The 107,132-nt window shown below is 46.3% G+C and overlaps 8 protein-coding genes and 1 long non-coding RNA gene across 14 annotated transcripts in view; 6 read left to right on the top strand and 3 right to left on the bottom strand.

Moving 5' to 3' along the window:
• Positions 1 to 14,087, bottom strand: part of trpm4a (transient receptor potential cation channel, subfamily M, member 4a) — a 33,517-nt gene extending 19,430 nt beyond the window's left edge. The window contains exons 1-9 of one of the 3 annotated variants that reach the window (XM_030376096.1): positions 13,847 to 14,087; positions 12,070 to 12,128; positions 10,664 to 10,841; positions 3,993 to 4,179; positions 2,182 to 2,351; positions 1,587 to 1,764; positions 1,263 to 1,327; positions 696 to 935; positions 1 to 25 (exon numbers count right to left, since the gene is read on the bottom strand). The exon at positions 1 to 25 is cut by the window's left edge and continues 78 nt beyond it. In XM_030376096.1, coding sequence (XP_030231956.1) covers positions 1 to 25; positions 696 to 935; positions 1,263 to 1,327; positions 1,587 to 1,764; positions 2,182 to 2,351; positions 3,993 to 4,179; positions 10,664 to 10,841; positions 12,070 to 12,128; positions 13,847 to 13,915 — 1,171 coding nt within the window. In that variant the 5' untranslated portion in view covers positions 13,916 to 14,087. Of the gene's footprint in view, positions 26 to 695; positions 936 to 1,262; positions 1,328 to 1,586; positions 1,765 to 2,181; positions 2,352 to 3,940; positions 4,180 to 10,663; positions 10,842 to 12,069; positions 12,129 to 13,846 lie in introns of those variants that run through there. The other 2 variants (XM_030376104.1, XM_030376112.1) reach the window with 2 other exon arrangements.
• On the top strand, positions 7,751 to 10,383 carry LOC115558403 (uncharacterized). Its single transcript, XR_003979322.1, has 2 exons — positions 7,751 to 7,945; positions 10,104 to 10,383. It is a non-coding gene; the product is annotated as an uncharacterized LOC115558403 (long non-coding RNA).
• Positions 14,088 to 32,968: 18,881 nt separating the features above from the next.
• On the top strand, positions 32,969 to 37,404 carry LOC115557291 (dual specificity tyrosine-phosphorylation-regulated kinase 4). The gene is made up of 14 exons (XM_030375005.1): positions 32,969 to 33,219; positions 33,599 to 33,751; positions 33,895 to 34,031; positions 34,190 to 34,330; positions 34,516 to 34,654; positions 34,758 to 34,839; positions 34,924 to 35,096; positions 35,181 to 35,241; positions 35,352 to 35,448; positions 35,695 to 35,875; positions 36,370 to 36,483; positions 36,627 to 36,763; positions 36,922 to 37,062; positions 37,248 to 37,404. The coding sequence occupies exons 4-14, from the start codon at positions 34,257 to 34,259 to the stop codon at positions 37,402 to 37,404; spliced, it is 1,356 nt and encodes a 451-aa protein (XP_030230865.1). The 5' UTR covers positions 32,969 to 33,219; positions 33,599 to 33,751; positions 33,895 to 34,031; positions 34,190 to 34,256.
• A 257-nt stretch (positions 37,405 to 37,661) lies between these two features.
• On the top strand, positions 37,662 to 40,629 carry LOC115558375 (dual specificity tyrosine-phosphorylation-regulated kinase 2-like). Of its 2 annotated transcripts, XR_003979320.1 has the most exons (7): positions 37,662 to 37,828; positions 37,913 to 37,973; positions 38,084 to 38,180; positions 38,428 to 38,699; positions 39,009 to 39,215; positions 39,359 to 39,495; positions 39,654 to 40,629. XR_003979320.1 is itself a non-coding variant. In XM_030376450.1 (4 exons), exons 1-4 carry the CDS (start codon positions 37,685 to 37,687, stop codon positions 38,441 to 38,443), a joined length of 318 nt encoding a protein of 105 aa, XP_030232310.1. In that variant the 5' UTR covers positions 37,662 to 37,684; the 3' UTR covers positions 38,444 to 38,741. The 2 variants fall into 2 exon arrangements, 1 of the variants encoding a protein (XP_030232310.1); XM_030376450.1 differs by lacking the exons at positions 39,009 to 39,215; positions 39,359 to 39,495; positions 39,654 to 40,629 and having other exon boundaries at positions 38,428 to 38,741.
• Positions 40,630 to 54,474: 13,845 nt separating this feature from the next.
• On the top strand, positions 54,475 to 57,400 carry LOC115558318 (uncharacterized). Its single transcript, XM_030376326.1, has 2 exons — positions 54,475 to 54,813; positions 55,476 to 57,400. The coding sequence occupies exon 2, from the start codon at positions 55,938 to 55,940 to the stop codon at positions 56,826 to 56,828; it is 891 nt and encodes a 296-aa protein (XP_030232186.1). The 5' UTR covers positions 54,475 to 54,813; positions 55,476 to 55,937; the 3' UTR covers positions 56,829 to 57,400.
• Positions 57,401 to 58,963: 1,563 nt separating this feature from the next.
• Positions 58,964 to 72,288, bottom strand: LOC115558262 (dual specificity tyrosine-phosphorylation-regulated kinase 4). Its single transcript, XM_030376209.1, has 17 exons — positions 71,818 to 72,288; positions 71,315 to 71,461; positions 70,808 to 70,960; positions 64,917 to 65,054; positions 63,786 to 63,984; positions 62,688 to 62,845; positions 62,409 to 62,545; positions 62,112 to 62,252; positions 61,766 to 61,904; positions 61,581 to 61,662; positions 61,300 to 61,472; positions 61,155 to 61,215; positions 60,948 to 61,044; positions 60,414 to 60,685; positions 59,880 to 60,032; positions 59,600 to 59,736; positions 58,964 to 59,442 (listed from the first exon to the last, which is right to left on the bottom strand). Exons 1-14 carry the CDS (start codon positions 71,932 to 71,934, stop codon positions 60,463 to 60,465), a joined length of 1,965 nt encoding a protein of 654 aa, XP_030232069.1. The 5' UTR covers positions 71,935 to 72,288; the 3' UTR covers positions 58,964 to 59,442; positions 59,600 to 59,736; positions 59,880 to 60,032; positions 60,414 to 60,462.
• On the top strand, positions 67,776 to 69,686 carry LOC115558279 (nischarin-like). Its single transcript, XM_030376233.1, has 2 exons — positions 67,776 to 68,042; positions 68,436 to 69,686. Exons 1-2 carry the CDS (start codon positions 67,910 to 67,912, stop codon positions 69,488 to 69,490), a joined length of 1,188 nt encoding a protein of 395 aa, XP_030232093.1. The 5' UTR covers positions 67,776 to 67,909; the 3' UTR covers positions 69,491 to 69,686.
• A 5,766-nt stretch (positions 72,289 to 78,054) lies between the features above and the next one.
• On the bottom strand, positions 78,055 to 88,408 carry scaf1 (SR-related CTD-associated factor 1). 2 transcript variants are annotated; one of them, XM_030376076.1, is made up of 7 exons: positions 88,168 to 88,408; positions 87,157 to 87,249; positions 83,124 to 86,930; positions 81,945 to 82,027; positions 81,525 to 81,776; positions 80,818 to 80,946; positions 78,055 to 78,636 (listed from the first exon to the last, which is right to left on the bottom strand). In XM_030376076.1, the coding sequence occupies exons 3-7, from the start codon at positions 86,845 to 86,847 to the stop codon at positions 78,496 to 78,498; spliced, it is 4,329 nt and encodes a 1,442-aa protein (XP_030231936.1). In that variant the 5' UTR covers positions 86,848 to 86,930; positions 87,157 to 87,249; positions 88,168 to 88,408; the 3' UTR covers positions 78,055 to 78,495. The 2 variants fall into 2 exon arrangements, with proteins under 2 accessions (XP_030231936.1, XP_030231944.1); XM_030376084.1 differs by lacking the exon at positions 87,157 to 87,249.
• Positions 88,409 to 95,180: 6,772 nt separating this feature from the next.
• Positions 95,181 to 105,271, top strand: LOC115558251 (synembryn-A). Of its 2 annotated transcripts, none has more exons than XM_030376194.1 (14): positions 95,181 to 95,409; positions 95,688 to 95,785; positions 96,070 to 96,117; positions 96,920 to 96,937; positions 97,299 to 97,394; positions 97,694 to 98,373; positions 98,484 to 98,619; positions 99,391 to 99,588; positions 100,477 to 100,571; positions 100,987 to 101,125; positions 101,749 to 101,844; positions 102,660 to 102,804; positions 103,913 to 104,189; positions 104,795 to 105,271. In XM_030376194.1, exons 2-14 carry the CDS (start codon positions 95,696 to 95,698, stop codon positions 104,934 to 104,936), a joined length of 2,160 nt encoding a protein of 719 aa, XP_030232054.1. In that variant the 5' UTR covers positions 95,181 to 95,409; positions 95,688 to 95,695; the 3' UTR covers positions 104,937 to 105,271. The 2 variants fall into 2 exon arrangements, with proteins under 2 accessions (XP_030232054.1, XP_030232046.1); XM_030376186.1 differs by having other exon boundaries at positions 95,182 to 95,353.
• Positions 105,272 to 107,132: the final 1,861 nt, after the last annotated feature.

The following is a 107,132-nucleotide window of genomic DNA, read 5'->3' as shown; positions in this document are numbered from 1 at the left end:
CTCTGTTCTTGTGAATACTCAGCACCTGCAGAGAGAGAGAGAGGCAGAGAGAGAGGCAGAGAGAGAGAGAGAGAGAGAGAGAGAGAGAGAGAGAGAGAGAGAGAGAGAGGGAGAGGGAGAGGGAGAGGGAGAGGGAGAGAGAGAGAGAGAGAGAGAGAGAGAGAGAGAGAGAGAGAGAGAGAGAGAGAGAGAGAGGGAGAGAGGGAGAGAGAGGGAGAGATGGAGAGAGAGGGAGAGAGAGAGAGAGAGAGAGAGAGAGAGAGAGAGAGAGAGAGAGAGAGAGAGAGAGACAGACATTGTGGTCATCATTTCCTCTGAGTGAAGTGCTTTGCTGTAGAACCAAGAAGCCTCAAGAAGATCAATTTCTAGAGTCCATCACATTACCCTGTGTCATGTGGGTTTGCTCGGTAGAATGCAGAGGTAGAAATGCAATCGATGAACTGAGTTGTCCACTTGAAATTGGACACACACTCAATCAGTTCACTAAAGCAAAGTTTGCATTTCCTGTGATTATTAGTGACTACTCCTATCCACACACAAAACGCCCTGACCCCTAACCACACACACACACACACACACACACACACACACACACACACACACACACACACACACACACACACACACACACACACACACACACACACACACACACACACACACACACACACTTCCGAACGTCTGTTCTAACTCACCCAGTCCACAAGTTTCTCCAGGTTGGCTTCTGCTGGGAAGTGCCTCCTGACCTTCTCTCTGACCCGGTCACGGAGCTCCGTGCTGGGGCCCTCGCCGCCCTCCCCCCCCTCCGGCAGGGGGCTGCTGGGGCTGGAGCCCAGCGACACCTCCTCCAGGATCTCAGTGATCAGGTCTGCGGCCGGCCCCGAGCCCCCCAGGACCAGCCAGGGGATGGCCTTCCTCAGGGAATGGTCCACCCTCTGGAGAACACGTCACACGGTGAGGACGTCAAACGCCCACGCACTAAGTGGGATTAACTCTGACAAGTAGTTATTCTCCAGAACAGGAGAAAAAAAAGAGCATTCCGCAAGGCATGTTAGCGGGCCTCAATTGGCCCCCGGGCCGCGAGTTGGAGAGCCCTGCTATATTGGATGGTAAGAAACAACATAGGGAAGAGCTACTATCAGGGTTCACTCTTTGTTGTTTTGAGAAACTACAAGGGGAAGACTATGAGGCTTCACATCGAGTGTCTAGAAACGTCAAGGGGACGGGTGCTACTATGGTTTGGCGTTTCTTTGTTACATTACCTGCAGCATCTTGGCTTCCCCTGAGATGAGCATGCACAAGACTGGGATCTCTATGCTGCCACTGCCTGTTAGGTCGAGAGAAGGGAGTCAGGAGGAATAATTCGTGCTCAGTAACGTACTGACACAGATACACTTTGAGTCGATGGTTGATTCATTCCATTTATTCTCTTTTTTGTTTTGTTTATTTATCCTGGAAAACGATTTGGATTTGAAATCCATAGATCTATGTTATTTCTCCGACAGGATCCGTGCCTCTTAGCTACACAGATGACTGAAGTATTCATGACACTAGTTTCAACGCTAGAATGCATCACAGCTTCTCACCCCAGATGCCCGTACGCTGGTGGGAGATGTAGTCCTCCAGGTTGGAGAGGAAGCCGGTCTCCCCGCCGCGCTGGCCCACGGTCCCGTCGTCCACCAGGAGGAAGGCCTGGTAGTTGCTGTCCAGGCCGCAGGTGTCCTGGGACGTGTTCTGGACATAGTAGCGAGCCGGAAAACTCCCCTGGAAAACAAGTAAAGAAACCACACATTGATAAATGCACCAAACGCGCACTAGGAAGTAAGATAGCAAACTCTTTAGAACGGGTATAGCTTAATACAAATCACACTTTGTCCAATGTTGTCTATGTTGTTGTATTAACATTGTTATTACAACGTTCCTTTTCACTGAGCCACGTCTAAATACAATATCCCTGTCAATGATGATGGACGATACAGATAAAGGAATCTGGATAGAATTGTCAAAGTCCCATCTTCTAACATAGATGAAATAGAACAGAACATAGTTGCAGTCATCTCAGTCAGTGCGTGAAACAGGTTTCAGCCATGTTGAGGTGTATGGCTGCTTGGCTAGAGTGAGTTAACGACAGCTCTGCAGTGTGTAACAGCCCGCTGCCAGCCGTGCTGCGGCGGTCCGTACCTGTGCGTTGACGAGCTGCTGCCGGTTGTGCACCAGACCCCAGGGGGCCACGCCCACCGCCACCACCTTCTTCTGGGACAGGGAGGGCGCCGCCGCCGCGTGGTCCCGGACCGCCTCCCCCACGCAGCGACCCACCCCCTCCCTCAGCCCGCCCGTCAGGATCCACGCCCCTGAGGGGGGGGGGTGTGTGTGTGTGTGTGTGTGTGTGTGTGTGTGTGTGTGTGTGTGTGAGGGTGTGTGTGTATACGTGTGTGTGTGTGTGTGTGTGTGAGGGTGTTTGTGTGAGGGTGTGTGTGTGTGAGGGTGTGTGTGTGTGTGTGTGTGTGTGTGTGTGTGTGTGTGTGTGTGTGTGTGTGTGTGTGTGTGTGTGTGTGTGTGTGTGTGAGGGAGAAAGAGAGAGAAATGCCTTAGCAGCAATCAAATTAAGTCAACTAGCTTATAGAAAGTGCAGATAGTCAGCATAAGCTTTATTTGTGTGAGAAATGCAGCAGTGAACAATTGGGCAACACATATTCTGAACACTTGGGAAGTGCCGACTTAAAGGTCATTGATATCATATCTGTTTCATGTATACTTATTTTGATGAGAACATTCAAGTATAACTCCCTGTATCTTCAAACTTAATGTCAGGATGTGTTCAAGTCTGCGCTACATTTTGGCTGTGAGGCTTTGTTTCGTGTTGAAGAACATGACGTGCTGTTCCAAATGTCAAACGTGCCCCCCCCCTGCATCAGGAGGTTGTAAAGCGCTGGCGCAAATCATTTGAGCCCTAAGGGCAAGCTTGCAAGAATGCTTGTGTGTAAATACGACACATGGATTCAATCCGTCAACACATCCCCATTGCTAAACTACAGAGGTCGACGCTTCAAGCAACTCGGTGAATCCTGTGAGGGAAATACGTATGAAGGTTAAAAAAGGAAACGAAAAATGTAGGATGAGTGAAGGGACCTCCCATCACCTCTTCCATTTCCATTCAGCAGACGCTTTTTATCCAAAGCAACTTACAATAAGTACGTTTTTCAGAAGAAAGAGGGACAACAATTTATCGCTGTCAGTACAGTAAGGATGTTCATAGAACAAGTGCTGAGCCCTTACAATTGCTAGACTATTTCCTGTATACACCAAAGACACAAAGAGAGCAAGGATACGATGCTAAACAAAGTACTACTTTTAAGTTCAAGGGCGTACAACACACAATTACTGCATTCATTAACTCCCAGGACGTACAACCTAGACTAAGTGCGTACATTGAGTGCCATAAGTGACGAGAGGGGTGTTTTGAGGAGAGTGAGGGAGGAGAAGGGGCAGGGTGGGGGGGTAAGGAGTCTATGCAGAGTGCAGGCGAACTCTGGACAAGTGGGTCAACTAGCGTACAGAAAACGCAGACAGTCGGCTAGGGCTGGGCGATTAATCGGATTTCGATCTCGATTTCGATTTTAGTTTCAAACGATCACAAAATTAATTGAATCAAGGTTTTTTTTTTAAAAGTGATTTTTTTTGTGTTTTCTAGAAAGTGCAGCTGGATACGTATCTGTACATTATTTTAGATTTGAACATTTTCTTTTCGAACATTTTGTGTATTTCTTTAAGTTCTCAGTTACTAAGGGTTTTGGGAGACATGCTGAATAAATACATCACGTGTTCAAACTCAAACATAATCGTTTGAATAATCGTGATTTCAACATCGCCCAAAATAACCGTGATTCTGATTCGTCCGGTCACCGAGCGGCCCTACGGCCGGCCCTCCTGCCCGCCTCACCTGTGCTCTGAGCCGCCCTCACCAGCCCGTACCTCATCACCTCCCGCCTCACCTGTGCTCTGAGCCGCCCTCACAAGCCCGTTCCTCATCACCTCCCGCACCCACGGCTTCACCTTCTCCTGGCCCTCGCCCCCGCCCCCGACCACCGAGACCACCAGGTTGGGAGAGGGCACCCCCCAGTGGGCCGTCATCAGGGTGAACACGATCTGGGGCGGCGTGTCGCGGGACAGCCGCAGGAACTGGAGTGGGGGGAGAGAGAGAGAGGCGTAAGAGACGAGGGGAGGACGCCCTGACTGCTCTGGCGGCGTTAGACTGAAGAGCTTCTCAAACTGAAAGAGAACGGGGTAAAGTTCACGATGTACAATACCGCTCTTCCTAAATCCATACCAGTAAGGTGTAGAAAGTCGAAAAAGCGTGTGAAAGGGTTGGTTCCCATGGCCAACTCATCACAAAGCTTCATTAAAAGTCTATACATCATACTTGGTTTTGTGCAAATTATGCAGATTATGGCAATTGGTTGTTGGCTAAATTCATTTATATTGACCAAAGTACTTGATAACACTGTCGATTCTGAGATATTGTTTGTTTGTTATTAAGACAGAAACAATAGCTGAAGATTAAAGTTTGATAAATACACTTTTTATTTTCAACTAGAGCGAAAAATGAAATGTAATCATGCGATTGAGGCTACAAAATGAGCCTATTTTGTAGTCAGGGCATCAGATCTGGCTATATCACACCCTCTGAAAGTCATCCATTGAAATGAACAGAAAGAAACGTATTTATTCAAAAACACTTTAATCATGAAAACAACGAAGCAAATAACACAGGATTTGAAATAAATAAAAAAACAGACCCATAACAATTAGCTAAAACTACAATCCGGGTTTGTGTCGGTGCGTCCAAAGCCGACCGCCGCCTCAAAGTCCTTGAAGCTGATGTGACCGTCCGAGTCGCGGTCCGCGTGACGGAAGGCCTCTGAGGCGGTCCTCTGGGGCAGGAGTGGAGCCACCGTCCTGAACGCTGCCTCAAAGTCCTCCTCTTTGAGGAACCCCCGTCGGTGCACGTCGAAGGCGCCAAACACCCGCCGCGCCCTAACGTACGAGTCCGGCTCCTCCTCGGACAGCTTCTCCGTCATCAGAGTCTCAAACATTTGGAGGGTGAGCGCCCGCTCTCGCGTGTGGGAGCGCTGGTCTCCCATGAGCTTGTCGGTCTCCGACTTGGAAGGCTTGTAGCCGAACAGCATCACCACGGCAACCTTCAGGTCCTCCCTGGTCAACAGGCCATCCTGGTCTTCGTCGCAGAGCTCAAACACGGTGGCGATCCTGAATCGGTCTGCGCCCCCTCCTGCTCTCCCTGCTGGTGTGTTTAGAGCAGAGGCCATCGCTGCAGAAATTCATAAACAGAGGTTGAAGAACAACAAAACATGGGCTGTTGCGAACTTTGAGCTCGCAAGAAAGCCAAGAAACGGATGAAAGATTGGTCAACGGTTAAGGCTTTACCTTGGCCTATAAACGCTTGATGTCTCGAATAGACAAAAAAAAAAATAGTTTTCATTCATGAGAAGGTATGCATTGATGGCAGAAGGAACATGTGAACCTCAAGTCAGCCGCTCTAACTTATCTGAAGAGTATTATAGGATGGAACACGTTTATGTCCCCAGGGGAATGACATTAGTATAATACTGTTAATCCTGCTTGAATGTCACGTTGTTGTCAAACAGGGTGCAGAGTGCAGACTACTTGGCAGTTGATACTTGTCGGTAGTACTACTAATAATTACTCCAGGAATGAATGACCTATTGAATTTAGAAGCTAATTCCCCTTCAGAATGGTCAATAACAACATGCTAGCGAAAACCCTTGACAACTTGAATCTGGAAACTGGAAAAGCGAAACAACACTGATGACTAGTAATAGACATAGAGTCTCCCTCTCAACTTTATAGTAGGATACTTATTAAAGATCATAGCATTTCATTAAATGCAATAAAAGGTAAAAGCACTACTTACTGGGTTCTCCAAGTCGCGGAACACAACATTGAGCTGGATTGGCTGACGGCAACAGGCATTGGAGAGCGCTCTGCGGTGGACTTGAAAACACGGCATGGATCTTCTGATTACGGAGGAGCATGGAAATCACGACATGGATCTGGTCCGATTGCGGTGACGCTTGGACAATAGGGCATATGTTTGACCTTTTAAAAATAAAAATGTTCAACATAGCATTATTATTAGCCATTAGATGGTGACCAGATTTAAGAAATTAAAAACAGGGACATATGTAGTTTGCTATTCCATATCGCAACAAAATATATGTGTTTATTTCTGAAATAAAAAAGGGGGACATTAATATTTTGTCTGTTCATATCATGGTCAATTTTATCATATATATATCATATCTAAAACCCATAGAATGTTTTACTGCAGTAAAGGCTTAGGCAGTATTCTACTACATGATGAATGGTTTATCATGATTTATTTTAAGCTTTGGTAATTAAGTAGCTCAATCAAATAGGATATCATCCTATATTGTCTTGATAGGCAATTGTTTAATATCATTCATGGTATAAAGTCAATCGATAGAACGGTTGAGCCACGGACTATGAGATAGACACAAGAATCAAAAACCTGTCTAAAAATGAATAGACATGAACCTTGAACCTTTTCTACAGTGGCGAATTGCATTCACATCACACAAAAGTATCAGGTTATCTCGTAATTATGACATAAAGATCTCATAATTATGAGAAAACATCTCATAATTACGAGATCTTTATGTCATAATTATGAGATAACTATCACATAATTACGAGATCCTTATCTCCTAATTATATAACTATTTCGTAATTATAAGAAAAATAAAGATCTCGTAATTATGAGATAATTATCTCGTAATTAGGACATAAAGATCTCGTAATTATGAGATGTTTTCTCATAATTATGAGATCTTTATGTCATAATTACAAGATCTTTATCTTTTTTTTTGTGATGTGAATGCAATGCGCCACTGTACTTTTCAAAGTCGATTAATATGTTTTTTAAACTCATATATTATTTTTTAGAAAACATAAACACACACACAACCTTTTTCGGGGACAGGCCCCCAGAAATGGGTACTGTAACGCCAACCCTACATCAGTCATTACCCAATTATTTACCTTGTTCCCAAGCGTTCTCGTACCCAATAATTCATCATTACTTCCCTGACAACTCTCATTGGTACTGTAAGCGTCTATAAATCACATGACTCATCACAAAAAAAATTCAGAGAGGAGATCAGACCTTAGACACATGGTCTAACCCCTTCACTCAGGGGAACCTTTTTTGGAGTTATTACACGTTAATGTCAAAGCAGGCCTAGTACAGAAGATTGACAGGTTTAAGAGGTGCATCAGATAACAACTGGCTCCGTTTAAGGCAAATCAATAACAGGAGTAAAGTACTACAGTTCGCTAGGGCTACTGCCTGAGGAAAGGGTCAAAGAACAAAAACAATATGCTCTAAATATTCTCCCCTCACCAAAGCGCATGAGAACTAAACCTAACTCTCTGCTCAGCTAGCTGGCCCAACAGTGAGTTTGACTATGATGTAATCTGAATCATGAGGTGGCATTCTAATTATTCTTCAGCAGGATCCGCTTTCTGACAGCTCACAAGCAGACCATGTGATGCATGAGCTTGTGTGAGAGTGAGAGGAAGAGCGAGTGAGAGGGAGAGAGAGAGCGAGGGAGTGAGAGTGCGAGAGAGAGAGAGAGAGAGAGAGAGCGAGAGCGTTTGTTGCACAACATAGCGTTGTAGATGTGTAGAGCTGGGTAAACACACCACTGATCCTAGAGACTTAAAACGGCAACGAGTCTGCTTGTTGACTTACATGCCCACATACACCATGTCGTTATGATCATCAGAGTTCAGCTCAAGTCTGTCATGTTTATTATTTGTCTGTGGGCTTTTGTTGGGCCCATGTCTTCTTGGGCGTATCATAGCTTAGTGCACCACGTCAACTTTGGTGAGTTTCCAGCTCTAAACTCTTAATTCTCAAGTTGTCTTGCCAACTTCTTGCTTTAAGGTTTCAACTATGTTCCGGTAACATTCTGCTATCTGCTACTACTGTCTTCTCCACAAGTAGAATCTTTTGGAAAAAGGCTAGGGAGATTCTCCTCTATGCTTTGGAATCCCCAAAATCTGATGATGGCCGTGCTAAATTTAGAAAGGGATGGAAAACAACGCACCATACTTCCCTATTTTACTGTAGCCAGCCCAACTCAACTCAGCTGAGCAATGACTCATGGTGAGCTCTGGCTTCCCTACAGTACATACCAACGAAGCCAACGGACATACTTTAGTTTAGTTTAGGGTCAGAGCCAGAACAACTCAATCATGAACAACTCTGTTCAGGGAGAACTTAACAGTCAGAGGACTGTGACTTCAACCTGCCATACCATTATTTTTAAACCAATGTATTTAGCAATACTTAAAAATGGCTTAAAGGACTAGTTGTCTTGTGTCTTTCTGTTGTACTGGTTACTAAAATATAGTGAAAGAAAAGCTGGGTTTCAAGCAGGGAAACATGATATCCTGCGACCAGCGCAGGTTGACAAAATAGATGAAAAAACCTGTCAGGGGTGAACCACATTACCTTCACTATGCAATCAGAAACACAAGCAGTAAGATGAAGCCTGAAACCTCTGTTTTGTGACAATAGAAGCTTCTCCCATTTTGTCCAGTCAACAACACTGAGTTGTCGCATATGCCGACCACTGCTATTCACAGATACCAGTCGAACCTGCTAAGGTTAACAATTACCTTTTTCAATATTGATTGGGTTGTGGGCCACAAAAGCTTTATGCAACCTGCAGTGTGAAGAGATTTAACTTTATAGATATTTGAAACTGTTAACTGCAGAGAACTGCAGAAGGCCTAAAGGTATGGTATTAATCTGTAAAGGTTAGAAAGGTAAACTAAAGGTTAGGTTTACTTGAAAACCGCGTAGGGGATATGCTGCTTTAAAGTAGTATACATTGTAACATATATTTGTATTGGTGCACGATGGAACCAAGGCCTCATTTTACGTTTTTGGATAGTATTTTCAATTTGCTGCAGCTAGCATCAACCAAAAGTAAAAAATATTAGTTGAATTCCCATGACAACCAATCATGGGTTTCTGTATCCCAATCACTGCATATAACATTTCTGCAATGTCCCTAAAGAAGATAACAGTAATTCAGTAAGATTACTTTTTTTCTGCTTGTAAGCGAGGTAGAGGATCTTTGTCCAACATGAAAAAACTAACTCTTCCATCTGAATCACGAGCACTCTATACCAGGGCTGTTGTCACAAAGGGGCGGTCTAAATTGTGTCACTCGTGTGGCATGTGCACCATAGTATCATACTGCCAAATGTCTGGCTAGCTATCGCAATTAATAATAAACCCGGTTATGCATGTTGTTATAACACATTCGATTCATTTATTTAATTATTAAATTCACCATTTACACAATGTTCTCTCCTGATGTCAAGAGGAGGTAGCAAAAGTAATTCTGGGTAATGTAGTTAGAACGCACACTAGAGCAGGCCAGGGATAGCCTGACAAAAAAGCCAGTAGCAAATTGCAAATAAAGATAGTCGATTTGAATAAGTACAACTGGTATCCCGAGGCACTGCCCCTTGACTCTGTGCCCGAGCGTCCTGCCGTAGCATAGGCACTGGTTCAACTGAACTCCACAGTTGGAACCCCAAAAGAGGCTCTTGCTGATTGAGGCACTGTGTTTGTGTCACATAAACGCATGGGTTCTTAGGAAGTGTTCAGATGGATATGGGAGGTACGGAACCTGGGGGTCCACGCAGAGACAGAGGCGGACGTTAAGCTGCCTTGCATCTCGCTGACTGACGAATCGAACAGCAGGTCGGGGCCGTTTTGTCTCTGCCGCTCAGAGCGTGTGGGTGGCTTGGGAGGGGGCTCGTGACCCAAGGTTAGCAGGGGGTGGGGATATGTTGTGAAGGGGGCTTCGCTTCGCAGCGGACAGCTCAATCGGGGGGAACAGATGCAGCTGTAGGAGTTGAGCATAATGATGAAGCCCAACGTGTATATATACTGATGTTATTTGGTTCTCTCTCTCTCTCTCTCTCTCTCTCTCTCTCTCTCTCTCTCTCTCTCTCTCTCTCAGGTATGGGCCATGTTCGTACAGTCACTGATCGGGCGACGGTGTTCTGCCAACGTTCATCCCCGTCATTCGGTTCTGGGATGTGGTTTTAGCGGTGTTTGCTTGAAAGTTTCATTCAGGAAGTTTCCACTTCCTAAATGAAAGACATTGTTGTTGCTTGAGCCTGGCTCATGTCTAAGCCAGGGAGCCGTACTGATCTACACTAGGCCTGGGCGATTAATCGAATTTTGATCGCGATTTCGATTTTAGCGTCAAACGATAAGGAAGTTATCTTTTTTTTTTTTTTTACATTTAATGTTTTATAGAAAGGGCAGAACAGCTGGATACACATCTGTATATTATTTTAGATTGGAACATTTTCCTTTTGACCATTTTGTGCATCTTTTTAAGGCGAAATTTCAACAAGTTACAACGTTTTTTTTGGGAGAGATATGCTGAATAAATACGACATGTTTTCAAACACCAAAAAAATCGTTTGAATAATCATGATTTCAATATCGACCAAAAGAATCGTGGATTATGATTTCCCCCCCCCCCCCCCCTCTCCCCCCTTGGTGACTCACGTGACTGTGGCGTCGGCCGGCCCCCGTGAACTCCACCTCTCCGAAGGCGTCGGTGGGGTACTCGGAGGAGTGCTGCCCGCTGTCCCATTGGCTGACGATGGCCGCGCCGAAGTAGTCCCCGGTGGCGTTGGAGCCGTGCGTCCCCCGGGGGCCGCCACACTGACACAGTGCTCCGTTACTGGGGGGGGGGGCACGAGGATAGGTCAGCGATGATGACGAAAGGAGGAGTTCGTAGAATTGTCACGGTTATGCCGATAAGCATCAACCTGCAGCGGTGATTAAATACAGAAATGCAATATACAGACAGACAGACGGAGACACAGACAGACAGACAGACAGACAGACAGACAGACAGACAGACAGACAGACAGACAGACAGACAGACAGACAGACAGACAAACAGACGGAGACACAGACAGACAGACAGACAGACAGACAGACAGACAGACAGACAGACAGACAGACAGACAGACAGAGAGTCTGTCCGGAGTAATGTGTTCAGATTGGGGTCTGTCTGTCTGTCTGTCTGTGTTTCTGTCTGTCTGTGTTTCTGTCTGTCTGTGTTTCTGTCTGTCTGAGTTTCTGTCTGAGTTTCTGTCTGTGTTTCTGTCTGTGTTTCTGTCTGTGTTTCTGTCTGTCTGTCTGTCTGTGCGTGCGTGCGTGCGTGCATGCGTGTGTGTGTGTGTGTGTTTTTGTGTGTGTCTCTGTGTGTGTGTGTGTGTGTGTGTTTGTGGTCAGGAAGGGTAAAGAGTGCTGCGAGTTAACAATTAAAACAATGAAGGGAGTCACCTCGAAGGTCACTCACAGACACACACACACACGTCAGTCAAATCGTGTACCAGGAAGGAGGACACGTGGGGAGCCAGATTCGAGCCCTGGGACAGACGTCCTAACAAGGCTCTCACTGCAGAGCAAATCAACGAGAGCATGCGGTGTGTCTGTGTCCGACTGTGGGAATGTTTCTGATGGTATCTCTGCGTGTTTGTGGAGTCGCTAAACTAGCTTCTGTCTACATCTTCAGTGTGCTTTCCCCCTTCTAATTTATTATTCCGTCTGCTTTAGCATGTTGTGGTGACTGAGAATGGACGTCTGGACTCTCCTTAGGGTTTACCGGCCAGCACCGAATCGCCAAAGACCTTACTTTTATAAACAAATTGAATTAAAATGATTTGCCTGTATGCGTCAATTATGTCACCCAATGCACTCAACAATCCCTGGAAGGGGGGAGCCCCACTCTGTGTTCCTTCTCAAGATCTCTCCCTTGCTCATTAAGGATGTTATCCTCGCCCTCTGGGGGGATAGGGGTTAGGGAGCTGTCATAAACGTACTACCTGTTAAGCCCTTTGAGACGGTGCCTCAGGGCTCATCAAGGGCTACACCAATCAAATCTAATTTAGCATAGTTACCTGTTGTCCTCGATGAAGGTGCTGCACATGCGCTTCTTGATGATTTTGGGAATCCAGCTCTGGGGTCACAGAGAAAAGTAGAAAGAGTTAAAAGGGTCAGGAGTATAGGCAACCACATGTTGTACAGTTGATAGTACATTTCAATATATGTCTGTGTGTATGCGCGTGCGCGTTTGTTTGTGTTTGTGTTTGTGTGTGTGTGTGTGTGTGCGCGCGTGTGCGTGTGTGTGTGCAAGCCACGTTTACACGTAGCTGGCATTGCTGTCAATAAAGAAAGAAAGAAAGTAAGAAAGAAAGATCGTATCATCTGATTCAGGACTAGGTATTGGACCATATATTGTGTGTTTGATTGAATGTGTGTATGCATATGTGTGTTTGTGTTTGTGTGTGAGTGGGGTGGTTAAGGTGTCAGAGTAAAGAGAGACATAGAGGGGGAATAGAGCAGAAATGTCTGGAATGTAAAAACAGTTCAGGACTAGCCAAGATCTTGGGGGAAGACAGCGTCCTGCCTAGGGGGTAGGACCCAACCACCCCATGCACACAGGTGACCACATTCCACCTATTTAACGACCTTGCAGCGAACACAGACAAGCCCCGTAGGAAATGTGTTTGGTAACCTGTACAACAGTGAGGATTCAAACGCATGGCGAAGGCTGTATAAATACTCATAGTCAGATCGCTGAGCACCAAAAATAAAAAAGGGATGAACAGGATGGAAGGTTATGAGCCAACCGCATTTCAAAGTCATTGTTTGCTCATACACTTGTTGGAGCACAGGTAAGAATGATCCGTCACCTGTACGGGTGTATATAAATCATTGAACCATATGGAAGACAAGACTTCACTTCACCATTAGTCTGCTCACTAACCAGAGAAGCCTTATCGAGGTTGGATCTGACAACTACAGACGTTGTCTGATGAAATTGCTGTGTAGTTTGAAGGTCCGCCTCAAATTTGGGCTGATAATGCATGTTGTCTCAAACTTCCTTCAAAGAGGTCTAGCAGATGTTGAGGTTATGAATTCCGAGGCAGGCCTAACCACTTATAGGTCTAAGTTGGCTTCAACGTTCTTTTAGACTGACCTCATTCCTATGCACGAAACTTTCCAAATACTATTGAAAGTTACCAAGGAGATAATTTACAGTCACAAATAGTGATGGTAGGCTAAGTTAAAACAAGATCAGAATAGATAAATCTCAGATAATGGCCATAACAAGCACAGCGTGCAATTTACTGTTGCAGATAAAGACTCTACATCTAATTGCATTGAATATATCTAACTTGTTTGCCTGAGAACTATGCATATTATTTGATGAACGAAATATGTCATTGGCCCACTAAGTTCATACACATTGGGGTCTTTGGGATTCAACCAATAATAGCTAGACTCCGAGGGGAACTGCATTTCTGGAGTTGGTCATCGTCCTACAGCAGCAAAAATACAAGTTTGTCAGAAAGGCTGAACAAAGTGTGGGGGATCGAACATCGCACGCACACAGCGAGATGTGATCGGGTTTCGCCGACACGCCCCAGACAGCGGTCACATCTGTGCGGATGGGTTTGCTGCATCGAAACGGCGACTCGTAACTCGTTACCTGTGGGTAAAACCTCTGGCCATCAACAATAAGTTCAACCATCCACACCTTTCTCTCACGCTGGATAACGTAACAATAACGCAACTATTATCATAAACTATAAGTATCAGAGTAGGCCTATCCTGTTATTTTTTAATACATTGTTATAGAACTGTTAAAATGACCATAAAAGACATAGATACCTGTGCTTTTTCAGATGTTCTGGTTTCCGCGTTAGCCCCCACTTCATTGTCTTTCCCGGACATCTCCATGGCGAACGTACTGCTTCGCAAGCGCTTCCTCAATTATCCCTGCCGGCTTTAGGCGTCCATGTTCGGCTTTGAAGTTGCCCGCTTTCCGTGTGAACTGTGCGCGAGACGCCTCGACCCGCTCCAGTGTCAGGGGCTCCTCTGGGGAAACCTTCCTTCCTTCTCCTCTTTACTTCGCCCCGCCCATCGAACGTCAATGAGAATCAGCTGTCCCAAACGGTCACGGAGCCAACATCAGCCATCAACCTCTAATCATAATAGATTTGCAGAGCATTGTACTAAGACCTATTAGCTCTGTCAACATGTTCATGTTGATTCGTGTCTTCTTGTTTTTGAACCCTTGGCAATAGTATTATCGTTGTGTATAAAGTGATCCACAATTAATAAATTAAGAAGATAGATCTTTGTTAAGACCTACTGTTGGCACATAATAACTTATTCGCAAACATAGCACAGCTGACTTAGATTTATGACTTATAAAATGTTTGGGTATAAAAAAATTGATACGCAAATATTTTTGGGTGTATTTGGCAGGCCTCAGTATCATTGTTGGATTATATGTCAGCACTATGATTTAGAAACATGGTAAAACTTTAAAATAAGTGCATAATTAACCCTAGTTAATGCAGTGTAACTATTTGCAAACGCTTCAACCCTTTGTATGTTATATTCTCAGTGGTTCACATAAGCCACTGTTTCCTGCTTATGTCGGACACAGAACTGGTCTAGTCTGCATTCAAGATAGTCGTTTTGTAATTTCCTGAACCCCAGGAAGTGGGTGGACAAACAAAACAGCTTGCTCATCTGGTCCTGTTTGGGGCTAAATGATGGTATCAATGATAAGTAAAACACAAGCCTAGTCCTACGTCATCATCTCCCGGACCCATTAGAGCACAATTGGTTTGTAGTTAAATATTAATCGTTAAAAGGGATATATCCAACTGACCCATCAAACAAGCGAAAAACGAACATCCTGCGTACTCTAGTGAGCCTAAATGTGTACTTGCGAGTAAATAATAATAGTAACTGCTCTATTCAATATGAGCGTACAAATCATATAGTTCTAATGTTTGCTAAACAAAGGCCTGGGTTTTTGGACACTGATATTGTTCCCTGAGTTATGTGTGTATGCAGTGGCGGACTCAGACTGTTTGAAGGGCAGGGGCGAAAAAATAAAAAGGGCACATTCTGGACAACATGGGGCCCCACCAGCGGACACACCAGCGGACACAGTGGCTTTTCTAACTTGATGGTGTTTTGTTCCCCCAACGGAGCCTTAAAGGCAGCGCTGCCTTGAAGGTCCTATCCCCTAACCTTAGCAAGCGCTGCCTTGAAGGTCCCATTCGGGGCACTTGTTACATCCCCATGTAGCCCTTAAAAGAATAGTTGGGCTCATAATTTAAACGGGGGTTCTGGGGGTCCTCCCCCAGAAAAAATGTTGCTTCAAAGACACTGTTTCCCCTTATTCTAGCGACTTTATAAACACCAAAATGAGTTGTTCACATCATTGTGCACTTTCACATTTTAGCCAAAGAAAGGAGGCTTGCTTTCATCTTTACTAACATTTAAGTAAAAAAAGACTGGAGAAAATTCAATGTGCCGCTACCATACAGTCTTTGACCGCTGACAGCCAGCTACGGAAACATTTAAGGAAGTTTTCCTTCATGTTGAGGTGATAGCTGACCATTGTCGTCTCTCTTGCATGAAATGACCTACACTTGAATGATCTTGAACGCTCAAAAAATGTACATACATTTTAAACGGATTATGCAAACTGAAAATATTAAGTTTTTCTAACTTGGCATCTAATTGCGGTTTTCCACTATGGGTACTGACATACTCTTAATCCGCTTTTTGCTTCGTTAACCAGTGGAGATTTAAGTACCACTCGATGTAGCTGTTTGTCATGGCGACGCCACATGAAAGCAAAGCCTCGCATTCCCCGTTCCTCAGCTACCAAAGAAAGGAACGTATGCACCTCAATAGCTAACCACAACATGTTTTTTTTCGGTTTGCCATATTCTTGCTCTAGAGGGCACATCATCATCATCAGGGGCAACCTAGGGCACTCATTAATTTTTGTTCACGTGTAAAGGGCAGCCAATGAGGCACTTTCTCTCATTTTCACAACCATAGAGGGCACTTTAGCCCACTTTTTCAACCATGGGGGCACCAGACGGGCAGAAGGGCACTAGAAGGGCACCAGACGGGCAGAAGGGCACTATCAGGGCACTAGAAGGGCACCAGACAGGCAGAAGGGCACTATCAGGGCACTAGAAGGGCACCAGACGGGCAGAAGGGCACTATCAGGGCACTAGAAGGGCACTAGAAGGGCACTGGAAGGGCACTAGAAGGACCAGACGGGCAGAAGGGCACTATCAGGGTACTAGAAGGGCACCAGATGGGCAGAAGGGCACTAGAAGGACCAGATGGGCAGAAGGGCACTATCAGGGTACTAGAAGGGCACCAGATGGGCAGAAGGGCACTAGAAGGACCAGACGGGCAGAAGGGCACTATCAGGGTACTAGAAGGGCACCAGATGGGCAGAAGGGCACTAGAAGGACCAGATGGGCAGAAGGGGACTATAAGGGCACTCATTAAGGCACGTCATTGAATTTTCTTGTTCTAGAGGGCACATCATCATAATTTATTGCATGAAGGAGCACCCTAGAGGGCACCTAATCATGTTTTGCACGTGAAAAGGGCAGCCAATAAGGCATTTCCTCTCGTTTTCTACACTCTTGAAGGGCACTTTAGCGCGCTTTTTCAACCATCGAGCCACGAGGGGGGGCGGTCGCCCCCTGCCCCCCCCTGAGTCCGCCACTGTGTGTATGTTCACCTTTCCTCTGGGCCTGAAAAGCACCGGAATAAACAAAGATATGGCCAGGTTTCCCATAACTCCGGATGTCCATTTCCTGGTGGATTTTAAAGGGGTCAAGGGTCAAGCAGACACAATACTAAGACAGAGCTTTACAGGGTAAAGTTACTGAGCTTTACTAACAAATACCGTCAAGTACTTTGTGTGTTTTGAGTGTGCGTGTGTGCGTGTGTGTGTGTGTGTGTGTTTGTGTGTGGGTGTGTGGGTGTGGGTGTGTGGTTGTGTGTGTGTGTGGGGGGGGGGGGGTTGTGTTGTGTGTGTGTGTGTGTGTGTGTGTGTGTGTGTGTGTGTGTGTGTGTGTGTGTGTGTGTGTGTGTGTGTGTGTGTGTGTGTGTGTGTGTGTGTGTGTGTGTGTGTGTGGTTGTGTGTGTGTGGGAGGGGGGTTCAAGGGTCTTTCTGATAAAAATCCTAAGTGCTAGATAGATCTTTGAACTGGATATACGACTGGATATAGATCAGTACTGAATAGATCCAGTACTGGATATAGCTTAGGGTACTGGATAGATGTTAGTACTAGATACATCTTTGTACTGGATATACGACTAGATATAGATTAATACTGGATAGAGCTTTTATGGCTAAGACACTGTGATCCCTTTCCATGTTCATACCGCAATGTTTATAGGCTGTCAATAGGCTTCAGTTTGTTTCATCACAAGCTTAATACTGGATAGATCAATCAGATCTATCCAGTACAATCAGAAGAATCAAATAAGTGTTAAAGAAAATAATTCAATTGTTTTTAGACTAGCCTACTAAAATCTTTTGTGATTTAGACATCAGATTTGAACGATACAATCGACTTTGTTCAATCCACTGTGATTTACCGAATGTTTCCTATAGGCCTATACATACCAATAATACATATTTCAAGAGCTCACACAAATAGTACGACCGTGTGGGACTGAAGGTAAGGACTGCCTGGTTTTAGGCGGGAGCCTGTGCCTTTATATCGGGCTAGTGTTTGTTTCATACCCCTTTCCCGAGATCTCGCCACCTCTGCTGTTTTTTGTTTTTTTTGGTTGATTTAATTTTCTTTTGCTGGTTGTTCGTTGCCTCTCAACTAACGTTGTTGAGGCATACAATAACCTGTGTTGCCCTTTTCTGTCTATAAACACTAAATACCTCGTCCAGTTGGTGCTGCTCCGGAGTCTGGGGGAGCTGAGTGGTGCATCCAGCCGCTACACGGGGTTTGTCATAGGGATTGTGCTGGGAATTTGGCCCACGTCAATCGTTTCTTTGTAAACTGTTTGAGGATAGAGTCATCCAAACTTAAAACAGTTTTGCTCAGTTAATTGAGTAATTAAGGTACAATATAACACACAACAATCAAAATACATGCATACGAACAAACATAAAATCATCCGAGGCCTCCAATGGGATTTTGCCCTGCGTCTTTCCAAGAGCTCCGCAAGGAGAAGTACTGCGTCGGCAAAAGCAAGGACTTCTTACAGTGGCAGACAGGTCCCTCTGCCCCCAATTAAGCTAGAGTACTGGTTAACCAGGTGGTAATAACCTATCTAAATAATAGACGAACCTTCTCGGGATGTCATAAAGGGGGATGTAGCCATGCCTTATCAGTTAGAGCCCGTGCTCCTCGACCTTACCAAGGGGGTCATGAATGGCACATTCCTAATTTTCCCATCACACCTTGTTTACGTTAACATAACACACTGTGGCAACCCGGCTCGGTGAGTGACTTGCCGCTCCCCAATAAGCACAAGTTTCAGCTTGATCAAGCCAAAAAGGCACGTTTATTTCAAACAAAAGGACCGCTATCAAACAGAACAAAACGCCTGGGAGGAATATCCATACGTGTCTCTCTGGCCGGAATTAAAGCCCTCTTGGTATTCCTCTGGGTATTCCTCTGGGTATTCCTCGGTCTCTCGATTACCCGTCTCTCCACCCGTGAACCACGAGAGACTTGATTGATCCTTGAAAACGGCTATTGGCTTCTCCACCTGCTGCTCAGGCGCTGCTCATCCCAATTGGTGACAGCGCCAATGCGGTCACTGGCGCCATCTGGAGGAAATGGACGGTATCTACCCCGTATACCACATCTCCCCTGGGCCTCCAGGGGAGATGTGCCGGAGCCGGGGTTGCCACACTCTATTTTTACTTCGTAAGAATACGGGGAGCATATTTTGATACAGTTAAACTGTTATTATAATAAGATTGCAGGGGTAGGCCTATATGTGCAATGTTTGGGAAAGAAAAGAAAGAAAAGCAATTTAAGAAAAAGCATTAATAATTAATTTAATTAATTAAAAAACACAAACACGAAAAGTGTTCAGCACTTTGCTGGGGGGACCTGAGGCTCCGCAGAAACGCGTGTCGCTGGAGGAACCTCGGAAGGCGTGGAGTTACCCGGTTGAACTTGAAGCAGCTTCATCCCAGGTCTTCCTCACCTTTGCTGGGGGGAGGCTGGCGTTTGAATTCAGCCCACCCATCCTCCTGGCCTGGGCACCCCGCGGTCGGACTCCGACTGGACTGTGGCCGGTCGTTGTTCAGCGTTGGGGACGGTTGGGACGATGTGGAAGGTGAAGCGCTGGAGGGTTAGTATTTTTACGTTCATGTTTGATTTCGTTTCGTCATCTTATTGTACAGTTAAATATTCTATATCCTATAATAATCATAATCATAATAATAAACAATATAATAATTCAAATGTTTTCCCACTATCACACTTTAAAAGGCTTTACTCCATCGGTTGGACGTGAACGTCTCTGAACATCTCTCATGGAGCATACAAATAAATCCATAGTGAACGTGACCCATAGAAGGTAGCCTTGAAAATATCGCCATGTATTGGTCGTAAGTGAATACTGCATATATGAGCCGGTGTTACGCCGTATTCTGTTACCCACCGTAAAGTGTGACCCCAGGGGTCGCTGTTGCACATTTACTGCAACATGCACGAGTTTGAAGTAGAGAGGCATGAAGTTGTTCACGTGCAGAAACATGCAGCTTAAAACGTAACATTTGTATCGTCATCGATCACTCGGAATGGGTTCATTCGTTTTGTGACACCGGGCAATTTCAGGTTGAGTGGCTGAAGCAACAAGGTGGATTTGCCTCTGTGATGGCATAATGATGATGGACCTTTCTTTCTTGATACAAACTTAATATACAAGCGGTGTTGGTCAGTTGTAAACAGCACTTTACACAGTAGCCTATAAAAGTAGCCTATAGAATGCTCAAAGGTAAATCAACGTAATTGACCACTGATTGTTGCTTCTTATGGGGAAAGAGGCGGCGGTGTAGGCCCCATCGGTCTGTAAAAGGCTAATCAAACCAGATCATATGTATTATTTATAAAGCATATTTAATAACAAGGGGAGGGTGGGGGAGATGTTATGTTGTTTTTATATTTTTGTTATAATACCCGCTTTTTTTATTATTACTGTACTTTATAAAATGAACTATGAACTAATGCTGTATGTGTGATTAAGTGACTTGGATCGATTTGCACTCAGCGTAAGGGTGATTGTGGGTTAAGAGCTGAATTTATTAGGGCACCAATGTGGGGCGATCCGAGGTCCTTCTGCCTGCGTTGTGTGATGCTGAAGCCCGCTGCCCGCTGTGGAACGAGAGCGCCACGACCGCGCGGAGCCGGCAGTATCGCGCACTGACGGCGACTGAAGCGGCAGCAGCCGCGAGTTCCAGTGGAAGCACGGCGGGCCTCGGGACGAAGCTCCCGACAGCAACCCTTTTTTAATTTGTCATTCTGATATCTATGATTGTGTACGATTATTCATGTCAACAAGCTACATGAAACCATCCACGATATGTCACAAATAGCTGTCCGTCCTGTTACCCCATGCACTGTGAATGCAAAAAAAAGAGTTAATCCTTCATCAAATGTTTTCAGGTCATTTGTCATCATCATATCTGTAGGCCTATGTGTACACAATTATCCAAGTCTGCGTTCATCAGAGTCCACGCAAGGGAAAAATCCACGATGGGTCACAATCGACTTCTAATGTTTGGAATAAATAACTGCATATATCTGGAGGAATCCACCGTCTCGGCCTATTGCATGTTATTTTGGGAAAGTGGTTCCTGATTGATAATATCTGGCCAATTAATCATACACCGTTGTGTTTGATCTCTCCCAGGTGGGCATGAGGTATAGGTATACATGTTAATTACTGTCGGAAATAAATAAATGGAAAGGTAGGCGAACCATCGTTATTGTCTGTGCGCTGTCTGTGGTTGATATCATTACAGCTTCACATGAAGGCCTATGGGAGCTTGATTCTGTATGGCAGTGTTCATAAGGCCCATAATAATGATGAGGTGACCGACATTAAGAACCTGCAGGCTTCCACTCACGACAGCCAGCCAGGCCTTTATGAATTATCAAAGTCTCCCTCCTAATAATTGGGAGGGATTTGCTGCACGATTATAACACATTAATTGCACATAAATTAACAGAATTGAAATGCATACAAAATCAGATTTCTTTTTTATTTGTTGGATGTTTTTTTTATAGGCCTACCTTTGTTATTATTATTATTATTATTATTATTATTATTATTATGACTTAAATGTTCTCGATAAGTCAATTGCACAGGCCAAGATTATGATTTAAAGGAATATCGTGCAGGCCTAAATTAAAATTGGCCCATTGTCGGTTACAAGCTCTTCTGAAAGCCCAAAACCTTGGCAAGAAGTGTGTTCATATCTCATGCCATCAGTCTACAGTAAATATGGTGATCTCACGACATTATTTATAATGTCGTGCACTCACAAACACACAGACAAACACACGGCAAAGGTCGAGAGGTCATCTCGTTACAATGAGATGAGTACATTTTGAGATTTTCTTTCTCAGAATCTTTAATGTTTACATTTGTCATGACAACTGTTGCACTCATATTGAAGACGCTTCTGTTCTGAAGAGATATTGCTCGACGATTTCACTCTGATTATAAATAAGTGTCTTTAGTCTCAGTATTGTTTCTGCAAGGAACGAACGGTCCAGTTGACGATTTGATCCAATAGAAAACCACGGTAGGTGTCCGTGACTTTCTGCCGTATAGTTCGATTTTTTTCATGACACACCGATGAAACTATTTGAATGATTCACTCAGGAATTGGCAGATTAGTAGGATTATTTTGTTTAGGAGTTGATAGGCCCTGTCTTTCGCGTTTGTTTAATCGTTTATCTGATGAATCGTTTGAACTGAAGGTAACCATAATGCAGCCATCAAGTCGTCCAAGTATTTTTTTTAAATAATTGGCAAACAAAATCAGATAAATATAGATATGTTTGGAAAATATTTTTTTTATACATTTATTATTATTATGACTTCAATTTTCTCGATTAGTCAATTGCGCGGGCCAAAATCAGGACTTCAATTAATATGTAGGCTACTCAATTGTGCAGCCCTTAATTAAAATGTGTCGGTTACAAGCTCTTCTGGAGGCCAATAACCGTGGCAAGAAGTTTATTCATAGTTGTAGGCCTATTATATGCCACGAAATAGTCTTCAGTAGGCCTAAATATGGTGATCTCACGGAAATATTTATAATGTCTACACATGCACGCACACACACAGACAAACACACGGCCACGGTCGAGAGATCATCTCTCTCATGACGTCACAATGAGCTGCGTCAATATCGAGATCTATTTTCTCAGAACCTTTATTGTTTGCATTTGTCATGACAACTCATATTGAAGTCGCTTCTGATCCGAAGAGATATTGCTCGACGATTTCGATGATTTCCTTCAGATTATAAATTGGTGTGTTTAGTCTCAGTATTGTTTCTGCAAGGAACGAACGGTCCAGTTGACGGTTTCATCCAGTAGGAAACAAAGGTAGGTTTCCCGTGACTATCAAACACCGAAGAAAAAAAATCGAATGATTCCCTCGGGCATTGAATCGTTTCCCCGTGATATCAAGGCCTCCTATGCGGCCCTCAAGATGGCCCAATTGGCATTAATTAGTTCAGACACAGTTCTCTGACATCTCTTTGCACTTGAGAATCGCGTCTTGATATTGTAAGGCTAAATGTTTATGAGGAGTCACTGAATTAGGCAGCAATTCTTTGAGTTATATCTACAACTTTAAGCACCTGTTTAATCGATCATCGAAGTCGAGGTTTCGGGTTGATAATAGTTGTGTTCTGTCTCACGTCAAATGTTCACTTTTCCTAATAAATAATAATAATAGTAATTATCACAACAGTAAAAATGATATCATTATTCATAATAATAAATTAAGTTACGTCCCGCCCGGCGCCATTGTGAGACAGAACCATCAGAGGCGACCTCTCATCATGGCCTGTTAGCCATGTTTACGTCAACTTCATCTGCCCTTATGAACGTATTAAAAATATCAATCTTAAATTATATTATTATTATGAATATCAAGTAGGCCTATCTGACACAACCTCCCTCTCCATATCATTAGGAGCTGAGGAACATGGACGCCCGCCTCCCCAAGCGTGCGCCCAAGCCCAAGCCTCCTGCTCAGAAGAGGGCCGTGCTTCCAGCGCTCACCAAGACCCAGCTGCGACCCCTCCGCTGTGATGGTGTCCTGGTCAGTGGTCCCGCTGAACTAGTCCGCTATAGTGCCCCACATGGCCACATTACTGGCATCATTTCATGAGACTCCCCACTTTACGGTAGCCTACGTGTATATAGTGCCCCACATGGCCACATTACCTGCATCATTTCATATGAGACTCCCCACTTTACGGTAGCCTACGTGTATATAGTGCATCCACATAGACGTAGCCGATAGGCTATGGTAAATCTGGATATTGAGAAAATTAATCACGCATGCGTAGAACACCACACGAAACCCTGATTTGCAGACCAAAAAATGTGTTTTGAATCTAATTAGATTGACTTCAATGCAAAGTGCTCGGTAACGTCTGGGATCATAACCATTGCGTCGCTCCTCCCTCAGGAGCCAATCAAAAGGAAGGACCCTCTGCCCCCGCCGGCCTTAAAGTCTGCGGTGGTGAACAAAGCTCCTCTTCAGGAGGAGAAGACCCCCGTCCTCCCAGACAGCACCAAGACCCAGCTGAGACCCGCCCTCCGTGACGGTTCCCTGGTCAGTGTTCGTGCTGAACCGCTAGTGTCCTACACGTCCATATGACCGTAATCATTTTAAATGAGACCCCCCCCACACACACACACACACTATACGCTATGTGTATAGCGCATGCACATAGACATGGTAGCCTATACGTTAAATCTGGATAGGCCTACATCTTTGGTCAAATTAACCACACTTCATGGTGTTGGCCAATATGTCTGCCTGTGCGTTTCTGTAGCCTATAATTGGATGAAAAGGACATGTAGAACACCACATGAAACCCTGATTTGCAAAACAAAAAGAAAGTGTTTTAATTCTAATTCAAATGACTTCAATGTAAAGCTCTCAGCAACGTCCACTGAGATCGTAACCATTGCGTCTTTCCTCCCTCAGGAGCCGATCAAAAAAACGGTCACCTGGAATCTGCCCCTGCTGGTTTTATCGTCTGCGGCGGGGAACAAAGCTCCTCTTCAGAAGGGGAAGACCCCCGTCCAACGAGACAGCACCAAGACCCAGCTGAGACCCCCCCGCCGTGATGGTGACCTGGTCAGTGTTCCTGTGAACTAGTCTGCTAATGTCCTACGATTTGAAATTATGTAAGTAAGGTGGACTTGTAGGACTCCTACATGTCGACATTACTTACATCATTTCAAATCGTTAGCCTCATAGCATAATAGCCTAAGTCATATTTTGGCCAAATTGTGATATCTAACGTAACTCAACTCTCCTTACTTCGATACATTTCCCCTTTGCATCTCCGCGACAATATAAAAGCTGAATAAATTAGAAGTGTCATGATGTTGGAAGTGGGAACAGCAGGTTTGGCCAATCAATGGTGTGGTCCTAGCTAGAACTGTAACGTTGATTGACAAGTGCTCTCAACCCACCCAGTAGGTAGGCCTACAGTGTACAGGTGGGAGATGGGCACCCGTCCAATAGTGATAAGGGGAGAGGGAGGGCCGGCAGACTTGTCACTCAAACCTCCGCGGCAGATGTAAGGAGATTTGATTCATGATTCGAACTGGCTCTGAATGTACATAGTTCTCTGGTTTACGTTTTTTAAGTTCTTGTACGATTATTTCAAGTTTAAGTTCTGCATAAATGTAAGATAATTTAATGCATGAATATTTTGAGGGTTGGTTGGCTTCATTTTGTACTAAACATACATTTTCTGTGGATGTATCCATGCACACGGAGCATGCGCGTGTGTGCGTGTGCAAGTGTGCGTGTGTGTCTGTGTGTGAGAGTGTGTTTATTTTTTGAATACTTATAAGTACAATTAATGTCGGATACTTTAAGACTTTTACTCAAGTAGTATTCTATTGTGTGACTTTACTTTTACCAGTCAGTTTCTTTGAAGATATCTGTACATTCACTCAAGTATGGCTTCCGGGTAATTCTTCAACCACTAACACCACTTGGTTGCAAACAATATTTGAGACTGTTACTCCAACAAAGGTCCCAATTACAATATCTCGGGAAGATGAACAAATAGTTCGAGGTTGGTTTCAACAGATTGCATTTTATGTTTGCTTCTTGAATTTGAACGGCAATTCATTGCTGTGCAATGAGAGGTCACTGCATTAGCCAGTGATGAATGATTGATAAAAACACAAGAAAGTGTTTTAATTCCAAATCAAATGACCTCAATGCAAAGCGCTCAGTAACGTCTACTGGGATCATAACCATTGCGTCGCTCCTCCCTCAGGAGCCAATCAAAGGGAAGGACCCTCTGCCCCCGCCGGCCTTAAAGTGTGCGGCGGTGAAAAAGGCTCCTCTTAGGAAAGGAAAGACCCCCGTCCTCCCAGACAGCACCAAGACCCAGCTGAGACCCCCCCGCCTTGCTGGTGACCTGGTCAGTCTTCCTGTTGAACTAGTCGGGTCGTGTCCTACACCGAGATAACCCCGTCTACGAGTCTCGTTGTGGAAGTAACGGGAGTCCTCAAACGGCAAAAATCCCTTTCTCCTCCATGTCGGGGTTCAGTCTGTGCTTCAGATTGATGTGGAAGTGGAAGAACCAGAGACGTCGGAGAACCCGACGCAGTCGTTTCAGATTCATAATATTCTCCAGAGGCGCACAGCTTTTAGCAGTGATAATATGTATTATATTATATAGATATCTATATATTATAGGATATTATTTAGATATAGTGTACCAGGACTGTTCTAGAATATTTTACAGAACACGGCCTAAAGCTGTGTGCGCCTCCGGATGAGATTATGAATCCGAGCCATTGCGATACATCCACTGTAAACATAAGTGCGTGGTACCGTAGCAGCAAGCTGCTCAGGGCCAAACCCCCACTCTCCACCTTGACCCTCCTCTCTCCTCCTCATTAGCATTTAAAGCTACAGACACAGAAACGGCACGTTTGTGGAAAGCTCATTGTGGGATTGACTCGTAGTGGCTGTAATTGTGCACCAAAGCTGAATTTGGGGAGAGAGACTTCAGATACAGTATTAGGGGACCACTGAGACCATTATAAGGGCATCCAAAAAGTAGCATGCCATAGGACCTTTAAGAAAGAGAAATACTCTGTCCTACTGTAATTGTTTTCTGGATGCCTGACAACGTTAGCGATTCAGGAGTATTGACCCATTGGCTAATTCGGTGACAAGTACTTTATGTTTGCTTCTTCAATTTGCATAAGCCAGTGATGAATGATTGATAAAAACACAAACAAGAGTTATATTTCTAATTCAAATGACTTTAATGCAAAGCGCTCAGTAACTTCTACTGGGATCATAACCATTGCGTCGCTCCTCCCTCAGGAGCCGATCAAAAGGAAGGACCCTCTGCCCCCGCTGGCCTTAAAGTCTGCGGCGGTGAAAAAGGCTCCTCTTCCGAAGGAGAAGACCCCCGTCCTCCCAGACAGCACCAAGACCCAGCAGAGACCTTTCCTCCATTATCGTGTCCTGGTCAGTGTTCCTGCTGAACTAGTCCTCTAGTATCCTACACGTCCATATGACTTACATCATTTCAAGTCGGTTGTAAGATTTGATTCATGATGTATTAGTCGAGTTGGCGTTGACTGTACATAGTTCTCCGGTTTATATTCTTTAAGTTCTACATAAAAGTAAGTAAGTTAGTTTTATGCATGAATATTTTGAAGGTAATTTATGGATAATTTTAGGGTTTTATTTAAGCTCATGTACTAAACATACATTTTCTGTGGCTGTGTCCATGCACACGGAGCACACGCCTGTGCGTGTGTGTGTGTGTCGGTGAGAGAGAGTGTGAATGTGTTGATACTTAAGTACAATTAATATCAGATACTTTAAGACTTTACTCAAGCAGTATTCTACTGGTCTACTTTTACCTTTTCCAGGGTCATTCTCTGGGAAGATATCTGTACTTTTACTCAAGTATGGCTTTCGTGTACCTCTTCCACCACTAACACCACTGAGATATACATCAACAATTAACACTCTGCTACTTCAACAAAGGCTCCAATTATAAAAGGGAAGATGAACAAATGGTTTCTAGACTGGTTTCCCCAGACACATATTATCTAGAGTCGGGACGGACACTTAATTCAGGGCTGAACGAGCGGTGAATAGTTAAGAAAGACAATACTCTGCCCTAGTGTATTTGTTTTCTGGATGCCTTGCAATGCTAGCGAATCATTAGTTTGGACCCATTGGCTAATTCGGTGACATCTGATTGTACTTTATGCTTGCTTGTTAAAATTGAACGGCAAATCATTACCGTGCAAATATTTCTTCCGTGTAATGAGAGGTCAGTGCATTAGCAAGTGATATCTGATCACTTGCTAAAACACAGAAAATAGTTTGAATTCAAATTCAAATTACTTCGTTGCAAAGCGCTCAATAACGTCTACTTCGATCATAACCATTGCGTCTTTCTTTCCCCCCTCAGGAGCCGATCAAGAGGAAGGACACTCTGGTCTTAAAGTCTGCGGCGGTGAAGAAGGCTCCTCTTAAGAAGGGGACGACCAACATCCTTCCACCACTCACCAAGACCCAGCAGAGACCCCCCCGCCATGCTGGTGACCTGGTCAGTGTTCCTGCTGACTGTGCCTCATTGGCTATAGCATAAGCCAATCAGAGTGCTCTTCTACATTCCATAATCTGCCCAAGTCAGCTATTTGATTTAGGCATTTTTGACACTAAGTAATAGATGAACCTTAAAATATGACTTGGGTGATACTTTGAGGCTCACCAAGTGACCCCAGGCTTTCCTGAACCCCCTTAAATGGTAAGTGTATAGTACATACACATCGACATGGTGTATGTTTAATCTGGACGCATCTTTGGGGAACTTCTATTACTGTTTGGGGAAAAATATATCTACCATATCTTTTCTGTATAATAAAAATACATGAGAATGACAACACCAAGTAAAACACCACTGTGTTACACAATGATAGTTGACACTGTTACACCAACAAAAGCTCCAATTACAAAACCTAGGGAAAATGAAAAAATGGTTCTAGGCTGGTTTCCACAGACACATGTTATCCATAGAGTCGGGACGGACACTTAATTCATTGCTGGACGAGCATTGAATTGTTAAGAAAGAGAAATACAATGCCCTTAGTGTATTTGTTTTCTGGATGCCTTACAACGCTAGTAATTCAGGAGTTTTAACCCATTGGCTAATTCTGTGACAACTGATTGTACTTTATGTTTGCTTCTTGAATTTTACGGCAAATTATACACATGCAATTTTTCCATGCAATGAGAGGTCACTGCATTAGCCAGTGATGAATGATTGATAAAAACAGAGATCATAACCATTGCGTCTGTCCTCCTTCAGGAGCCGATCAAAAGGAAGGACCCTCTGCCCCCGCCGGCCTTAAAGTCTGCGGCGGTGAAAAAGGCTCCTCTTCCGAAGGAGAAGACCCCCGTCCTCCCAGACAGCACCAAGACCCAGCAGAGACCTTTCCTCCATTATGGTGTCCTGGTCAGTGTTCCTGCTGAACTAGTCCTCTAGTGTCCTGCACGTCCATATGACTTACATCATTTCAAGTCGATTGTAAGATTTGATTCATGATGTATTAGTCGAGGTGGCGTTGACTGTACATAGTTCTCAAGTTTATGTTCTTTAAGTTCTACATAAAAGTAAGTAAGTAAGTTTTATGCATGAATATTTTGAGGGTAATTTATGGGTAATTTTAGGGTTTTATTTAAGCTCATGTACTAAACATACATTTTCTGTGGCTGTGTCCATGCACACGGAGCACACGCTCGTGCGTGCGTGCGTGCGTGTGTGTGTGTGTCGGTGAGGGAGAGTGTGTATGTGTTGATACTTAAGTACAATTAATATCAGATACTTTAAGACCTTACTCAAGCAGTATTCTACTGGTTTACTTTTACCTTTTCCACTGGTTTCCCCAGACACATGTTATCCATAGAGTCGGGACGGACACTTAATTCAGGGCTGAACGAACGGTGAATAGTTAAGAAAGACAATACTCTGCCCTAGTGTATTTGTTTTCTGGAAGCCTTGCAATGCTAGCGATTACTACGGCAAATCATTACCGTGCAATTCTTCCGTGCAACGAGAGGTCCGTGCATTAGCCAGTGATATCTGATCACTTGCTAAAACACAAAAAATAGTTTGAATTCAAATTCAAATTACTTCGATCCAAAGCGCTCAATAACGTCTACTTAGATCATAACCATTGCGTCTTTCTTTCCCCCCTCAGGAGCCGATCAAGAGGAAGGACACTCTGGTCTTAAAGTCTGCGGCGGTGAAGAAGGCTCCTCTTAAGAAGGGGACGACCAAAATCCTTCCACCACTCACCAAGACCCAGCAGAGAGAGCTCCGCCATGCTGGTGCCCTGGTCAGTGTTCCTGGTGAACTTCTCCACTAGTGACCTGCATGTCAAAATTACTTAAATATTTTCAGATGAGCCTCACTATACGCTATCTGTGCAGTGCATCCACATCCACATGTTGTATGGTAAAGCTGGATACATCTTTGAGAAAGTGAGCCACACGTCATGGTGGTTGCCAGTACGTCTACCTGTGCGTTCCTGTATTATGGGATGAAAAGGACATGTAGAACACCACATGAAACCCTGATTTGCAGACACACATAAGTGTTTTAATTCAAATGACCTCGACGCAAAGCGCTCAGCAACGTCTACCGAGGTCATAACCATTGCGTCGTTCCTCCCTCAGGAGCCAATCAAAAGGAAGGACCCTCTGCCCCCGCCGGCCTTAAAGTCTGCGGTGGTGAAAAAGGCTCCTCTTAGGAAAGGAAAGACCCCCGTCCTCCCAGACAGCACCAAGACCCAGCTGAGACCCCTCCGCCTTGCTGCTATCCTGGTCAGCGATCGGCTCCTTGAGTCACAATCACTCTCTCATCTTCTCAATGTTACAAAGAGGATGTCTCTTCACGGTGTGTGTGTGTGTGTGTGTGTGTGTGTGTGTGTGTGTGTGTGTGTGTGTGTGTGTGTGTGTGTGTGTGTGTGTGTGTGTGTGTGTGTGTGTGCGCATGTGTTTTCTATCTTGGACCTAAAGCAGCAGAGAGCGCAGAAACAGGAGAAGAACTGGAGTTGTGATAGCAAACGAATGACCGCAGCAGGTAAACACACTAGTAGCGGAAATCTTCATCTGTCGACAGCCTTGGCCAGGGGTTTCCCATTTAATGTGCTGTAGTTCATGTAACTGCTATTATTTGAATGCAAAGTTGTTAGAAACGGCACGCCGTCAGCGAAACGCTTTGTGAGATTTGTGATTGGTTACCTGTCCCTTTAGCGGATCCTTTAGATTGCAGGAGTCTGCCAGCTCATATCTGATCCATCAGGTCGTCTCTACCCCGATTGGTTTGGGGAATCCATCTTGTTCTCTCTCTTTTCAACTCTTGAATCCTACCTACAGCACCATTTAAACCATTTGGAAATAGCATTTAAACCCCAAGTGTCTCATGAAGAACAGGAAGCCTGTCCCATTCAATCAGGCCATCACTTCCTGCTGAGGAGCAAGGCATCAACATGCTCCCTGTGTCTTGTTCCTTTCCCTAAACACAGACGCCTCGACGGCCTTCAGAAGATACCTGACACCGTTTGAGCTGAGGGAAATCAAGAATTACAAAGAGGTTTGGTACCTTGGCATAGATGCACAGAAGATCCAGCAGAAATGCCCCTTCCACCATGGTTATGACGACAGTGATGGACACTACAAGATGGTAAATACTAACAGGTGTCCTCCTGAGGGATCCTACCACAAACCCTTCAGAGTAGAAGAATGGGCTGTGTTGGGTTCAGCCAGATGTATTCATATTTATTAACATTTGGTTCTCTAAGTTATGATTGGGGGTGTTAAATGCAGGTTATCAAAGACCACATCGCCTACCGCTATGAGATCCTGGAGCTGATGGGTGAGGGCACCTTCGGTCGAGTCCTCAAGTGCAGAGACCACAAAACCCAGCAGCTGGTAGCCATGAAGGTCATTGCGAACGACCCGAGGTATCTTATCATAGATCAAGCTCAATGATAGAGTGAAATCGTTACATTAAACTAACATTTCAAATGTTACCATTCAAATCACATTGCGTCATCAATATGCCAATCCGTATAATCCTAAACATTTACTATGCATGACCCTCAAACCAACCAATCTTTAGGTATGCAGATGAGGCGATGGCAGAGGTGGAAATTCTGGAGCTGCTCCAAAAGAACGATAAGGATCGTGTGGCCAACGTCGTCCACATGAAGGAGTACTTTCAGTTCCGTGACCATCTGTGCATCTCCTTTGACCTCATGGGGTGGGTTTGGAAAACAAAAGCCTCATATCCTGCCCACTCATGTAGAAACAACAAACAAGATGTTTGTAATTGATAATATCAGTCCCAATAACAATACAAATGTTGCTTCAAATAATTGTTCTTGACAAAGGCGGGAAAGAGAGAAAGACGTAGGACAAAGCTTAATGAATATGTAATCTTTCCAGAAAGAACCTGTACGAGATGATGAAGGAGAGACAATTCAGAGGGCTGGGCACCTCTCAAGTGAGGAGCCATGCCATCTCTCTGGTGCAGTCTCTCCAGCTTCTCAGTAGGTCTGGCATTATCCACTGCGACCTGAAACCGGTAGGAGCCTCATCATGATCCAAGTCCTCCATGTTGACACATTCAGTTAGAATATACACTTTATGCACATGTCTTTGGGATTCAATATCTATTTTCTGTTTAGGAGAACATCCTCCTATCACACGATAACTCAGAGGTCATAAAGGTGGCTGACTTTGGGGCGAGCCTTCTGGAACGTCGTAACAGTGAGTGTCTTGTCTTTTACCCTGGCCGAAAAACACCCATCTTTAAAGGAAGCTACTTCAGAGGAACCTTGTCCTTCTCCACAGCCGCCCCTGTTGCCCAAACACTGATCTACATGTCCCCCGAAGTTATTCTGACGAAGGTCTTCAGCAAGGCCATTGACATGTGGAGTCTGGGCTGCATCTTAGCTGAGCTCAAGAGAGGCGTGGTCCTCTTCCAAGTGTGCGACGAGTGCGAGCTGATGCTGGAAATGACGAAGGTAATGAATACCTAGTAAGGTTAGCTTTAATATTTCAAGGCCCTTCTGTTTTTCTAATGGGTTGGTGTGTGTGTTCTGTTGAAGCTGCTGGGTGTTCCCCCAAAGCATATGCTGAAGGACACCCCGCTTGAGAACTTGCTCTCTGGTGAGTAGAAACTAAACCATACTCAAGTTGTCCGCCCAGTGTCACGACGCAATGGTGGTTGGTTGTTGTGTACTTCAGTTGTGTGATGCTGTTGTGTGACGTTAATGCAGGTCCAAGAACCAGCAGACGCAGGGCCAGGCGCCATTTGTCTAAGGCCCTGGACACAGAGAACAAACTCTTCCTTGACTTCATCCAGAGCTGCCTCGAGTAGGTGTACCTCCATTCTGACCCCAGTGTGATGTTTGATACGGTCCCCAAGTCCTCGCTCATGTATTATGTCAAGTTGTTATGAGGACATACAAAGTAGTCCTGGAGGATGCAGCAATAGAACCAGGGTCAAGTTGTGACATTGGCGGGAAATTATTTAGTGCATATAGAAGGAAACAATGTCTTCCAAATCCAGCGTGTTGCAGATATGTTGATCCCTGTTCTTGTTGATCTGGCGATGTTAAGATACGAGCCGGCGAAGCGCATGACCCCGGATGAGGCCAGGCATCATCCGTGGATTCTGATGCACTACCAGAGTCCCAGCTCCAGCGAGGACTCTTCTCCCCACCAGTCCACCAACTGGGAGCACATGGTGGATTCCACCAGCGCCACAGCCCCGTCCACCTCCGGACCAGGGCCCAGACCGGTCGGAGCAAGGGACAGCAGGAGGGAGGGGGCGCCAAATTAAGGGGGTCCCCCCCCTAATGGGGACAAGAACCGTTACATGAGGCCCCCAAGTGAGTCATGTCAATTTTTGTGTTGTTACAATGACCAACAGTTTTGTCCACACATGTTTGATCTGATATTAGTTAAGAAAAAAGACATTGGAGACTAAAGCTTTGCAGTCCAAGGACGTGGAAAAACATACATTTAGACTCCAAATGTTGTTGCTTGGAGGATATTTTCAGACCAACCCTAGTTTACCATCTCATCATCAACCTTGAGACGAGTTAAGAGTTAAAAAGACCACAGCACATTCTCAACCCTTTTGCTGAGAAATAGCATTAAAACCTTCATGAAGAAACGGATGCCTGTCACTTTCATCAGGCCATCACTTCCTGCTGAGTACAAGCCCTCAACATGCTCCCTGTGTCACGTTTCTTTCCCTGCACACAGACGCCTCGACGGTCTTCAGAAAACACCTGACAACGTTTGAGCAGAGGGGAATCAAACAAGGAAGTGTGGTACCTTGGTATAGCTGAAGAGAAGGTTCAGGAGACATTCCCCCTCCGCCATGGTTATGATGACCGCAAGGGACACTACAAGATGGTAAATACTGACAGGTGTCCTCCTGAGGGATCCTACCACAAACCCTTCAGAGTAGAAGAATTGGCTTTGTTGGGTTCAGGCAGATGTATTCATATTTATTCACATTTGGTTCTCTATGTTATGAATGGGTTTTTTAAATGCAGGTTATCAAAGACAACATCGCTTACCGCTATGAGGTCCTGGAGCTGATGGGTGAGGGCACCTTCGGTAGAGTCCCCAAGTGCAGAGACCACAAAACCCAGCAGCTGGTAGCCATGAAGGTCATTGCAAACGACCAGAGGTATCTTATCATGGATCAAGCTCAATGATAGAGTGCAATCGTTACATTAAACTAACATTTCAAATTTTACCATTCAAATCACATTCCGTCATCAATATGCCAATCCGTATAATCCTAAACATTTACTACGCATGACCCTCAAACCAACCAATCTTTAGGTATGCAGATGAGGCGATGGCATAGGTGGAAATTCTGGAGCTGCTCCAAAAGAACGATGAGGATGGCATGGCCAACGTTGTCCACATGAAGGAGTACTTTCAGTTCCGTGACCATCTGTGCATCACCTTTGACCTCATGGGGTGCGTTTGGAAAACAAAAGCCTCATATCCTGCCCACTCATATAGAAACAACAAACAAGATGCCTGTAATTGATAATATCAGTGCCAATAACAACACAAATGTTGCTTAAAAAAATTGTTCTTGACAAAGGCGGGAAAGAGAGAAAGACCTAGGACAAAGCTTGATGAATATGCAATCTTTCTAGGAAGAACCTGTATGAGATGTTGAAGGAGAGACAATTCAGAGGGCTGGGCACCTCTCAAGTGAGGAGCCATGCCATCTCTCTGGTGCAGTCTCTCCAGCTTCTCAGCAGGTCTGGCATTATCCACTGCGACCTGAAACCGGTAGGAGCCTCATCATGATCCAAGTCCTCCATGTTGACACATTCAGTTAGAATATACACTTTATCCACATGTCTTTGGGATTCAATATCTATTTTCTGTTTAGGAGAACATCCTCACATCACGAGATAACTCAGAGGTCATAAAGGTGGCTGACTTTGGGGCGAGCCTTCTGGAACGTCGTAGCAGTGAGTGTCTCGTCTTTTACCCTGACCGAAAAACACCCATCTTTAAAGGAGGCTGTTTCAGAGGAACCTTGTCCTTCTCCACAGCCGCACCTGTTGCCCAAACACTGATCTACATGTCCCCCGAAGTTATTCTGACGAAGGTCTTCAGCAAGGCCATTGACATGTGGAGTCTGGGCTGCATCTTAGCTGAGCTCAAGAGAGGCGTGGTCCTCTTCCAAGTGTGCGATGAGTGCGAGCTGATGCTGGAAATGACGAAGGTAATGAATACCTAGTAAGGTTAGCTTTAATATTTCAAGGCCCTTCTGTTTTTCTAATGGGTTGGTGTGTGTGTTCTGTTGAAGCTGCTGGGTGTTCCCCCAAAGCATATGCTGAAGGACACCCCGCTTGAGAACTTGCTCTCTGGTGAGTAGAAACTAAACCATCCTCAAGTTGTCCGCCCAGTGACACGACGCAATGGTGGTTGGTTGTTGTGTACTTCAGTTGTGTGATGCTGTTGTGTGACGTTAATGCAGGTCCAAGAACCAGCAGACGCAGGGCCAGGCACCATTTGACGAAGGCCCTGGACACGGAGAACAAACTCTTCCTTGACTTCATCCAGAGCTGCCTCGAGTAGGTGTACCTCCATTCTGACCCCAGTGTGATGTTTGATACGGTCCCCAAGTCCTCGCTCATGTATTATGTCAAGTTGTTATGAGGACATACAAAGTAGTCCTGGAGGATGCAGCAATAGAACCAGGGTCAAGTTGTGACATTGGCAGGAAATTATTTAGTGCATATAGAAGGAAACAATGTCTTCCAAATCCAGCGTGTTGCAGATATGTTGATCCCTGTTCTTGTTGATCTGGCGATGTTAAGATACAAGCCGGCGAAGCGCATTACCCCGGATGAGGCCAGGCATCATCCGTGGATTCTGATGCACTTCCAGAGTCCCAGCTCCAGCGAGGACTCTTCTCCCCACCAGTCCACCAACTGGGAGCACATGGTGGACTCCACCAGCGACGCAGCCCCGTCCACCTCCGGACCAGGGCCCAGACCGGTCGGAGCAAGGGACAGCAGGAGGGAGGGGGCGCCAAATTAAGGGGGTCCCCCCCCTAATGGGGACAAGAACCGTGACATGAGGCCCCCAAGTGAGTCATGTCCATTTTTGTGTTGTTACAATGACCAACAGTTTTGTCCACACATGTTTGATCTGATATTAGTTAGGAAAAAAGACATTGGAGACTAAAGCTTTGCAGTCCAAGGACGTGGAAAAACATACATTTAGACTCCAAATGTTGTTGCTTGGAGGACATTTTCAGACCAACCCTAGTTTACCATCTCATCATCAACCTTGAGACGAGTTAAGACTTAAAAAGACCACAGCACATTCTCAACCCTTTTGCTGAGAAATATTATTAAAACCTTCATGAAGAAACGGATGCCTGTCCCTTTCATCAGGCCATCACTTCCTGCTGATACAAGCCCTCAACATGCTCCCTGCACACAGACGCCTCGACGGTCTTCAGAAAACACCTGACACCGTTTGAGCAGAGGGGAATCAAACAGTACAAGGAGGTGTGGTCCCTTGGTGTAGCTGAAGAGAAGGTTCAGGAGACATTCCCCCTCCGCCATGGTTATGATGACAGCGAGGGACACTACAAGATGGTAAATACTAACAGGTGTCCTCCTGAGGGATCCTACCACAAACCCTTCAGAGTAGAAGAATGGGCTTTGTTGGGTTCAGGCAGATGTATTCATATTTATTAACACTTGGTTCTCTAAGTTATCATTGGGGGTGTTAAATGCAGGTTATCAAAGACCACATCGCCTCCTGCTATGAGGTCCTGGAGCTGATGGGTCAGGGCACCTTCGGTCGAGTCCTCAAGTGCAGAGACCACAAAACCCAGCAGCTGGTAGCCATGAAGGTCATTGCGAACGACCAGAGGTAGCTTATCATGGATCAAGCTGAATGATAGAGTGAAATCATTACATTAAACTAACATTTAAAATTGTACCTTTCAAATCCCATTCCGTCATCAATATGCCAATCCGTAAAATCCTAAACATTTACCACGCATGACCCTCAAACCAACCAATCTATAGGTTTAAAGATGAGGCGATGGCAGAGGTGGAAATTCTGGAGCTGCTCCAAAAGAACGATGAGGATGGCATGGCCAACGTCGTCCACATGAAGGAGTACTTTCAGTTCCGTGACCATCTGTGCATCTCCTTTGACCTCATGGGGTGGGTTTGGAAAACAAAAGCCTCATATCCTGCCCACTCATGTAGAAACAACAAACAAGATGTTTGTAATTGATAATATCAGTGCCAATAACAATGCAAATGTTGCTTCAAATAATTGTTCTTGACAAAGGCGGGAAAGAGAGAAAGACCTAGGACAAAGCTTAATGAATATGTAATCTTTCCAGAAAGAACCTGGATGAGATGATGAAGGAGAGACACTTCAGAGGGCTGGGCACCTCTCAAGTGAGGAGCCATGCCATCTCTCTTGTGCACTCTCTCCAGCTTCTCAGTAGGTCTGGCATTATCCACTGCGACCTGAAACCGGTAGGAGCCTCATCATGATCCGAGTCCTCCATGTTGACACATTCAGTTAGAATATACACTTTATGCACACGTCTTTGGGATTCAATATCTATTTTCTGTTTAGGAGAACATCCTCCTATCACGAGATAACTCAGAGGTCATAAAGGTGGCTGACTTTGGGGCGAGCCTTCTGGAACGTCGTAACAGTGAGTGTCTCGTCTTTTACCCTGACCGAAAAACACCCATCTTTAAAGGAAGCTACTTCAGAGGAACCGTGTCCTTCTCCACAGCCGCACCTGTTGCCCAAACACTGATCTACATGTCCCCCGAAGTTATTCTGACGAAGGTCTTCAGCAAGGCCATTGACATGTGGAGTCTGGGCTGCATCTTAGCCGAGCTCAAGAGAGGCGTGGTCCTCTTCCAAGTGTGCGACGAGTGCGAGCTGATGCTGGAAATGACGAAGGTAATGAATACCTATTAAGGTTAGCTTTAATATTTCAAGGCCCTTCTGTTTTTCTAATGGGTTGGTGTGTGTGTTCTGTTGAAGCTGCTGGGTGTTCCCCCAAAGCATATGCTGAAGGACACCCCGCTTGAGAACTTGCTCTCTGGTGAGTAGAAACTAAACCATCCTCAAGTTGTCCGCCCAGTGACACGACGCAATGGTGGTTGGTTGTTGTGTACTTCAGTTGTGTGATGCTGTTGTGTGACGTTAATGCAGGTCCAAGAACCAGCAGACGCAGGGCCAGGCGCCATTTGTCTAAGGCCCTGGACACGGAGAACAAACTCTTCCTTGACTTCATCCAGAGCTGCCTCGAGTAGGTGTACCTCCATTCTGACCCCAGTGTGATGTTTGATACGGTCCCCAAGTCCTCGCTCATGTATTATGTCAAGTTGTTATGAGGACATACAAAGTAGTCCTGGAGGATGCAGCAATAGAACCAGGGTCAGGTCGTGACCATTGCCGGAAAATTATTTAGCGCATATAGAAGGAAATAATGTCTTCCACATCCAGCGTGTTGCAGATATGTTGATCCCTGTTCTTGTTGATCTGGCGATGTTAAGATACGAGCCGGCGTAGCGCATGACCCCGGATGAGGCCAGGCATCATCCCTGGATTCTGATGCACTTCCAGAGTCCCAGCTCCAGTGAGGACTCTTCTCCCCACCAGTCCACCAACTGGGAGCACATGGTGGACTCCACCAGCGACGCAGCCCCGTCCACCTCCGGACCAGGGCCAAGCCCGGTCGGAGCAAGGGACAGCAGGAAGGAGGGGGCGCCAAATTAAGGGGGTCCCCCCCCTAATGGGGACAAGAACCGTTACATGAGGCCCCCAAGTGAGTCATGACCATTTTTGTGTTGTTACAATGACCAACAGTTTTGTCCGTACAATGTTTGATCTGATATTAGTTTGGAAAAAAGACATTGGAGACTAAAGCTTTGCAGTCCAAGAACGTGGAAAAAACATACATTCAGACTCCAAATATTGCTTGGAGGATATTTTCAGACCAACCCTAGTTTACCATCTCATCATCAACCTTGAGACGAGTTAAGACTTAAAAAGACCACAGCACATTCTCAACCCTTTTGCTGAGAAATATTATTAAAACCTTCATGAAGAAACGGATGCCTGTCCCTTTCATCAGGCCATCACTTCCTGCTGATACAAGCCCTCAACATGCTCCCTGCACACAGACGCCTCGACGGTCTTCAGAAAACACCTGACACCGTTTGAGCAGAGGGGAATCAAACAGTACAAGGAGGTGTGGTCCCTTGGTGTAGCTGAAGAGAAGGTTCAGGAGACATTCCCCCTCCGCCATGGTTTTGATGACAGCGAGGGACACTACAAGATGGTAAATACTAACAGGTGTCCTCCTGAGGGATCCTACCACAAACCCTTCAGAGTAGAAGAATGGGCTGTGTTGGGTTCAGCCAGATGTATTCATATTTATTAACATTTGGTTCTCTAAGTTATGAATGGGGGTGTTAAATGCAGGTTATCAAAGACCACATCGCCTACCGCTTTGAGGTCCTGGAGCTGATGGGTGAGGGCACCTTCGGTCGAGTCCTCAAGTGCAGAGACCACAAAACCCAGCAGCTGGTAGCCATGAAGGTCATTGCAAACGACCAGAGGTAGCTTATCATGGATCAAGCTCAATGATAGAGTGCAATCCTTACATTAAACTAACATTTCATATTTGACCATTCAAATAAAATTCTTTACTCATTATGCCAATCCGTATAATCCTAAACAATTACTACGCATGACCCTCAAACCAACCAATCAACAGGTTTGCAGATGAGGCGATGGCAGAGGTGGAAATTCTGGGGCTGCTCCAGAAGAAAGTTGTGCTTGACGTGGCCAACGTCGTCCACATGAAGGAGCACGTCCACATGCGTAACCAAATGGACACTCATAACTATGTTTGAGATCTATATTTCATTTGGGAAAAATATACCTCCTGCCATCTCGGTACCTCTGGAGGTACTGAGACGGGGACCGGTGGGTGGAGGCAGTGGAAACGACCACCGGTCGCCAGACACTGGGTCGTTGTCAGACGGAGCTGGTTGAGGATGCAGAGACGGTGGCGAATCGATCGACAGAGACTCAACGCTAAACGAAGTGTCCACAGGAGGTACAAACTGAAGAAAAACCTCACGCACAGCTGGGCCTCCCAAAGAGGAGCTTCACCATTTGTTCACAGACTGAGTGTTGCTGATCAGGAGATACTCCATAACCCTGACAAGGTGGAGGAACCCTCTCTGGGGGTTCCTGTTGTGCAGGGCCTGATTATTTGAGGAGGTTTCAGCGTCAGCTGGACACTTATTACTCCTGTCTTTTGTTTTATTTATGACATGATTTATTTTGTAATCTCTTCCATGTTTGCATGTCAATAAATCTGTTTTTGTTTGTTTAATACTGGCACTAAATGTACATACTGTACATACTTTGAATGTGAAGGTACATACTGAACTTACTGTGCCTACAATGGGCCATGGCAGTGACGTTTCATAACGCCTAAAGGCTTTTCCAACAGACGGAATTGCTGTGGCCCATAGTTTACAGCGGCTATCAGATGGACTGGTATCAGATGTCTGCCTTCTAGCATACTGAAGAGATTGCTGTCTTTTATTACCACCTTCTTTTGTTTTATTTGTATTTTGTTTTATTTATAATCCTTTCCAATTTTGCATGACAATAAATCTGTTTTTGATACTGTACATACTGTGCCTACAATGTTTCAAAAGTAAATTGTTCAAGAAAAATATTTTTTATTTGTGTCTTTATTGAAAACATCCAGTGGGAAAAATGAGTGAACCCTAGGAGTCAAATACACTGAGCCTTCATGAAGCGTTGGTATTAGAACTGCACAATGTCCCATTGCAAATCTCCTATTCCTCGACGACTGTATTGGTTTCAGACTGAATCTCCAAGAGTTGATTTATCAACTGCTTTCGTAGAAGATAATTGACGTGTAGGCCTACTGCACAACCAATATTCTCATTAGATTTAGCTACCATGGAGCCTAACTGAAATAGTTTTGTTGTAATATCAGTAATAGAAATCTAACCAAGCCTCTCAAAAGTCGGTTGCTACCTGATGTCTGCCTATCCTACACGTGAATCAAATGTAAGCTTATTAAGATGTCATTAGGCTTACGTTTCTGTAATTGGCTTAATTTGCCAACGTTAGTACTATGCTAGCATTAGCCATCCTATACTCTAACTAGATGTTATTTCGAAACTTCTGTTGGAGAAAAACAAACTAGCGAACGTTGTTATATTAACCTGGATGTGGACAGTCGCAGTTCAGCAGAAGAGGCGAAGAAGAAGGGGGCCGGATGTTGACAGTGACAGATACAGTTAGTTATTACAGTTACTTTAATTGCCCCCTGGGGATGAATAAAGTTTTCTTGAATCTTGAATTGAAAGTTACAGTTCAATGAGAAAGGTGAAGAAGAAAGGAGCCTTCCAGTCTGAGAAAACAGGAACCCCCACCAGAACGGGAAAGCCCATTTGTGTCCGCAGCTGGATGATATTGGATTTGAGACAAATTTGCCTCTTAACGCGTCTTTGCATCGACTTTTCATGGAGTCGCACCACCCACTCTATTTGGTGTGACCGTACCTTAGGGGTGATTGCAGTGGGTTAACAGCACAATTTATGAGGGCTCCAATGGGGGTTATCAGGGACAGGTGTGGTATCTGGTGTCTTCCTCTCTTTGCCTGGGCCCAATTCGGAAAGTCAAATCTCCAAACCTTTATGCCACCTTCCTTTAACATTTGTGGAAAGCGTCATCGGGTCAAGGCAAGATCAGAAGGTGCGTCCTTTCGAACATAGGAAAGGTAAGCACTGTTTAAAATGAATTAGACACTTTTCCTAACCGATGTCATCGCGCAAAGGCGAGTATTGCTAAAATTTACAGCAAGCGCTCTTTCATATTGATTTAAATCAGGTTAATCAATTAGGTCGGTATTTTAGGCCACTTGAATCCCAATTCACAGAAAAAAAAAAAGGCTAAACTTATGTTGACGCATAGAGTCTGTAAACTTTGTCGGTGAACTGTTGCTTTAAATATGGCTGCCGTACAGGATTATGGGTTACAAATATCTCCTGTCCTTTCGTAAAGGTTGGTCAGGGGTAACCTATGCTAAAGGTGGGTTAAAGGTTGCATCGAGGCACCTTTCTTAAGCATTTTAAGAATTCTAACAACCTTTTCCAATTATTTCTGGGTCAGAAAACAGAATCCATGAGGCCCCTGGTTTATGTTCCTTTCCTTTGCGTTTGCTCAGCGAATGCGGGTGTCTCTGTGTTCCAAAGTCATTTTGCCTACATTTGGTGTGGTGCTGGGGCAATCTGAAGCCCGCTGCCCACTGCGGAACGAGAGCGCAACGAGCGCGCAGAGCCGGCAGTATCGCGCACTGAGTGGCAGCAGACTGGAGTTCCAACTGAGGTCAAGCCAGCCGACTCATCAAGATCGGCGGTCAAGCCAGCCGACTCAGTTTTTTGCCGTACCTGTATATACTAGCCATTACGGTAAAAGCGTCTCAGAACTAGTTTCAAATAAAAGCATTCGTCGGGTACATACAAAAAGACAGTCAATAAAAGCAAATACTATCAAAGGAAGTGTACGGCCGTTGTGGTAATTACTTTCAAAATAAAAGCCCACCAAACATTCCAATATGAGACATATTACATATGATTTTGGATTCAATTTAAAAGAAAATGCCCTGTTATTCCAGGCTCATTTCACTGCAGGGCGATAGTTCACAACCCCATGGGGTCAGGCAAGAAGTTTCAGAACATTCTGATGTGGACTTTCAAAATAAAAGCCCACCAAACATTCCAATATGAGACATATTACAGATGATTTTGGATTCAATTTAAAAGAAAATGCCCTGTTATTTCAGGCTCATTTCACTTCAGGGTTATAGTTCACGACCCCATGGGGTCACGCAAAAGGTTTCAGAACATTCTGATGTGGACTTTCAAAATAAAAGCCAACCAAAGTTTCCAATATGAGACATATTACATATGATTTTGGATACGATTTAAAAGAAAATGCCCTGTTATTCCAGGCTCATTTCACTGCAGGGCGATAGTTCAAGACCCCCAGGGTCACCCAAGAAGTTTCAGGACATTCTGATGCGTAGTTTCAAAATAAAAGCCCACCAAATATGAGACATATTACATATGATTTTGGATTCGATTTAAAAGAAAATGCCCTGTTATTCCAGGCTCATTTCACTTCAGGGTTATAGTTCACAACCCCATGGGGTCAGGCAAGAAGTTTCAGAACATTCTGATGTGGACTTTCAAAATAAAAGCCCACCAAACATTCCAATATGAGACATATTACAGATGATTTTGGATTCAATTTAAAAGAAAATGCCCTGTTATTTCAGGCTCATTTCACTTCAGGGTTATATTTCACGACCCCATGGGGTCACGCAAAAGGTTTCAGAACATTCTGATTTGGAGTTTCAAAATAAAAGCCCACCAAATATGAGACATATTTCATATGATTTTGGATTCGATTTAAAAGAAAATGCCCTGTTATTCCAGGCTCATTTCATTGCAGGGCGATAGTTCAAGACCCCACAGGGTCACCCAAGAAGTTTCAGGACATTCTGATGCGTAGTTTCAAAATAAAAGCCCACCAAATATGAGACATATTACATATGATTTTGGATTCGATTTAAAAGAAAATGCCCTGTTATTCCAGGTTCATTTCACTTCAGGGTTATTGTTCACAACCCCATGGGGTCAGGCAAGAAGTTTCAGAACATTCTGATGTGGACTTTCAAAATAAAAGCCCACCAAACATTCCAATATGAGACATATTACAGATGATTTTGGATTCAATTTAAAAGAAAATGCCCTGTTATTTCAGGCTCATTTCACTTCAGGGTTATAGTTCACGACCCCATGGGGTCACGCAAAAGGTTTCAGAACATTCTGATTTGGAGTTTCAAAATAAAAGCCCACCAAATATGAGACATATTTCATATGATTTTGGATTCGATTTAAAAGAAAATGCCCTGTTATTCCAGGCTCATTTCACTTCAGGGTTATAGTTCACAACCCCATGGGGTCACGCAAAAGGTTTCAGAACATTCTGATGTGGACTTTCAAAATAAAAGCCAACCAAAGTTTCCAATATGAGACATATTACATATGATTTTGGATTCAATTTAAAAGAAAATGCCCTGTTATTTCAGGCTCATTTCACTTCAGGGTTATAGTTCACAACCCCATGGGGTCACGCAAAAGGCTTCAGAACATTCTGATGTGGAGTTTCAAAATAAAAGCCAACCAAAGTTTCCAATATGAGACATATTACATATGATTTTGGATTCAATTTAAAAGAAAATGCCCTGTTATTTCAGGCTCATTTCACTTCAGGGTTATAGTTCACGACCCCATGGGGTCACGCAAAAGGTTTCAGAACATTCTGATGTGGAGTTTCAAAATAAAAGCCAACCAAAGTTTCCAATATGAGACATATTACATATGATTTTGGATTCAATTTAAAAGAAAATGCCCTGTTATTTCAGGCTCATTTCACTTCAGGGTTATAGTTCGAGACCCCGTGGGGTCACGCAAAAGGTTTCAGAACATTCTGATGTGGACTTTCAAAATAAAAGCCAACCAAAGTTTCCAATATGAGACATATTACATATGATTTTGGATTCAATTTAAAAGAAAATGCCCTGTTATTTCAGGCTCATTTCACTTCAGGGTTATAGTTCAAGACCCCATGGGGTCAAGCAAAAAGTTTCAGAACATTCTGATGTGGAGTTTCAAAAAAAAAGCCAACCAAAGTTTCCAATATGAGACATATTACATGATTTTGGATTCAATTTAAAAGAAAATGCCCTGTTATTTCAGGCTCATTTCACTTCATGGTTATAGTTCACGACCCCATGGGGTCACGCAAAAGGTTTCAGAACATTCTGATGTGGAGTTTCAAAATAAAAGCCAACCAAAGTTTCCAATATGAGACATATTACATATGATTTTGGATTCAATTTAAAAGAAAATGCCCGGTTATTTCAGGCTCATTTCACTTCAGGGTTATAGTTCCCGACCCCATGGGGTCACGCAAAAGGTTTCAGAACATTCTGATGTGGAGTTTCAAAATAAAAGCCAACCAAAGTTTCCAATATGAGACATATTACATATGATTTTGGATTCAATTTAAAAGAAAATGCCCTGTTATTTCAGGCTCATTTCACTTCAGGGTTATAGTTCAAGACCCCATGGGGTCACACAAGAAGTTTCAGAACATTCTGATGTGGAGTTTCAAAGTAAAAGCCAACCAAAGTTTCCAATATGAGACATATTACATTTGATTTTGGATTCAATTTAAAAAGAAAATGCCCTGTTATTTCAGGCTCATTTCACTTCAGGGTTATAGTTCACGACCCCATGGGGTCACGCAAAAGGTTTCAGAACATTCTGATGTGGAGTTTCAAAATAAAAGCCAACCAAAGTTTCCAATATGAGACATATTACATATGATTTTGGATTCAATTTAAAAGAAAATGCCCTGTTATTTCAGGCTCATTTCACTTCAGGGTTATAGTTCACGACCCCATGGGGTCACGCAAAAGGTTTCAGAACATTCTGATGTGGAGTTTCAAAATAAAAGCCAACCAAAGTTTCCAATATGAGACATATTACATATGATTTTGGATTCAATTTAAAAGAAAATGCCCTGTTATTTCAGGCTCATTTCACTTCAGGGTACATATTGGAAACTTTGGTTGGCTTTTATTTTGAAACTCCACATCAGAATGTTCTGAAACCTTTTGCGTGACCCCATGGGGTCGTGAACTATAACCCTGAAGTGAAATGAGCCTGAAATAACAGGGCATTTTCTTTTAAATTGAATCCAAAATCATATGTAATATGTCTCATATTGGAAACTTTGGTTGGCTTCTATTTTGAAACTCCACATCAGAATGTTCTGAAACTTTTTGCGTGACCCCATGGGGTCTTGAACTATAACCCTGAAGTGAAATGAGCCTGAAATAACAGGGCATTTTCTTTTAAATTGAATCCAAAATCATATGTAATACGTCTCATATTGGAATGTTTGGTGGGCTTTTATTTTGAAACTCCACATCAGAATGTTCTGAAACTTCTTGCCTGACCCCATGGGGTCGTGAACTATAACTCGGAAGTGAAATGAGCCTGGAATAACAGGGCATTTTCTTTTAAATCGAATCCAAAATCATATGTAATATGTCTCATATTTGGTGGGCTTTTATTTTGAAACTACGCATCAGAATGTCCTGAAACTTCTTGGGTGACCCTGTGGGGTCTTGAACTATCGCCCTGCAGTGAAATGAGCCTGGAATAACAGGGCATTTTCTTTTAAATCGTATCCAAAATCATATGTAATATGTCTCATATTGGAATGTTTGGTGGGCTTTTATTTTGAAAGTAAATACCACAACGGCCGTACACTTCCTTTGATAGTATTTGCTTTCTTTTTGTATGTACCCGACGAATGCTTTTATTTGAAACTAGTTCTGAGACGCTATTACCGTAATGGCTAGTATATACAGGTACGGCAAAAAACGGAGTCGGCTGGCTTGACCGCCGATCTTGATGAGTCGGCTGGCTTGACCGCAGTGAGTTCCAGTGGAAGCACGGCGGGCCTCGAAGCGCCCGGCGACAGCAACCTGTTTTTTATATTTCATTCTCATATCTGTATGTGTACGATTATTAATGTCCACAAGCAACAAGAAACAATCCACGATAAGTGTAGCTCCCTCCGTTAGGAGGCACGGACACAAAGCGTTCCGGGCGGGCATTCATCACCATGCCGTGAGAACTAAATAAAAGCATAGAAATCAAATAACTTACAGAATCAAGAAGATTCTCACAGAGAATAGCATTTGAATAACACCACAACGTGCAAATGACTCGATTAACTGTCAGTTTTGCTAACAGTTGAATACCACACTCGTTAGTACCCGGGTAGACGGCCCGTAACCTAACGTCTGTCCCTACGTGGTGGGTTGGACTTGAACCATGTTCTTAATCTTCCCTGGGTGAGTGCAATCTCACCTATCCAGGGGGTTAAGGAGGTAGCCTACTCACCGCAGGTCCACAGCCACCGTATAGGCGAACAGCTCTCCCCGTGACACGCGGCACCGGCACCCCGTCGCCAGGTGACCAGCCCACGCTTTTATTCCCGTTTTTCAGCTTCCCTCTGTATTTAAAAACAAAAGTTCCCTGATTGAAGTGTCTTGTCAGAAATGCGTTTCCTTGGTGTTTCCAGAGGTCCTATAACTCTGAGTCTCACCTGCAGAACGCCACTCCCAGAGCTGCACCTGCGGCCTCAGCATCGGCGCCGGAATGAATTTCAAAGTGGTGGTGCAAAATCTAACTAATCAGGCGATTGCTCCCTATGGATTGGATTTTTTACCAAACAGATCAGCAGAACCTGCTAACAAAACTAGGGTGACCAGATTACCTGAATCTAAAACTGGCACACTGCGCGTGGCCGTACTGCGTGTGTGTGAGGTCATAGACGCAGATATTAGGCTCAATTTCAGCACGTAGGACTACTGCTCACAACATAGCCTAATGGGGAAAAATCCTGCATGTTTTTGGTAGGCCAATATACACATTTAAGAGAATGTATGAAAAGACATTGAATGAGTTTCGTGTGGGACTATCTTTATTTTTATGATTAGCCAGAAGCTGAAGAAAGTTTTTAAAAAATTAAATAAAAATTATCTCAACACAGAGACAAACGCTCTTCAGATTAGCCTACACATGTTGCAGGAGTGAATTAGCTGAATTGCGGATAAGTGTGCCATCAAAATAAAAAAAATAAAAATCCGCCCAACGGGAGCATTTTATGCCAGGCAGACACATTGCAAACTGAAACATTTGACATGTTTTTGTATGGAATCTTCCTGCTTCTTAAATGCGCGAACATGCCCTCACAGATGAGGTTTCGTCAAGCGAGTTTATCTTATTTACTGCTAATGGCCACCCCAACAACGCCCCCTCTGCGTGATGTCAGTACTGACCCAGACCATGTGCACTCTCGCGCTACGTTCAGACCAAAAGCGAATTTAGTCGCCCGTTTGCGTGGAGACCTGAGTTTGCTCGCGCGAGTAGTCACGAATCACATGCGGAAGTAATTTGTTAAAGGCCCACTATGCAACTTTTTTAGCCAAAATTACATTAAGTATGCAGGTTGAGAGTTATGCTGATGGTTCTGCATCCATTTCTGGGTCGATTGGTGGGTGTGTCATTTACCCATGTCGCCTCTCCAGTGAAAAAGCGCATATGCAACTTGATCTGTTCGGACCGACACAATCCGGATGTGACGCAGCGGAAGTATCCTCGAAAATGTAGTCAGATTGTAGTTTCGAAAATGCTTTACGGCACAGACACACACCCAAACATGGCACCGGCTAGATATAAACAGCCAGTTGCGAGGCAATTGTTGCATTCATCATGGATCAATCGACTAATGGTACGGCCACACCCAGGGCCGTAGCACCAAATCCTGGGCCCCTATACTATCGGTACTGATGGACCCCCTGCGCCAGATTGTTGACGGGGGGGGGGGGGGTCCGGAACGATTGTTGACGGGGGGGGGGTCCGGAACGATTGTTGACGGGGGGGGGGTCCGGAACGATTGTTGGGGGGGGGGGGGGGGGGGGGGAAGATATATTTTTTTGTTTTTGTTTTTGTTTTTGGTCATGGGCCCCCCCTCGGCCTTGGGCCCCCCCACAACTGTCCCCTTTGTCCCCGCAGTCCGACGGCCCTGGCCACACCAACCGCGTTGCCTAACCTGACGCTTGATCATTGTGTGTCACAAAAATGGTTCAACGCGCCTGTGGCTGCGCTAGAGTCCGAGGTAGGAAACCCAAACGCCGCCGTGTTTGGGTGCATGATAGAGTTTAGATCGGGTTAGATTAAATAATCTCGGATATAAATAACGATCTCATCTCATCTCATCGTCATCCGTTTATCCGGGGTCGGGTCGCGGGGGGAGCAGCTCAAGCAGGGGGCTCCAGACTTCCCTTTCCCGGGCCACATTGACCAGCTCTGACGGGGGGATCCCGGGGCGTTCCCAGGCCAGTGTTGAGATATAATCTCTCCACCTAGTCCTGGGTCTTCCCCGAGGTCTCCTCCCCAATGGACGTGCCTGAAACACCTCCAAAGGGAGGCGCCCAGTGGGCATCCTTGCCAGATGCCCGAACCACCTCAGCTGACTCCTTTCTAAGTAAAGGAGCAGCGGCTCTAATCCGAGTTCCTCACGGATGACTGAGCTTCTCACCCTATCCCGCGACGCCAGCCACCCTTCTGAGAAAACTCATCTCGGCCGCTTTTACCCGCGATCTCGTCCTTTCGGTCATCACCCAACCCTCATGACCATAGGTGAGGATAGGAACGAAGATCGACCGGTAGATCGAGAGCTTTGCCTTGCGGCTCAGCTCTTTTCGTAACAACGGTGTTGTTACGAAACGGTGTTGCATTTAATGGCGTAACTATGTTACTATTTCCACCCAGAATAAAGAAAGATGTCGGCCGTATGCTTCTGTGCAAGGGTCACTACAGTAACGAATTGCTTTACGGCACAGACCCCCAAACACGGAACCGGCTCGATATAAACACAAGTAACTAAGGGATTGTTATATTCATCATAGATCAGCCGACTAAAAAGAGACAGAGAAACCCAATGTCGGAGGAACAGAAGAAGAGAAAAGGGAGACTGACCGACAGAGAGGCCAGACACGAGTAAACGTTGGGCAAGCTTTTCAGGAATTGCGTGAACTGAAAGAAAAAGAAGACTGCAAATCAGACGCCGACTCGGCCGTGTTGCTTTTGAAATTGAAAGTACCCTTGGGTGAACTTTGTCTTCGTGGTATTCTTGATTCTGATAGTCTCTGTACAAATGTGTTTGCTCAACCATTTAGTTGTGAGCCCTGTAAAAATTGTTTTCTCGACCGTTTTGTTGTGAGCCCTGTATGTTTCTAGCTTGCTTGCAACCATATAAACACCTTTGTTTCCATGGGTGTTTTGCTGTTCGTCTGTCCCCCAGATACAGACTGAATCCCCGAATCCAGGTTCTTGTTTATTTCGATTATTATGTTGGCCAAACCTCTTACACTGATTGTTCTGTTCAACCTAAGATAAAACAATTATAACCTATAGGGTATAAATTCTCCCGGTGAACTATAAAAAAGGATGGATTTATGTTTATTGCAATGCAAATACACCCTTTTAAAAATGTATAACCTTGCCTACACTTTATGAACATCTACTTCGGACATGGCTCCACGCATTCGCCGGCTTCTTTGAAAACAAATGCACATGGCTCGCGTAGAAGTGCATGGGGAAGGGACGTCAACGAGTTGTTACGACAGTGTTGTGAAATATCTACTACGAAGCTGTAGGGGGCGCTGTGTAGAGTAATGTGCGTGCCAAAACCAAGAAAACAGCGAAGATATTCCCGAAGTTGCATAGTGGGCCTTTAAAGTTTGATCAAGCAAATTGAAGCGTGCGACTGTATCAGGAAAGGCTTCCTCTTGTGGCCGCCATGTTTCTGTTCTGCCAATTCATTCTGTTGGAACACAGGGCTGACTTCAGAAGAGAGAGACACCCGCATTCGCTGGGAAAACGCAAAGGAAAGGACAATATATGAAACAAGTGGACAGTTACAATAAAGTAATGTTTACACACAATGAAAATCACAAAAGAAGAAACTGTCTTACACTTGCTTTACCTGTTCGAAAAGGGGTGAGAAGAAGAAAACTTATTTAATCTCACCCCTTCTTCCTAATTTATTTATCTATAATGATTAGCTTCCTTATATAATAATCATCAAAAAATAATTGTATATTAATATACATTAGTTTACAATATGATACAATTCATTACTACCTGCGTATTTATCTAATAATATTGTCAATTGATCTTTTAATAATATCTAATTAAACATTCAATATTCTAAAGTGATTGTCCAATATATACATACATGAAAACATATACACTATGTTAGACACCTTCTTCATCCCTGTACCTTGTAAAAATCAATTCTTTGTATTTTATTTTAAACTGATTAATGTTTGGACATTCCTTGATCTCCCCACTCAAACTGTTCCACAGTCTTACACCACATATTGAAATACAAAACATTTTCCTGGTCGTACGGACGCTGTTCACTTTGAAATTTAATTTTCCCCTTAAATTATAACCCCCCTCACGATCACTGAATAATTTTTGTATGTTTAAGGGTAATATGTTGATTTTAGCCTTAAACATTATCTGTGTGGTTTGAAATTCCACCAGATCTGTGAATTTTAATAATTTTGACCGTATGAATAGTGGGTTAGTGTGATCCAGATATCTCACATTGTGAATAATGCGAATGGCTTTTTTTTGGAGAATAGTAAGTGAATGTAATGAAGTTTTGTACGTGTTGCCCCAGACTTCCGTACAGTAATTGAGGTATGGTAAGACTAGTGAACAGTAGAGAATACGGAGTGATTTTTGATCTAGAACCAATTTTACTTTGTTTAATACATAAATGCTTCTTGATAGTTTTGATTGTACGTGTGTAATGTGTGATTTCCAACTGAATCGTTCGTCAATTATAATCCCAAGAAATTTATTTTCGTAAACTCTTTCAATTTCAACTCCATTTATATTTATATGTATTTCTGTGTTCTTTCTGCAGTTACCAAATAACATTAATTTTGTTTTGCTTAAGTTTAATGATAGTTTGTATCAAACCATGTTTTTATTTTGCTCATTTCCTTAGTGATGATTTTTTCTAGTTGTTTTAAATTCTCCCCAGAACAGAAAATATTAGTGTCATCAGCAAACAAAACCAACCTCAAGACATTTGAAACATTACAAATATCATTAATATCCAATATGAACAGTTTAGGACCCAACACTGACCCCTGAGGGACGCCACAAGCAATGTCCAAACATGTTGAAGAACAATTCCCCAACTTCACAAACTGCTGTCTTTTGCTCAAATAGCTTTTAACCCAATCCAATACTATCCCCCTTATTCCATACCTTTCCAATTTATCAAATAAAATGTCATGATTGATTGTATCGAAAGCTTTTCGATACAAAAAAATGAATTAAACGACTGTCGCAGCAAAGTAAAAATATTTAAACTCGAGCGACGTGTCGTGTCGTGTCGCGCTACTAAATCCTCGTGAACGCCCTTGCCCGTACCCGGGCGTTGGCCAGCAGAGGTGGAACTGATGGTAGTTCCTCTTCTGAGTGTGTGTTAAAACGTTTAAAATGTTTTGATTTTTTTACGACTTTACTTATTCGCTTTGGTTACACACAGTGCTAAGTTACAGTTTTTCTCAGTCGCTTTGGTTCATTTCTCAGATCAGAATTGAAATTCACAACTACCTGTTCAATCTTCAGATCAGTGTGTCACTTGTGCACATGAAAAAAAGCAGTTTCTCATTTATTTGAACACGTTGCAAATGCTTTTGTACATCCATGCACATGATTATGTACAATTCTATGCTCTTTCCTACATTATCAATTGCTTATGTGATGTTGATCAAAATATATGGTAATGGTCTCTATGGAATAGTCTCACCCCCACAACTTTTAGGTATTAGTTCATTGCATAAGTCTTTACATGCAAAATGGTTGAACAAGTTGTCATAATATGTCAAGCATATTTCTATACACTGGCATTAGACTCTTTTTTTTGTTCTTTTTTCTAAATCCGTCCTGAATTGGTAAATTGCTACCAGGTGAATCTTGACTTTCCCTAAAGAAGGGAAATGTGTGAAGTGTTAGATCAACCAACGATCAACCGGTTTACTGAAATAGATCAAAGATATTTCATGAACCATGAACTGGCAAGCATATATATATAGCTGGAGCACAGCACAATGTTACATTGTCTGAGAATTTGTGGCCCAACAGACAGTAACGTCAGGAGTTGTCGGATGACTGCACTGTAATTCCTACAGCAATGCATGTACAGTTTACCCTAAGGAGATTTTCCTATGTTCACATTTCTAGCAATGACATGGTCTGTCAACAAATTACAGTACAAACAGTCAAAGCGTAAATGTGAATCTTGTCCAGTCTCTTGCAATCGATCTCCCACATACACTAAGGTATAACTTACAATTTACAATAATTGTGTGTGTGTGTGTGTGTGACGTGCGTGTTAGATTACAGGCATGTGTAAATCCTGGTAAATGACCAGGCGCTCAAATAGCTCTTGTAGTTGCGTTAAATACATCCAAGCTGCAACGTACTATTTTCTCTAAAGGTTTGGCCTCACTTGGCTTCCTCAAAAAAGATCCCCACGCCACGCCACTGAACTAGACCTAATATAAATACGTCAGAAAAGGAGAAGCTATAGAGGAATTGTTCTAACTATTCCTGTCCACTCATAGCCTGGCTCCGCCCTCCTAAGTACTTCCGCTCAATTTGAATTTCCCTTCAGTACTAGGTCTGGACCTGCTGTATGTAATTTGGTTTTCTTGTGCCGCCACAGCGGCCACCAATCAGCGAACAGAGGGCGTGTCTGAGAACAATGACGGTGAAGTCGTACGCCAGTTTGAGTTGTTGTTGTAGGTCGGTAGTTGATTTACAATGTGCAATTTTTCCCTGATAAATTAAATTCGACGAACAAAACCTGCAGCTGTCGTTGACGGACATTTCCGTGCAGACGCGCAAGGTGTTTGGTTTGTGTACAACCTGCGCGTGATTCCCGGCGCATGACATACGTCACAACCAAACGTTAGCGATTGGTTATGGCAGATCCAGAGTGGTACTGGGCAGATCCAATCATTTTAGACTTCAACAGACACCCGCCTTCAAGTGAGTTAACGTTTGTCAATTGATTAGGTCCAGACTCTCTGGACAAATGAAATGAAGTGAAGTACGAGAGTCTGGTAGAACCAGGCTAGTCCACTCAGTTGCTGAATTTAAAATAATTATTAGCCTCAATCTCTAATGCCCTTCAGCTTTACAATACGAGTATCAGTTTGTGTCCTATCAAATTGAGATGATTGCAGTATAACACATAAGGAATTCTGAATTAAGAATTCTGAATAAGGTGCGTGTATACTGTATTTACAGAAAGAGAAGAGCCATATGCTTCATCTTAAAGTCAACAGCGAGAGTCAAGGCTTCTGCCAAAACCGGAAGCGTTTATCCAATTTTATACCGTAATTTATTGCGTTCATTTATGCAAACACATTACGTAACGCCCAAGCTTTATTTTATTTTCCGATTTCGCCCGTTCATTTATGTAAACACATTTATTTTATTTTCAGATTTCCGGTGGATGTTTCTGTGCGTGGATGTCAGAAGCGGAAGTTCTGTGGGTGGATGTCCGCAGCCAGACTCTTGTGTTGATCTACAACTGTCCCTGTCAACATCAGGCCCCCTTCTTCTACGCCTCTTCGGATGAACTGCGACTTGTGGCACAAATAAGCATATAAGCTGTAACATCCACACAAAGCCACAAGATGGCAGCACCATCAGACATACGAGGAAGCCGGAGGCAGGCGATCAACACCATAGCCAATGAGAGCACGTTATACATCATGCGCCTACTCCGTATCTAAAGAGAGAACGCAACCCAGAACAGGCAGACAGACACTCGAGAGAGGCAGCTCATGTATTAGTTGAGGGACGCTCAAGGCAGGGCATCCACGGATTCCAAGATAAGTGTCTCTCCACGCGCGCCTATACAATTCACCTCCTTTAGCTTCTTAGAGATTAGACCAAACCTTGACCAAATAAAGTTAGTTAAAAGCGATCCTGATTCGGTCACCTTTTCAAGAAGAACACGACCATTTGGCGACTATTTACGTGATTCTGAGGAAGGACCAGGGTTTGGGACTCGTCGCAGACGAGCGACCGGCTGAGGATCACCAGCCCTCCAGGGGCTCATAGAACCAGGTGAGCAGAACCTATTGTCTTAAAGAATGAATTGTCATAGAACCAATATAGACATTTTAAGTGGGGTTGGCGGTCAACGGGCAGCCCCTCGTGTGCCCACCGTAATCCCGGTCCTGGGTTTAGAAAAAGTATGACCCGACGTGAAGTTGAACAATCGCTGAGCGCTCTGAAGGAAGAAAGCGCTTTGGATGTATTGGGAGACAGAGCTGCCCTTAGAAAAAGAGTGGGGGAGGTTGCATTCCAAGCGTATCAGTTGATGGCCTCCCCCAGATGCAGCCTGGTACACAGCAGATAGAGAGAGAGGGGCTGAAGCTTGGAGAACATATTCCTGGTGGTTGTAAGAACTGCTAACCATGAGGGGCTTAAGCTTTGAATTGACAATCCTAGCGGTTTTAAGACGTTTACTGAGTCCAAATGCAATATATAGCCTACTTCTAACCCCATGGGGCTAAGCCAACTTGCATGATTCATAAGACTTTTTTTGAATAACTACTAACACGCTTGAATGCATTGAATGCAGTTGTTTTTTCTCCTGTTTTTCTCACAAACACAACTTTACATTGATTTTTTTTTTCATGTGGCCGACAAATCCCTTTGTCTATGAGAGATGGCCTACATTCCAACTCCCACCTTATCTGTTGTTTGTTTCCATCTGTCCGTAGGTGCCGAGGACGTAGAGAGCGGGGAAGGGCTCAGCCCAAAGGGCAATAAATCAAGAGAGAACCCCCTTAAAGTCACACCTAAACGACTCCCCCAGCTGGCAGAGAATAGGAACCATCACCAGTTCTACCTCAGCGACTCCCTCTGCTGGCCAAGAAGAGGAACTACCACCATTTCCACCTCAGTGACTCCCTCTGCTGGCCAAGAAGAGGAACTACCATCAGTTCTACCTCAGCGACTCCCCCTACTGGCCGAGAAGAGGAACTGCCACCAGTTCTACCTCAGCGACACCCCCTACTGGCCGAGAAGAGGAACTGCCACCAGTTCTACCTAAACGACTCCCACTGCTGGACAAGAAGAGAACTACCATAAGTCCAAACTAAGCCACCCCCTGCAGGTCAAGAAGCGAACTACTCCTGCTTTTCCCCACACCTAGCTCCAGAACACGCGCGCTTCCGGACTGGATGATCGTAATGCCAATGGTCATGGCAGCCCGTCCGACAGACGTAGAGGGGAGAGATAGCTACGCACCGTGGGGCCATCGGGACATGGTCGGTCTGGCCGCCCGCTTACCCCGTCTGACGGACGGAGCAGCGGCCTGGATCAGGGAGTTCGAGAAAGAGTCGCCTGGAGTCGTCCTGGGCTTGGGCGATGTGCGAGCCATGCTCGACCGTGCGCAAGCTTTCGAACTGGAAAAATTGACCCGAACCGCCGAACTACCCGACAGAACCTTCTTCAATCCATACCGGAACCTCTTCTGGGAGCGCCTCAGAGAACTCTTCCCGGCCGTCACAGTGGGAATCCCCGGCGTGAGCATCAAACCCGAGGAATCCATCTCTGCGTACATCGACAGGGCCCGAGGGCTGTGGGCGGACTGTAACGACTGCCACGCACAAAGCTGGCCAGCGGTCGAGATATTCAAGAGACAGCTCCTACAAGGACTGCCAGCCGAGGTCCGGAAGGCCCTGGAGACGGTGGTGGCACTGTCCGACAAACCGTGGGCAGAGTGGAAAGAGCACCTCGTCCATCACTACCGTCTCGATCAAGAGCGGCGGGTAGCCATGGACGATGAACTCAAAGAACTGAAGAGGCAACTCATGAGGTTGCAGATTAAGAAGCTCGAAGAGAAGTCCCTGCTGCGCGAAAAAGCTGAAGACACCCAGGAACCGCCGACACTCTTCCCAACACTCCTGGCCCTGCCACCGGCGTACCAGGGCATCTCGCCACCTGGGTGGCTGCCCCCGGGATACCAAGACACCGATATTCCCGAGTACATGATGGCCGCCCTGCAGCTACAGGACCAGGACCAGGGGGGCCGGGCGGGAGGAGGCCGGCGAGGGCCACGACCAAAGTGATCATAGATAATAGTCGACAATACTTAAAATTAGACTTGATACGTACGATAAAATGTTATCCAAATTTCTATTTCATGTTATCCACAGTGAAGGATTGTGGGGGGGGGGGGGGGCTGCCGAGATAAGGGAGGTGCTTCCCCACTCAGGGTGGTGGACCACACCAGGGGGTACTGAAAGCATACTTCAGATAAAACAATAAGGTTAGTAAGGAAATGGTCTACACTATAATTGATTACAATTACATTTGTGTAAACCAATTTACTGACTTGTGATAGATGTTCAGATATTCACATTATGGCTAATTTGTTTTTCTTTAGGTTTAGTTTTTTGTGCGTCACTGTTTACTTGAATGACGAGCCTGCAGGGAATTTTAAATCTTAACTTGTATTCTTATGTCACCTATTTTTTGTACTTTCGACTTTCAATGCATGCTGAAAGTGTTCAACTTTGTATTATTCATATCTAGAAGTATTAGTTGGGATTTATATGGATGCATTTATCTGCCTATACAATTCCCCTCGTTTTGCTACACAGAGACCAAACCTTTACCAAATAAAGTGAGTGGAAAGCAATCCTGATTCTGTCACCTTTTCAAACAGAACAAGGCAGACTGTCCACATCTGGGTTATTATAACAAAATTGCTATGAATCTTTTCTCAAACAGAAGTTTCAAAATAACCTCTAGTCAGAGTATAGGATGGGTAGCCTAGCATAAACCTGACGTTAGCAAACTAAGCCAATTACAGATCAGTCCAATAACATTTTAATAAGCTTACATTTGATTTACGTGTAGGATAGGCAGACTTCAGCTAACATCGAACTAGCTCGCAAAGCCAATTTTTTAGAGGCTTGGTTAGGTTAAATGACTGATGTTACAACACAACCATTACAGGGAGGCTCCGTGGTAGCTAAATCTAACGAAAATGTTAGGGTTGTTCAGAAGGCCTACATGTCAATTATCTTCTACGAAAGCAGTTGAGAAAACTTGTGTCACGGTTAGCGGGTGGCAGGCAGGCAGATAGGACCCAATAGCAGACAGTTTAGGTAAAGGGTAATTCATTAACATTCATTCATTAACGCAAAAGGCAGGGAACCCCGGGGACACAACTCACCACGAACTACAAAGATCCGACAAGGAACAAAGGAAAGACAAGGGCTTAAATACCAAACACACACAGAGGAACAGCTGAAACACATTAGGGGAGGGAGCAGTAATCACACAGGAGGGAAACCTGACCGGACATGGGGAGAGACAAGACAGGGATACCAGAGTAAAACAGGAAACACACCAATAAAAGACAAGGAAACAGACAGACCATGACAACAACTCTATGTGACTCTGCCCTAGATATAATTGAGTGGCTTCAAATTAAGGACCTCTAGGACATTCAGTCCAAAACCAATACAGTGGAATAGGAACTTTGCAATGGGACATTGTGCAGTTATAATTCAGTTACCAAACAAACTTTATGAAGGCTCAAATTGTTTTTGACTCCTAGGGTTTATGGGAGAAATTAACCATTACTTTTATATTACCTATGAGTATTATCAGGCCTATATATCATATCGATACATTAATAGTGGAAAGCAGCTAAAATCATCTCTGAATTCATGGGCATACTATGGGACTCGGCACGGTGCCACAGAGTCTGGGGTCAAGGCGTACTGACGTCAACCCTCATGTTTAGATTAGATTTGCGTCCACCAGATGTTTAGATTTATCAACCTAATGTTCAGATTAGCGTCAACCTAATGTTCAGATTAGCTTCGACCTAATTTTTGGATTAGATTTGCTGAGGATTTTGACCACAAAGCTAGTAACGTATGACTGACAGCTGTGGGCAGGCATACGATGTAGAGAACAGCTTTGTGTGTGAAGATAAAAAGCCCGGGATCTTATGATCGTTAGTGTCTTTGCAAACCATACTCGGCTCTGTTGTTCCTAGTTTGTGGGAACAATAAAGTCTCTCTCAGTACTTGCTCCGGACTCCTCGATTTCTTTTGCTATCTCTCAGTTAGTCGAAGTGTTAGAGAACTCAGGTGTAGTTTCTCCCACAGGTTCACTTATTCTTCCCACTGGATGATTTCAATAAAGACGCAAAATTAAAATAATTTCTTGGAACAATTTACTTTTGAACCTTGTTGGCACAGTATGTACAGTATAAAGAGAACGATTTGGTGGCATGCAAAAATTAAAAGGATTATAAAATAAAACAATAGAAGGGAGTGATAAAAGAGTGCAATCTCTTCAGTATGCTAGTAGGCAGACATCTTCCATCTGATAGCTGCAGTAAGCTGTTGACCTCAGCAAGTCCTTCTGTTGGAAAAGCCTTTAGGCGTAATGCAATGCCACTGCCCTGGCCCATTGTAGGCAAAGTAAGTTCAGTATGTGCCTTCACATTCAAAGTATGTACAGTATGTACATTTAGTGCCAGTATTAAACAAACAAAAAACAGATTTATTGACATGCAAACATGGAAGAGATTACAGAATAACACGTCACAAATAAAAGTGGACGAGCTCCTTCATGTGGACGACGTTGGCCACGTCAAGCTCATCTTTCTTCTGGAGCAGCTCCAGAATTTCCACCTCTGCCATCGCCTCATCTGCAAACCTGTTGATTGGTTTGTTTAAGATTCATGCATAGTAATTTTTAGGATTATATGGATTGACATATTGATGAAAGAATGTGATTTGAATGGAAAAATAGGAAATGTTAGTTTAATGTAACGATTGGACTCTATCACTGAGCTTGATTCATGATAAGCTACCTCTGGTCGTTTGCAATGACCTTCATGGCGACCAGCTGCTGGGTTTTGTGGTCTCTGCACTTGAGGACTCGACCGAAGGTGCCCTGACCCATCAGCTCCAGGACCTCATAGCAGGAGGCGATGTGGTCTTTGATAACCTGCATTTAACACCCCCAATCATAACTTAGAGAACCAAATGTTAATAAATATGAATACATCTGGCTGAACCCAACAAAGCCCATTCTTCTACTCTGAAGGGTTTGTGGTAGGATCCCTCAGGAGGACACCTGTTAGTATTTACCATCTTGTAGTGTCCCTTGATGTCATCATTACCAATGCGAAGGGGGTATGTCTTCTGAACCTTCTTTTCAGCAATGCCAAGGGACCACACCTCCTTGTTTGATTCCCCTCTGCTCAAACGGTGTCAGGTGTTTTCTGAAGACCGTCGAGGCGTCTGTGTGCAGGGAAAGAAACGTGACACAGGGAGCATGTTGAGGGGTTGTACTCAGCGGGAAGTGATGGCCTGATGAAAGGGACAAACAAAAGTTACTTCATGAAGGTTTTAATGCTATTTCTCAGCAAAAGGGTTGAGAATGTGCTGTGGTCTTTTTAAGTCTTAACTCGTCTCAAGGTTGATGATGGGATGGTAACCTAGGGTTGGTCTGAAAATGTCCCCCCAGCAACAACATTTGGAGTCTAAATGTATGTTGTTCCACGTCCTTGGACTGCAAAGCTTTAGTCTCCAATGTCTTTTTTTGAATCCATCATCAGATCAAACATTGTTCGGACAAAACTGTTGGTCATTATAACAACACAAAAATGAACAATGACTCACATGGGGGGCTAATGCAGCAGTGCATGTCCCCGTAAGGACGCGACGGGCTTCATTTGGCGCCCCCCTCCCTCCTGCTGTCCCTGGCTCCGACCGGTCTGGGCCCTGGTCCGGAGGTGGACGGGGCTGTGGCGCTGGTGGAGTCCACCATGTGCTCCCAGTTGGTGGACTGGTGGGGAGAAGAGTCCTCACTGGAGCTGGGACTCTGGAAGTGCATCAGAATCCAGGGATGATGCCTGGCCTCATCCGGGGTCATGCGCTTCGCCGGCTCGTATCTTAACATCGCCAGATCAACAAGAACAGGGATCAACATATCTGCAACACGCTGAATGAGGAAGACATTATTCCTTCTATATGAGCTAAATCATTTCCCACCAATGGTCACGACCTGACCCTGGTTCTAGTGCTACAACCTCCGGGACTACTTTGTATCCCCTGATAACAACTTAACGTAGCACATGTTGGAACAAATACATGAGCGAGGACTTGGGGAGCGTATCAAACTTCCCCATTGGGTCAGAGTGGAGGTGCACCTACTCAAGACAATTCTGGACGAAGTCAAGAAGGAGTGGGTCCTCTGTGTTCAGGGCCACAGACAGACCCGCCTTGGTCATGTCTCTGCTGTTTCTTTGACCTGCATTAACGTCACAGAAACATCACACAACAACATCACGCAACAACAACAACTGAAGTACACAACAACCACTGGGAGGACAACTTGAGGATGGTTTCGTTTCTCCTCACCGGAGAGAAAGCCCTGAAGCCGGGTCTTCTTCAGCATATGCTTTGGGGGAACACCCAGCAGCTTCAACAGAACACACACACCAACCCATTAGAAAAACAGAAGGGCCTTGAAATACTAAAGCTAACCTTACTAGGTATTCATTACCTTCGTCATTTCCAGCACTAGCTCGTACTCATCAAGCACGTTAAATAGGATCTGGCCTGTCTTGAGCTCGGCTAAGATGCAGCCCAGACTCCACATGTCAATGGCCTTGGTGAAGACCTTCGTCAGAATGACCTCGGGGGACATGTAGGCCATCGTCTGGGCAATAGGTATGGCTGTGGAGAAGGACAAGTTCATCAATCAAATGAACAGTCGCTCCAGAAAGAAATTGCCACCTTTAAAGATGGGTGTTTTTTGGTCCAGTTAAAAGGCCAAACACTCACTGTTGTGATGTTCACGAAGGCTGGACCCAAAGTCAGCCACCTTTATGACCGCTGGGTCACCTTCTGATACCAGGATGTTCTCCTAAACAGAAAATAGATATTGAATCCCAAAGAAATGTGCAAAATGTGTATATTCTAACTTATTGTGTCAACATGGAGGACTTGGATGATGATGAGGCTCCTACCGGTTTCAGGTCGCAGTGGATGATGTCGGTCCTACTGAGGAACTGGAGAGACTGCACCAGAGAGATGGCATGGCTCCTCACCTGAGAGGCGCCCAGCCCTCTGTACTCTCTCTGTTTCAACACCTCCAAGAGGCTCTTTCTGGAAAGATTAGACATCAAGAGGGTCCATAAAGCTTTGTCCTAGGTCTGTCTCTCGTTCACCTAATTTCTTGGCCAAGCACAGATATTTGAAGCAGCATTTGTATTGTTATTGGCACTGATATTATCAATTACAAACATCTTGTTTGTTGGTGTCTTATTTCTGCATGAGTGGGCAAGATATGAAGCTTTTGTTTTGCAAACCCACCCCATGAGGTCAAAGGTGATGCACACATGGTCACGGAACTGAAAGTACTCCTTCATGTGGACGACGTTGGCCAGGCCATCCTCATCGTTCTTTTGGAGCAACTCCAGAATTTCCACCTCTGCCTTCGCCTCATCTTTAAACCTTTAGATTGGTTGGTTTGAGGTTCATGGATGGTAATTGTTTAGGATTACTTGGATTGGCATATTGATGACGATGTAATTTGAATGGTAAAATATGAAACATAAGTTGAATGTAACGATTGCACTCTATCATTGAGCTTGATCCATGATAAGCTACCTCTGGTCGTTTGCAATGACCTTCATGGCTACCAGCTGCTTGGTTTTGTGGTCTCTGCACTTGAGGACTCGACCGAAGGTGCCCTGACCCATCACCTCCAGGACCTCATAGCGGTAGGCGATGTGGTCTTTGATAACCTGCATTTAACACCCCCATTCATAACTTAGAGAACCAAATGTGAATAAAGTAAATACATCTGGCTGAACCCAACAAAGCCCATTCTTCTACTCTGAAGGGTTTGTGGTAGGATCCCTCAGGAGGACACCTGTTAGTATTTACCATCTTGTAGTGTCCCTTGCGGTCATCATAACCATGGCTGAGGGGGCATTTCTGCTGGATCTTCTCTGCAGCTATGCCAAGGTACCACACCTCCTTGTACTGTAGGATTTCCCTCTGCTCAAATGGTGTCAGGTGTTTTCTGAAGACTGACAAGGCATCTGTGTAAAGGGAAAGAAACAAGGCATGTTGCTCAGCAGGAAGTGATGTGTGTTTCTTCCTTCATGAAGCACGGGGGGTTTAAACGCTATTTCCAAACACAATTGTTTAAATGGTGCTGTAGGTAGGATTCAAGAGTTGAAAAGAGAGAGAACAAGATGGATTCCCCAAACCAATCAGGGTAGAGACGACCTGATGGATCAGATATGAGCCAACAGACGTCTGCAATCTAAATGATCACCTACAAGGAGGGGAAACCGATCACAAATCTCACATAGCGTTTCACTCCCTAATGACTGATTTCTAACAGCTTGCAATCAAATAATCGCAGCAACATTACCAAACGTACATTAAATGGGAAACCTTTCGCCAATGCTGTCAACAGATGAACAATTTCCACCACTAGTGTGTTTACTTAACAACAAACTGCTCACCATCTTTGGCAAAGACTGTCATCCACTCCAGAGCACGATCACAGAGCAGAAGAGCATGATCAGCTCAAGACTACACACAATGCCATGTACGATTGACAGACCGAGGAAATAATTTGTCCCCAGGGCCGTGCAACTGTACAATATGTACCCGGTGGGAGGAAGAGGAGCGATAGACGTCTCTGCGTATTCTGTCTCCCTTTCCACCACCTCCACTTCCTCCCTTAAACAGTGTGCTGACTGTCCACAGTTTACTGAAACAATGTTTACTGGCTTTATTAACCCTTATGCACAATCGCTCCCTCCTTCCCCAGGCACAAGCCCTTTTATCCGCACTACCATCATGACACATATTATCGAAGAGCACCTCAGCACATATTATCCGTATGGATATTTTATATCATCATCTTGTTTATGTTGTATATGTATGTTGTGTGTGACGTCTTGAAGCTACTGTGACTTTGAATTTCCCCATGGGATCAATAAAGTGTACACCTATCAATCCATCTACCTGCTGTGGCCAATCGTTGGCCATCACACCACCGGTACTTCTCCGTCTGCACTCTCTGCTTCTTTTGGTCGAGGGTAGCAGCAAGGCTTGGAGCTCTCTGTGGGGTTGTGTCGAAGTCTGGAAGGACGGGGGTCTTCTCCTTCGGAAGAGGAGCCTTTTTCACCGCCGCAGACTTTAAGGCCAGCTTTTTGATTGGCTCCTGAGGGAGGAACGACGCAATGGTTATGATCCCAGTAGACGTTACTGAGCGCTTTGCATTGAGGTCATTTGAATTAGAATTAGAACTCTTTTTTGTGTTTTATTTATAAACAGCATTCATCACTGGCTAATGCAGTGACCTCTCATTGCATGGAATAACTGCATGTTAATGATTTGCCGTCAAATTCAAGAAGCAAACATAAAGTAAATACTCCTGAATCGCTAACGTTGTCAGGCATCCAGGAAACAATTACAGCAGGACCGAGTATTTCTCTCTTTCTTAAAGGTCCCATGGCATGCTACTTTTTGGATCCCCTTATATTGGTCTTCGTGGTCCCCTAATACTGTATCTGAAGTCTCTTTCCCCAAATTCAGCATTGGTGCACAATTACAGCCACTACGAGCCAGTCCCACAATGAGCTTTTCACAAACGTGCCGTTTCTGTGTCTGTAGCTTTAAATGCTAATGAGGAGGAGAGAGGCGGGTCAGGGTGGAGAGTGGGGGTGTGGCCCTGAGCAGCTTGCTGCTACGGTACCACGCACTTATGTTTACAGTGGATGTATCGCAATGGCTCGGATTCATAATCTCATCCGGAGGCGCACACAGCTTTTGGCCGTGTTCTGTAAAATATTCTAAAACAATTCATAATATCCTATAATATATAGATATCTATATAATATAATATATATTATCAGGGCTAAAAGCTGTGCGCCTCTGGAGAATATTATGAATCTGAAACGACTGCGTCGGGTTCTCCAGCGTCTCTGGTTCTTCCACTTCCACATCAATCTGAAGCACAGACTGAACTCCGACATGGAGGAGAAAGGGATTTTGGCCGTTCGTGGACTCCTGTTACTTCCACAACGAGACTCGTAGAGGGGGTTATCTCGGCCGTGTAGGACACTAGCGGACTAGTTCAACAGGAACACTGACCAGGTCACCAGCAAGGCGGGGGGGGGTCTTGGTGCTGTCTGGTTGGACGGGGGACTTCCCGTTCCTAAGAGGAGCCTTTTTCACCGCCGCAGACTTTAAGGCCGGCGGGGGCAGAGGGTCCTTCCCTTTGATTGGCTCCTGAGGGAGGAAGGACGCAATGGTTATGATCCCAGTAGACGTTACTGAGCGCTTTGCATTGAGGTCGTTTGATTTGGAATTAAAACACTTTCTTGTGTTTTTATCACTCATTCATCACTGGCTAATGCAGTGACCTCTCATTTCACAGAAATGAATTTCCGTTCAAACTCAAGAAGCAAACATAAAATGCAATCTGTTGAAACCAACCTCAAACTATTTGTTCATCTTCCCGAGATATTGTAATTGGGACCTTTGTTGGAGTAACAGTCTCAATTATTGTTTGCAACTAAGTGGTGTCAGCGGTGGAAGAAGTAGGCCTACCCGGAAGCCATACTTGAGTGAAGGCACAGATATCTTCCCAGAAACTGACTGGTGAAAGTAAAGTCACACAATAGAATACTACTTGAGTAAAAGTCTTAAAGTATCCGACATTAATTGTACGTATTCAACAAATACACACACTCTCACACACAGACACACACACACACGCGCACACTCGCACATGAACACACGCACCACAGAAAATTTATATTTTGTACAAAATGAAGCCAACCAACCCTCAAAATATTCACGCATTAAAGATCGTACATTCATGTAGAACTTCAACTTGAAATAATCTTACAAGAACTTAAAGAACGTAAACCGGAGAACATGTTCAGTCAGCGCCAGCTCGAATCATGAATCAAATCATGAATCAAATCTCCTTACATCTGCCTGGGAGGTTTGAGTGACAAGTCTGCTGGCCCTCCCTCTCCCCTTATCACTATTGGACGGGTGCCCATCTCCCACCTGTACACTGTAGGCCTACCTACTGGGTGGGTTGAGAGCACTTGTCAATCAACGTTACAGTTCTAGCTAGGACCACACCATTGATTGGCCAAACCTGCTGTTCCCACTTCCAACATCATGACACTTCTAATTTATTCAGCTTTTATATTGTCGCGGAGATGCAAAGGGGAAATGTATCGAAGTAAGGAGAGTTGAGTTACGTTAGATATCACAATTTGGCCAAAATATGAGTACGTCCACACAGAGGCGTCGTCAGCCCCTTTTTACTGGGGCACGTGCCCCAGTAAAAGTCTCCAGTGCCCCAGTAAAATTCCATTGATCATCATTAAATTAATCTGCAGAAGCGCCGCTCTCGCTATGGAATCGGCAGGATTCATCAAGTGCATCTCCTGCTGCCTCGGGAGTCTTCAGTCGAGCCTGCCACTTACCAGCCAATCAAAAAACGAAAGGGGCTACATAAAAGCCAATCAGAAAATAGCACTACTGTATCTGGGTAAGATTTAACGCAACAACCAATGAAAAAAATAAGTTATTTCCGGATTCGTCCACGTGACTCTTCTGAATGTTTCGTTGGAAACCACGGAAGCTGGAAACAGCGCAGAGTAAGTCGTCTCCTGTTTTAACGTTACAACAAATGCACAACTTGTTTGACACAAACAATGACAACTTGATGGCTGTTAGAGAATGTTGCCCACATAAATAGCACCAGTTTTTCAATACTGAGCGTCTGTAGGGTTAGGGTCGTTTTATAACACACACACACACACACACACACACACACACACACACACACACACACACACACACACACACACACACACACACACACACACACACACACACACACACACACACACCATGCGTGCACGCACACACGCGGAAAATGAATAATCTTCAAAATTTGAGGAAGTTTTAGTGGCCAAAAACTTCCTTAACACAAAAAAAGGAAATTATGGATATACAGGGTGTTTTTAACATACTGGATCCAACAATGTTCCCAACACTGAAACAGATAATTCAGATTGCACTCACAATTCCTGTAAACAGTTGTAGTTGTGAGCAATCTTTCAGTGTTTTGAGAAGGCTCCACACCTGGCTTAGGTCAACCATGGGGCAAGGAAGGCTTCACCAACTTTCTCTTTTGTCCATTGAAAGGGAGCAACTATGCAAAGTGAGTCTAAGCCAAATTATTGACAGCTTTGCCACCATGAAGGCGTGGCGATACAGCTTAATAGTGAAAAAATAATAATTTAAAAAGGCTCTATGCAGTAGTGTATGGCCTTATTTAGTTTAATTTAAGAGCTTTGATGTTCTATAACATTTTCCAGGTTGATTGGTGACAATGAGCCACCTCACCTTAAGTCAGAAATTATATTTTAAACCTTGTTTCTGGCCTTTATAGTCCATGTCGTTCTGGCAAAATTATGCTGTTTCCACACAGCTTCTAAATAAATATAGATGGGTAGACTTCTCCTGATAAAGAGGTGAAGGTCATAAAGAGACTTTTTGTTTATTTGTCAGTTACCTTATTTGTAAATCTTTGAGATGTGTATGTGTTTAAATACATATCATTGTACGGTACTCATGAATCTATCTTTGAATCTTTACCTTTACCAGTGCTTTAATATAGCCTACAGTATGACAGTGACAATGATTTTGAAGCTCGTACATACCCTTCTGTATCCATCTATTTCATATTGTGCCCACGTAAGAAAATAAAATAAGTATTGGCAGTTGGGGGCCTGTGCCCCAGTAAAACTCTAGGTCTAGCAACGCCCCTGCGTCCACACCAGAAGCGAATTGAGCGACCAAATCGCCGGAAGTCATTCACTTTCTATGGGCAAGAGCGACCAAAGCGACCAACGCTACCAGCGGCCAAAGTTGAGCGACCAGAGCGTCAAAAAGAAGTTGAAACCTTTTTAACTTTATGCAAATGACTATGACGCGCTTCAGCGGCCAAACACTGACAGCCAATCGGAATGTAGACGCTCTTCGCTTGCGTGGATCCCAGGGAACACCGGCAGGCACTTTGGTTCCTACCTACCTTCATTCACTCGCTGAACAAAATGTCGGCTGAAGTACTAATCGCGGCTGTAACTGGGCACCCGGTGTTGTACGACCCAACCCTTTTTCAGTTTAGAGATCGGAACTCCAAGGCCCTGGCCTGGGCGGAGGTGTCACGCGTGGTTGGTTTGTCCGGTGAGTGAGTTAATGAAACGTTTGAGATTATTGTAAAATAGGCGCCAAGCCGCGCCATACATGCCTGCTAACCGAGATCCTAGCATACTAATCTTCCTTGCTCTGAATGGGACGATATCGTTTTCAAATATGGAAAATACATACGTTGTGCAAAGGAATAATACGTTGTGCAAAGGAATAATGCACGCATAATAATGCAAATTAATAACGCACGGAACAAACGTGTCACTTCAATGCGGTTTAATTGAGGATAGACAGCTGACAAATGACCATTTAGCTTTATCCAAAGCAATTTACAATAAGTCATTTGACATAAGAAGTGCAACAATATATTGCTGTAAGTGACATATATAATGATAATGACAGCTGTGTTTTCTGTTTTGTGTTCAATAGTAAATGAGTGCATCAAGAAGTGGAAGGGTCTCAGGGACACCTACAGGAAGAATAGGAAAAAGGAAAAGAGGAGGAGTGGTGCAGGGGCAGGTGGAGGGAAGCCATGGAAGTATGCCCGCATAATGGCCTTCATAGATCCATTCATGGAAGACCGCCATAGCCAGACCAACATGGCAGGGCCAGTGAGTGAGACTGAGGAGGACACAGACCAGGCAGCACCAGGGAGAGCACCGGTCGAGGACCAGGACGCACCGGGGAGAGCACAGGCCGCTGACCGGCTAGCACCACAGGCCGCTGACCAGCTAGCACCACAGGCCGCTGACCGGCTAGCACCACAGGCCGCTGACCGGCTAGCACCACAGGCCGCTGACCGGCTAGCACCACAGGCCGCTGACCGGCTAGCACCACAGGCCGCTGACCGGCTAGCACCACAGGCCGCTGACCGGCTAGCACCACAGGCCGCTGACCGGCTAGCACCACAGGCCGCTGACCGGCTAGCACCACAGGCCGCTGACCGGCTAGCACCACAGGCCGCTGACCGGCTAGCACCACAGGCCGCTGACCGGCTAGCACCACAGGCCGCTGACCGGCTAGCACCACAGGCCGCTGACCGGCTAGCACCACAGGCCGCTGACCGGCTAGCACCACAGGCCGCTGACCAGCTAGCCCCACAGGCCGCTGACCAGCTAGCACCACAGGCCGCTGACCAGCTAGCACCACAGGCCGCTGACCGGCTAGCACCAAAGGCTGAGGAGCAGGCAGCAGGAAAGAGCAGGAGAAAGACAGGACGAGGCAGAGACCAGACTCGTGATGCTCTTGATGCGGAGAGGCTCATCACAGCTATAGAGGCTGTTAGCAATCGAGTAGTGAGTCAGAGTCCTCCAGAGGACTCTGACTCACTATTCTTTCGAAGCCTCCAAGAGGATTTTAAAAAGCTGTCTCTTAAGACTAGAGAGGATCTAAAGTTCCAAATGTACAGGATGGTGTACGAGGCCAAGTGTCGTGAGGTTGGCATGTGGGATGAGGGGAACGGGGTGCAGCTGACAACATTGTGAGGGGTGTAATAGTAAGCTTATTACCCTCGCAGTGCTGTCAGCTGCACCTTGTTCTCCTCCCTCACATGCCATTTATACACACACACACACACACACACACTTCAATTTTACAACTTTCTTTTGATGTTCTCTTTCACATGTACACAAGTTGGTTTCTTTGTTAAGTTCCCACATGTGCACTTTTATCAGCATTTGCTGATTTGTTAAATTGAATAAATATTTCCAAAGAAAAGCTGTTGTGTTTATTATTTTAAAATCTACAATGTTATTCTAAAATATAGGCCTATGCTTTGAGGACATTAAATGACTGCAACTACCATGGTTTATAATGTAGTATGCAATGTAATGTGTAGGAGCCATCTATTTTCACCCTTTAGTTTAGTTATTTTAGCCACTTGGGGGAGTATTGCATTGACTGTTGCATCACTGGGAATTATGTATATACAGGTGGGATGATCAAACATATAGGATAGCTACCACATAATGGATTCTTTTTTGCAGAAATGGAAGTCATGCTCTTCAAAAAAGTTTTTGAAATCGTCACATAAACAAAGTAACCGACAAGAAGAGGGATAAATGACAAGGGATATATCTCTTGTCTTTTATCGCTCTATTCCCCACTATTCACGGAGCCTGAGGTGAATAATTGTTAATTAAATAGTCTAGATAGATAGATAGCCTAGTCAAGTCTTTATTAATACCAAACGACACAAATCGTCGGGAATCCATTTAGGTAGCTCGGCCCACACAGGACAGTAGCCTACAAGACCACACAGAACAAGTCTGACTGGACATACACACAATACATCATTAAAACTAGACACGCGTTTATAGATAGATAGACAGATAGGCCTAGATAGATAGATATGTTCCATTATTTGCCTTGCGGAGCCAACCAGTCCTGTGCACGTATGCAAATTAGCCATGTGCGCCAATGTCTATTTGTTTTGAGTGCGACGAATGAGTGCAGATCATGATTTGCAGATGCAGATCAGTGCAATGTCTTGTTGTCGAAGCACTTTATCCAACAAGCAAAACCGTCTCGGCAATATGGCCCAAGTGTATGGGAGTTCACTCTTTCATATGGCTGTCTGCACTAAAAGCATACGGCTCCTTTAAATGTGTCTGCATAATTGAATTGTACGTCATGAGCGACCAAAGCGACCAAAGCGAACAGAAATATTCGCAGCGAAACTTTGTGAGCGGTCGCTCCTGGTGTGGACGTACGCGATTGTGCTATGAGGCTAACGATTTGAAATGATGTGAGTAATGTGGACGTTTAGGACATTAGCGGACTAGCTCAGCAGGAACACTGACCAGGACACCAGCAAGGCGGGGGGGTCTCAGCTGGGTCTTGGTGCTGTCTGGTTGGACGGGGGTCTTCCCCTTCTGAAGAGGAGCTTTGTTCCCCGCCGCAGACGATAAGACCAGCAGGGGCAGATCCCAGGTGACCCTCTTTTTGATCGGCTCCTGAGGGAGGAAAGACGCAATGGTTACGATCTCAGTGGACGTTGCTGAGAGCTTTACATTGAAGTCATTTGAATTAGAATTAAAACACTTTCTTTTTGTTTTGCAAATCATGGTTTCATGTGGTGTTCTACATGTCCTTTTCATCCAATTATACAGAAACGCACAGGCAGACATATTGGCCAACACCATGAAGTGTGGTTAATTTGACCAAAGATGTAGGCCTATCCAGATTTAACATATAGGCTACCGTCTATGTGCTTGCGCTATACACATAGCGTATCGTGTGGGGGGGAGGGGGGGGGGGTCATATGGACGTGTAGGACATTAGCGGACTAGTTCAGCAGGAACACTGACCAGGACACCTTCACGGAGGGCGGGTCTCATCTGGGTCTTGGTGCTGTCTGGTTGGACGGGGGTCTTTCCTTTCCTAAGAGGAGCCTTTTTCACCGCCGCAGACTTTAAGGCCGGCGGGGGCAGAGGGTCCTTCCCTTTGATTGGCTCCTGAGGGAGGATCGACGCAATGGTTATGATCTCACTAGACGTTACCGAGCACTTTGCATTAAAGTCAATCTAATTAGATTCAAAACACTTTTTTTGGTTTGCAAATCAGGGTTTCATGTGCTGTTCTACATGCCCTCTTCGTCCCTCTATACAGGAATGCACAGGTAGACATGTTGGCCGCCACCATGAAGTGTGATTAATTTTCTCAAAGACATATCCAGATTTACCATATCGGCTACGTCTATGTGGATGCACTATACACGTAGGCTACCGTAAAGTGGGGAGTCTCATGAAATGATGCCAGTAATGTGGCCATGTGGGGCACTATAGCGGACTAGTTCAGCGGGACCACTGACCAGGACACCATCACAGCGGAGGGGTCGCAGCTGGGTCTTGGTGAGCGCTGGAAGCACGGCCCTCTTATGAGCAGGAGGCTTGGGCTTGGGCGCACGCTTGGGGAGGCGGGCATCCATGTTCCTCAGCTGCTAATGATACGATACAAGGAGAGGGAGGTTGTGTTCGATAGCCTACTTGATATTTATAATAATAATATATTTTAAGATGGATATTTCTAAGGGGACGTGAACACGTGATGTTTACGTTACAGCTTGTTGTACCACATGGTTCGGTAATGCCGTGTTCTTTTGGAAAAAGTCTGCCGAGTCAGGATCGCTTTAACTCACTTTATATAAAGGTTTGGACTAGCAGACTATGAAGCAAAAGGGGGAGAATTGTATAGGCACGCGTGGACTGGAGATACACTTATTATGCCGCTTTTCCACTGCATGGTACCAGCTCGACTCGACTCAGCTCGCACTTTTTGCGTTTCCACCGCGAAAACATGGTATCTGGTACCTGAGGTGGCTGCTTTTTCTAGTACCGCCTCGCTCTAGGTTCCAAGCGGCTGAGCCGATGCTAAAAGGTGACGTCGGCAGACGGCTGGCCACTGATTGGCCAGAGAGTGTGACGAAGTCACGAGAGCGACATGGCAACCATGCTGGTAACAGCCATAGCAGCGCCGCAGCCAACATATTCCACTTCTTCAACATGCCAGCTAATAATATGAACACGAATACCATCGCATCGATGTTCTCCATTGTTGTTATGTGGGTTCTGTCCATGTGTGGGTTACGTAGGTGTTGTTTGCGTCGCGTACAAAAATACGTCACGGCCCTTTCACGCAGCCGACCCCGCCCACGTCCCGGAGGTACTATTTGCGGTGGAAAAGGACCCGCGCTACCGTGTCGTGTCGAGTCGTGTCGTGTCGAGTCGAGCAACATGTGCGGTGGAAAAGCGGCATTAGTAGGGCATCAGAAGGATGCGTTACCTGGAGCGTTCTAGCCCCCGGGGCTATGGGCTGTAACTTTAACACTGGGCAGGCGTGGACTTAGTTATGTGCTCTGATTGGCTAAGCATGGTGCTGATCTCCCGCCTCTCTGGGTGTTGTATGTGTCTCTATGCTGCTCCCTTGTGGCTATGTGTTGGCATTGCAACTTGTTTCGTGGCCCTGAACTTCTGAGTTCGTCGAACGCCTGGGCCGCTCGTATCTCTGGAATTGATACGTGAATGAATGGCTTCTTGTAGGGGCCGGACGCCTCCCTAGGAGCCGGATCCCTCCCTAGGATGGGAACGAGACCTCTCTAGTCGACAAGGACATATGTTGCCTGTTGGTATGAATGTGTGAATTATGTTTCAGTAATGTTAACATTTGACGCTATGACACAAATTTACATCCCGAGATTTCAGAGAACTAGGTCGAAACAAATTCATATTTAGCATTTTCAGTCATCCTGGAGGAAAACAAGCTTTATGCAAGCATCTGATAAAATGTGTGCGTTAATAGGCTATCAGAACGTTGTCTTTCTCTTTCTTAATAATTCACCTCTCGGCCTGCGACAGCCGAGGGCCGTGATTTAACTCTTTACCTTTTAATGGTGTTCAGTGTCACGGATTGGATGGATTGATGACTAAAGTTTAATCAACAAAAAAATAGTTCATTCGGTGAATTAATTAATTAATATTTTGGTGTCGACTTTGGTGAACGACGTGGCCGACTTGAGGGCCGCATCATGGGAGGCCGATTTAACAAACCCGACAGGCCGTATAAACTCCTAAACAAATTAATCCTATTTATTTGCCAATACCTGAGTGAATCACTAGCATTTTTTTCATCGGTGTGTGATGAAAAGAAATCTAACTTTTCTCAAGAGTGGCAGAAAGTCACGGAAACCTACCCTTGTTTCCTGCTGGATCAAACCGTCAACTGGACAGTTCGTTCCTTGCCGAAACAATGCTGAGACTAAAGAGACTTATTAGAGGGAAATCGTCGAGCAATATCTCTTCAGATCAGAAGCGTCTTCAATACGATTGCAACAGTTGTCATGACAAATGTAAACATTAAAGATTCTGCGAAGAAAATTATTTTAATCCAGCTCATTGTGACGTCATGAGACAGCTGACCTCTCGACCGTGGCCGCCTGTTTGTCTGTGTGTGTGCGTGCATGTGTATATAAATATTATTTATCATAAATATCATATTTACTGTAGACTATTTGGTGGCATATAATACAACTATGAACTAACTTATTGCCAAGGTTTTGGGATTCCAGAAGGGTTTAGCCAACAATGGGCCACATTTTAATTAAGGGCTGCACAATTAAATAGGCTAGGCCTACATATTAATTTATATCGTCATTACTTCAGATCAGAAGCGTCTTCAATATGAGTTGTCATGACAAATGCAAACATTAAAGATTCTGAGACAAAATAACTTTACGCAGCTCATTGTGACGTCATGAGGGAGATGACCTCTCGACCGTGGCCCTGTGTTTGTGCGTGCATGTGTATACACATTATAAATGTTGTCGTGAGATCACCTTACTGAAGAACTATTTGGTGGCATGAAATACAGCAATGAACAAACTTAATGCCAAGGTTTTGGGCAAGAAGAGCTTCCAACTGACAATGGGCCACAAATTAATTTAGTGCTGCACAATTAAGTAGGCCTACATATTAATTGAAAAATCATGATTTTGGCCTTTGCAATTGACTTATCGAGAAAATTGAACTCATAATATAATGAAGGTATAAAATAACAATGACCAACATAAACACCCTGGGTTTCAGGTTGGAACTCCCTCATGCCCACCTGGAAACCAAACACAGCGGTGTATGATTTGTTGGCCAGTTATTATCAATCATGAGCAACTGTCCCAAAATAACATGCGATAGATGGGTGGATGCCTCCAGATAGTAAGCAGTTATTCAGTTTATTCCAAAAGTTAAAGTCGATTGTGACAAATCGTGGATTTGTTTCCTGCTGCTTTCTGAGTCTGCGATGAATCACTGAATTACAGACATGAATAATCGTAAACATATTACACCAAAATTACAAATTAAAAACAGCGGTTCGCTAGCGGGCGGTTCGTCCCGAGGCCCGCCGTGCTTCCACTGGAACCCAGTCTGCGGCCGCTTCAGTGGCCACTCAGTGCGCGATACTGCCGCCGGCTCTGCGCGCTCATTGCGCTCTCGTTCCGCAGTGGGCAGCTGGCTTCAGTTAACCACAGCATCACACCAAACGTAGGCAAAAGGACCTCGGATCGCCCCAGATTAGTGCCCTAATAAATTGTGCTCTTAACCCCAAATCCCCCTTACGCTGTGTGTAAATCCACTCAAGTCACTGCAATCACAAACACACTTCACAATAAAGGCTCCTAGTTCATAGTTTATTTCATGAACTGCAGTAAAGAAAAACTAAAAACGGCGGCCATTATAACAAAATATAAATATAACATAAGATCCCCCCTTCCCCTTACTATTAAATGTTCTTCTTATGGATGGGGCCTTGTACGGTGAGGGCCGCTGACAGGTTTGGCTGGGCCCGGGACAAAATTCTCTCAATGCCCCCCCCCCCCTCCTGAATCACTGTGTCTTTCTCTCTCTCTCCCTTCACTCTCCTCCCCTTCTCTCTCACTGGTAGCCTGTTCTTCCTCTATCTCACTGGTAGCCTGTTCTTCCTCTCTCTCATCCTCTTTGGTAGCCTGTTCTTCCTCTCTCTCATCCTGTTTGGTAGCCTGTTCTTCTTCTCTCTCATCCTCTCTAGCCTCTCCTATAAAGGCGAACATATTTCGATAAAAAGGGCTAAATTAACAGGGGTCAAAATGAACCATTTAAAAAAGAACAAATTGAAAACCCCTTAATTTGACGATTTAACACAGAAAAGAATAGACTGATCAACTTGGCTGACTCTATCCCAAAGACTACAAAAGTTTAAAAATCTAAGGTTGTTTTTTTTGTTCCCAAAATTGTCAAACGCCGAAACACAACCACATAATTCCCTTGTGCAGCTCCCAAACACATGACGTCTGGATGACAAGCCCATTTATTACGGATAAACCAAAAGGATTATTTACAACTTTAATTGGATAGGCTATGGATATGGACTGAGTGAAGTTATGGCTTTCAGAATCATACCACAATAAAACTCACGCTATTGTATTCACTTAGAGCTCATTAACTGCACATTTCATCGACCATTTTTCACTTGACCAAGGGGAATCATGTCAAGGGTACTTTTATTTATCGCCAGACCCGCGTTTATGTCCGCTGAACTTCCAGAGAATGTTTGGGGAACAAGGCGGAGCCCATTCATCTGGCAAGTTTCAAGTTGACGGCAATCAGAAACTAAGTTACAGGCTACCCAAAAACGTCACGTTTATAACCCATTCGTTACATCCAACTCTATCTAAATGGCAATTTCACATGTTGCCATGCCACTGGCTTATTTTAAACCATGAGCCGCGTTACACTGGCTGTAATTCAGCTGACTGGGAATGATTCTCAAATCAATTCAGGCTGATTGGAGTGCGCAGCGCGTGCCTGCCTGAAACATTTGATTTGGACATGGGCCTATTTGCGGGGTAATGTGCATATTCTAAGATTCAATTAGATATAGGCGTATGAAACACAGTGTAATAAAGCCGTTGTGGTTATCAAATTATTCAATGCCCCCTGTCTGTCTGATATTGATCTCAGTGTGACTTGCTCATGTGGTGCTGCGCTAATATGTTTGACACGCCGCCTGTGCCTGTGTTACTTGACGACGGGCCTGGAAAAAGTTGGCCGTGTCTTACCTGGCTGTGCTGCACAGCTGCCTTTACTGGTACCGGCTGCAGCATCACCTGAGTCTTTTCTGAAATATTTATAAATATTTATAAAGAGATCCCCTCAGGCTTTCGGCTTCTTCCTCTCTCTTTCTTTTTTTTTCAGGGCTCCTGACTTGTGCATGTTGAATCAACTCGCGCACTGACCACTAATGGAATGATGTCGTCTTTTTTTCTTCTCCAAAGACCAAACCATTTTGGCATAGGGGTGATAGGGGGTTATTGGCCGTTTTTTCAAGGGCAATGAAGGCAAACAATCTAGGAGTCATTAATTGAATGCAAATAAAGCACTTTTCTTCTCTTAATCAACACATTTTGAAGTATACATACAATAATTAATCCCAACTTCATGGGGGTCCAGTTATGGGCCCCCCCCATTCCAGGGCCAGTGCAGGGCCCGGGACAACGTACCCGCTTGTCCCCCCCTGTCGGCGGGCCTCACCATATCCTCTTTCCCCGGAAGAAGCAAAACTCAGTATTTAATGACTTTGATTTACCTTTGAGTACTTCCTATTATAGGCTACTGTCTGTGTAAAATGCTGATTACAATCGACCAACACCACTTAACGTTTGTATCAAGGAAGAAAAAAGAAAAAACCCATCCTATTCATGCCACCACAGAGGCAAATCAACGGCTTTGCTTCAGCCACTCAACGTACTATGTCCCGGTGTCACAAAACGAATGAACCCTTCCGAGTGATCGATCACTATCTATATACAAATGTTACTTTTTAAGCTCGTGCATGTTTCCGCACCTGAACGATTTCATGCCTGTCTACGCTTCAAACTCGTGCGTGCTGCAGAAAAGGTGCAACAGCGACCCCTGGGGTCACACTTTACGGTGGGTAAAATAATATGGTTTGACACTCCCAATAGTAAAATACAAATATTAAAGAATACAATAGGGTTCCTACATTATCGTAGGACCCCTAATAATACCAACGAATACAATAGAGTTTCTACGTTTTTTGTCGAACGACCCCTAATAACGTGCAATGATGCACCCGGGAATAATCTGACTGGTAGACACTGCCATCTAGTGGACATGTCTGTGTAGATGCTTTTTTCAATAGCCTCTTCATGAACGTTATTTTGAGCGTGGCTTCCGTCTTATCAGTTTTGTAAATTGAGTTGATCGATTATGCATCCACCTCTCTGAAATCAAAGTTTGTGGTCATAGCTGCAGATTTAATTCACATAATTTTACTCAGTTTACCACTGTAAGGCCACGTACATGTGTACGTTTGCTTATATTTGACAGGCAGCTACAACAAACAAAATAGGACAGAAGTAAACTTAATAAACTTGTCACACATTGCGGCGTCGGCCTTCCAGCACATTCATTCAGTCACTCCAACGGATCAACCTTCACATTCATCCAGAGAGACGAGCCCTCGAGAGTTCAAGAAAAGAGAGACTCAAGAGGCGGACTTCTATGTTCAAAACCATCCTTTTATCCATTCCAACATAGTACCTGGCTCACGGACAGGTTCAGCGCGCATATAGTTCACATCGAGAGAGCGATAAAGAGAGATAAAGAGAGACAACTCGCTGAAGTTACGTAGTGTACTTACAGTATGTACAACTTTTTTTTGCACACACACACCCACGGTGTGTGTGTGCAAGAGTGTATTGCCCCACAGAACACTAAACATGGGCTTCTTGTATACGGGGCGTGTATGACATTAGCCGCCCCCCTGCCCAATGTAACAGACACTGAATTAAAACCAAAGAATTCAAATGATACAAAAAAGGTTAAAACCTAAAAGCACTCTGGAATGGCCTCTGAAGGCCCAGTTCAACGTGCAAGGGGGGGCTTCATCAGTCTGTAGGAGGGGGGGGGGGGGGGGGGGGGGGAGTCTGTGATCGTGGTCAGTAATTCAGCTGATGGTCGCGGTCTTCGTCGTCCATGTTGCGCCCGTGCTTTCGGAAGTACTTGTAGCGCTGCACGTAGAGCTTGACCAGGGTGCTGACCTTCACCGGGTTGATCTCGCCCGTCCGGCTGTGGCAGATCTGGTGGGGGGACACACACACACACACACACACACACACACACACACACACACACACACACACACACACACACACACACACACACACACACACACACACACACACACACACACACACACACACACACACACAAATAAAGGAGTACTTCTCATCTCTTTGAATGCAGCCCACAGTTGAGAACCCAGCTGTGGATCGCCGCTGAACGAGTTATCCGTTGGTCGACTAGGGATGGACCATCTGGTGACCAGGGGGGGGGGGGGGGGGGGGGGGGCTAAACCACTCGAAGCCCAAGGCCCTGGAGACCGCCTCACTAACCCCCAACCACTGCGGTAGAAATGAATGATTATATTCTATGGTAAACCATGATTATTATTAGGCCTGCATATCTAATGGTAGGAAACATTGAAAGCGTCTCTGAACTCTGATCCAGGGCTGGACACGGTGCCAGGGAGTCTGGGGTCTGAGCGTACGTTGGAACCCCCCCCTACAGGAGCAGGATGCTACGGGGTCAATGCGTGCCGACCCCTGCCTGGTGTTCCAGATTATCTCGTTGACCAGTCGCTTAGAGGAATTTGTGATTGATTATGGGCGGACACCTCAAACAGGAAACCGCCATGTGTGTGTGGATAAAGAGGACGGCGGGTTCTGTTGACCGTCAGGATGTTTCTACTTAAATTAATTTAATTTTAAATGTATATTTAAAATAAGATAAGATATACTTTATTCATCTCAGCAGAGAAATGTAGGTGTTCCAGCAGCCAGCATACATACACAACACATGTATACATACATATCCCACCTAAACAAAACCATGCACCCACAACACCTAGCCTAGGATAGAAGAAGGGGGATGGATGGTCCATGTGCAGAAGTAGAAGTAGAAGTAGCCGTCACTCAGAGATAACGGCACAAAATGTGTGCAAATATACAGGTGTGCAAATTAACAGGTGTGCAATGAACAGGTGTGCAATGAACAGGTGTGCAATGAACAGGTGCAAACCATATATATATATTATATATGTATATATAAGTTTGATATATATATATAAGCACAGCTACATTTTAAATGAATTTTCTTCTGTCCTTACTAAAAAGGGGAGTTATTATAAAGTGCAATTGCAGTAGGTAAGAAAGTATTCTTAAATCTGTCCTTTCTGCAGCTTAGCTGTCGTAGCCTCCCACTAAAAACACTCTTTTGTTTACTCACTAGATTCTTCAAGGGATGCGTGTTATCGTCCATAATACTCAACAATTCCTGTACCATCCTTCTCTCCATCCCAACCTCCAGGGACACTACAGCAGTCCCCAGCACAGAGCCAGCCCTCCTCACTAGCTTGTTAAGCCCATGATGCCGCTGCCTCAACTGAGGGCTGCAAAGAAAATGGCACTTGCAACAACATGCATAACGTTTTGCTACACACATTAAAAGACCTAAGCTTGCTCAAGAAGTAGAGTTTGCTCTGAGCCTTCTTGTAGACGGCCTCCGTTTGTTGCTTCCAGTCCAGTTTATTGATCATGTGCACACCCAAGTATTTATAGCTCTCTACCACTGGCACTTTGTCCCCAAGGATAGAGATGGTGCTTAGCTCAGGCCTGGCCCCCCTGAAGCCCACCAACATCACCTTGGTCTTTGTTACATTTAAAACAAGGTGCCATTTATGTACTATGATTCTTATTATTGTGATGCACAAAACACCAAGACGATCAGGGCGAACATCATCCGTTTGCAATTTGGTTCACGGAATTCATCCTGCCAGTGAATCACAGGTGTGTGAGGGATGGAGAGTGTTTTTATGGATTAGCCACAACATCTTGCTATTTTCTGCCCTCTTCACTACTCCTGAGTCTTACCCAAACCAGTCCAAGCAGCGTTGTAAAAACCCACAATGTGGACATGATAGATGGACTGCGTTAATATCGCGCCTTTTTGTATCTAGTGGTCTCCCAAAGCGCTTTAAAATATTGCCTGACGTTCACACATTCATCCCCACGTTCACACACCGACGGCGGAGTCGACCACGCGAGGTGACAGCCAGCTGGTCAGGAGCAGTCAGGGTGAGGCGTCTCGCTCAGGGACACCTCGACGCTCAGCTAGGAGGAGCCGGGGATCGAACCCCCCCCCCCCCCCCCCCCCCCCCCGGCAGTCATCCCACCGCTCCGTGAGACTAGCCCAGCGCGTACCTTGTGCACGGCTTTCCTCAGGATGTCCTTGTACTCGTCCTTGTTGATGTCCTTGCGCTGGTAGTACGGCTTGATGGCCAGCTTCACCTCCTCCACGGCGCGCTCCTGCGTGTGGAGCTTCTTCAGGTACTGCGGCGACAGAGGGGTCAGTTAGCAGGGCCCTGACGGGGCTGTGAGGCCCACCCAATGACGTTCAGGGTTTCCCCAACAGCACTCTACAGCTTGGGCGGCCACCTGACCAATACTACTACTACTACTGCCGCATTACTACCTCATCGGAAATAATTAAACCATTATGTAAATATTATACAAAAGTACAAGACAGACTTGAGGCCTGACGGCATGCAAGAAAATAAGCAGAAAAGGTCCACCTGTAAAAGAGTGCAGTTACCAAAGGGCCCTTGAAGTGTTATCTTTAAAACCAGGGAGGACAGCCTGTAGCGATGTTAGACCTCAGCTCTGCCATCGGCAGTGACTGTGATCCTCGTGTGAGTGTTTAATAAATAACTGTTGAATTATCTGCCTTCAAACAACACAACCACCACTAACACACTGTCTGAGGGGAGACCCTGATGTTGAACTTAAAGATAAGGATCAAACACACTCCTGCCTTTGAGCTTAGAGACAGCCGCTCTGAAGTCCCACAATGCAACGGGCTAACTGTAACCGCGAGCGTGACGCAGCCAGCGGAGGGGGACCACGCGTACCTTGTCCGGGTCTTTGCTCTCACTGTCCCATCCCATGTCCCCCGAGTCCCCCCCCGTCCCCGACAGCCCGGCGGGCAGGGGCGGGGTCTGGGCGCAGCCGCCCCCCAGGGAGAGGCCCGCGTGGAGGTGGGCGGGGGTGGGGCCCGAGGGCAGCGAGGAGGGGGGAGGGTTCAGGGAGGAGGAGGAGGAGGAGGAGGCCGAGGAGGGCGGGGCATGCTGCTGGGACTGGCTCTGATTGGCCTGAGAGAGGATCTGCACGGAGAGGGAGACAGGAAGGAGACGGGACACGGACGGACAGTTGAAGCAGACGTTAAAAGCATTCACTGCCACGTTTTAATGTTACAACAAAAACAACACAAGGCTATACAACTCATCCCGTTATACAACTGGTTTGAGATCGATTGGTCAACACAGTCTCACCTGGCTCGTGGCGTGGATGAATTCCTGCGCTTTCGCTCGGCTGGCGATATTCGCCTCCTCCATTTTGAAGAGCAGAGCCGTCACTGAGAGACACAGAGAGAGAGAGAGAGCGCAGTCGTTAAGATGCTACATGTGTGGAATCAACCGTTAAAAACACCTCCTAGAAGGTCAACCTCCATGCACAAACCACTACAATAAGAAACCAAACTAAATGCTCGTGCAGAGAGTCTGGGACATCTTATGTAAAACACACGCAGGCCGGTCGGACAGGGAAACCAAACCTACCGCTCTACTTCTGTTGTCGAATGCACAAATACAATTCAACCTGAAGGTTTCCGATTACTTTTAGGTGCAACAACCAAAATACGAGAGGAGCAACGGCACAACTTTCCTTTCCTAAAGTTGACAGGGCGTTGCCTCATTCTGCTGGAGGCCAGCGGTGTGTAGTGTGTGTATGTATACGTGTGAGTATGTATTAGGGATGGGCGTGAGGAATCGATTACTCGAGTACTCCTCGTTACAAATGAACTCGGTTGGTGGACAGGCAAACTCGAGTTTGCATATACACACACAGACAAGTTTTCTGAAGCAAATGTATACATTTTCTGTGTGGCACCACTGGCGCGTGCCGTGCACAAAGCAAATTAAATGTATACAGTTTCTGTGCGGCTCGTGCCGTGCCGTGTGTGCACAACGCCAGAATTAAAAAACTTAAGAGATGGCGGTTAGAGCAAAGCGCAGCGAAACCGTTACAGGCCTTGGTTCGACGTGATTTAAATTGTGAGACGCATATTTATTTTTGCAAGGAAAATGTGTTTTGAACGTTTGGCAAAATAAATAATGAATACTCTGATAACTCTGACTGTTTTGATGGAGAATAAGCATTACATGTTTGGTTGGTAATATTGCCGTTCATCATCAGGCCTATTCCTGCGACAGATGCGTTGCATTCTAAAAATAGATTTGATTTAACGAGTACTCGATTGATCCTCGAGGAATTATTCGATCAGTCGAGTTTGGAATTTACTACTCATGCCCATCCTTAGTATGTATACCTGTGTGTTGGCTGCAGTATAGTGTGCGTGTGCGTGTGCGTGTGCGTGTGTGTGTTATAGTGTGTTTATAGTGAGAGTGCGTGTGTGTGTGTGTGTGTGTGTGTGCGCAGCAGGCTCCACTCACAGGCCAGCACCCCTCCAGCGGTGCAGTCCACGCCCGAGGGCAGGCTCCAGGGCAGGGGCACGGCGGCGGCGGCGGCGGCGGCGGTGGGGGGCGGTGGCGGCGGGGGCGGGGGCTTGCTGGCCGAGGAGGACGACACGGAGGAGGAGGAGGAGTTGTGGTCCGAGGAGGCGGGCGGCAGCGAGAGGCCGGCGCCGCCCGCCGCCGAGGCCGACGAGGACGAGGAGGAGCAGGGGGGCGAGGCCAGGGCCTTGGGGGCGTCGTCCTGGCCCGAGGGGCCCGGGGCGGCGCCGGCGGCCTGCGAGGGGGCGGGGCCCAGCGGGCTGCAGGGGGCCGGGGTGGGCGTGGCCGGCGGGGCGGGGCCGTCCTCCGCCAGGAAGGAGGGCTCGGGGGTCTTGCAGCTGCTGTCCACCGTCTGCGAGTCGGGGGACGACTCCCGGGCGTCCCGCGCCGCCGGCGCCGCGGAGACGGGCGGCGGCGGCGTGCGGGGCGGGGGGGTGGCGCCGGAGACGGGCGCCGCCCCCCCGCCGGCCGAGGACGAAGACGAGGAGGAGGAGGAGGAGCTGGGCACGGGGCCGGCGGGGGCCGGGTGGGGGCTGAGCCGCGTGCCGGCAGCGCCGGCGGCCGGCGGGCTCTCGGCGCGGGCCCCGCCCCAGTCCTCGGCGCGGACCTCGGGGCACCCGGCGGCCCCGCCCCCCAGGGGCCCCGCCCCCCCGCCGGCCCCGCCCTGGTCCTTGGGCTTCTTGGCGGCGCGGCGGCGACGCTTGGTGGCGAGCGTGGAGGAGGGTGAGGAGGCGGAGGAGGAGGTGGAGGTGGTGGAGCTGGGCGTGGCCTTCTTGGCCCGGGCGGCGGCGGTGGGCGGGGCGGCCAGCGCGCTGCGCTTGCCCCTCTTGCCCGGCTCCTTGCCGCGGCCGGCCAGCGAGAGGGGCTCCGAGCAGGGCTTCAGGAACGGAGACCGGCTCTCGTTGTCCCGGCGGAACACCACCGCGATGGAGCCGCCCACCACGGGGCCCCCCCCGCCCCCCGTGGACCCCAGGTCCATGCCCAGCTTCCCGGAGCTGCTGGGGGCCCCCGTGGTGCTGCTGACCCCCTCCCTCACCATCACCGACACCTTGGACTGCAGCTTGCCCTTGCGGCCCCCCCCCCCGCCCTCCTTCTTCAGCGCCTTGCCCCCCGAGCGGGCCGAGTCCTTGCGGCCCGCCTTGTCCCGCTCCTTGTCCTTGCCCGCCTTGCGGCCCCGCTTGGGGGCCGGGGGGGCGGGGGGGTCGGCGGGGCCCGGGGGCGGGGAGGGGCCTTTGCTCTTGGTGCGCGCCGCAGAAGAGGAGGAGGCCGACGACTCGGCCGGGATGTCCCGCGACTTGGCGTCGTGGGACTTCTTCTTGGGGTGGTGGCGCCCGGCCTTGGGGGCGGCGGCGGCGGTCTTGGCCTTGGGGGAGCGCAGCGGCGGCTCGGGGGGCAGGGCGGCGGGGGGCGTGTCCTCCAGAGAGGGGTAGTCCGAGTCCAGCGCCTCGCCGTCCAGCGACCGCAGGTCGATCTCCAGCTTGTCCGAGTAGTGATCCGAGTCGTAGCTGTGGTAGCGCGGCGGCGAGCGCGAGCGGCTGCGGTAGGCTCCGCCCCCCTCCGCCGCCTCCTCCGCCTGCCGCCGCTTCCTCTTCTTCTTCCTCTTCAGGGAGCGGTCCGAGCCGCGGGCGGGGGCGGGGCTGGGGGGCGAGGCGGGCTCGGGCTCGGGCGGCGAGCCCGGGACGGTGGTGGTGACCGTGATGGTGCGCTTGATGGCGAAGAGGTCCGAGCCGTTGAGGTCCTGGATGGACGGCGGCACCACCGGGCGCCCGTCGCGCCGCCGCCGCCGCTCCCACGGCCGCCCGTCGCGCTCCACCTCCTCCTCCTCCACCACCTCCTCCACCCGCCGGCGCCCTTCACGCCCGTGTTTGGACTTCTTGGTGCCGGAGCGCTCTCTGCTGCTGGAGCGCTCCTTGCCGTCCCGTTCCCGGTCCAGGTCCCGGTCCCGCTCCCGCTTGCCGTGGCTGGAGTCCCGGTCCTTCCGGTCTTTGGCGCGGCGGCCGCGGTCCCCGCTCCGCCCTCGGTCTCGGTCCCTCTCCTTGTCTCGGTCTCGTTCCCGCTCCCTCTCCCGCTCCCTGTCCCTGTCCCGGTCGTGGTCCCTGTCCCGGTCGTGGTCCCTGTCCCGGTCGTGGTCCCTCTCCCTCTCCCGGTCCCTCTCCCTCGGTCGCTCCTCCGAGGGGCTGGAGAACGAGCGCCGGCTGTGGGCACCGCGCCCCGACGAGTTGTGCGAGCGCGACGTCTCGGGGCTGCTGTGCCTCCTCTTCTTCCTCTTGCGGCTGTTGCTGCTGCTGCTCCTCGGTCGGCCCCCGGCCTCCTCGGGGCCCCGCCCCCTCCCGTCCGCAGCCCTGCGGCCCCGCTCCCGGCTCTTGTCCCGACTCCCCTCCCCCTTGGCCTTCTCCTTGGCCTTCTCCTTCGTCGCCGCCGCCGCCACGCTCTTCTTCCTCTTCTCCTCCTTGTCGCCCCCGCCCTTGCCCTCCTTGCGTCTCCGTCGGTCGCGGTCCTTGGAGCTCTTGGACGACTTGCGGCTCTTGCTGCCCCGCGGGGCGGCGGCGGCGGGCAGGGCGATGAGCAGGGGGGTCGGCGACCCCGGGGGGGAGGAGGGGGGCAGCGAGGGGGGCGGCGGGGGCGGCGCCGGCTGGGGCTGAGGCGACAGGGAGGAGGAGGCGGCGGGGGCGGGCCCGTTGCGGAAGCGCTCCTTGCGCCGGCTCACCAGCTTCCGCCGCAGGTCGCCGGCGCCCACCACCACGGCGTCGTCCTGCAGCGAGCCGTCCGCCGGCCAGGCGCTCTCCGTGCGCACCGACACGAAGCCGTCGCTGTCCAGCAGCCGCAGGACGCGCTCCGGCTTGGTGCCCACGGAGAACGGCCCGTCCGAGGGCAGCGGCGGCATCATGGCGGCCCGCTGGGCACCGCCGCCCGCCTCGTTGACCGAGGGGACGATCTCCCCCTCCTCGATCTCCGAGTGGTCCGAGAGGTCGCAGCCGCGCTCCCGCTGGCTCGCGTTGGGGGCCCGGTCCAGCCGCCGCCGGAGCGAGAGCTTGATGAGGGGCCGGGGGAGGAGGAGGGCGGTGGAGTCCGGGGGCGGCTCCTTCTTCAGCTTCTTTCCCGCTCCACCGCCGCCCCTCTTCCCCCCCCGCTCCTCCGCGCCGGGCCCCTCCTCGCCGTCCGACGCCGGCGAGCCCGTGGGGTCAAAGGGGTCGTATTTGTCCCCTTCGTCGTCGTCGTCGTCTTCGTCGTCGTCGTCCTCCTCCATGGCCCTCCCGTCCAGCTCCCCGTCCGTCGGGTGGAAGGGGTCGTATATCTCCCTGCAGCCCCGCTCCAGGGGCCGGTCGGCGGCCGCGCGGCGCCCGGGGCCGGGGCGGTCCGAGGAGGAGAAGGCGGAGCTGGAGAGGGACGGCACCGAGGCCGAGGTGGACGACACCGTGTCCCCGGACAGCCTGGCCCTGCCGCCGCTGCCGCCGTCCGGGGGGTCCTTCACGTCGTCGGGACAGCCCGTCGCCGTGGCGCTGGGACAGGAGGACACCGACGAGGGGGAGGAGGGCGAGGAGGAGGGGGAGGAGGGGCTGGAGGTGGGGGAGTAGGGAGGGGGGCTCTTTGCCACGTCCATGTGCCCATTTGGAGAAGGGGCCGAGGGCCTCTTCTTGAAGCCCGCGGCTGGTGATAAGTCCATGGGCCCCGGAGACAGGTGGCCCCGTGACCTGGAGCTAGGCGGTCAGGGCAGGGGGCCACACCTGAACAGATCAGGGAGGGACCCTAGGACAGGAAACATGAATGCTGCGGTTAACATCCATCCAACTTCATGCTCATCCAGTAATTTCCTTCACATATTTCTGCCACTGTTTCCTATGCAGTGACTTCAGCTTTCTATGGTTCAACCGTAATATGTCAATCTATTTACATTATAACCACGCACCATAGCGCAACAAGCGTACGTCAGGTGAATGGCGACATTCCTTTAATGAAGAGATTTCAAGATTACCTGTCTTCCTGATAGAAATAAATGGGCAAATTCGGGATAAAAGGTACATTCAGAGTTGATCCCTCCGCCTCAACACGCACCTAAAATTAAAAGCTGAAACAAAGAACCACATTAGTGTTTGATCTTCTATTCTGACAAACCGATTTTGCTAAGCCTTCTTATGCTTGCAAAAAGGGGAACAGTCGAGCCATCTTCCACGGCTTGTTCAGCTGTTATGTATGGATAGCAGAGCAAGAAAAGACGATCTAAAACTACAAAGTTCATTTTCTCAGGTAACTTGGTAAATGAGTGAGAAGGTTAATGAGCATATCCATTAATGTGGAGGGCTATTAAAACCCCTTTGGCGAGGGACGGCCAAAGCTGATACTGTATGATGTGATAGCAGGGACTGGTCCATCCCATCCCTGGTTTGAGCTGAGTAGGTTGACGCCGGTTCGGTATGCATCTTCGCATCCTTTACGTGTATTCATTAACCAACGTCCTTCTCATTTCCGTTTAGATGTAGAATGTAGAATAGGCAGTAAAGACCGGTCGTCCAGATGTAATAAGGGGATTATGAAGGCTAGGTTTTGAGGCTCATTTGACAGCAGCATACTCAAGGCACATTATTCAAAAAGATGAGGTGCATTGGATGCAACAGTACACATACACACCAATATGTCTCGACCAATCTCAAAAACAGATTTGGTTTAAACAAACTGAGATTGTGCAGCCTTGGTCAATCCATTCACATCAACATCCCCCACATCTAGAAATGAATTTACCCGGCTCAGTAAACCTCGGCGCTCGTTTATACGCCATTTAAAAAGGTTTGACGTCGTATTTTGTATTCTCAAGTTCATAATTGTAATATAATACACCATGCCAGGCAAAGCAGTGATTGTCCGTCTAGGTCGCTGGACAGCTGCATGGTATTTTGCCCCTTACTAGCTGCTAGCCAACATTAGCAGAATGCTAGCTAACTCCAGCTGCCTGCAAGCAGCACAGCATAATCCACAGAAATGCAATTACCTTCGGTTCTTTATCCGTTGTGTGGAATAAAATCCATTGTGTTCCGATCACGGTTGTTTCCTACGCGACACAGAAGTTACATTCAAAACCGAGTCATATGTTTTTCTTTTTAAAATCACAAAAAGAGGCCCATCCCATCAACGTCCGCCATTTTACTTTTCAGACACCACAAACCACGCCTCCCTCAAAGCCACACCCCTTTCAAACCTCAACCATTATAAAGAGAGGCAGAAACATGGACGGCAGAAAGTGAAGCGGCTGCCCAAAGCAGTGGTTGCCAAGCCAAAATCACGCCTCCTCTAAAACACGCCCACCTGTACACGACGCTACGGTGGCTGAGGAAGACAATAGACCATAGCGGTACGCAAACTCTTCTTAAACGTGCAGTGTGTTGATTTTAGTGCCATCTAGCGGAACGGACTTGGCAGAATGGAATAAAGTAACCATGTTTTAGGTAGTGTATAAAGCCATGAAATTGTCGTTGTCTTTAATGCAATCTGGATAAGACTGAGCTGCTCTTTGATCCACATTGGGTATCTCCCATCACACAATTCTGGAGCAGGGCCGAGCTCTCTGAGTGGCCAACGACGTGCGTCGCGACCTAGGTCGCATTGGTCGCGACGTAGGTCGCATTGGTCGCGACGTAGGTCGCTTTGGTCGCTGTGTTGGTCGCACGTCTGGCTGCCGTTTTCTCGTCTGGCTGCCGTTTTGGTCGCTGGCTGGCTCGGTCGCTCAAAGTCTATGGGCGGTCCTTAATCAGTTAATTTGCATGTTATTAACGGGTTTTTTGCGACAGTTGAAGTACCAGAAAGGGCGAAAGCTACTACAGCTCTTTATTGCTAATATTGTTTTAATATTTCTATATTGAAGTACAGTTTAAAATGATGAAATCGTTGGTCTATCAGTCTATCAGTCAAATAATGAATTTTATATCTTATATATAGCCTATATATTTGTTTTGTTAAATGTCATTAAGCCTAATAAGGTATATTATGCACAAAGCACTTCGTTATAGAGTGATGTATTAGTTATAATTAAGTGGTACAAGTGGTTGTGGCCCTAGGTTGGTAATCATCACAATGGCTGTTCGATACCCATCACGATCAGGTATATACTTGCCATTTTACTCAAACTCGTAATCGTAATCGGTCTCTTTCATTTGAACATTTTTGTATGATTTAGTACGATGGTATGATAATCATACGACGTAATGACGGGCAGCAACGCCTGGCTGGTATCGGCTGGCTAGCTGCGACGACAGGCCTGCCGCGCTGGCTGCCACTGTCCGCGCTGGCTGCCACTGGCCGCGCTGGCTGCCACTGGCCGCGCTGGCTGCCACTGGCCGCGCTGGCTGCCACTGGCCGCGCTGGCTGCCACTGGCCGCGCTGGCTGCCACTGGCCGCGCTGGCTGACCGACTAGGTCGCGACCATAAAAGCGTCGCGACCCTTTTGGCGGCAAATAGGTCGCAACCAACCAGAGGTATGGCTGATTGAGCGACCTGTGACAGCCAGCCATTGTCACCATGGCTGCTACCACAACCAAAAGCCTATGTTATCAGTTAACATCTCATTGAACAGAATAAATATAGGCTACGTGCGTCAGTGTAATAAAAACGTACATGCAATAATATATAGCTTAGATATTGATAGACCAATATGCCTTTTTATAATATAAAAATAAATAGGCCTTTTGGTCTATCCATCTATAATTAATTTTAAATTAACTTTGTAATACAGTGATGCGTATGAATTTGTATTGATTATATTGTAGCCTATAGCCTTTTCTTTTTTAAATGTCAAAGACTAATGAAATATCCCATGAAGCAAATTATAGTGTAATATAGTTCTATAAAAAGTGTAACGTGTCTATCATAAAAGCCACAGTTACACTTATTGATTATAAGTGTAACGATGCTTCCCTTGTTAACCACAGTGGTGTAAGTGGTAGCGATGCTAGGTTAGTATTCAAGAGTGCGTTGGTTCGAATTTAGTCACAATCAGATAGATTTGTGCTCTTTTAGTCAAACTTATTGACGCTGGCTATGGCTGGCTGCCACAGGTCGCTCATTCAGCCATACCTCTGGTTGGTTGCGACCTATTTGACGCCAAAAGGGTCGCGACGCTTTTATGGTCGCGACCTGGTCGGTCAGCCTGCCAGAGCTAGTGCCAGCGACCAGCGGCAGTTGCCAGCGGCAGCCAGCGGCTGGCCTGTCGTCGCAGCCAGCCAACCGACCCAGCCAGCGTCGCAGCCCGTCATTACGTCGTATGATTATCATAACATTGTACTAAATCCTGCTAAAATGTTAAAATGAAAGAGGCCGATTGCGTCAATAAGTTTGACTAAAAGAGCAAAAATCTATCTGACTGTGAATAAATTCATACCCACATCCCCTTGATAACTAACCTAGCATCGCTACCACTTACACCACTGTGGCTAACATGATGAACATCGATACACTTATCAACAGGTACACCACTGTGACTTCTATGATAGACACGTTACACTTTTTATAGAACTATATTACACTATAATTTGCTTCATAGGATATTTTATTAGTCTTTGACATTTAAAAAAGAAAAGGCTATACAATATAATCAATACAAATTCATACGCATCACTGTATTACAAAGTTAATTTAAAATTAATTATAGATGGATAGACCAAAAGGGCTATTTATTTTTATATTATAAAAAGGCATATTGGTCTATCAATATCTAAGCTAGGCTATATATTATTGCATGTACGTTTTTATTACACTGACGCACGTAGCCCATATTTATTCTGTTCAATGAGATGTTAACTGATAACATAGGCTTTTGGTTGTGGTAGCAGCCATGGTGACAATGGCTGGCTGCCACAGGTCGCTCATTCAGCCATACCTCTGGTTGGTTGCGACCTATTTGCCGCCAAAAGGGTCGCGACGCTTTTATGGTCGCGACCTAGTCGGTCAGCCTGCCAGAGCCAGTGGCAGCCAGCGCGGCCGGCAAGTGGCAGCCAGCGCGGCCGGCAAGTGGCAGCCAGCGCGGCCGGCAAGTGGCAGCCAGCGCGGCCGGCAAGTGGCAGCCAGCGCGGCCGGCAAGTGGCAGCCAGCGCGGCCGGCAAGTGGCAGCCAGCGCGGCCGGCAAGTGGCAGCCAGCGCGGCCGGCCAGTGGCAGCCAGCGCGGCCAGTGGCAGCCAGCGCGGCCAGTGGCAGCCAGCGCGGACAGTGGCAGCCAGCGCGGCTGGCCTGTCGTCGCAGCTAGCCAGCCGATACCAGCCAGCGTCGCAGCCCGTCATATAATTATCATACCATACCATCGTACTAAATCATACAAAAATGTTAAATGAAAGAGGCCGATTGCGTCAATAAGTTTGACTAAAAGAGCAAAAATGAATCAGCCCGTGGAGAGAATAGAACACCGGCCTTCAGGATCAATAACTTAGCGTCACTACCACTTGTACCACAGCTTGCGCCACTGTAGCATTGATTTCAAACTATTCCTCTTATATTAAAGTATAGCCTATCGCTCTATAACGAAGAACTTTGTGCATAATATACCTTATTAGGCTCAATGACATTTAACAAAACAAATATATAGGCTATATAAGATATAAAATACAATTAAATAAATTATTTGAATACGCCCCAAATTACAACTTATGTATTTTATTGATACTGATAGACCAACGATTTCATCATTTTAAACTGTACTTCAATATAAAAATATTAAAACAATATTAGCAATAAAGAGCTGTAGGTAGCTTTCGCCAGAGAGCATGGCTTTCTGTCGCAAAAAAAACGTTAATAACATGCAAATTGACTGATAAGGACCGCCCATAGACTTTGAGCGACCGAGCCAGACGAGAAAACGGCAGCCAGTCGAGCGACCAACACAGCGACCAATGCGACCTACGTCGCGACCAATGCGACCTAGGTCGCGACGCACGTCGTTGGCCACTCGAAGAGCTCGGCCCTACTGCAATTCTGTGCGACTGACTCTGACGGCAAGAAACCTGGTTTTGACACTGGATGGATAGCTGTCTTTCGCTACCAGAGTCGCTTCATAACCCACTCCTGGAGATGGTTGCTGTCTCTTCCTCACCTAGAAGGCACAGCATGTTTTTGTCCGGGCTATCGTCTACTCACGTTTTGATCACTGCACCTCCTTACGGGATGGTCTGCCTGCATGTGCCGTTTATCCAACCACCTCACCCAGCTCGTCCAGAATAAATCAACCAAGATGCTATCTACCTACCCAAGTTTTCCCACGATTCACCACTTTTCCGCACCCTGCACTGGTTTACCGGTTGCCGCTCAAATCCAATTTAAGTCTGTCCTTGCTCAACAATGGTGGCTCCCCACTGACATCAGAAGAGCTGGAACCCTATCCATCTTCCACTTCAGGCTTAAGACTCATCTGTTCAGTCATGCATCTTGGCCCCTGACCTTTTTCTTCCCTCAAATACACTAACAATTATTTTCTATCTCTTCTTTCTATAATGTAGCACTTATATCAGTCTGCTTATTTGATCAATTTTATGTAATAAAATTATTCTTGCACTTTTTGGGGTGTCTTCATAGTTGAATGCACGCACGTTATTAACAATTTATCAAACGGCAAGGGAAGCCTGGGAAATCGGATGGGATTTTTTATAAAACCAACTGTTGTCATATAACATAAATATAATAAAATAATTATTATATTAAAAGTATTCCAACTAGATGAGCCATTGATTTGGTTTCTCTCTCTCTCTCTCTCTCTCTCTCTCTCTCTCTCTCTCTCTCTCTCTCTCTCTCTCTCTCTCTCTCTCTCTCTCTCCCTCTCTCTCTCCCTCTCCCTCTCCCTCTCCCTCTCTCTCTCCCTCTCTCTCTCTCTCTCTCTCTCTCTCTCTCTCTCTCTCTCTCTCTCTCTCTCTCTCTCTCTCTCTCCCTCCCTCTCCCTCTCTCTCTCTCTCTCTCTCTCTCTCTCTTTCTCTCTCTCTCTCTCTCTCTCTCTCTCTCTCTCTCTCTCTCTCTCTCTCTCTCTCTCTCTCTCTCTCTCTCTCTCTCTCTCTCTCTCTCTTTCTCTCTCTCAGGCTATCCCCAACGCTGTCTTTCGCTGTCTCCAAAATGGAGGCTTTTCATGACATATATTTATGGGCCAAGTCACAATTAATTACTTAAATCCCAATGGATGGTTCACGAAATGTTAATTAGGAGCTTGCTTAATCATGCCCATTGAACGACCCCGCTGACCCCATCTTTGTTTTAATTACGCTTGTTACTATGCATCTATACATACAGGCCCCGATTTCTGCTCTAGAAAAAAGGAAACCTGTTAATCCTTCCAGATTTACCATCTAGTCAGAGTATTTATTAAGCAAGCTTCAGCATTGAAAGGGGACGTATTATACCACCCGGTTTGGGTGTGATTGGCTGTTACAAGCCGTTTTGAAAATCGGCCTCTTTTGACATCACAAGTGGGCGTGTCAAACCTAGATGTGTGCCAGATAGATCAGTCTACCAGCCTAACCATAGGACTGTAGAAAATGTTACTCATCTATCCATCATGTATCTATGTGGACGTGCCCACTTGTAATGTCAGAAGGGGCAGATTTTCAAAATGTCTTGTAACGGCTAATCACACTCCACAAGCTGGTGGTGTAATATGTCACCTTAAAGGGGCAAGGAGGTAAGATTTAGCTGTTATTTGAGTGTACTTTGTTAAATTTGCCTAGTCACCCGTCAGCTATCCTATTAGCTATTGTAGTCGTCCATTTCAGAGAACAGGTTGCCACCATGTGTCTGGCTCCTGCTGCCCCCGTTGGACGGGAATAAAGTGATTTTCGGTACAGTGAAGACTGTTGGTATGGCGATGACGCTTAGATAGCGTCAGAAACAGCAGTCCAATCAGCACAGGCCATGTCATGCACGTCACATAGGACATACGCATGCACACGTCACACCTTCACAAGCACACGCATGCACAGAATAGGTGTACACTAAATTAGGTGTAGTGGGAGTTAATAACACAGGCTTGCTGAAATAGTCAAAGACCTTTATGTGGTGTAAAGACAGCTCAGCAAGGGATTCGATTTAGGCTGAATACCTTTCACATCAAGAATGAAATAATGGGAATGAAAGACATTACATACATATATGTTTAAATATTAAATTGAATTGTGCAAGAACCCAAGATCATTGCTTATTAGATGTTAAGCAAGTCTTATCACCCACATGAATCTGCTCAGGCAGAGCTTAATTAGCGCATGCTACCAGGAGACTGCATTCCTCTGATCAGTTCAGCTTTAATATTCACCATCCGGGTCTATTGGATTCTCCTGTATATGGAAAGGTAATATTTTCAATATCACCATGGCAACCAAGCTTTGGCAGATGGCATAACAACAAACAAAAGAAAGACCTGAATCAAGAGTAATCCTAAATCCTGATTGGTATTCTGCATGCAGGAGTTTCGATATTCAGGCATCTCAAGATGTGACACCAAAACAACCACCTTTAAACAAATGACGGGTGTGAAATCAACCACCAGCTTCAATATATATGTTATATAGACAGGAAAGAAAGGGAACTTCACCTGATCGGGGGACCTAGAGGGAGCTAGAGAGCTATTATATTATTATGTCAGCAGGAGAGTCGAACTGGGCACAATAGACCTGCCAATGCTCTGCTAGAATCTTTGCTCCACTGCTACTCAACGGAGCAAATTCACAATTTGTCTACTTAAGGAGAGTAGGCCTCCAACAAAATAATACCCCCCTTCCCGCCCAGAGAGAGTGAGAGAGACAGAGAGACGGATGTATACATAGTGAGGCCTAGAGAGAGATATTCATATACTATGGATTGTATGAAGGGAGGCCTCGCAGGTATTTTTGTGTACAAGTGGCCACCCTCAGAGTCTGCAGTCCAGTCCATGCAGTGCTCTGTGGCCCGGCCCGTTGCCGAACGCAAAACCCAAGGCATTAGAGCTGAGCTCATCCATGATGATGAATTAGATTTCAATACCGATGAGCCGCGTTAATCCTGCAGGGTTTAGAAGGGTGAGGGACGCAGAGCGAGCGACACACACAACGTGTCTTCGAATCGAAGGATAGAGAGGTGGCGCGTTAAAGGCAGGAGATGCGCGTGTAGAACACTTCCATCGAACCCGTGGCTCACACAGCTCCCGGAGTCAGACCCGTCAGGAAAACACCAAGCCGAAACAGGTGTTAGTGACAACTTTGCCTTTGTTTGCGACCTTTATCACTTAAAGGTGCTGTGGGTAAGATTCAACACCTATTTGATTGTAATGTTTCAGAAATGGCACAGCCATCTTTCCGCTGATTAGCGATTCAATTATTTGAGGTGACTGTGCCTGCCTCTATATGGGGCATATATATGATATTATTTACGGTTGTTTTGTTTAAAAACCCTGCTCTCCTCTGTTCTCTCTCTTTACAAATGTTTAGTTTGACCCACAGCAACTTTAGAGCATGTGCACGTTACAGCCCTTGTACACTACCAACATATTTTTAACGTATTCTACTTTTTTTTTTGCAGCTTTAGGCATGGCACCCAACGTAGAGAGGATTCTCCAGTGCATCGACCGAGGGGACCAGGAGAGTGTCCAGACGCAGCTGGCCAGCTACAACACTGTGGTAAAGACTTCAAGTGCTGTTATCTTGTCGTGCCTCTGTCTTCTCAGCCGCACATCTTGGCCTTGAGGGGAAGTTACGTAAAGTGTGGTCGTGCATCATTGTGCAGTGATGTGACGGAGGCAGAGCAAAGCATGCTTGAAGGCCTGCTCATTTCTAAAAGATGATGCACGCAGCCGTGTTTGTTTTCTACCTGTAGATGGCAGCCGTGCAGAGTTTGCAGTGTGAGTTCACCGTGAACTGTGACAACTTTCTTCTCTCGTTACCCCCACCCCCCCCATCCACAGTACGCAGAGTGCTTCTTCTTCAACGTGGAGGAGTGGGAGAAGCGAAAGGTCGGGCTAGGAGACAGAACTAACGTCCTCCACCAAATGAGCCTTCCCAGAGCTCCTCACCTCCTGTTAGGCTACGGGCTGTTGTCACTCGCCCCTGCCTCTTCCCTTGCGTTATTAGGCCCTTAAATGTCACACTCTTGTTTTTTTCCTCCTATTATCTTTGCCATTCGTGTGCCGACATAAATTTTTTTGCCTGCATGTTTCCCCTTCTGCCATGTGTTTCTTTCCTTCCTTCCTTTTTGTGTCTCACTCTTTCTCTCTCTCTCTCTCTCTCTCTCTCTCTCTCTCTCTCTCTCTCTCTCTCTCTCTCTCTCTCTCTCTCTCTCCCTCTCTCTCTCTCTCTCTCTCTCTCTCTCTCTCTCTCTCTCTCTCTCTCTATATATATATATATATATATATATATATATATTTGATCGGCTTTTCCTTGTCCTTGTAACAATAGCTTAGAACAACCTGCTGATCAATTTGTAGTCCACTCATCCATCTGCTACCCTCCCCTCCAAAAATTCTACCTATCATTGTCATCTGTTTTCATTCCCCTGCATTACCCTCTCTCTCTCTCTCTCTCTCTCTCTCTCTCTCTCTCTCTCTCTCTCTCTCTCTCTCTCTCTCTCTCTCTCTCTCTCTCTCTCTCTCTCTCTCTCTCTCTCTCTCTCTCTCTCTCTCTCTCTCTCTCTCTCGCTATGGCTCTCTGTTGTTTTCCCTCCTCTCTCTACGAAGCTTGCCACATTGCACCTTTTAACAGTATTTCTTCTTCTCTGGCCGGGTTTGAACCCATCTGTCTTTGTTTGGAGGACTACAGCAACAAGAACTGGACGAGGTAAGAACAAAAGGTGTTTGTGAAAACAGGTGTGTGTGTGTGTACACACATCTCTCTCCACAACACTATACCAAAACAGATAGAAGCTCATGCGCATGGCAAAGCTTATTGTTCACACCCTGACTCAGCATGTCCTGCTCATCCAGACTGACCTTTCAGATATCCCATCAGCTTTAGTGCTACTGTATGACGTGTGTCTCCTAAGGTTTGTGGTTGCACCGTATTGACAGATTGCTAAACTACTTCATAATTGCAATCCACGCATCATTCTTCCTCATACTGCAGCACGGATCAAACTGTGCTCTGTTTTGTGTTATCAGATTTCGTTTTCTGATTTCTTTTTAAAATTATTTTCTTACAGTTCAGGAAGAACAAAGTGCGAGATTATGTCCCCGAGTCCGACTCTGACTTCGACTCAGGCTCTGATGAGGCAGACCCTGATCTCCTGCTACGACAGGTAGTCTGTGTGTGTGCGTGCGTGCGTGCGTGCGTGCGTGCGTGCGTGCGTGCGTGCGTGAGTGCGTGTGTGATCTATAGATATTTGAACCATTTCTGTCTCAATGTCATCCATCATTGAGTAGTTCCCCTCCTCACAGCCGTGCAGCCATCGCCACACACACTCTGCCGAGTGTGTGTGGCGATGGCTGGCCTGGCTTTCATGCTTAGACCAGCCGCCGTGCACACACACTCCCACACACTCCTCTCCGTCTGCCTGCTCCCCACTCACTCCTCCTTCTCTCCCGATCCGCGACGAAGAGGCTGGCGGCGGCCCTGCTGTGCTTCATCGGCAAGCAGCCGCTGCGGCCGGGGGTGCTGTCGGCGTGCCTGCGCACCCTGCGCATCCTGTCCCGGGACCGGCAGGCCCTGGGGCCCCTGGTCACCGACGGGGCCCTGCTCACGCTGGCCGGCCACGGCGGCATCTGCAGCGCCCCCCCCGTCCACGAGGAGGAGGAGGAGGAGGAGGAGGAGGAGGAAGAGCAGGCCATCGTCTATGCAGTAGAGGACGATGAGGTGGTCTACCACGACGCCAGCGGCTGCCTGGCGCCCGCGGAGGCGGCGGCGGCGGCGGGCGACGGTGAGGCCTGGGGGCCCGACGGCTGGGGCAGCTGGGAGACCACCAGCGAGGAGGAGGGCGGCGGCCCGGCCTGCTGCAGCGTGGACGTGGTGGTGGAGGCCGGGAGCCCCACACCCGAAGGGTCCCCGCCCGCCACGCCTCCGTCGGACCCCCGCCGGAGCCCGAGGAGCCCGAGGACCAGGGGGGCCGGCGGCGCGGGCGGCCTCCTCCTGGCCCGGGGCAAGAAGGACGCCAGGGAGGACCGGAGCGAGGGCGGGGACCCCCCCGAGGACGGGGAGGTGTGCCGGAAGGAGGCCATGAAGACCCTGTGCAACGTCATCTACAACAGCCCCGAGGCGCAGGACAGGGCGAGCGCGCTCAGGTACCGACCGCCGCACCCTGCCTCCTGTTTGGGCCGGTCTGAGGGTCACTAAGCCCCAGAACCGTCTTGTTCTCTGCACCGTTTCATTATCGTTGAACCCCCCCCTCCAGGCTTCTCCCAAGGCTGTCCCAGAGGCTGAAGCTGGAGATCCACACCGGGGAGCCCACGATTGTGCAGTTCTATGAGCTGAGACTGCTCTTTCTGTTGACGGCCCTGAGGCCTGAGCTCAGGAAACAACTGCAGCAGGTGAGTTAGAAGTCGTGGCTTTAAGGCCCAATCCCATTTCTACCCCTTCCCCCTCCCCCTTACCCCTCCCCCTTACCCCTTCCCCTTACCCCTCCCCCTTACCCCTTCCCCTTACCCCTCCCCCTTACCCCTCCCCCTTGTTTTGAAGGGGTAAGGGGAAGGGGTAAGGGGAAGGGTTAAGGGGTAGAAATGGGATTGTGCCTTAAAGAGCCAGTGTCAAACTGCGACTGTATTTGACTCCCATGACGCCATAAGCGCCTAACCCATGTGTGCCTCTTTGGGCACAAAAAGAAGATTGGGTTTGATCATGTTTCGATAACCACTTCACATGCATGGCTGATTTGGAACTCATCATGGACTTATTTTCTATTTTTCTAACAAATTAATTTCCATTAAAGTGCCGTACAATAGGATTTAAATAACTTAAAAGAACAAGAATATAACCCACAACAACAAACCTACGGGGAAAATGTCAACCATTATCTTAATATACATCCGAACGTCAGCTAATAAACCCATTCTCTGAGTTTAGTGCAGGAGCTTCCATAACGGCCAAACGCACTCTCAACCGTCCCCAGGAGGATGGCTAGCTCTTTCTTCTTCAAGTTATTTCTTGACAACCTAGCAAGTATTTCCTTGCCTTTTAAACGACCTCATGGTTAGGGGGGTGTCCTGTAGAGCGGGCATGTGAAGCCTTCTGAGTCTTACAGGGCTACACAAACTAAAGGGGGTCCCTTTGACTAATGTCCCCTCTTGCTTCGCCCCTCCTAGGAGCAGGGCGTGGCTACGCTAACGGCGGGCCTGAAGCAGTGTCTGGCCGTCCGGCGGGGTGAAGACCACGAAGAAGAGCTGGGTGAGCCCGGCCGGACGCCCCCCCCGGTCCCCAGGGAGGCCTCGGAGCGCGCCATCGAGATCCTGAAGACCCTCTTCAACATCACCTACTCCTCCCGCCGCCAGCAGCCCGACGAGGTCGGCCCTGGGGGTCCGCGGTGGTCAGAGTTAAAGGGGCCGTAGGTTGATTTAAAGGGGCGATGTTATGCCACCGGGTGAGAGTCTGATTAGCCGTCACAAGCTCGTTTTCATGCTTTATTATAGAGGGAGATAGACAGGATGGTACGCAAGATAGCTGTTAGTCTTTTCCTGTGTTTTAGTGACATCACAAGTGGGCGTGTCAACCTAGATGTATGATGGATAGCGAAGCAACGTTAGCTACAGTCCACTGGGTGGGATGGTAGACTGATCTATCCAGCACACAGCATACGTCTACGTGGACATGCCCACTTGTGATGCCACTAAAGCACAGGAAGAGGACGGTTTTCAAAAGGCTTGTAGTGGCTCATCACACTCACACCTGATGGCATAATGTCACCCCTTTATGAGCTGAGACTGGATGTTCAGTTTGTAAGAAACAGCATAGCGATCCGTCAGCTATTATTGAGTGAAATATACTCTGAGGATATGTTACGAGTTGACTGCTCCTGTCTCTGTATGAGATTATTTCTATTTTAGACCAACTTATTTTGACCAATCACGGGAGGGATTCCCTTATTGGCACAGGGAATACAACTTACCTGTCAATCAAAGGCGTCTGAACTGCAACCCCTTGCTCGATGGCAGACAGGGAGGTAGTCGAGAGGGTTTCTCTCTCGTTTAAAAGTTAAAAGTTAAATCTTAATTCTCACACCTTTAAATGTGAAAGGGAAAGTCGAAAAAGTTACCAACTGTGAAAAAAATAATTTGGCACTGCTGTTTTACAACTAGGCCTACGCCCACATTGAATACTTCATTGATGGTTAAGCATCTGCTATAAAATTGTCAAACTATAAATAATTGAGTCTCTGTCATAATGAATGACAGGAGGATGCTGCTCTCTATCGTCACCTGGCGGACATTCTCCGGCTGTGCCTCCTGCAGTCCTACGAGGACGAAGACCATTCAGAGGAGGTCCAAGGGTCAGAGAAGCTTGTTTGGCTGACTTGTCTGACTTAACATGCACTGCCATCTCAAGCAACAACACAGATATGATGTTGGTTAAACCTTACCTACAATATCTATAACCTCTTCACTGCCGCCTCCTTTTTTGATCACTTCTAGAGACATGTCTAAGTACATCAATGTATAACTCAGTACCTGTGACGACCGCATTCATGACAGTGGTATGACTGGAAGCGTATCACCTTGTTGTTGTGTATCATTGGTGTTCTGCTCATTTAACGAGGAAACGCAAAAACACTAAAACAAAGCAAAAGCGCGTCCACCCCTTGTAACGAGTTTGTGTGTGTGTGTGCTAAGAGACAAACATTACCTTAGTTACCGAGCTCACCGTTACCGTGACGTCGCCCCCCCCCCCCCCCCCCCCCTCCACAGGCACACGGTGAACGTGCTGTCGGCCCTGCCCCTGCAGTGCCTGGACGTCCTGCTGTCGGGGGCCCCGGGCGAAGAGGGGGGGGTCAACATGGACTGTGTCCAAGCGCTGCTGCTCTTCATGGAGAAACGCATCGAGCGGGTGAGGAGGCAGTGTGTGTGTGTGTGTGTGTGTGTGTGTGTGTGTGTGTGTGTGTGTGTGTGTGTGTGTGTGTGTGTGTGTGTGTGTGTGTGTGTGTGTGCGTGCGTGCGTGCGTGCGTGCGTGCGTGCGTGCGTGCGTGCGTGCGTGCACGTGTGTGTGTGTGTGTGTGTGTCTGCTCACCATGGGGGAGTTGATGGATGATGATGGTGATGATGATGAAGACAGTGATGGTGATGATGACAATGATGAAGATGATGGTGGGGATGATGATGAAGATGGTGATGAAGATGATGATGGTGATGATGATGATGAAGATTGTGATGATGATGAAGATGGTGATGGTGAGGAGGATGGTGATGGTGATGTGATGGTGATGATGATGGTGAGGAAGATGGTGATGATGATGGTGATGGTGATGATGATGAAGATGGTGATGATGATGACGATGTTGATGTTGATGATGATGGTGATGACGATGACGATGTTGATGAGGGCAACTGTGATGATGCCATCATCCTCGTGTTCGACGACGACGCCGAAAATGGAGATGGTTATGATGATGATGATGATGATGATGGTGATGATGAAGAGCCCTGTTCTCCATGGCCTGTCTCTGACACAGGGCCAGAAGCTGAAGGAGAAGCTCACGCCGGTGCTGAACCTTCTGACGGAGAGCTGCCGCGGGCACAGAGAGACCAGACACTACCTCCGTCACCAGGTGCCCCCTCCTCCACCACCACCCTCTGTAGAGGTCCTCCATACACAGATATATGAGTCACTCACTACACTTCAACTAATGCCCCCTCTTTCCAATCGCTCTCTAAAGATACCATCCTCGTATACACAGACGTATTATTCACTCACTACACCTTAATCAATTTCTCGTCTTTCCATCGCTCTCTTTAGATTTCATCCATGTAAGCATAGATGTATTAATCTCTCACCCCACTTCAATTTATATCTCAACTCTCTCCATCTCTCCGTATCAAACACAGGGCTGCAGACAGGGTTTTGGAAAATAGTCAGACTTCTCTCTCGCTCTCTCTCTCTCATTCCTGAAAGACACTCTGAGAATAATTACGGGCGAGTTCTCTCCTACACGGTAATCACAAGTGGCCCTGAGTGCGCTCAACGTGCATTGAAGGCTTGTAATCCTGACACTCGCAGACGCCTCCTTCCCCTATTACACTCCTCGTCTCCTGCGTCCGCGCTCTGGCTGGCGACAACGCCGTGTCCTCCAACTGTAGCAGCATCTAACAGTATCAGCTTATAGAGAATCATTCCTGAACATAGGAACACTTGATATGCATTGGATGGGTGAATCATATCATATATTGCATATCTTTAATTAGATCATATATGATTACAATATTCATAAATATTGCAGCATTTTTTATGCATAGTAATAAATATTATATACGTGTTTTATAATATGTTTTTAGATAAAGATATAATAAAGTATGATAGGTGAATTCGGACCAAGCCTCCAGGACTCCAGATGACCCCTGACCCCTGACCCCCCCCCCGCCCCAGATCCTGCCCCCGCTGCGCGACGTGGCCCTCCGACCCGAGCAGGGCCCCACCCTGAGGGGCCGGTTGGTGCGGCTCATGACCCACATGGACACGGAGGTGAAGCACTGCGCCGCAGAGCTGCTGTTCGTCCTCTGCAAGGAGAACGGTACGGGACGCTCACACGCAATAGCACAGAATTATCTGTACATAATATATATCTATATGTACGGAGGTGCCGTCGGTTCGATGAGGTTCCAGGGCTACACAGGTCACATTATACCTCTGTGATAAAGAGTTTCCTTGACGCACAATGTTGTTGGTAAAAACATATACACAATACAATACCACAACAGTCGAGTCACTTGCACAACTCAAGCCTCCCTCCAGTCTAGAACTCTGGCCCTCTTAAGGAGCACAAGAATGGCTGTGGCTCAATTAGCCTATGAGCCACAGCTGCAGACTATTACAGGGCTACCAGCCGGACTGGAACACGTGAATCTTTTAAAACATGTTAACACAGTGAAGATGCCATTCACATCTTCACAACCTCCAACACTGATACAAGGTAAAGCTTGTGTAATTATCAAGCCGTGAACCTCAAGGTTTACCGCAGAGAGGGGGAACCTGGCCGGTGCCATAACGGACAGACATGCTGCCTGACAAGCAGAACAATCGAAGACAAAATGGTTGAGCCTGAATGGTGTCACCAAGGCTACAGCCAAGGCCAGGACAGACTCCTTCCTTTGTGTCCTCCAGTGCCAAGGCCCACAGAGAAACGCTGTATCTCGAATCGGTTTGCGACGCACCCACTGCTGTTCAGCAGTAGTGGATTGTAAAGGACTATGCAATACCTTTAGCACTTGGATGTAAAGCTATCATATCTATAACATATTTTTAGCGGGGAAGACTTTGTCTCGAGACAACGTTTCCGGATTTACATATTTATATTCAAACACAGACAGTATATATATATATATATATATTATATATATATATATATTATTGCTGTCAAGCGATTAAAATATTTAATCACGATTAATCGCATTAATGTCATAGTTAACTCGCGATTAATCGCGATTAATCACAATTCTTTTTTCTATGCTAAATATCCCTTAATTTCTACACACACACACACACACACGGATACACACACACACACACACGGATATGTGTTTCTACACACACACACACACACACGCACGCGCGTGCGTGTGTGTGTGTGTGTGTGTAGAAACACATATCCGTCCCCCCGCTGCCCCCGTCCCGCCCCGCAGTGAACCGCTTCGTGAAGTACACGGGGTACGGCAACGCGGCCGGGCTGCTGGCGGCGCGCGGGCTGCTGGGGGGCCGGCCGGGGGCGGACCCGGGGGGGCCGCAGTACTCCAGCGACTCGGACTCGGACACGGAGGAGTACCGCGCGGCCAAGAGCCGCATCAACCCGGTGACGGGCCGCGTGGAGGCGGAGCAGCCCGACCCCATGCGGGGCATGACGGAGGCGGAGAAGGAGCGCGAGGCGCGCCACCTCATCGGCCTCTTCAACCGCCTCTCCCGGTGGGTGGGGGTGGGGGGGGTGTGTGTGTGTGTGTGCGCGTGTGTGTGCCGGTGGGTTGGTGCGTATGTGTGTGTGTGTGTGTGTCGGTGGGTGTGTGTGTGTGTGTGTGTGTGTATGTGTGTGTGTGTGTGTGTGCGTGCGTGTGTGTGTGTGTCGGTTGGTGTGTGTGTGTGTGTGTATGTACATGCATGTATATGTGTGTGTGTGTGTGTGTGTGTGTGTGTGTGTGTGTGTGTGTGTGTGTGTGCATGTATGTACATGCATGTGTGTGTGTGTGTGTGTGTGTCGGTGGGTGGGTGTGTGTGTTACTTTGGTGTGTGCGTGTGTCTGTGTGTGACTGTGTGTGATTGTTTATTTTTGGTTGCTTGTGTTTGTGTGTTACTGTGTGTCTTTGTGTGACTGTGTGAATGATTGTGGTTGTGTTTATTATTTGGTGTGTTGGTGTGTGTGTGACTGTGCGTGATCTTGTGTTTTTTCTCGTGTGTGTGTGTGCATTTGTTTATAAAGACATTCGCACATACACAGGTTCATGTGTGTACATGCACACGTCCTCACTAGGTATAACCACTAATGTTAATGTGTCTCTTTAACCTCTGCCCTCCAGGGAACAGATCATTCAGCCAATGGGAATGATGACGGATGGGAGACTAGCACCCATGTGTGGTCAGATCAGGAGCGGCACCGTGGAGGAAGAGGAGGAGGAAGAGGAAGAGGAAGGGGAGGACGAAGAGTACATAGATCAGTAGCATTAGAGAGGAAGAGAAAGACTGTTGGGGAAGTTAAATCTGGTTGCAAACTATGTCAAAATAAATTCCCGAAAACAGACAGACAAAGAGACAGACAGCAAGAAAGACATTCAGAAACCAATGACAGAAAGAGAGAGAAATACAGCAGACGTGACGATTTGAACAAAGGAAGACAGATATATATACAGCCTGACAGACAGACAGACGGACGGACTTGGCAGACTCATTTTATTTTTGATAGTCCTTTTTCATGTGCTTATAGACGGCATGCACCCCCACACACAGACACACTCACAGACACACAGACACACAGACACACACACACACACACACACACACACACACACCAAAATAAAACACACAATCACATACAATCATATGCACGCACACACAAACATGCATGTGTGCACACATAAACACACACAAAAAACACACACCACCATGCTTGTGAGCACACCAACACACACACACACACACACGTCCTTGTTTCCATTGTAACAGAACCCCCTCTACTGAGGTAGGAGTGGTAGACAGGCAGCAGCCCCATTCTGAGCCAGGAAGAAAAGGAGAGAAAAGGAAAGCCTGTGGACAGAATGTACTACTTTCCTTCTCACCATGGCAACCAAAGCATTGCTCCCCTCTACGTTTTCTGAGATTCTGCCTGCTACTGACAATGAATAAATACCACCACTTATACCTTCAAGGGTGTGTTGCGATTTGATTCAAGGAGAGGCACAGACATTCTGTGATTCTGTGTGTGTGTGTGTGTGTGTGTGTGTGTGTGTGTGTGTGTGTGTGTGTGTGTGTTAGCGTGTGTGCGTGCGTGCGTGTGTGTGTGTTTCTTTGTGTGTGTGTGTGTCTGTGTGTTGTGTATCATCTTGGTCTTTTTTTCCTTACTGGTATTTCCGTCTACCAAAAAATCCATAATTGCCAGTGACCGGGTTTTGAAGAGCCTTCACCTTGTTGCAATGTTTGAAAGCTCTTCACATGTGTATGTTGGTATTATTTCATTCAATCATAGGTAAAAAATTATCTATAGATTGAGTGAGCAGCAATTTAATGACAACTCCATTCAGGTGTATTTTAAATTGGTTCTACTCTAGGAAAAGTATTTTTCGTCTTGTAAGTAGCAAACTAAAATATGTTTTGGTCGTCGTGACTGTTTTGTAGGCTTGAAGGTTCGATTTTTATCCCATTACTTCTCTTAAAATAATAATTTGGAATTAAATGCATATGTTTGTTGAAATAGAACGCAAGGCCCTCCGTTTTGGTTTATCTAATATTGTTTATATTAATTTATATTCTAGTACCTCAAATGATGTTGTTATATATTCCCTCACGTTATGATCTACCATGGTCCCTCACATTGTGATGTACTATGGTCCCTCACATTGTGATGTACTATAGTCCCTCACATTGTGATGTACTATAGTCCCTCACATTGTGATGTACTATAGTCCCTCACATTGTGATGTACTATAGTCCCTCACATTGTGATGTACTATAGTCCCTCACATTGTGATGTACTATAGTCCCTCACATTGTGATGTACTATAGTCCCTCACATTGTGATGTACTATAGTCCCTCACATTGTGATGTACTATAGTCCCTCACATTGTGATGTACTATAGTCCCTCACATTGTGATGTACTATAGTCCCTCACATTGTGATGTACTATAGTCCCTTACACTGGGATGAACTGTATTTTTCATCCTTAAAGCCCAGATTGCGGCTTTATTTCTGCAAATAGGATTCCGCTTTGTTTGTTCGCTGTAATTAGTTTTCATTATTCTTTGGCCTGACCAAACTCCCAGAGGTAATAAAACAAAAACAAATTTCATTTAGCTGTGATCTGAATATATATATTCCTCTGAAGGAATCCTGTTCATTTACAAACAGCCCAGCAGCTATGGTACATCGTCTTTCAATCGACTGGCAAATATTAGATATGTTTTGCGCTCCGTAACTTGGCAACAAGCATGACGCACACACATGCACACAGGCACTCATAAAAACACACACCAACACACATGTGCACACACACACACACACACAAACACACACGACCCACACCGACACACACAGTCCCTCACTCTCACACACACACACACACAAACCCCCACACACACACACACACACACACACACAGACACAAACGAACAGAGAAGGGGAGATGCCTGCTGCAGTTTGCTGT

Source organism: Gadus morhua, chromosome 2, assembly GCF_902167405.1.
Source record: "Gadus morhua chromosome 2, gadMor3.0, whole genome shotgun sequence".
Lineage (NCBI taxonomy): Eukaryota > Metazoa > Chordata > Actinopteri > Gadiformes > Gadidae > Gadus > Gadus morhua.
Note: the sequence above shows the minus strand (reverse complement) of the source record. Positions and strands in the feature narration are given on the sequence as shown.

What these genes read in the sequence shown, in the direction of transcription:
- LOC115557291 (XM_030375005.1), top strand. Translation starts at nt 34,257, where the DNA reads ATGGCCAACGTTGTCCACATGAAGGAGTACTTTCAGTTCCGTGACCAT. An exon ending in TGATGCTGGAAATGACGAAG is followed by an intron (nt 35,097 to 35,180) that starts GTAATGAATACC and finishes GTTCTGTTGAAG; the next exon opens with CTGCTGGGTGTTCCCCCAAA. An exon ending in GCTTGAGAACTTGCTCTCTG is followed by an intron (nt 35,242 to 35,351) that starts GTGAGTAGAAAC and finishes ACGTTAATGCAG; the next exon opens with GTCCAAGAACCAGCAGACGC.
- LOC115558375 (XM_030376450.1), top strand. Translation starts at nt 37,685, where the DNA reads ATGTCCCCCGAAGTTATTCTGACGAAGGTCTTCAGCAAGGCCATTGAC. An exon ending in TGATGCTGGAAATGACGAAG is followed by an intron (nt 37,829 to 37,912) that starts GTAATGAATACC and finishes GTTCTGTTGAAG; the next exon opens with CTGCTGGGTGTTCCCCCAAA. An exon ending in GCTTGAGAACTTGCTCTCTG is followed by an intron (nt 37,974 to 38,083) that starts GTGAGTAGAAAC and finishes ACGTTAATGCAG; the next exon opens with GTCCAAGAACCAGCAGACGC.
- LOC115558318 (XM_030376326.1), top strand. Translation starts at nt 55,938, where the DNA reads ATGATCGTAATGCCAATGGTCATGGCAGCCCGTCCGACAGACGTAGAG.
- LOC115558279 (XM_030376233.1), top strand. Translation starts at nt 67,910, where the DNA reads ATGTCGGCTGAAGTACTAATCGCGGCTGTAACTGGGCACCCGGTGTTG. An exon ending in ACGCGTGGTTGGTTTGTCCG is followed by an intron (nt 68,043 to 68,435) that starts GTGAGTGAGTTA and finishes TGTGTTCAATAG; the next exon opens with TAAATGAGTGCATCAAGAAG.
- LOC115558262 (XM_030376209.1), bottom strand. Translation starts at nt 71,934, where the DNA reads ATGGATGCCCGCCTCCCCAAGCGTGCGCCCAAGCCCAAGCCTCCTGCT. An exon ending in GTCATTGCAAACGACCAGAG is followed by an intron (nt 62,253 to 62,408) that starts GTAGCTTATCAT and finishes ACCAATCTAAAG; the next exon opens with GTTTAAAGATGAGGCGAAGG. An exon ending in TTCGTCCAGAATTGTCTTGA is followed by an intron (nt 60,686 to 60,947) that starts GTAGGTGCACCT and finishes GGCGATGTTAAG; the next exon opens with ATACGAGCCGGCGAAGCGCA.
- scaf1 (XM_030376076.1), bottom strand. Translation starts at nt 86,847, where the DNA reads ATGGACTTATCACCAGCCGCGGGCTTCAAGAAGAGGCCCTCGGCCCCT. An exon ending in TCATCCACGCCACGAGCCAG is followed by an intron (nt 81,777 to 81,944) that starts GTGAGACTGTGT and finishes CTCTCCGTGCAG; the next exon opens with ATCCTCTCTCAGGCCAATCA. An exon ending in AGAGCAAAGACCCGGACAAG is followed by an intron (nt 80,947 to 81,524) that starts GTACGCGTGGTC and finishes CTGTCGCCGCAG; the next exon opens with TACCTGAAGAAGCTCCACAC.
- LOC115558251 (XM_030376194.1), top strand. Translation starts at nt 95,696, where the DNA reads ATGGCACCCAACGTAGAGAGGATTCTCCAGTGCATCGACCGAGGGGAC. An exon ending in CATTCAGAGGAGGTCCAAGG is followed by an intron (nt 100,572 to 100,986) that starts GTCAGAGAAGCT and finishes CCCCCTCCACAG; the next exon opens with GCACACGGTGAACGTGCTGT. An exon ending in CGTCCTCTGCAAGGAGAACG is followed by an intron (nt 102,805 to 103,912) that starts GTACGGGACGCT and finishes CCCGCCCCGCAG; the next exon opens with TGAACCGCTTCGTGAAGTAC.